The 144,179-nt window shown below is 40.1% G+C and overlaps 2 protein-coding genes across 7 annotated transcripts; one reads left to right on the top strand and one right to left on the bottom strand.

Annotated features, from left to right (window-relative positions):
- Positions 1-40,579: 40,579 nt before the first annotated feature.
- On the bottom strand, positions 40,580-73,299 carry ACOX3 (acyl-CoA oxidase 3, pristanoyl). 5 transcript variants are annotated; one of them, XM_030491883.1, is made up of 18 exons: positions 73,216-73,299; positions 71,208-71,380; positions 70,288-70,521; positions 69,201-69,272; positions 67,658-67,747; positions 65,903-66,046; positions 64,981-65,069; positions 56,979-57,075; positions 56,393-56,575; positions 54,894-55,016; positions 53,165-53,285; positions 52,558-52,677; positions 51,798-51,911; positions 49,998-50,113; positions 47,244-47,418; positions 46,724-46,791; positions 45,963-46,049; positions 40,580-41,781 (listed from the first exon to the last, which is right to left on the bottom strand). In XM_030491883.1, the coding sequence occupies exons 2-18, from the start codon at positions 71,367-71,369 to the stop codon at positions 41,662-41,664; spliced, it is 2,115 nt and encodes a 704-aa protein (XP_030347743.1). In that variant the 5' UTR covers positions 71,370-71,380; positions 73,216-73,299; the 3' UTR covers positions 40,580-41,661. The 5 variants fall into 5 exon arrangements, with proteins under 5 accessions (XP_030347743.1, XP_030347744.1, XP_030347745.1 ...); XM_030491884.1 differs by lacking the exon at positions 73,216-73,299 and adding an exon at positions 72,662-73,208; XM_030491885.1 differs by lacking the exon at positions 73,216-73,299 and adding an exon at positions 72,561-72,645.
- Positions 73,263-90,817, top strand: TRMT44 (tRNA methyltransferase 44 homolog). 2 transcript variants are annotated; one of them, XM_030491887.2, is made up of 11 exons: positions 73,263-73,744; positions 75,471-75,588; positions 76,395-76,614; positions 77,836-77,904; positions 79,632-79,739; positions 81,051-81,122; positions 84,346-84,452; positions 85,064-85,247; positions 85,863-86,253; positions 87,138-87,254; positions 90,224-90,817. In XM_030491887.2, the coding sequence occupies exons 1-11, from the start codon at positions 73,306-73,308 to the stop codon at positions 90,454-90,456; spliced, it is 2,058 nt and encodes a 685-aa protein (XP_030347747.1). In that variant the 5' UTR covers positions 73,263-73,305; the 3' UTR covers positions 90,457-90,817. The 2 variants fall into 2 exon arrangements, with proteins under 2 accessions (XP_030347747.1, XP_030347748.1); XM_030491888.2 differs by lacking the exon at positions 87,138-87,254.
- Positions 90,818-144,179: the final 53,362 nt, after the last annotated feature.

Below are 144,179 nucleotides of genomic sequence, written 5' to 3'. Positions count from 1 at the left end.
TCAAGGAATGACATATACCATTAGCAGATGTGCAAGTTATCTACTGCAAGCATTCAGTGTGATGAAATCTGGTATGAAATGGTTTTAATTGTAAAACCTCTTATCACTTTGAGAACTTTCCAGTCCTGCAGGCACTGATTTTCTTTAACTAGGTCACCTGATAGTGAGCCAAGTCAAGGAGATGGCTGGTCTATTGTTTAAACCAAGATGTTGCTAATTACTAATGTTGCCTATAAATACCAACACCACTATAGGTATACCTATAGCTCTGACTTATACCTAATTTTCAGGTAGTATGTTTTTACTACCGTCTCATTTTGAATCTTTGGTACGCTCATGGGTTTTCCTTCAAAAAGCCCTTACTCAAGTATGAGCAGCTGTGTGTCTGTCACACCAGCTCCTGTCAAGGGAAAAGCTGAAAGAGGCTTGGTTTTCAAAGGGTTTGAAGCACTGTATATTTGAGGGCTTTGGTACTTAGCATGTTTGCAGACTGTATCACCAGAGAATTGCAGAGGGTACAGACTGAACTTGAGGAGTCCTAGTCTGTGTAAAGAACGGAGCTGCAAAACTGTTATTGAAAAGAAAAATCATGGCTTGAAGTGTAGAATTTTCCCTATGTGCTTGCTACTGCTTATTGTCTGCATTTAATAACATATCCAGACTTTCAGATTTCAAACTCCTATGCAATCTGACTTTAATCTATTGGTTTTATATCAGGTAGATGAGTGGAAAAAGACATGCAACAGCACTGTATTTTGAAATTCTGCATTCCTGTGGGAGTCTGTTAATTTTCAAAGGTTGCTGTTCAGACTCTAACTGAGCAACTGGGATAGAAGTTAACAGTCTGATAGTTTTAAGTATTATGCCTTAACTGAATTGGATTTAAAGAGCTTTTTAATCAAGGTTTATCTTGCATTCTGTATTGCCTGTAATTGTTTCATTTAATAGGCTCTTTATTGATAGTAAACTGAATGATAAAGCACACATGAAATACAGCCATGACAGTAGTTGAAACATCTGATTTAACTTGTCTCCAGTTTGATGCAGTCATTCCTGATTTCTTTACCTCTGAACTTTTCTTCTCTGTGGATTAATTACCCAGGAAAACTGTTCCTGACTGTCTCACTCATAGCTGGAGTTGCATTATGTTCAACCAGTGCCTCCATCCAAATTCTTTCCCCTGGGCTAAATGTCAGTTTAGTACATTCTCTTTTCTTATACTTCATATATTACAGGAAAAGCTGAAATGTCTAGGCCTTGGATATGCTATTTTCAGGTGGGATTTTAATATGCAAGTTTGTTTTCTCCTTTTTAATAACATTCTGATCTGACCTACCATTTGCAAGAGTTCTCTTTGAGTCTTTATAAGGGCTAATTAGATCTACTACAACATATGTACATCTGAATTGGCACTTCAAAATTTATTCTTCTTGATTCGCCTTATTGTTAAAAATCAGATGGAGTAACATCACATATTTTCAAATGACTAAATGGTATCTTTTTTTCTCATTGCCAGTGCTGAAATCCTTCTCTGTCATTTATGTATGACATTGCTTCCTCTCGTGGACAGTATTACATTTGCAGACAAACTTGCGGATTCCTAGCAGGCATTTTTACTGAGAAATTACCTGTAATATGCATTTGTCTGTAACTCTGAGCGTCTCTTATTTCCTGTAATGTTTAATCTATTTTATATAAGATTAGGCTTCTGCAATCAGAAACTTCCAAACCCCCAAAGACCTTTTTAACTTATTCTCTTGTAAGATGTCAATAGGTGAATGAAGTTCTGTAATCTTGTGTTTTCTGGGCCACAACTGTTGAAAAGGGAATCAGCCTGTTATTCTCAAATGAGCTATTAAATAATGATAGAGGATTGCATGGTTCTGGTTAATTGCACTTGAAGTGTAGCAGACAGACGTTAAACATCCTGTGCCTCCCATTTGTACAAACATTGGTTTGGAGATCAGTAGGTTCTGTAGTCTTCAAAATCCTCAGTAACCACCTGGATACCATCAAAAATTAGACATACGAGCCTAACTTCAGGGCATGAGTGGAGATGTGGGTTCAGGATTGTTCAGATGTGGGACATGACTTGGGAGATGTGGGTTCAGGATCATGCCCAGGCAATGATTAGAACCTGAGCTGGCGGGACAGCTGGCAGCCAAAGGGATGGTCTTCACACAAGATAAGGACAGAGGGAGGGTATCAGAGCATCAGAAGGACCAATAATAAGGATCAACAGCAGTGTATTTAGACCTTGCAAGTCATCACTCCTTTTAGTTCCTTAAAAATTTAGTTGGAATACAAAACCACAAAAGAGAGGCTTCTGCTTTCATTGAAGGAAATTATTGTTCCTACATGGGTGCTTCTAAGGCCTGTGTGTCGTACGTTTAGGAATGTTTAAAGATATTCATTATGCCTAGTGAATAACCTAAGTTAAGTTAGAAAAAACATTATTCTCCACTGACTCTTTAGGAAACGAGACCTTCCTAAGACAGGTGCCGATGGCTGAGATATGAGTATCATCCTTTGTAACTTGTTGTTGGGTACTCATTTGAATGTGTTCAGGAAGAGAGCAGCATTATGCTTTAACTTCGGATTTCAGAAGTAGGAGTTAGGGATAGGAAATAATTCTAAATATTATGTAGAGATTCCCACAGAGATAATGACAACCAAGGAGAGAATTTGATAAAGTAAGTAGGGGAGGAAATGCTATTAGGCAAATGGGGAACGTGAGGTAAGGTGGTGAAAAGGAACAGTCTGAAGAATAGAGGAGTGTCTGGCAAATGTTATATAACTGATATTATTCTGGCCAGCTTTAGGTAGAGAAGAGCCAAAACCCAGAGCAGGCTCTGGTAAGGACCGCCCAGAAAAAAGCGAACTGGAATGGAAAAAACTTGTGAAGCGCTTTCCAACTGTCCCAAATTCCTTTGTCAGTAATGTGAAGTGCTCTTTACCGGTTGCCTTGGAAGGGGCTGGAGGTGGTGAGGTAGTGTCTAAGCTTTAACATGTACCTAGCAGTGCTTGCGCATGCGCAACTGGAGGAGGGGAAAGATGAGTCCTCAGCACTTCTGCAGAGAAAACAAAAAGTTCTATTTAATTGCTGAATTTTTACCTACCAACGCTAAGCCCTCATAAGAACACTCAGCTTGTTGTCTCCAGAAAAGACGTTACCAGTGGAGCAGCTGTGGTGTTTCAGTGAAGCATCTAAAATTAAACCACATGAAGCTGTCTAATTTCTTATTTTCCCATTCCAGTAAAGCCTGTTTTCTGGTTCAAAAACATCTTGAGTGCTCTCAGCTTTTCATGACCTACATTCCATGCATTAGATGATAGTCTCACCCTGCCCCCCACCAGTGACAGACACCCAAGGACAAAATGTCAATAATATTTTCCCAGAAATAGAGATGATGCATGTCTGAGTCAGGGACAGAAAAACCAAAGGGTGTATAAACAATAAAAGCACAGAAAGATGGAAATGATGCAAAAGAATCTGCTGGTATTTGTTGTCTTCATAATTTCACTTGAACACTCAGTATATTCAGTCTCACAGTGGTGTTATTTGCCTGTCAAAATCTTGGAGTTGAAATAATTATTGTTTTGACATTCTAAAGATATTGTTAACTTGTGCATCTTTTTTTTGTTCTGTAATTTTCTACTGTGGAAATTGATCTGGGCAATTGTTTTCAATGTCTATAGAATCATAGAATCAGCTAGGTTAGAGTATACGACAAATGTGTCATGATGCAATTCCAATTTTTTGCCTGGATGCTTACTAAATGACATCTATTAGCATGACATATGAGTGTTTTAACTAGATATGAGGTATATATTCTTGAAGCATGTCTAACTAGTGTCATTACTGAAGTTGTGAAGCAGAGACACAGAGATTTAGACAACCCAGAACAATCAATGATGTTGTAGCTTGAAGCTGATGACAGCCAGAAAATATGTAGCCCCTTTTTCTGTCTTGATCCATAGGATTAAGATCTCATATTTTGGAACATTTAGCCCCTCCCAAAAGGGGTGAGTATTAATCTGTTGGGTTTTAGAACAAGAACCCAAATTATGAACTTTAGAGGGTACAAAAAGAACAAAGGTCTTTTCAGCCAAGTATCCTATACTTTGGAGTAGCCAGTAACATCTTATAAAGAAAGAGAAGTAAGAACAGTGATCTACAGTCCTTGTATTATTTTCCCAGCAAAATATTCCCCTGTGACTTAGGGAATTTGAGCTTCAGGTTGTATCTGTATTTTTGTGTGCAGTAATATTCCTAAAAAGACTTCCCTTTCATTCATAATAGTTGCTGTAAGAGGATCAATCGACAAATTCCCTGTCTTAATATATCTCCCTGAAGCCTCTGCAGAGTATTCTTGAAGTCAAAATACTAAATTAAACAATGAAATCTGGTTCTCCCTTTGGGATAGTGCCTTCCATTCAAACTTACATTGTTTGGCCTGTTTGTTTAGATTGACTCATGGTTGCACAGTTGTAAAATCTTCATTCTTGGAGGTTTTCGAGACCAGGGAGGATGAAATTACAGGTGGTTTGATCCAGCATCCTGCTGGTTTGGTCAGCATCCTGCTTTCAGTGGGATGCTGGACAAGATGGTCTTCAGAGGTCCATTCCAGTCAAGATTTCTATGATCCTGTGATGGCTGACGTGGTTGAGAGAATCTGAAACAGAAATTTCGCTTTTTGTGGTGAGCCATTTGTAAAACTTAGGACAGTAATTGGAAACTGTGGATGGATCCAGTGTAAAAGTATTTGTCCCTGTAGTCCCATTCACATTAAGGAGAAGTGATTATTGATTGAGCTAGTTCATCCATTTGTATTAGCAAATCAGTTGCACAGATTTCAACAATATGCTGGGTGGCTTCAGTGGTTGGATGGGAAAGTGTTTAATCAGAATTGCAAAGTGGTGATGCTCCAGCCAGCGGTTTGCTGTGACTCTGCTACAGAGGCCCTCTATGCCTCCAGTTCTGTGTCCAAAAAAAATGGTGCTTAGATTCTGTAATATGCTTTATAAATATTCTGCTTGTCACACTAATAAATGGGGTTTCTGTTTTGAGGGAAGTCTGTGGGCTGTGGATGTTTCGGATAGGCCAAGTAAACTGAGATACCAAATTCTGTTACATACACAGACAAGAAATTTGATGATATGAATCTATCCCACAGGTCTCTGACTTGGTTTCCTAAGAGGACTTTGATGCCTTTAGACACCATCATTTTTAGTTCACTGACCCTCTGAGCACGAAGAATAAGTGTGTATGAAGTACATAGGCTTTCTTTGAATAGCAGAGGGAAAATCGGACATGTTGGAAAATACATAACGCATGTATTAAGCAAGGAGAAGATTAATACTAACCAATAGGAAAAACTAAGAATGGGGGTTTTATATGTTATGAATACTATCCCTCTCCAGAGCATAGACTCTGGATTCAAGCCTACAGAATGCTGTATCCATCCATTTCAGAGCTTGGGGTCTTCTGTGGCTAGACATTTACATCTGGTTTTTGAAAGAAAAATGCTCATGCTTTTCTTTAAAGTTAGGACTCCTGAAGACAAAAGTGGTGCCCTTGTTTTATATTTTATCTTATGCTTTAAGCATTTACCAGGGAAAGAGCTGGTCCAGACAGGCACTGAATGTAGAATATTCTACTGCCTTGTTCACACTAGATACCAGTGCCCTGGCCACCTGGGCTGGGCTGTGGAGAACTGGAGCTCTCCCTCTCCACTGTGCCAGAAGGAATCCAAGGTCCAGGAGGAAACAAAGACAGAAGAGGTGTGAAACCCGAGGCTAGTGTGGAGGGGGGGGAGTCTTGGGGTTTGGTCTGTTCTGGCACAGCTAAAATTTGCACCGAAAATTCTTTGAACAGAATATGGGAAGAGGACTTGTGCTACACAGACAAACAGTATTCTGTCTTTTTTAGGATTAGGATTTCTTGAGACTAGGAATCTCTCTAAATTAGCTGTTTGGACCTCTTTGGGCACAACTGGAAGAATGGTTTGCTCCTCTATCCCAGATTGGCACAGGGCAGGCAGCACCTAGCCTAAGACATTTGGGCATCAGTGCCATTATTCCACCAAAATCCTCTCTTCATGGTCTAAGTTCCCAGCTGGCTGCAGCTCTCAGTGACTTGCTTAAATCTACACTGTTTAAACCAAGGACTGAATCCAGATCACTTCATTTCAGCCTACAGCCTTACTGCAAAGCCACTGCTCCTCAGATGCGTAGTACTGCTTTAAGAAGCAGCCTGTGGGCTCTTAAGTTTGTGGATGATTTCCTCCTCTGATAATTGTTCTCAGATTTCCCTTGCTTCAGGAAGGTGAAAAGGCTTTTCTGAGAAAACCCCAAACCGACAGAGCTTGATCAGAATCCTAGCAAGTCATTGAAACCTTTCTGTTGAGCCCTGCAGTATAAGCCTTGGAGAGCAAAGACAAAATACAAGCTGCTTTAGCTCAAGTAAGCTTGAACCTTTCTGCTGTAGACAAGAGGAAGGATTTAATTCCATGGAGCTGAGTATTCTGTTTGATGCTGAATGAAAAGGAAAGCTTTGCTGGCACTGGTGGACACAAAGTAAAATTGTACAAAGTTAGAGGCCAAGCCAAACAGTGGAAAAAACAGTGACTGACTCTTCTTAAGCTCAGCTGAAGGTGAAATAGGACCTCAGGTTTTTCCAGCCAAAAGGAAATCTGGGGTGGGTTTTTTTGGTTTAATATACAAAACTCAGAAAGAGTATCTAGAATGGCTTGTAATTTTCTCCTTTGGTTTCACAAATAAATAACTGAACACTGAAGTGAACTCTGGGCAACATAAATTCTGGTACCCAGAATAAAATTTCTTACACCAGGAAGAGAGAGAAGGAAATCTGGTGTGAAGAAAACAAAATAATGCACAAGGAACAGCTCATATTTCAGGGAACTGTATGCGTCAGCACATGAAGAATCTTTTAAAATGTCACAGGTAAATTTGAAGGCCAAACTCAGACACTGAAATCTTAGAAAATAATTCTTTGAGCACAGGCATTTTTCTTCCATTGATATCATGCAGGATTTTCCACAGGCCAACTACATCATAATGGCATAAAATAGATAAACAAAGCCCTATTTATTATTTTTTCCACTGACTTTGAGCTTTGGACTATGTACTATTCAAATTCTTTCGTTTATTCATGGTGTTTTAGGCCATGTCCTAGCCGGAGTTATGAGTTAGGTGACTGGATTGTGTGAATGCTCTTTGATTGATTCAATGCAACATCAGTCAGGTCTCAGAATCTGTCAGTAAAAAGTCACCATAATTCAAGCAGATATGGAGGAGACATTTTTAGGTGCTTCATCTGGTGATGATGGAGCCATGAGGACAGTTATGTCCACTTGAGGAATGATAATCAACCTTTTTGCACAGAGGCCAGTGCCGTCTTAAACTACAGTACCCATTTCTGGCTGGGCCTGATTTCCTATTTCTTTTCTTGTAAAAGAAATAGAGGCATTTCATTATATGTCATTGCTGAACTCAGCAGGGGGTGTCAAGCAGTTTAATAATTTATAGCAAAAGTAAATTGACATAATTTATAGAGACCAGCTGTGAAGGAGAAAAATGAGCATAGATCACCAATGGGTTTCACAGCTACTATCTGGCAACAGCAAATGATGAGATTTAGGAAGCTGGGTATCCATTACAGGCTAAAAAAAGTATGTTATGACTCCCAACTTGTCACTTTGTGTCTCACCTTCTCCAATATGTTCCTATGGCTGCACTGATTCTCCTGGGCTTTTTATTCCATGTAATTCTGCCAGCCCCAGATTCCATCCTCCAGCAAAAGTTTAAATCTTTGTTCTCTCATTTTCAGAGCATCATTCCCTTCACCAATCTGTTCCCAGCCTTAGTACACTGTTTCTCCTCTCTGCTTCTTCACATCCAAGTTCACGTTTCATCTGCATTTGCATCATCTAGTTTTCTGTACCAAAATGTCTGTGCCCCAAAAAGGGAGAATCTGGGAGAGACAGATACCCTATTTCTCATTCTGAAAGCCCAGCACTACAGGAGATGTAGGAAGCTTAAGGCTGTTCAGAGAGGACAGAGTTGGTGCTATTTAGCTTTTAAAATGGAAGCTGTTTCTGCTGAGCCATTTTAATCTGTGATTTCATAGAAGTTTATCTCGTAAAACTTTTTCTAGATTTGGTGGAAAACACTGAAAGCATGCTCCCTGTAAGAAAGTTATTTTCACTGTGTTTTCCATACATGTGGTAGCACAGACTTCTAGCTTCTCCAAGAAAATGTCTATATACTTTTAACATTGCAAAAATGTTTGATTTTCACAATTTTGTTCTTGGAGACAGCTGAACAGTTGCACAATTTTGGCTGATGCTTCCCAGTAAAATTCACCCTAAGGCTAAATTTTCTGAGCAACTCTTAAAATTGAAGCCCAAATCATTCAGGCCTGGCAAAGCTATAAGCTGTTGAATACAGAGTGGTGTAAGTGGAAGTATTAGGGAAGTTTAATAGTAGGCAGTGCTACCAACTCCACCTATAGGATATCTTAAATCTACCATTAGGTCTATAAATAAGATCATGCTAAAAGTAACACTAAAACAATAACAAACATGTTTTTGTCAAACCTGTAATGTCATAAAAAGCTTTACAGCCTTAAGCTGATAGATAAATGTAGGTTCTGATCTTGCAGTATATCCTAAGCAGTGGTAGAAGTCAATGCTTTTCAGTTGTGGTGTCAGTATTCCCACAAGAGCATATTGGCGAAGTTTCACTACCTTGATCTGCTAAATAAAGTTTCTGTGGGAGTTCCTGCACTTTGCAGTTCATGCCCTGAAATCTCTGCTCAGTCATTACAAAGGACCAACTCCCACACAAGTCAAGTTCCCCCAAGAGACTATTGAGTAATAACTGAATAAGCACCTTTATGTGTAGAGACATTTTTACTGTAACTCTATCCATGTAGCATAGTCTCTGTGATGCTTTGATGATAAGGAAGAGCAGGATCAGGGTGTCCATATGGAGGTAGGAGTAAGACAGCAGTGTAATAACTAACATCTAGCAGACGTAAATTCTTTCTGAGTTGCTGGAAAGCAGCTGTTAAAGGGATGAAAACAAAGAAGAAATAGCACAGTTGTTTAAGACAAATAGGTCCACTAATGTTTTCCAAAGTTTATGTTGAAATCATGGTGTGCAAGCAAATGGAGAATGGAATGAAAAATCAGGGATCAAAAAGGGGTTTTGTTGGCAAAGCTGGTGGACAAACTAATGAAAGGATGGGCTTCCCTCTCTCCCTTACTCCCCTCCTTCTCCCCTCCCTCTCTTTCTTTCTGCCTGCTTCTTTCTTGAAAACTAGATTTTTCAATGTCTTGAAATGCCCATATTGTAGCCCAGCTCTCATAGCTACCACCAGAACTTCTCAAGACCAACCAAGATACCCTCCCACCTCTCACTGCCCCAGGCCTAAAGGAGCCGTATGATATTGTTTATTCTACCAGCTTTAGCTAATCCCCAACCCTCCCTTGAGTTCTTAATGCCTTCTCTCACGTACCTTCTGCCTTTCCATATTATGTCCTTGCATAACATTTTTGGTTACTTTATAAGAAATTATTTTGCCTGCCTAAGGCTCCTATACTGCTTCTGTTATCTTATTGCACAGAGACAGCTGTAAGCACCAGCTGTAAGGTCACTGTAGAAGCATCAGTTTGTTGGATCAAATTGTGTCTGATGAGATTTTGTGCTTAAGGTGCCCTGGAATGAGATGACAAATAAGGGTTACCAGTTGAGACAGTTGCTCTTCTTTCTTCTTTACCTCTTGACACTGGTGTGGGCTTATTCTGCATAATCGGTTAGAAAACACAAGAACTCTCCAGCCCCAACTTTTGTTGATAACTCTTTTCTTCCCTGAAGAAGTTGATTGCTGTATTTAACACATTATCTAAAAGACTGTCAAACAGTGTGCTTATCCGGTGCAACAACCCTCCCAGGAACTGTCTGAAGAAGGAATGAAGAATACCAGTAAATAGAAAGCTTTGCTTGATGATTTATTCTTGTCCTTATTTATATTCTTTATTATCTATAAGAAATTACAGGACATTTCCAGCTGAACTTGTTGCTAGGGGACTAGCAGGCTGCTGTCTCAGCTTTTACTGTAATGTTGCATATCACCAAGATCATGCTAATGTATTTGGGAGTCTGGATCCAGTTCTTCATATCAGTGGAAGACAAAAGCAGATGCTGGTTCCTTTTCCTTCCTAAACGCTGGAGAAAATTTCCTGCTCTAAGTGGCTTAGGGAAGAAGCACTTCTCTATAGCTCCTTTGTCCCACTGATATGGAAATCACTGCACTTCAGATGCTTTTCTGTGGGATGTTGGGTTGTTTGCCCCACTGCAGAGAGGAGGCTTTTCTTCACCTAGATTCAGAGTTCCTGCATGTACGAATCAGATTTTCAATTGCCTCCACTCCTCTTACCAGTAAAGACAAAGGTGGAAAGAAATCAAGCAGAGATTAATTTTCAATGTGAAGAAGCTTAACTACCTCTGTCACTGACTATTACAGAGTGAGTCTTTTGAGAACAAACACTACTTTAAAAAAAACTTTTGAACAAGAGGAGGACTTAGCCTGTAGAGTACAAAGGGACTGCATTGAATAAATCAAGGATAATTAAACTAAACTAATTCCTCCTCAGAATGCCAACTTTCCTGAAGGTATTTAGAAGACAAATACTGATAGAAATCAACTATGTTTCTAATAATCCACATGAATGGAGCTCAGGCCTACGAATTCTTGAGGAAAATGAATAAAGGCAATTTCATGCTGGCTCCTTGGCATAATGATAAAATTGAAGTTCTGTACTGCTGTACATAAAATGCGTATGAGTATTTCTGAAATCTAAAGTCATCTCTTTAACCTGTCAGACTTATTTCCCCTATTCTTGCTGTGCTGGGAATGCTGGTTCTTAACACTCCTTAGGCTTTGTGTTCTCCTCAAAATGACATCTCTGCTAAAATGGAGCGGCAGGATTAATATACAATAGGAATTCAGAATATTTGCTAAATCTGGACTTTATAATAGCATGGCGTGGAGTCTCATTTTAGAAATGAATCAAAAAGAACTTGAATAACTACACTTGCAAGTAGGCTGGCAAGCAGACAAGGGACCATAAATCAAGGTTAATGATTATGGCAATGTACCAATTTGGAAGGGAAGATGAACATAAGGAGTATTGCAAGAATTGGTGCTAGGCCCAGCTTTACTAAAAGCCATTATTTCTTATGTTAATGGAAACTAAAGAACACTGAAGTCAAAGCAGTTGCCAAAATCTATGGAAGATGGAGAAGACATCTTGCCTAGCGTCAACTGTCTGAGTATTATTTGCTTAGAAAATTTTAAGGTTTTAAACTCTCCTGAAAAAAAAAATATGAAGAGAAGAAGGTACCTCAAAAAGAAGTGACAAGGCGAAGAGGAAGGATGTACTGTCTAGAAGCACTTTTCTATAGATTTGGAAAAAGGTCAGATGAGTGTAGTAGTTAGATGACTGAAGTACTTTCAGGATGAATAAATATGATTAAATCTGGAAAAAGGTTAAATTATTTTCCCCATTGGATTTGCTTTGGACTGAGTTGTACAGCTGGAGAAAGATGTTTTGACATCTTAGTGTCAATAAAGAAGTTTTAACAGACATCAAGAAGTAAAAATCAGCTTTTAACATTAAATAGTTCCAGAGTCAAGTGTTTTAGTGCTTCCTATGTAAAGCTCAGGTAGCTTTTAAATTAAACAATTTAATTGCAACAATAATGAAGAAATGTATGTTGAATTTGAAGAATAGCAGTATTGAATGAGAACCAAAGGGTTAGTTCATCCAATCATATATTAAAAGTTCAAAAAAAACCAACCCAATCGAGTTTGTCCAGATGATGACTAAGAGGGAAAAGAAAACCTGCTAAAAGAATTTATTTAAAGATGAAAACAGCAAGGGGAGTGATAGCCCAAGGGGCATGAGTAAGGAGGATGAACTCAGTGTAACTGTAAGCTGAGTATTAAAACTATTGCTTCATACTAAATTTTTTTAGACGCCAAAATATTTTGCAACAAACAATATGGAAGCCCAATAACATCAGAGTTGTGGAGGTTTTTTGTTGTCATTTTGATTATTTTAAAGTAGTTTTATCAAATGATTACAGCATGTTGTGGAGTGTGTTGTTGTGCTGATTATGGCATGGGCAAGTTAGAAGTGAAGTGAAATATGAATATGGCCCTATAAAGGCAGAAGAAAAGAGTGGCCACCAGTGGTACTGTAGAAAGTTTTGATCACACTCTTCATGCTTTCCAGAGGGAAAATGAATGAGACAGAAGAAGTAATGAAATCAACACTCCAATCTAGTAGCTGGGTCCCTTCCCTGAAAGGTCTGAACACACTCTTCCAATTTTACAGCATTTAGGAACTGTGCATCTTATTTCTACAGTATCCATAGTAATTGGACAAGATATTTAAACAGGTCTTACAGCAAGGACCGGAACCCAAGTCCACTCTTGCAAAGGAATCCTTTAAACCAAATAAAGGATTTTCTCTTGGCCTAGGGAATCTTTTATAAGCCCAGGGAAAGTTGGCTGTCTAGAAGGGTGTATGAAGTCATCCTCCAACAGTTCAATGTTTAGATCCCATTCCTGGGACACGTGTATTTGATATTCCTTAGGCTAAGAAAACAATTGGAAATAGGTGTTTCACAGGCTGCATGAGTGCTCTGCCCACTGCGTTATTGGATGACAATCCAACACTGCAATTGCCAAAACCTTTGCTGGCATTTCCATGATGAACACTGCTCAATAGACACGCTGTAAAAATCTTTAATATGTAAGAAAGATAGAAGGATATTCGTTGTCTTCTGATGTAACTGATGTGCTGGACTTTTCTGCATTGTCAGTTCTAGAACATATGTGGCTTATGCTGACCAGGTACATAAGTTACTGGTGAAAATGGAGACATCATGAAAATGGTCACCATTTTGCAGTTAAGCCTCCTGTGTTACACATTTGACTTTATATTGCTGATTCTGAAATGCATAATGTGCCGACAGCAGCACCCACCTGGAAATTCACTGGAAAGAATAGTCACATGGTTAATAAAAGCTCCTAAGCTGACTGTCAGGAAGCAGGACTTGAGGACTAGTATCTCTGAAGGCTACCTACTTGCACTGCATCACCTGTGTTATTAATCTTGAAATCCTTGTAATTGTCTGGAAACAATTTGCTTTGAATATATTCAGGAGTTCTGGACCCTGTTTCCACCTGCCCCAAAGCAATTGCCTGCACTGCAGGTCATCCATGAAACAACATAGAATTCCTGCTTAGGGTTTAAAAAAAAACAGACTTTTGCCTTTTGCAGCTCTGTTTGAATTTTTACGGACTTGATGTAGTAGACTATTATGTCACTTGCCCTATAAAAGTACACAACTGTGAATAACATCAGTGTCAGAGATTAAAGGTAAAGGCTCAGGTCTGCAAAGGAGCTTAAAATACATAAATCCAAACCATAGATCCTTGGAACTTTTTCATACATTTCAAAGCAGCTGAATTCCCATCAATGCAGATTTCTAGATGTCTACATTTCTGGTGCTGGAAGTATGGATTTCTTTCAAAATCCTGATAGCAGATCAGTAAGTATCTAAGTCCTTTCAGGGTTCCTAGGCTCCGCATGTTTTGTCAGTCTTCCTTGTGATATCCCTTGTCCTCCAGGGCATGCTCTCAGGACATGTTCCAGTTCTGACCGGAGCAAACTTGGAGGAGGAGGTGAAATCTCTCCTAAATCTTTGACAGAGCAGTGATTAAGATAGTCTATGGGTGTAAATCCTTCCAGTGTCTAGTCTGGCCCAGACATTTTTGCTGAGATATGTATATGCTTATGTAGGTCAGTGAAGCCTCTCCTGTCTGTAGCTCCCCTCAGTCTTTGGTGAACACTTCCCAAAGTAGAGAGAGTACATGTCTAAGTGCCTGCCAGTCTTAGAGGAGAGGATTCCATCTCTGGCAGTGGACCAACCAAACCATTGGGCTGTTGGTGGACAGACTGGCTTGGGTGCTTTTGGGGTTTCTTGATGGATTATTTCACTATGCACAAACTGTTGGATAATCACTGGGTAGTGGAGGAAAGTGGTGTAAAGTCTGTTATCATTGGTAACGCACTGTGCCCAGTGTGTAGGCAACACAAACCTAGCTCCCCTGCCTAGATGAGTGTTCTGATCATGTGGATATTTGACAGTGAGAGGGATCTGCATCTTTGTTTAAGGTGCTTTGTGAGAAAAGTGCTGGGCTAAGCTGGCTGCATAATTCTAGGCAAAAGTTATCCTGGGTCCTAAGAAAGGGCATCAAAACTCTACATTCTCAGGAAAAAGGCAAGCAATCCATAGGACAATGGTGGAATAGAAAGCAGAAGATCTGATCTAGGTTCTCTGAAGTTTGGTAAGTTTCAGATCCATGGGACTGAGCAGGAGTTCCTAACTACCATGCTAGAGACTATGCTAGACGAAATTAAAGCAGCCATGCAATAGGTTGTGATGCAGAAAACAGTTGAGTCTCTGAGCAGGCACAAGCGGGCCACGGCTACTAATGATCAGGGGAAATGGATGCCTGGGTGATAATCACATGAAAACCATCGGGAGCATCATAGGAACAGCTTTCTTGTTTCTTAACTAGATATACCGTTTCCATTCATCATAGGTCATCTCAGGATGGATGTTTAGAAAGCTCTTACCCAGGCTTAGACAGCACTTGATAGGTTCAAAATGCTGCAAGCGGCCCTTCCACTGTCTGCAGGGTGTGTTTAAACTGAGGCTGAAGAAGTGGGAATTGAAACAGCATTCTTTTGGTGGGTGGATCTGCCTGTCAGCAGCTATTGGCAAGGTAGGTGCTGTGTCAGGGCTATGCTCGCCTTCAAGTTTGCAGTTTTAGACAGTGTTCTCATCTCAGATCTTCATTATCCCTGATCTTTCATGTCATTACTGATGACAAAAAAGTCTCTTTTTTTTTTCCTGTGAAAGACCTGCTGTCTAACTCAAAGCAGGTCTTTGCTTTTCTGAACACCCGCTAATATCTACCTGTACTATCATTAAAGTAAAAATCCATTTGCTTCTCTTTAAGCGATGCAGTTCGAATATGGTCTCTGCAAAATGTAATTCCCATTTAATACTTGAACTAGACCTCATGAAATAAGATGCTAAGAAAGATTTACGAATCACCAAGGCTCGAGCTAATGTGCTGATAGCTGTGGAATTTCAGATGTTCAAATAGAAGTACTCACAGCTGTGGCAGGAATTTCCTAATTTGCCAAAAGTCCTTAGAAAATAACCCTCCAAACAATGATAACTGAAGGTTTAAACTCTATATGTGCACTTGATTTTTTTTTTTTTCCAGTTTTAAATAGTTCTTAACAACCAGCAAAAAATAGTTACCGAATCATCTTCATATGCAAAGATACTTCTGAGGATGGAGCAACCAAGGTAGAGTGAGGAGGACCTTTCTGACTGCTCTGCCTTTGGGAATTCCTCTGGGTGCAATCACCTGATAGCTCCTGCCCTGCAGAATAGCTGCTGACACATCCAAAGTCCTCTGGGAAGTCTCCTACTGACTTACATTCGATTGAGACTTTCCTCGACTTCTAAGCACAACATATAGAGCATGACAGACCAGCTCCTGCCTTGCATACTCATTTGAAATATTCAGTGATATTAACTGAATGTTTTACTTAGGTAAAGGCTGCAACAACAATTTCTTTAGTAAAAAGAATGGAGGGTTTGATGCAATGGAAAGCTGATTTATGAATATGTCACATGCCAAATCCAACTTGCAGGTTTTTTGGTTCACTTGATGTTATTTCAAGATATTAAATGGATCATATTCTATGTTGTTTTCTGCAGGAAAGATAGAATGCATCCCACTTTCATATGTTTCATCCTTAAAGTAAGTGTTCCGAAGAGGGATAAAAAGCTATTAGAGGAGACAAGCTTATAATCATGTTGCTGGGATTGCTTAAGAGTGCTATTATTTTTCCAGTGTATATATATGCTGGCATAATGCTGATTTGGACACAGTTATGAATGTATATTAATAAAAAGTTTTTAGCAGTATAATTCCTTCCCTGGCCAAAATCAGCTATACAAGTGTAAGCATATGTAAGTAAGCACAACTATGTTTATACCATTACAAGCAGTAGTGGAAGCCTTTTGTCTAGGCGAGCTTCATCTGTTCAGAATACACCAAAATGGCATCAAGCTTAATGTTTAGAGATTTCACCATTTTTGGTGAATAAATTATAAATCACTTTACACTCCTCTGCATTTGGGGAATGGTCCTCAAGCGAGCAAGTTTAAAGAGATTTTGTGCTTCCAGTAGAGGCATTGGAAACATTGGATTTTTTGCGGTGTCTTTCAAAAGCAAGTTGTGTCAAGCATGCCAAGTGTTTGATGTCGGCAGTCCGGCACAAGCACTTAGAAGTGTGTTGTTTGTGATCCGATTTTGGATACACAAGCATTGCTGTGCTTTGATGAATCCTTGATGCTTTTGTTCTTTAGGAGAAAGATGACAACAACATCAAACTTCAGCCAAGAAACCTCTGTTCTGTTTCAGCTGCAGCCAGACATCCAGCTGCAGGATAATGAACCCCTAGGACATTCAGACAAAAAAGCCCCAAACCCTACCTGGGTGTGGAATGGCTGGCTCATACTTGGACTTGGTGAGTGCCATCCGACGAGAGAGCATTGTAAACCTGGTGGTACTTCTGTGCTAGTACGTGGAGTTAATTTAGGACCAGAAGCAACAGTTTCATGTCCAAACTAGTACAGATATACAGCAGAGATGCAGCACAGAGACATCTCAGAAGGATCTGTCTTGATTGAGCTGGTTGCCTATCCATTCATAATTATTATTAACCAAAGCAGTGGGAATTTTACTCTTCTTATAGCAAATGATTGTATTTCTGTGCTCAGAAGAGAACATAAGTTAGATGTAAACCCAATGAATTGCTTTTTAATTTGTGAATCGCTGGAGGAGAAAAAACGCAGTACATTTCAAGGTCTGACCCAAAGTTCATTGGAGTCTGTGGATGCTTCTCTATTGTTTTCCCTGGTGTTTTTTCCCAGCTTCTTAGTAAGTCTGTATGTGCAATGGCTGGGCTTTCATGATTGCTTGGATTTCACACTGAGATGGAATGAATGCGTGATATCAGCTTGAGGAGAATAAAAATCACTAGAGAATTGTTCCAAAGCCATTTGGGACAACCTATCATAAAATGAGGTTATGTATTTTCAGTCCTTCTTAATGCAGCCTGTCAGTATGTGTCATTCCGAAAAGAAGCAGTTGAGTTAGGATGATTTCCAGTTCACTGTATGTTTTCAGGAATTTGTTGCAACAAATGAAAAACCACTCTGTCCTAGGAGGAGAAGGAGCCTACTGGACATCACTTGGGTGTGTGGACTTGGACGAGCTCTACAAAACAAGTGTCTTCCAAGGGATTAGCAACATCAGATGCTATTCAAACAGTGACAAAAAAAATGTGCTATGCACAGGCAGTTCAGAACAAGCCAAACTAAATTTTATCCTTTGCAAAACAAATGTCTTTGCAAGTGCAAATTCAGCATTCAGTCAGAGCTTGTGGTCACAAGGAAGTCATCAGTTCTGTTTTCCCTCATTCCTTTTTTTTTCCCTTGTTAGTTGCTTTTATTAAAAAAGGTCTTTGATAATTCCTAGAAGACTCTTCTCCTTTTATTGTTATTTTTAAGATGGATGCTGCTGCAGAATGTTGCTGTGCAAAACGATCTCCTGCAATGTCAAACTTTGCTTCATTTACAATTTGTTTTAAAAATAGCTCTATATTTAAATATTGCCTAGCGTAGAAGCACTGAACCATTTTTGTTAATATGGCCTTGATGTGACATAGTGGCATATATGCCATTATGGGGTTTATATTTTAATCATTCATTTTGTTTGTGAGTAGCTGTTTGCTGTGCAGCTATTTCAAGCCAATTCTATTTTTTAAAATCCTTCTAATCAAATTGGATAACCTCCTGGCACAAATATTTAATTTAATAAAATCACACTTGTGATTGATAGTTTTTATTCTGCACTGTAAGTTTCAAAGAACTCTTATGTGCATGAAGAAACTGCTGTTACTCACATATAAACATGAAGACATTAACATTTATCTCCTACCTCCTAGGCAGCTTGTGTATACATGCTCCAATACAGTTAAGTAGTTTAATGTTTAAGGCTGAGTTTGGATATATGACAATGCTGAGTCTGCTCCTGTCTGTAGCTCTAATAGGAGATTCAAGCCCATATTTATAGACTAGCTAAATTCAGGCTCCAAACACAGACTTCCTAATGAATTTATCAAACTTTGGCCACAGCAAAGAGAGAAGCATAACGTTGCCTGTCCCTTAGGGGCTGGGTTCCAGCCACTGGGCATCCTGCCTGTGCAGACATTACTGTGTGTGTTAAATGCCTTCGTGTCCAGGACAGGGCTGGAGATGGTGTGTGTTGGGCTGGCACTTGCACAGTGGGGCTCATGGTGGGGGAAATGTGTCCAGTGCCACAGCCAGGCACCAGGAACCACTGAGCACTGGAGCCCTCATAGGTGGCCTTTCCTGGGAGCTGCACCGGGGACACCAGGATGTGCTGTCATCCCATTAGGATGCATTATCTGGACTTCTGTCCTCATCACAGGCAATCACTCTTTCAAAGACTCAGAGAGGACTTTTAAAGAGCAGTTGGAGATAGACCAGGTTTAGCCAGCACCAACCTTTTAGGTCATATCCTAACAACTACTAATTGGTCTGGGAAGTGAGAAAAGTGGACTGATTTTATCTCTTTTTTATTTGTTTGAGGGTTTCCAACTGTTCCCACAGCTAAGAGGGCTACTGGCCAGGCTTTGCTTAGGGCCTTTGTGGTGAGGCAGGCATGGATATGCGTGTGGAAGACTTTATAATGAAAGAGAGCCACCAGTAAAACTTAGCTGTTTCCAGGATTAACAGCAGCTGAAGGAGAGTTTTCCACATCACACTTATGCATTTAGATTATTAGGCAATTTTTGCTGACTTTGTTTGAGCTGGTCTTTAATCTCTCTGCCTGCTTTTTTCTCTGTACTGGCATATATACCTCCCTCCTTGTACCTCAAAGAGGGGCTTGATATCTATCTTGTATTACCTCATCCCTTCCATCTTCCCACCAGTGGATAATTGCTCCTGGGAGAAGTACTTAGGATTTTGGGTGGTCCAGCTTTGAAAGACCTTGGACACAAGAACCAGCCTCTTTCCTTATGGGACTGTTCACATCCCACTTCATTTTAGTGATAGAAATTTTATTCCAATTTAAATTTCCTTTTTCCTAACTTCATCCTATGAGAGGCCATCTAATTATACCAGACAGCTAAGCCAAATCCAGTTCAGCCAAATTGATGCTGGCTAAATTCAAGCTTGATGAGTCTAACTTCCCTTGAGCTTGGAAAAGCATCATGCACGTGGCACAGTGGTAAAGCAAAGACCCTAACAGTGTTGAACAGGTTTCCTGAGGCCTGAACACCTTCACACCTGGGCATGAACCTGAGTGAAAGCTGACCCACATCTCCACGGTCCATCCAGATTTTCCACCAATTTGATTTCATTTCGTACAAGCTGCTAAAAATCTGATTTTTCTACTTGCAGAGATAAAATAAAAAAACCCTGTTTTTCAGCCCACTGCTATTTACCGCAACTGGAAATGAATCTTGTTTCCTCTGCCTGTTTCACTTCCTGAGTGCAGGCTACAGGTAAATCTGAAATCCTCTGTGGCAGACCGCTGGCCACAAGCAACATATGCTAAGCACTTCGAAAGGATTCTGGAAAGAAGTTTAGAGTTTATTAGAAGATGGAAACACTTTTGTTTCTAATGTGCAAGTCGGGAATTGCAAATCTTTCATGAAAATCCAAATAGCTGGGATAAAAAATTCCAACAGCCTAATACCTCTTGTAATGTCTAGGCCTGGCATTTCAATTAAACATCTCTCTTTCAAGGTGTGACCCTCTGCATTCTTCCCTTCATGGCCTCAAAGCAGCATTTTATGTCAGGTGCCTACTGAGAAAACCTGCTTCTTCTGCTCTGCTAGGGATTCATGCACCCTTTTCTCCTCTTCCCCAAAACAGGGAAAGGGTTGCATGAGATTTGACACCTACTGTTATAAAAGAAATCATATGATGGGAGTTAGGCCAGGTTTGGATTGCTTCCAGAGCAATTCCTAGAGCAGCAACCGTGAAGGTCCTGTAAAAACACCAGGCTTAAGCATTTACTCGCTATCCTGTGCCATTCCCTTATCTGTGAGCAAACTAAAAATAGAGATGAATTATAGGGCTCCAAGTAACTATATCGAGTGGAGAGTTTGAGATGATGGTGTGTATTTAACAAGAGATGTTTTATAATTGAAACAGAAATAGTATGGAGCTAAATATAGGCTTTTTAATTTATTTGGAATCTGGAGTTGGCGGTTTTGTCTTTATGGTATTTGTACTGATTTCCTTATTTGAACCAATGTGAAGTGCTTACTTTTTTTTTTCTCCAGACTCCAGGCATTTCAGTGATCCCACATTTTGGCTACACATCAGCATGGAAAAGCTGGTAATTGCAAGTCAAAATTTAAAATCAGACTTTTTTCCCTAGACAAAGTTCCTGTGGAGAAGATGGAAAAAAGTAGTGAACACCCAAAAGATGGCAGAGGGAAAACATACATTTTTGCCATATCCATTCTTTTTGTTTAACTTTGATGAACAAGTCCAGGGTGGTGTTACTCTCACTCTGTTTGTAGAGATATACAAGTTACTTCTTCCCATGCTCATCCCAAGCCAGAAGTGCTCAGAGACACCTGAATCTGGTGTACATTATTTATTGCTGCCAAGTCAAGCTAGAAAGTCCTCCTGTGTGATTTCCCTCTGGAAAAGCTCCCACTGAAATCCCCACAGCACACTTCCCCACACGTAGATGTTCTCTAAGTTCTCCTGGGCAAATATGAAGCAGTCTCCTTTTCCGTAGGGCAGATGTTGCACACCCAACAAAAAGAAAAGCACACTGGGTGAGGCATTGCCAATGGATAGCTGGCTATTACTGGGCAATACAGTGTGTGGCTGAAAAGAAACCAGTGGGATACAAAGCAAAATACCAAGGTTTCTTAGTTCCCAAACTGCTCAGTAAAGGGGCAGTAATCCACCACGAGTAGTTCTCTCACCTAAATGTAGCTGCCTAAAAGTTAGGAGCCTGGTCTCAGCTAATTATTTTCCTCTATGACTGGGGAAAAAGAGGATTCATCCCATCTTAACATATGATTGTGCTGCCCACTGGAAGTGTGCCGCTCTACTGACTGCTAGAAAAGCCTGTATGCCAGTTCGGAGTCAAAGAATCCCATCCTAATAACGGAATTACCCACAAAAACTCAAAGGTCAATGTGGGCCAATAATTAACTTGAAGGCATCCCTTTAGGAGAGGTTTTGTACAACTTTTTTCTTTCCAAAACAAATCATTTGGCTATAAATACCAGTGCTGCTCCAGTTCAATCTCAACAGAAATACACAAACAAGCGAAAAGACAGCTTTTCATTAAAAACTGCAATTACTGAATAACAGGATGTGACTTCCCATCACATCCTATTTCTAGCTGCAGGCTTTTTGAAACTGCAGCAGCAGCCCAGTCACGGCAGTGGCGTTTTTGACTGAAATCTCTGGTAATGGAGCTTTCCAACGGCAGCAAGTTTCATCTGCACCTCTCTGTCAGGTCTGCCAGTGGGTGAGTTCAGAATGAAGTCAGGAGGGGCAAAGACATCACTGCATCATCTCTCAGCCCTTCGATAAAAACAAAGAGCACATACTTGGCAGCACTTTAATTTCTATGGTTACTGATGAATAACAGCACAGCTGGGGAACTGTTGCTACAACCCACTAGCAGAGATAATTTAAGAGGTCACACTTAAGCAGATCCATTACAAAAGCACTGTTTTTTTTCAGGGATAATAAAACCAAGGACCATAGGTTGTACTCTTTGGATGTGTATCAAGTGGACTACCCCGCTAGTCATAAATTTGCCCTTATTAACTGTCATTGTTTAGAAAACAATAAGAGGAACGATGGCTTGTTATTAAGACACCAAACCAGGGCTGGTAGTTTCTGGATGAAATCTTGACCAGAAACATGATTTGCTTGGACTTTGTCACAGTCTTAGATGTTTATTTCTCCCGTTCTAATACAGGCAAATGCTCCATGCAGCTTGGAGAGCCTTTCTGGCCAGGGAGACCTGTATCATAGCTTCTCCTACTACCAGGGGGACAGTGATTCAATTTTCCAGCAAAGCCGGAAAAAACAATTGAGTAACCTTGAATGAGAATGGTTTGAGAGCTCTGACACAGACTTCTTGCATGACCTGGGTGAAATGACTGGTTTGTACTTCTTTCTTTATCTATTAGGGTACCAGTCATTGAAGCCATAGTAACTTCACTGCAATACAATATATCTTATTCTATAATTCTATGATATTGAAATAATTGATGGAACAGACTTTAAAAGCCTTTTGGGCTTTGTTTTACCTAGTACCCTATTCAGGAGGGAAGTGAAGGCAAAATTCACCCTTCTTTTGTGTGCCGTGCCGTGCCATGCCAAGCCTGCCAAGCAAATCATTCCTAAAACAGCCAGAGATAACAAAGACTTTCGGAGTTTTGCTTTAGTTTTGCAAATTCAAAAAAGTAGCATGTAGTCAAGGAGCAGAACAACTATTATTTGATATGTTTGTGGGTAGAATTCTGAAGGATACTGTTAAAAATATGAAATAATTTTTAATGTGCTAAACCTGTTGGTCCACAGAGTTGCTGTCAATGCAAATGTCTCAATTTTATGTTTTATTCAGTGTAATGCAGGACTGGTATCAGAAAAGACAAATGAAATCCATATAAGTCCTTTTGCAAGGCTCCTCTTTCTACGTATTGCCTCTGCACACACTGGAACAAGCACATCATCGAGAACACAACCATTGACATCAGCAGAGTTTCACCTGGGACAATTTTGGCCTACTTCTGCCAATTGCGTCATTACCCTCAAGAAACGCTGAACAATCCATTAGTGGCAGACAGCTGAATTTCTAAAAGTGTGTGTAACCTAACTCCAACCACCAGCACAGTAGAAACTACTCTCAGTAGCTCCTCTAGGCAACCAAGGACACATGAGATTGAGTAAATAAATACAAACAAAGCATGTTTTTCAATTTGCTCTCCATCTGGAGTACTGGATATTTTTCCAGCTCTGAAACTGAGGCACATTTGCACACTATTAAAGACAGCCCTCTTTACCTTCTGCCATGTCTGATGATCTCACTGAATTTAAAGAGTGTTTCTATAGATTAGAGATTTTCTTCACTTTTCACTGCTTTCAAAGAATAACCCAATGTGCCATGGGGTCCTCCTTGAATCTTTTTGTTGTAGTCCAAGACAAAGGTGCAAGTATTATTTTTGGGTTATTTCTTTCTTCCTAAATGCCTATTTTCACCTAATGGTTACATTCCTACAAATAACTGGGTAATGCCAGGCACTGCTCCCAGCCACGGGCACCAAGGTGGCTGGTTGTGGCATTGAGCTGCTGGAGCAGTGGCTGGGCTGGGGTGGCCAGGGACCGCCAGCTCTCCCCAGCATTCATGGGGCCATTCTCCATGCAGCTCCCTGGTCTTGAAGGGAAAGAAAAGAGGAGAGGAGAGAGGGGAGAGGAGAGGAGAGAGGAGAGGAGAGGAGAGGAGAGGAGAGGAGAGGAGAGGAGAGGAGAGGAGAGGAGAGGAGAGGAGAGGAGAGGAGAGGAGAGGAGAGGAGAGGAGAGGAGAGGAGAGGAGAGGAGAGGAGAGGAGAGGAGAGGAGAGGAGAGGAGAGGAGAGGAGAGGAGAGGAGAGGAGAGGAGAGGAGAGGAGAGGAGAGGAGAGGAGAGGGAGGAGCTCGCTAGCAGACAAAGGATGCTCTGTGCCACCTGGCTGGAGTGCCTGGTAGCCTCTTTGAACTTGCTTCATCTACCAGCAGAGGCTTAACCTCAGTCTGAAGAAACATCCTTCACTTGCAGGTACAGGCTGGGTTCCTTTTTCACTTTTGTCTACAACATCACTGAAAGAGGAATCATATTGATTCATCCCTTTTGTGTTAGGCTCCAGATAAACAGGTTGTTTCCTACAGAACTTGCAGTTTAACTTACGTTAACTATCCAATACTCAATATAGGACTTAGGTCTTGGTGACTCAATTTTGAGTCACAAAGAAAGACACAAAAAATTAACTTATTGAGACACAAAAAATTAACTAATCTAAAATGTTGTTATTGCTCTCATCTTCTTTTTTTCTCTCTGGCTCATGGTCATATTTTTTCTCAGCACTTCAGGAATGGAGGAGCGGGATACTCTTCCTTCCCCCATGATGGCTGAAGGGGGAAGAGGCTGTAGGAGGATATTCATAGGCTTGTTTCTGGATCTCACCAGAGCTGGTTGGATGCAACTGCAGCAGATCAGGGACATGTTAATGTAGACTTACAGGTATCTCCCCTAACAAATATTCCAGTCTGGAAAGGAATACCTTTGTTAGTGTCAACAGAGAATGCTGCTCATATCACCTTGCTATAGACCTCTGAAACAGCTATTATGAACTGTATCCTTCAACTGTCTGTTTCTATTCAGTGATTACAAAGGGATTCAGGATGATCACCTCAGGTTCACCATCTGGTTGATACCTAAGGCCAGGAGAGATTGGTTCATACACTAACCCCCTGTGCTAAATGTAGGTCTAGATGGAAGGCTGTTCAGCTCGTAGCTTCATGAAGTATCACATAAGTGATTTTTCTCACCCAGGCACTATTTCACAGAATAAAAATCTGAGATTAAATCTTTTTTTTCTCCTACATGTCCCTCCACACCCCAATGTATTCAACGCCCCATGGCCAACATCCAGCTTGCAGATTGAGCCCAAGCTTTCCTCCCACCCTGCCTGACTTACATTTGAGGAAAACCTACTTGTTCACATCACAGAATCAGCAGTTTTGGCAGTTCTTTGGGAGCTGGGGTTGTGTCCAGTGAAGCACACGAGGGATTGCATTTGTGAATATTCCTGGTAGATGCTGACTAATGTGCACCTGCTGCTCCAACAGGTCCCAGTCAACACACTGGTTGTGGTCTGGGTTTGGTGTTCTCAAACATGCTGATTCATCAGATCCTCTCTCATTGCGTGCTGGTACAGTCTTCCCCTTTCTCCTGGAACTGAGTCCAGACCCTATCATCTCTAATAGCACAGGGTTCCCAGGAAAACAAATCGCCCTTTGTGAATCACGTCATAAGGCAGACATTTGATAGTCCTCCACCTCTGGTGATCTACAGAGGTTCTGTGAAAATAAAGGAGCTGAACCATCATTTTCACAAATGTTTAACTCTACTTAGTCTGTAAAAAAGAAGAAGAGTTGAAAAAGATTTTTATATATATATAATGTACATGGCCAGTTTGCCCTGCTTAACGAAGTGTAGCCAAAGACTACAAAGAATGGTGCTGATCAGCAGGTGGGAGAAAGCTTGTTCCTTATATATATCTCAGTGTGTTCATCCACTCTGTATATCCATATTGATGGTCAAGTAGTTAAGCTTGGGGGCAAACAAAAGCTCAGTAAGGGCTAAATAAAGGGTACAGCAGTCTAAAATTTAGTTGAGGCCATGAGCAAGTATGAAGGTAGCTGCTGCACAGGAGAGCACTATAAATCCCCAGCAAACACCGTGATGTGGCTTTTTTATCAAACGTTGTCTCTTCATTTAATTAGTAGAATAAATTACAAGTAAAGGTTAATTTGACCCTTGTTTTCTCACCTTCTTTCTCTCTAGTTTCTTACTTTACTTCTCCAAAGAATAAAATTGCCTGTGCAAAAGAAGCAACTGCAATGGCAGTTTCTCACTTGCTCTGGTTCTAGGAATAAAGAAAAACAAGTGCCTGATGATGTCCTTCACCTCCTGCCTGCCCATTCAAACCAGCTGCTGCAAACCCATCCATTTTAATGTTTCTCTGCATTTAATACTCCTTTGCTAATGACTAAGCTCTCCAGCAATGTATTAATTTACAGGTGATTAATGAAATGCACAAACCAATATCAGACTGAGATTGCTCTAATTTTTCTTTTAAACACAAAATCTACCCAGTCTGTTGAACATAAACTGATAGAGCTTGGAGTGGCAACAATGGGTGGAGACCCTCATCAGAAGCATAGCCTCACTGGAGATGTGATGCAATAATACAGTTGAGCACACTCCTCCTGTTCAGCCTTCAGCCAACCAAATGCTCTGTGCTGAGGGCTTTGCTGAGCACAGAAGGAGGTGGGGACCATGGACCAAGTCTGAACTTCAACTGTTGAGCTGCAGCTCTGCTTGTGACACCTTGGGGTGAATGTAGGCCTAGTTTCACGAAGAGGGACTCCAGCACCATTCAGAACAAGCAGTAAAGACACTTCCCTGGGAAGTGCCTTTCAGACCTCTCAGGGTAAGGAGGGAGCTGGATGTTGTCCTCCCCTTCCCTGAGTCAGTACTTCAAAGTGCCACCTCGTTGCTGTCAGCATCTTTTTAAAGACTAAGCCTTATCCAAAGAGGAGGGTTAGGGGCTCTGCAGTTTCCTGGATGTCAATCACCAACTAAATTAGGCTGTAGCTGCCAAGAGGAGCAGGGTTTTGGATGCATCTCTGCAGTGTGCCTCGTATTAGCAAGTCCTGCACCTCTCCTGTTCATAATATGTACAGCTTCCTATGTTTGTGTTCTTGCATATGATACCTTTTTCACCCATTGTTGTGCCACATGGTTTTGAGTAATGTGATTACAGTGAGTTAGTTCAGCACTTCAAAAATACAGTCAGAATTAATACTGGCATGTTTAAAAGGTTCATTGGACACTTTAGGTTGGGACAGCAAAAGGTTTTCTCAGTTAAAGCAGCTTTCTTGCCATAACTGTTTCAAGGAAATATGTTTGTCTTGCTGTGTGAAATGGCTAAAAGATTTTAGGGACCATTTAATAATTATCTACATTGTAATGAGATAAATAGGGCAAGAGAAAATGAGCTTTCCAAAATTCAAGGAAATGCAGCATGCAGCAATGGTAATTTGGCACAGAGCTTACACAATAGATTTGATTTTTTTCTTAACAGAACAAAATAATTGAAAACTGACTTAGGCCCTTAAATAAACCAGTGACAGCTGGGAAAATCAGAAGATTGGCCCTCTGTGCCTGTTTATAGTAGATTTTGGCAGCAAGATAGTTGATGTAGTCTCTATAGGACGCAGCAATTATGTCTTCCAGATGTACTTGACCTTTATCTTGGATAAAAAAGCATCTTGCCATAGAGACTATCAATTTATATACTCTTAGCCCAAGTCATCAGCTCTTTTATGATGCTGAAAAAAGCCTCTCGTGATGGCTATGCTTCCATTGCCATTCAGTACAGATGTCTAACTTGTGAGTGCTTAGATTTTTCAAACGTGAGTAGGTAATTTCAGCTCAGTGTGCTTGTAGAGCTCCTACTATGAGGAAGATCTGTAATATGATAACAGTTGCTCAATACTCACAGAGGAACATTTAGAATGTCCTTCCTTAGTTACCTATATGCAGTATGTTGAAGTAGGAAGAAAAATGGCAATAGCTTCTTCATGAGTTGTCTTTTATTATATACTTCTGTGTACAGGATGATGCGATGGTGCTACTGTTCTCTCTGTCTCTTTGGAGAAACTATATCAAACGCAGTTCCCATCAAAGAGCTGAGCTACAAACAGCTTAATGCTAACATGCCAAGTAGGGCACGGGCCACCTCATACCTACTGACTCTTGGGGACATCAGCAAGAATCTTACCAATGCCACACCTACATCAATGTAAATTGTGGCCCTGGCAAAACCTCAGTGCCAGAAAAGAAAGGAGCCTCTGGCTATAAATGCACTTCAGAAAAGAAGAGGATTTCCAGTATGTTGACAATGTCAAGAACTATAGTGGCACTCAGGTAGAGTGGCACAAGAATAGAGTGAATGTCATACATAAATGTTTATGGGGAGGAAAGTTAGGACATAGTGGAGTAGAGGAGAATAGGGGAAGTGGGTAGAGAGCCGTGGGATGAGAGAGGAGCTGTGAGCAGTCTGGGCTTGGCTTGGTGGCAGATTGGGGGAGGTTGAGAGAGTCACATTAGGTTGCAAAGAGGGCTTGTTTTGATGGGAAATAAAGCAAGGCATGATGTTAAGTAGCTCGTACTTGCTGTCACACACTCAAGTTTCTGGGCCATAGCTGCCTCCCAATGGTTTTGTGCACCTCAGTTAACACTATAGTGACTGAATTTCTAGCTTTTCCTTTTCATATGGGTCAGATGTGAGAACTCTTGAGACAGAATACAAGTTCAAGTACAGGAAACCAGGCTGACACACTAGCTCAGAGAGCCATGCACCCTAGTGAATGCATCTCAGACACCCTCAGTGCAGCACCGCAAACCGTCTAGAACCCTCATGTACTCCTTTCACCATCACATGAGCCAGTATGTCTTGGCCTCTTTGTGACCAGGCAGCTTTATAGAGGTGTATCTGTTACCTGTAAATGTAAATTGTGGCCCTGGCAAAACCTCAGTGCCAGAAAAGAAAGGAGCCTCAGGCTATAAATGCACTTGAGACAAAAGGAAGATTGAGGCATAAGGTTCCCACAGGATCACCTCATTATGTGATGTTGTATACAGGCGTCTTGTGTTGTGAATTTAAAGGGTTGGAGGGTGGTGTGACAGAGTGGACTAAGGTTATAGCAGAAGAAACTGGGCTAAAAGACTACAGCCAAACCGCATAAGCCAGCCGCCCACCAGTATGGTTCTCTGACGACAGTGATGGATACAACTCTGCCCTCTACATGGCTGTAGGACAGGAAGGTAAGCTTATAGAAAGTTGGGGGTATACAAATGATGAAGAGACAGAAGAGAGGCTGAACAATGTTCTCTCGTGTCCACATTTTACCCAGAGAAGCTTTTGAGATCTTGTGACACAACAGTAGGCCAGTTTCAAAGGAGTAGGAGGATTCTGGAATGTAGTTTCTGTAAGACCACGTAGCAGCGATTCTGCAACTGATTTTCTGAGGAGTTGTTTGTGGGAAATTAAAACAGAAACAAACCCATGGTAATTACTCAAATTGGACCAAAATTGCACACAAATCAGAAATCTTGGTTTTCAGCCTTCGTGGCTGTCTTCTGGCTTTTCTACTGAGACAAAAATGCCAGCTGGCAACAGAGGAACAGTAGTTTCTGAGATGTTGTTTCCTGGAGATAGGAATATTTTTAGGAGAGGTGATAGGCAAGGCTGAACTTTGTTTCATCATACTGTGCTGCTGGTGTAATGTCATTGGAGGGCTCTACTTAGTTTTGCAAAGTGGTAGGTCAAAACAGAGCTTTCTTCCTGTGTTTAGCTGAGCCCCCTGAAAGGCATGAATTCTGTCTATAAATCCCTGCTTCTTTCACCATTGAGGAAGACGTAATGGTGCAGATGCCAATTTATCCATATTTGGGACTTTAATAATTTCACAGTATCTTTAAACCATGAGGCAAATCAGGGAAGGCAGTCAAACAATCTGGTAAAACGTATTTCAGCAAAAGAACCAAAATGTCAAAATAGCCAAAAATAAAATGGTATTTGACAAGTGGGAGGAGAAAACAGCTGTGTCAGTTGTGACTTTGCTGTGTAAACAACTTAATGCAATCATAAATCTGCTTCTGGTCACACTGTAGCACAGATAAAAAGGTTTTCTGCATACACTCTTCCTCTGCTTTCATTGGAAGTCCTCCTCTTGAATCACAGGCTGCTTTGGAAATCTGGTCACACATGGTAAGCTGTGTTTATGGAGTGATGTGCAGATGTTTCAGCCCTAGCTTCTGCAGATGTTCTTCTTGTCTGGACCACTGGGGACAGGCAGGTGCTGTCAAACCACATGGCCAGAGACGCTGGGCTCAGGCCATGCCATATGCTTTACACTAGGAGGAAACCACAGCTTGTCTTCTTAGTACTCCCATTGCGATTCTTCCAAAACACACGCTGTTGTGCTCAGATTTAACCCGTATCCATGACCTTTGCCAGATTTAACCAGTTTTACACCCCATCACTCACATACTTCATGAAGTTTCAGGACAAAGAAACAACACGTTTCCCAAACTGGTAGACCAATAGATGACATGTGAATGTGGCCTATCCGTATGCCATGGCTCAGCTAGACAGATGATAGCAAAGTCCTGCTTTTATGGAGCTGCTGTCCTGGGTCTTCTGCCCCCAGGTTCCGAGCACATAGGATCGGACAGTGCACAACCCTGGTGCTATGGAGGCAGCTTCCAGTGCACTGGGGATCTTCTGGCAGTTCCTGGACCCTGAATAAGCTGAAAACCTTAGGTTCAGGGGCCACTGCTTACCACAGACTATCCAGTGGTGGGATTTTTGTGTGGTTTAAATGTTGACTTGCTTGCTTTGCCGCACACATGCATTGCAACCTGCATGGGACACAGCAGAATTTGTATAGGTGCACTGCAGGGAAATTCATAAGGAAGGGCTTTAGACAGTTTGCCTCTGAAGTGTGGAAACAGTACAATGTACTCATTTAAAACACATTGCTTAAGTAATTAGAGAGCATATATACATTGAAATGTAGTCTGCATTAAACCTTTCAAAGCATTTATAGTTTACATAGCTATATGTTAATCCACGGGCAAACTATAGTTCTGAATATTCTCATAGCAACCACAGATCAACAAATGATTTCCCTGGGCTATTTAGGCATACCGCTGCTATTAGGTCCTCTGATTTTTAATTAAAAGGAACTAGCTCTAAACATCTTGAGGTAATGAAAATGATAATATCTTCTGTAGGATGCAATTGTTAAAGTAACAGTAATTCCCCTACATGACTTTATTACTCAAAAATACAGCTGCAGCTTCATTAGACAAATGAGATTATCCTTCCTTTTTTTTTTCTTCCCATAAACTTAAAATGTAAAATATGCTTGCAGTTCTGCTGAAAATCTTGAATGTAATAAGAGAATTCCCTCTCCCACATTTCACAGTATAACTCGAGATAATGATCTTACTTTCATTATAATTAATATACCGTATCAGAAATAGCTCCTTATTATCTCTTTGCCATAATGCTTTCATAAGGACTTGATTACTGTGGTAATATTATGACTCCATGTTAAAAAATATATACACACACCTAGCTTTACACATTTATTTCTGGCTAAATTCTGACAAAAAGAAGTAACACCCTGAGGGAAAACTATTTGACTGAGCCTGCTTAAAAGTTGTTTATTTTTGCATCTGAACACACGTGCGGGGATTGAGTTTTGTAAGTGTGTGTCTGTGTCTCTGTGTGTGTATGAAATCTGTATTTTTAAAATGAAAATGTTGCAACATGTTGCAATAAACCCCTGGATTTTAGAAGTTCTTAGAGAATATTATCATTCCAGGTGTTGCCTAGAGACATATGGAAGCAAAAATAATGGAAAAAAACTTGCAACAGATGTAATTACTTAAAGTAGTGGTTCAAGGAGAGACTTCCACTGTGGATGAACACTGACTGTCAGTCAGTCTGGTCCTTATGTCCAGACTATCTCTAAATTTTGAAACTCTTTTAAGTTTTCTGCAAAAACTATTGACTTCCCTCTCTCTCACACAGCAAAACTTACTCATAAAAGTACGTACCTACTATTTCCTTTTCTCTGTCCTTGGCAAGTGCACCTCTGTCCTTACCATTTCCGTGCCAAATACAAGAGATTATTTGCACTTTCTCTTAGCACAGGATCCTGGCACTGTCCCTTGCTTTCTGTGTCTTTCCACTGTCTTCTATGTTAGATTAAGTGTAAATTCTTGGTCTTTACTCTCAAGACACATCATAGCCTAATCCTAATTTTGAAACCTTTCATTCACTGGTAGGACATTTACTCCAGCTTCCATGACGCCATCCTTGGTGCCATGAGCTGGCTACCTATTTGCTCATAAGCTTCCTTTCCAAATTAGGAAGCTCTCAGAAAACTTCCAGGTAAATTTCCTATTAGCTTGTTTTACATCTCACCCTTAAACTGCCTTGTCACCATGTTTATAAAAAAATATGGCTGAAAATGGCAACCGGAACAGTGAGAGGCTGCACATGTGAGCAGTGAGAGTGCCATCCAGTACTGACCTACTGATTTGTTCATAGTGTATTATTTCTCATCTTCTGTTTAAATTGCAAGGTTTTGGAGATGTATTTGTGAGAACTTTGTACAGCACTTAGGATGGTGGGACTCTGGTCTGTGATTTCATACCTTATGCCCTCCACCTCTCTCCATAAGAACCTACAAAACCATGCGATGATACTAGATTTCTATAGCAACAGCCATGTGCCTGCCTGTTCCAGTACGTTAATTTCAGTTTAACATTGAATCTGTATTCAAGAAAATGCTGGATTTAAGGACTAACATGGATACGGTGAATCTTGTCTTGAAGAACAGCATTTTACTAGATGACGTCAACTCTTATGGTGCAGGAGCATCTATGAGTGAGTCTGTATGGGACCTTTTAATTGTTTTTCTTGAACTGCTGTTGCACCCTTGAATGGGAAGTTGCATACATATGAGAGAATCATTCTGGTAATTCAGAGGTAGCATGATGGTTCTAGTAAATGGCTCGATGTCCAGTTGGAAACCTGTAACGAGTGGTGTCCCTCAGGGATCGGTGTTGGGACCGGTCCTGTTCAACATCTTTGTCGGTGACATGGACAGTGGAATTGAGTGCGCCCTCAGCAAGTTTGCCGATGACACCAAGCTGTGTGGTTCGGTTGATACGCTGGAGGGAAGGGATGCCATCCAGAGGGACCTTGACACGCTTGTGAGGTGGGCCGATGCCAACCTTATGAAGTTTAACCAAGCCAAGTGCAAGGTCCTACACCTGGGTCGGGGCAACCCCAGGCACTGCTACAGGCTGGGCAGAGAAGAGATTCAGAGCAGCCCTGCAGAAAAGGACTTGGGAGTGTTGGTTGACGAAAAGCTTAACATGAGCCGGCAGTGTGCACTTGCAGCCCAGAAAGCCAACCGTATCCTGGGCTGCATCAAAAGAAGCGTGACCAGCAGGTCGAAGGAGGTGATCCTGCCCCTCTACTCTGCTCTTGTGAGACCCCACTTGGAGTACTGCGTACAGTTCTGGTGTCCTCAACATAAAAAGGACATGGAGGTGTTGGAGCGAGTCCAGAGGAGGGCCACGAGGATGATAAGGGGGCTGGAGCACCTCCCATATGAAGACAGGCTGAGAAAGTTGGGGCTGTTCAGCCTGGAGAAGAGAAGGCTGCGTGGTGACCTCATAGCAGCCTTCCAGTATCTGAAGGGGGTCTACAAGGATGCTGGGGAGGGACTCTTCCTTAGGGACTGTAGTGGTAGGACAAGGGGTAATGGGTTCAAACTTAAACAGAGGAAGTTTAGATTAGATATAAGGAAGAAGTTCTTTACAGTGAGGGTGGTGAAGCACTGGAATGGGTTGCCCAGGGAGGTTGTGGATGCTCCATCCCTGGCGGTGTTCAAGGCCAGGTTGGACAGAGCCTTGAGCCACATGGTTTAGGGCAAGGTGTCCCTGCCCATGGCAGGGGGGTTGGAACTAGATGATCTTAAGGTCCTTTCCAACCCTTACGATTCTATGATTCTATGATTCTAAGTGGTAAGACACACCTCACTACTAAGGATGATGTTACCATGTTCCTCCCAAATCAAGAAAAACATAAACCCACCCCCATGGCAGGGGGGTTGGAACTAGATGATCTTAAGGTCCTTTCCAGCCTAATTATTCTATGAGTCTATAATTCTATGTTGCAAATTGAACATCTAAGGAATGTACCTTTCCGTAGAAGTTTTTGCTCTCAAACCTCAACTGAAGCAAAATACAGCACGAATTCCTTCAGCTTTAAGCTTTCTTAGGTCAAAATGAAAAAAAACAAGAGAAGATTTTTTTTTTTTGTTTAAACATCTAAAATCCTGTCTTGTGAGATTAGCTGGTGAATCAAGTTTTGGATAATATTATTATGGGAGAAGTCAAGCAAACAGAAAGATGACTCAAACAGTTCATTGCCAGGACTATTTCTTAACACAGAGGAAAATCATCCTCTGGTTGCATATGGAATCCTCCCACAATGGACAGGGAGCCTGGCAACAGAAATAAAACTGCAAATGCTCCAACTTTTGTTGTGGAACTGGCCTCGCAGCTGAAGTATAATAAGGAGACACCAGACAGACACTGGGGAGAAACCATAACATGGCTAAGTAATGCTGTGCCTATCAAAACAGACAACCTGGTAGATAGAAAGGTAAAATTTTCTTCAATTCTTGCTCTCTGTCAAAAAAACCCAAATGAAACCCAAAACAAAAAGTGAACCAAAACCAGAGAGAAATTCCCTGAACACATGCTCCTGCTATAATCATGATGGACTCTGCAGGCTAACAGTGAATTTCTCCTGGTCAAGTAGAGTACAGTAGGACAGCACTACAACACATCCGAAGTATTATCTGGTGACTTTCATGGGGTCACCCCAGAACAGAGCCCACCAGTGAGACCACAGTGGCTCTGACTGGATCCATGCTGATGGGTTGTGCCTTGGGTGAACAATGCTCAGTGCAACTGACTGCTGCGTATGGTTTTCATCTGCTATAGAGCACAGCTCAACCATGTGAATATTCATGTGTTGAGCAAAGAACGGGGCTGCCACTTGTTCAGTGTCTCAGGCACTTGAGTGTTTCTCCCACTGCCCTGTGCCTCGGGCTGCAGGACTTATCCACAGCTTTAGGATTGGAACAGGATATGTCGTTTCTGTGGAGCTTGAAGACATTTCTTAATAAGAATCTGTAAAGAGATCAAAACAAGCACAGAAACCCAATTCCACCCTATATATGTCAAAAGTAAATTTACAATGGGGAATACTCCCCAGGACATATGTTTTTCCTGGCTCCTCCATCACCCTAGTGAAATACAGCCAGTGCTCAGTTCCGGACTTTGCAAACACTCATCATTGATAAACTAGATGGAAAAGCCAAGTGTTTGTGTGGGCTTAAAAGAAATCATTATTTAATGACACTCAGAGAAGGATTTCTTTGGAGGGCAGTTCAAATTGCACCAGCTGTTCTGAAAAGGAGATTTGAAGGCTCTTGGTACAGCATATAACAAAACCATAGACCATTGTTTGGTCATCCCAAACAATATGTGTATATGCACACATTTTCCTTCAAAGTAAACCATTTCCTTAAATCTCTCCCTAGTGATGGGACATAAATTGTGTTTGATATTCAATATTTTATTCCACTTCTGGACAAGCTGATAATACTGTAATTGCATCCTACTTTAAGCACCTCTTTGACATGCTAAACATTGAGCTCGTCCAGTTTCCCAGTGTACACACTTTTCTCCAGTTTTGAAGTCAATACTGCTGCTCTTTTTTGCATCCTTTACTGGTTTGTGCCCTGAGGAAGCAGTAGTCTGGTACCTGGTTTCTGCAAGCACAGACTGAGACAGAATTACTCATAGAATTCTCTTTCTCCACAACACAGTTTCCATTTTCCAGGCAGGACAGCATTTGGATGTGGCTTTCTTGAAAACAGGGCTGGACAAGAAACAATTCTCTGATCATGGTTGTAAGGATTTCACATTTTCTTACTCTTCCCGTGACACTCCTGTAACCTTTGAAACAATTGTAATTCTCTCCCAAATACATCAATGCATGTCAGCTCTTGATGAGAGCAATCAGCCAGTGCAGAGAGGAAAGCATTCACCTTGTCTCAGCTCTGTCTGACCTAGAATGACAGAATCTTTCTTCACCCCTATATTTTTGAAAGAGCTGTTACATACTTAGGTCATCAAACCCAGGCTTGTTTAAACTTACTAAGCATTTCAGACTATGTCTAGTCTGGTTTTGTCTTTATTTACCAGTCCACCAATTCCGCACATTTTAATGAGAGATTTTACAATTACTTCCAGCCTGCTGAGGAAAACAATAAGCAGTGGCAGGTCTAGGATTATCCTTAATAACATCCTTGAAGCACACATAATGATTTCTCCATGGATGGCTTCCTCAGATCTTGTCAGTCAGAAAGTTCCTAATCCAATTGAAGTGTGTTTTACTGATAGATGGAATGCTGATTTTAAACTCAGTGTCATGTGACATTAACTATTGTGTCTTAGAGGTAAACATGTACATTGTGTGTCATGTATATTCAAAAAGCAGGGTTTAAGAATACCCGGGAACTCCTCCAAGAATGAAACCAGGTTTGTCTGAGATTGATATTGTATTGCTGTGTGCTAATTATGTCATTAGTTGAAACCTCCTTCACGTTTTCCATTATTTTGCTTGCAATAGAATCATGTTCACCACTTTTTTCCCCATTTAAAATATTGGTATAATATCCAGCAAACTCTACTCTGGTGGAATTTCTTTGAGACTCATAAATACAACAGAAACGAGTATGAGTAGGCCAGTCAAGATTTCCTAGTCAAGCCTTCATAATCTTTTGTTTCCAGTTATATGGGTCTGCTGATTTTAAAGTGTTCATCATAGTATGTGTTGCTTACCATCCTCCTCTGTCAGTAACGGAAAGTATTTCATCACATCCCAGCGATAAAAGCAAGGAAATACAGTGCAGAACTACTTGTTGAGTACTTTTTTTTCCTCTTTATAAACAATTCTATCATCACAGCTTGTATTTTTGCTACATATGTCTATATAGTCTTACATTTCATAAAAAGAAAGCATTACACTGTTAAAGAGGTTTTGTTCTCAGGCAATGCTTGTCCATTGCTTATATGCAGGCTGCCCCAAAAGACCTCGCTTAGAGGTGGTAGGGTGCAGTATATGCTGCATGGCATTCTGGCAGTGAGGTTGCTTTTCTCTGGATGCTTTAGAAGGTGTCCTCCTTCTAGGCCAATGGATCACCTATTGAAAGCATGAAGCATGTCTCTATCACAGTCACAGCCTGACCATACTAAAGCTCCATGTTGTTCCTTCCATGGGCTGTTGTCCAACTCCTGGTTACCTCTCCATGGCAAATACACTGCAAGCAATTGCCTGTCTAAACAAAATTGTCATTGTGAATTGAGGCATTTTCTCTTTTTAAATATTTTTTGCATAAAAGGAGGGATAACAATGGATATTTTATGATTTGGCAATAAATGAATTTTTAGCAAAGTTGTGAGTACAGAGAAGATGACAAGCAAGTGAAATGAGCTGGGGAGCACACTCTGCAGGAGGATGGAAGAACATGGGCAGGTGAAGGCAGCTATTGCCCACTGACGCTGAGTCTTCAGAGTCTTCTGCAAATCTCAGCAGATGCTGGATATTGAAGTTGACCACAGTTCTCAAGCAAAAACATAAAAAATGTGTAAATTTTCTTCAGGAAATCCACTGGCAATTTTTCTAGCCACACACTTGCTGGTCTGTTTGACAAAGGGAAGAAAATCCTGATGGAAATCTCCATTTACTCAAGAGAGATTCATGCTGTGGGAATGCTGAACAAATGCAACCAGTCTACAAAAATTTGAGAAAGCAAAAGGCAAGATAGCCAGTAGAACTGTTGCTCTCAGCAAAACCTGCATTCATCTCTCTTTCTGCCTCTGAAAGGAAATGATGTGAAATGCTCTCCTTGTATTTGACAGTGTTGTGAGCAGCCCGCTGTGATCACAGCTGACCATCGCTTGGCTGGATCCGCCTGTCTCACATTATACTGTCACATGGATGTCTCATGCAGTGAGCTCCCCTTTGCTTAAGGTGCTCCTTAGGCCAGTGAACCGAGCTAAGATGATCTGGAGACTTACTCTGATCTCAGGCTAATGGGAATTGGAAATAACAAAATACTGCTGAGGCCCATGAAGGTGCAGTGCTATGAGAGGACACACAGGCCTCCCTGATGTCCGTATGGTTGCATCTCAGAGAGACCGGTCATGCTGACAGCATGTGCTAGCATTAAATCACCACTCAGGTCTGAAAACACATTAAGTCAGTAAAGAAAATACATGACTAAAGACAAACAGAAGAGGAACTTGCTACCCTGCAGAACACATGATAAATCATTTATTACAGTAGGAAACAGGCTTTCAGACATTAACGGCAGCATATGAGTCTACTTATCTCTGCAAGCACCTCTGGGAAACCTGCATCCACAGAACTGCAGCTGTAAAGATGGCAAGGCTTCCATTTGGCTCCCTAAAACTTTCTCCTGACACCATCGCTCCTGCAGAAGGTGATGTGAAATACTCATGTATTTATCTCACCACATCAGCGAGGGAAATGTGTGCATTCAGTGTCCTAAAGCGCATGAATAATGTGATTTTCTTTCTGTTAGAAAAGAGCTTTTTTGCTTTAACTGACCCACATCAACAGAAATACCGCATGGAAGAAACCAGCTTGAAATACCCTTGGCAGGTTGATGGTTTGACAAACCAAAAAAAGACGAAAAATGCCACTATCCAGGAGGAAGACTATCATGGCCACAGGGGAAGCAGCAGGTTAGGGATCTTTCAGGCCTACTTGGATTCAACCTTCTGGTGCCTTCATGTGGCGGCTTGAAAGGACAGATTCCCATGGCCAAATTGTTTTGGACTGAAGCTATTTGACAGCCTTTGACCCAGCTCCCCAACCAAGCTAAAATGACACATCCAACTTTATTTGGCATTTGATCCGGTAGGGAAATGACTTTTCTGTTCTGCCAGAGGCCTTTTTTATTTAATGTCCTATGAAGAGGAACAAATTGCATATGATCATGACATCTTGTGGTAGCGGTTGAATTATTGCTCTATGATTTAGTAGATAATTGGATGCCAAATTTCATGACAGATTTCTTCCTCCATGCTGCAGCACTGCAAGTTCACACAATTCCAGCTGCTCTGAGAAGCTGGATGTAGAAAACCTCAAGAACCTTTGGCTTATTTTTGACTTCAGAGGAAAAGGATATTTTGCTCATTTAATTACACAGGTCTGGCTTAACATATGGGTCAGAAATTCATAGTCATAACTGATTAAAGAATGGTTATCAAGATATTCATATAGAAAATAGTAGAGTTTTGATAATACAGAGTATAGCGTGGCTCTGGCCCATAGAATGAGCCTGGCTTTGCTGCGCCGTTGCTTTGTACTGGGTATGAGAGTAAATAGAGATAGCTTTTGCTGGCAGCATACAAAGCCCAGAAGCTGCTGAACACCTGCACTGAGCTTGCAAACAGTCTTGGTGAGAAGCCACCATCACCCACAGCTGTAGTACAGAAAAGTGTAGTGTTATACAAAGCAAATTCCCAAGGCCTCGCGGTACTCCTGCTTTGCTTTTACTTATTTCAGCTTTGGTGCTCAGGCCTCTAACTTCTTCCATTAACTGTATGGATGCCCAAGGACACCACGAGGCTTCAAGCTTAGTGCAAGCTGTGTGACAGTTCATATTAGTATCTATAATTGTGACATTTTACTGAGCCCACTTTGCTTACCTGTCATCATGTTCTCGCTGATGCGCTCTCTGCAGTTTTCGCCCTAGTCGAAGTCAGAAGCTTCTCAGGACAAACAGAACATTTCCCTTGACAGTTCGTACAGTCCTTATCAGCATGAAGGGGCTCAGCTTTTATCAGGGAGTTTGGATGTTGACTAGTCATAATGAATAAGATTAGCAGGAATAGTTTAGGGATATATTTCCACAGGGTGTCTGTTTATCCTGTCATGTGTTTGGTGGGCATCCTTGGGGCTTACTGGGTCTTTAGTTCTGTTCTACTCTGACATGGCTGATTTCTCAGGGTATTTTTTTTTTATAAAGGTGGCTTAAGCTACATGCCAAACACCTTTGTTTTTAATTCTAGGCCACAAAGGCCTCATAAATACACTTACAGTTTATATGCAAGATTTACGTATAGTAAATCTCTGTTTCCCAGCCATGAGGAAGGAGGCAGGAAAAGATCATATCGCTTATGAAGAGGTCAGAGGTGATGGCAAAATTGCACACATGTAAGACAGTGAAATAATGCTCCTGATCGATTGATAGTACAAAATGTGGAGTTACAGATCAACGCTACTGGTCTGTGTGTTTTATGTAGCAGGGCAGCTCCTCCCCATTTGCCTGTCTTACCGTCAGAGATCCTGGTGTTCACACTGGATATTGGGCATAATGTGTTCTGCCTACTTCTTCCAAGTCTGCACAAATGCAAGCAGAAGACACTTCCTGGATTGTCTATCGATATAGAAAATAAGTGAAGATAATCATGAGACTCCATGATTCCATAATATCTAATGATAGGTATTTAGCTGTATGGATCTATTTGTTTTTTTTTTCCCATGGGATGATGCCACCTATTGGTCATTATTAAAAGAGGCAAAACAGTTCAAAAAAACTAAACACATTATACTGGGGTTCTTTTCAGCAAAGGCAGCTAAACTTCTGACTGTTTCCCACAGTTCAATAACTAGACATCCCGAATTATGGTACCTCATTAGAAAAGAATAAAGGCAGAAAAAACACAGGCAACACTGACTATCTCTGGCAAAAAAAAAAAAAGTTCATTAAAAAAAGAGAGGTAAGGTTTAACAAGATCACTTTTATTCATTTTCCCAACATAAACAATGGTTTCATCATTTTTAGATATTTCTTTGCTGGCTATTTTTATTTTTACTGAAGCGTTTTGAGGGTCATCATCTTTAACTGACCTTGAACTTCTGGTGGTAAAATTATCACTATTTAAGATCAAGATCTCTGGCTAAGAAGTTATCTTTACTAAAAGCTAAGAGTCTGTGATTGATAGTTTCCAACTTCCCACTTCTGAGATAAGATAACACGGGGTGTGCCACTAATACAGGCTCCACCAAGAGCCATCTTGTCATATCGTCATGTTATTTACCGTTTGATTCCTTGGAATTGGGGCAGTTGTTAGCAAGCTACCTAAGAAGTAGCCTCCAGGGATGGATATCTGGCTTTGTTAGCATTGAAATGATTGCTTTTCCTCAACTCTTTATTTTTTTTCTGAAACAGTATATAGGTTGGGTCTCTGCAATCAGTTGGCTGAGAACAGGGGAGCAGAGGGGGAGATGCTCTTTGAATGTTCTCCCAGTATGATCATAATAAAGCTTCTGTATGGCTTGTCCTAAATTGTTTTTGCTTTTGTTCAGCTTACTCATAATCCCTGGTGGGAAATATTTTTTAATTACTTAACTTCTGTAGTATGACAGTAAAGTCAAGAGACTGATTGGAACATACCTTTTATAGGAACTTTGCAAAGCAGAGATCATAATAAATCTTCATTTTTTTGTATCTGATTTTGTATTTAATTAAGTGTGCAGATGATTTGAGCAACCTGGTCTAGTGGAAGGTGCCCCTGCCCATGGCAGAGGGTTGGAACCAGATGCATTTTAAGGCCTCTTCCAACCTAAACCATTCTATGATTCATTCTGTGACTATCTTCTGCTCTTGCTCCTGCCATTATTTTGTTAACAGGCCCTGAGACCAAGTTGGACTTCAATTTCAAAGTTACTTCAAAACTTGGCACTTCTCTATGAAAATCATCTCCTTCATTTTCAGTGTTTGACATATGGTCTCATTTCCTCCTGATGTTTGAAATAAGTATCCATCTTGGGCTCATCCAGCCTCTTGCAAGCTGTTTGGTTTACAGTCTTGACCTCAGCCTGCCTATAACAGGTTTATTAATACATAATTCTGCCCACCATGAAGGTCTGTTCAGAGTTTTGCTGCCTTGAAGGATCTCTGCCCACATATTTTTATATAGCTGCAAAATAATAATAAAAAAGGATTAATTCATATGGAAAATAAACCAAAGAAAAATTCTGTAAGAGAAATTATCTTACTGGTTAAAAATGAGATTTTGATTGAATTTCTAGATAATAAATGTGAGTAATTATGTACAGGCAAGAATAAACACAAAATTTCTAAGTACAGTAATCAGGTATCTGTGAAAATCATTTAGACCATCCTTGGCATGAGAGCAGGAAAACAGTAACCTTTATAATTTCTTGGTTTCAACTTGACATGAGTTGTATTATCAAAGGTAGCAATTTGGAAACCAGGTTATATTAATCTAATCTTTGTTCTGTCCAAACCCGAGGACTGTGTCTGAAAGTAGTCGTGCATGTCTGGTTTTACCTTTATTTCAACACATTTCTGGAAAGTAACATAACTTCTCTCCCAGATGTGAACTGTTCGATCTAAGCCTAAGAAAGACTTCTCTCATAAGCAGATTGTTAATTCATCATCTTCATCAATTTTCAATTTTATGTGGAACAGTTTAAAAACAGCATATGGGAAGTACATGCTGCAAAAGTATAATTTTAGCAATATTTGGCAGTTCATAATTACGTGACGCTTAAAGCTTTAAATAACATCCTAGAAATATGAGGAAAGAAAGGCCTTATATTCAGCAGTAAGCTGCAGTACAATATAATACAATATTAGCATAGTATAAAAGCAGTTAGTGACATAAAGTGAAAAGCCTTTCTTCTGCATCAAACGATGGCTTGTCCTTACATCATAGAATCATAGAATGGTTTGGGTTAGAAAGGACCTTAAGGTCATCTAGTATCAACTCCCCTGCCATGGGCAGGGATGCCTCACTCTAGACCACATCACCCAAGGCTCTGACCAACCTGGCCTTGAACACCGCCAGGGATGGAGCATTTACCACTTCTTTGGGCAACCCATTCCAGTGCCTCACCACCCTCACTGTAAAGAACTTCTTCCTTATATCTAACCTGAACTTCCCCTGTTTAAGTTTAACCCATTCCCCCTTGTCCTATCACTACAGTCCCTAATGAAGAGTCCCTCCCCAGCATCCCTGTAGGCCCCCTTCAGATACTGGAAGGCTGCTATGAGGTCTCCACGCAGCCTTCTCGACTCCAGGCTTAAGAGCCCCAACTTCCTCAGCCTGTCTTCACATGGGAGGTGCTCCAGCCCTCTTATCATCCTCATGGCCCTCCTCTGGACTTGCTTCAACAGCTCCATGTCCTTTTGATGTTGAGGACACCAGAACTGTACACAATACTCCAAGTGAGGTCTCACGAGAGCAGAGTAGAGGGGCAGGATCACCTCCTTCGACCTGCTGGTCACACTTCTTTTGATGCAGCCCATGTAATTAATAAAAAATATATTTTTACCTTGATTACATGAACTAGTGTTAACTATTTATTCCATTCCAAGTTTGATTTAATATTGTCTAACAATTTTGAATTAATCTTGAAATAAATATGGTGAGAACTTCGTATACTTAAGCTGAGATTGTCAAAGCTTCTATGGGGAAATGCTGTCCACATCATCAAAGTTTCTTTTAAAGAGATTCTGAATCCTTATTTAGTGCTTAAATCTGCCCATAAGAAATTTGGAAACTTCTTCTGCTCCAATTTTGATCTGTGGCTCATGGTGCAAGGCACTCTGCTGCAGTACAACACAGGTTATCCTGAATTAAATTAATTTTCCTGTTATGCTTGGATAATTTATTATCATACTGTAATTTTTACTAAAATGTTTGCATTGGGTTTTAGAAGTTGCAAAGATAGCAATGAATTAAATATAGACAGCCAGGAGACAAGGAGCTTTATTAAGTATTTTCTTTGAGTGAGGGATTGGCAGCCTTTTTCAAATTTCAGTTGAAAATGTTTACACAAGTTGAAAACCACAGGCTTAAAGGCAGTTCAGGAAACCTTCCTGAATTCTGCAGAACATGGTTTGGATACCACTGCTTATATTATTTTCTCAATATGACTCAATGAATTGAAAAAACCCTTAACAAATATTTGTATACAAGGAAGTCAGTATTTTTTAGAGTCCCATCTGCATGTCTCATATATTATATTCCTCATATTAATCTCTAAAATTAATCTCTACTATTAGTAAGCCTCTGTGGCTTCCTTGTTTGTACGAGCTAAGAGCTAGCCAAAGAGTAGATAGCCAAATCCATTACATGACAGCTTTATCAGCTGCTGATAAGAAATCTCCAGCTGACTGTTAGAAAGTGGGTAGTATTCTAGGAACAGATCACTGTGTACTTGCACCATATTTTATATTCCTGCTTATAGCATCTGCTCACAGCTTCTGTTAGAGACAGAATAATGAGTGAAAATGGGCTTTTGGCCAATGCAGACAGTCTTAACATTCTTACAGATGATGTTCCTTCTCTTAGAGTTACCGTTAGAGTTTGCCTCCTGTGACCTTTTTCATTAATTTAATCCTCAAAAATCTACAGAAACGGAAACAAAGTTTCCAGTGATGATTACTGTCCTGTTGTTGAGATGGCTGGATACGTAGAGCTAGCCTTTCCTCCTTTATTTGTAAAGACTGTGTTACCAAAGTAATCATTCTGTTAGGTCAGCGTCTCGTTAGAAACATCTGGGCTGCCTTCTGTATTCCTTGATCACCATGGGAACGATGGACAACTTTAGATGTGAAGACACAGAGAATATTGAAAAGCACTGAGTACACTTGACTCAGCAATCCTGTCAAAGATCCTGGCAGTCTCCCCAGGCTCTAGTGATTCTCTACAGGGTCTATCCACACTAAACCAAACTACCGTACTGTGACACCAGTCTCTGCATAACAGTTATCCCACAGCTTGGCCCTGCTGAGTAGGGTTGGCCAGTAAGCAAGAATTTTGGTTTGCTGAGACTTTGGAATGAAATACAACTCTTCTTTGAGTATGTCAAGGAAAAAAAAGCAGAGAGGGACCATGACTTGAGTATAGCCAAATCCATGGTGCAACCACGTCCTGAATCCTGCTTGTAGATCTGGTTATGACACCTCAGAAAGGATATGGCAGAACCAGGAAAGATACAGAGAATGAAACCAAGGCCTGTCAGAGGAATTAAAAGGCCTCCGCAGATAATAAACATATATGGACTGGGACTAGGAAGTACTTTTTCACAATACTCATAATCAAATTATAGAAATTACGGTGTCTTGGAAGCCAAAAGACAGACGAATTTGGAAATGGATGGGAAAAATGAATGGAGGATAGATACATCTGTGACTATTAAACACAGTGATTCAAATACAACCTATAGCATGAGGTATTTCTTAAATTACCAACTGCTAACAGCTGAGACACCAGGGAAAGAACACCTTCATATTTCATCTGTTTCATGCAGTGTTTTCCTTGGCCATCCTTCTCTGTCAGTTACAGAGTATTCTGTGAACCAGTATGGCCATTCTTATACTACTAATTCAACTCCTGCTTTGTGTAATTTAGACTATACAAAAAAATATCTCTCAGGCTTAACAAGGATGGATTATATATTCATTAAAGCAAGGAGAGGTGCTAACAAAACAACATCCTTCAAGTCTGTATTAAGATTACTGAGTTCCCTTGGGTAATCTTGTCCTTGGTTAGTACAAGATACTCTCTGTATCTTAGAATTCCCACTAGATAAACAGAATTCTTAAAGAATTGTGCAATTTTTTTATATAATTTTTACCTGGAACAAGTTTTAAATTTCCCTTTCTTGTATTAAAATACACATTTAATGAAGAATCAAAAGGACGAAATAATTTCTACACCATCTACATGCACATCAGACAAACTGAGTGTAATGTGAATACCAATATGGGTAGCAAACTCCTAGGCAGAGAAGAAATAAATCTTACTACCTCTCCAAGGTATTAAGCTATATACTAAAGACACGTTACTCCTTAAGGAATCTTAGGAGGTGGTATAATTTTACTGTTGTTATTCAGCAGCACAGATACCCACAAGAGCAAATTAGAGCAGTGCTGAATGAGTTTCTCATTGAAGCCTATCTCCAGAAAATGCAAAATGTCATTTTCTGCTGACATCAATTTAACTCTGGAACTTTCCACTGAAAAAGTGTCTTCCTTTTCTTTTGTAGCTGTGAAGTGTTATGGCTGTTTACAGGCAACGCTCTTCTTAATGATTAAACTTACAAATTTTAAAATGGGTTTTCTTACCTCTCCACTAGCTTTACCAATGGGAGAGTTGAGAATGAAATCAGGAGGAGCAAAGACATCAACCAGGGCAACTGCATCATCCTTCAGCTGTTTAAAAAGAGAAGACATACATTTGGCAAGTTCTGTAGTTGTCTATGGATACCTGTGAACTAGAAAGTGGCATAAAGATTATTTTCATAAAGTACCAGCTATTGGTAACTTAAAAGAAACCCATGATAAGGAGTCTAGATTTATTTTGGTTTTTTATCTCCCAGGGTAACTGCCAAAAAAGACTGTATTTCAGATGATTTTCTCCATTGCTTATAGGTTTTAAACCACATTTTAACCAAGATGGTACTGTTTACACACATAAACCCCCATATTTTTGAACTGTAAAAACAATGTCCAGATTCTTCATTGAAATTTCACTTACCTGTGAAGAATATAATCCAGTGTTGAGAAAAAGAACTCATGAGCTAACATAAAATAAATAGAAAAAAAAATAGAACTGGACTGCAGTATTTCACTGGCTTTGCATTAAGATTGCAAGGCCATAAATGATTGTGTTATATATAAAATAACACCCACAAATGAGTGTTTTCATTTTTGGGTAAATAAACTAGGACTAGATTCAGGATCAATGAGTTACTAAACTTTACAGGAAGTTATTCAGAAACTATTGATGTACTATACTTGAAGTACAGAACAACTGATAAATCTCTTTTTCAGTATTCATATACTATATTATTATTTAATCACAACAAACAATATTGAAGGCTTACCCTGCAGCAGAGCTCCAGAATAGCATTCTGAATAAATTTACCAGCTTGTTCACCTGAAGCATAGCCACCTGCAAGTACATTCACAAAGATGCTAATGCCAGTTAAGGTTACTCTGATACAGTCCCTTTTACAAAGAAGTTTATTAGTTCAGTATCCAAGAGTCTACAGGGATGCTCCTGTGTAACTGGAGTTGGCTGCAAAACCATTGATCTAAGACATTTGGAGCCTTTTGCACTAACAAGCTACACTACAGCATCTTGGTGCCTATCCCTCATCCTCTCCCCCAAGCACTGGACCACAGCAAAACTTGTGAGCCCTCCTTCATCTCTGAGCTAAGACTCTTTTGGGTTATTATGTTGCTCCAGATTCCTGCTCCTGAAAATTTTGCCTTGAATGATTGTTTTTTATTACACAGGGAATAAGAAAATGCTCTCATCTAAATCCTAATTAGGATTCTTTCCCCCTGCCAAAACTCTTTTATAAACTGACATGCACAGTATATTCAGGGAGCTGATCTCACCTTGGTAGAGCACAGCCAGATGCTTACTTAAAGACCAGAGTCCATAGAGAGCACTGAGTTTCTTAAGCACTGGCTGTAGAGTAGATGGTATGCTGGGGTCATGAGTGTAGTCATGATATCTTTGTAAGACTGTTTGCTCAATAAAAGCAATGGCTAATGATCGACAGTAGTACACCTTAGGAAACAAAGAAGAAGGACACTGAGTAACAAAATACAAGGAACCAATCCTCAGCTGGTGCAAAATGGCATCGCTCTGGTGAAGTTAGTGGAGATTTGTTGATTTAGATCTGGTGATGTAGCTTGAGATTAAAGAAGTCTAAAAAGAAACTCTAGAAGAAAACTGTCTTTGAAAAGGTTAGTCATGAAATGCCTCTCAGAAATAAGATCCTAATTTTCCACTGTGTTACAGTTTGGGTACTGTCTTATACCAATCCAAAGGGAGCACAGATTGTATGCCTATTACCGGTGTAATCTGGCATTTGCACCCAGACTAGGATCTCTTCATCAGAGAGAAGACCATGCAGAATCAGGTTTGCTGAAGAAGATAATGGTAAGTTTACATTTATTTAATATTATGCACAGTTTTATGAAGCAGATAAAATCTGCAAAGTGGTTCAGTAACCTATTGAAAACTTATCACGATCCCTTCAAATAATAAATAGTCTGATTGCATTAGCATGAGTGGATTCTGTTTATGGATTGCAATAGATTGCAATATGTTTTGGAAGAACTATCCAACTAATTTTTGCCAACTATCTGATCAGAAAGACAAATCACCAGTTACTGTTATTATGGAGTATAAAACCTTAAGGAACTGTATTCACATGGGAACACTTGTCTACTTTATGTACTTCACCTTTTCTGTATCATGGCATATGTCCCATCATAGACTGCTGACTGAAAACATTCTAGTTGGTGAACAGAAGGGAACAGGAAACTGCTGCTGTTGTGGCTGACTTGTTGCAATGCTGTAAACTGGTGTTTAGTTTTAGCCCATTTGTTCAGGTGTGGGTTGTTTGGTTTGGTTTTTTTTTTATTCATTTAGAATTAGTTGATTCGTTTTCCTTTTTTTCTTTTAAATACTTGCATCATCCTTGCATTTAAATCCACTGTGGCATTTAAAAAAGGCATATTTCAAAGATCACCTTCTCTCTCTTGACAGATATTCAGTGACATACTTATGTTGAAGCTCGGATACAAGCGTGAACTGCAAAATGCATGGCTATCCTCTGCAGATTTAGGAAGGACTTCCCCCTTGCTAGATGGACTTTTTTAGATATGAATGCCAATTGCCAGTCAGAATGAAATAAATCTTAACATCTCAAATGAAGCATTAAGAATTAATTGCCCATTCTTCTGCCCTATAATTCTATTTCCTTCTTTACCCTTGCTTGCACTTCTGTATTGTTTCTATCAAGCCATCCCCAAACTGAAATAACCTAGGGATAAGCCATGAATCTCTTCCAAATCTGCCATAGCAAGAACAAATATTATATATTAGTCAGCCACTGGGCTGACAGAAAAGTGCTTCTTCATGCCCAGAAAGTTTTAAATCAAATATGTATACATATTTAAAGAAAATCTTGCAAATCATTTTCAGATGTGTTTGAGGCATGCCATTTAAAATATAAAATTCCGCTGTCCTGAAGATGAATTGTAGGAAGAAAAGAAAAGCTAATGACCTAAGGTAGATCAATGCCTATCTCAAAACCAGTTGTGTGCCTAAGTATCTTTAAGTTTTAGCACATTTGAACATAAAAGAAAAGAGAACCTTTATACTTCTGAGCAAAGCATTCTCTAACACACTGGCCCTGGCACCAGCCTCCCCACAGCTGGCCAACTGACAAGCAATCAGACTTGAATTTCTGGCAATTCGCATTCTGAATTTGACCCTGAGGAGTTTCTCTAATAATCTGCTTCTACGGTAAAAACCAGGAAAGATTTTCTCCACTCTACCAGCGGTTTCACACAGACCATCCCCTAGGTGAAGCTAGGCTGGCTCTTTCTACGTGCAGAGTTGAATATTCCTTCCTGTTTTTTAATGAGCTTTGCAGATAAGGTGAATGACGCTGGCTAACTTCACAGAACAGATCTCTCTTCAGTGACAAATGACAAGAGTTCTTTCCTTGCATGTGAGGCAGATTTTCTCATGGAATCACTGGAAGAATTTGGGGAGCGTGGGGATACACACTGAATTTTGGAGTTATGCCATTCCTAGCTGTTAAAACTCTCTCTCTGGTGAGAGGATGGATCTGCTATATGTAGATTGTCAGTGTTTCCTTTTCAGGCTCCAATGCTGTCAGTTTGGTATCTTTCATGAGTACTTTGCACTATAGAAATTAGAGATGGAAAAGACCTATTAGGTCATCTAGTTTACCTACCTGCCAGAGCAAGATTCTTTCCTACAGTATGTGTTTGGCCACAAGAGTAGATGGAGATGTAATAATCACATGCTGCAGTAGATTTAATAGTAGTAGATTTAGTCTTCAGCAGTTGCTATCAAAATTATAGACACAATACAGCACATGCCTGCAACTTTTCTGAAGGGAAATATGTCCTGGAAGACTTCTGCTAATGGTTACTGTCCTCCTGCTATCATGTTCTATACAATAGACAGGTATTACATTTTATTAGTTAGTTATTCGACTTTATGCTTAAGGAAATTATACCTGACACAAGAAGGTAAAACTAGGAGGATCTGACAAACCTGGATGAAAATAAGTAAATAAAATAAGAAAGCTGAATAAGTATTACCTGACAGTTGTTTTTTGCCTCAAAATCACTTCGCCCAGACTGCTTCTCCTTGCTGAGCTTTAGGTCGCTTTCTCGCAGCAGGTAGCAAACCAGCCACTTATATGCTGCTAAAGGAACTGTGAAAAAGAGAAAAGCAAAATCCTTAACTTTCACATTTATAATGCAAGAACTGACATGAAGATTTTACTGCAGTCTCAGTTTTTGTTACCCAAGATGGAAGTGTTCATTAACCAATCTATTAACATGACACTTTGCCCATTACTGTATATGCAATAAATAACATCTGGGCAAGATAATCAGATTGTAACTGTACAATGAAGACATATCATGCCTGACCATACACTAGTTCAAACCGACTCCAAGCTAAAAGACAAGGTATATTCACAGCCCAATTTAGATTTCTGACTCGATCAAACATTTTTAGGTTTTTATTTTCTTCCCATATTAAGAGTTAAATCTGCAAGGTACTCAGTTGCTTTGGAGAATAAAAGAACAGAAGGCAGTCCACATTTAGTGGAAGCACGTGACTTCTAGCATTGCAAAAGTGGCTAAATGTAACCACATTTAAATGACCTGCTTTGTACATAAGAGTGTTTAAAGTAGCCTGTAACTCTTAAGGAAAAAAAATACTACAGGATAAAGCCCTTGTATGAATTCTGCTTGCTTGTGTCTTACCTTAAGATTTAATGTAGAATATTATTTAGGCAATTGTGAGTGTTCACATGCTGCCTAAATTTAGGCACCGAAATTAACAGTCCAGTTTCTAACAGAATGGAAAAATAAACAGATTCAGATATTTTTAAAACTATAGTCTGGTACAGTAGGTATTACAAGACAAGAGAGAACATGTGCTTAAGTATCAGTTTGTGCTCTCCTGGATTTCACAAGCTGGAGACATAAAACAAAGAAGCAAGCAAGCAGTTGTTTTGAGCTAGTCTTTGTCTTATAAGCCTTTGTGTTTTTAAGTTATTCAGATTTTACCCCACAGCTATTATGATACTACCTCAATTGGTACTATGCATCATTATCCAAAGTTCAGCATTTTTTGCAATTATTTGAGCACTGAAGTGGTTACTGAATTCTAGAAATCAACTAGATTGCCCCTTATGTATTAAGACTGCAGTTTCTTCCCCCAGTATGTTCTCAAATTCACAGATTCACTTTTGCTCAATGCTCTGTCACTATCTCATCATCTGCTCATTACTTTGTTAATTTTTGCCTCCAAGGACCAATCTGGTCTCACAGTGATATAAAAGTGGGAATACCATCTAATGTCATATTTGATTTGATTATAGCAGAGTAAGCCAGGAAAGCTGCAGGGAATTTTCTTTCACTATTACTCATTTTTCTCTATGCAACCAAAAGCAATTGTCAAAAGCAGACATGCTTAAAGCCTTTTCAACGTATTTCTAAATTGCTTGTATGGTTTTCTAAAATAAGATATTTTGGTGATATAAGCTAGTGGCAATCAATGCTCCCTACAACAGTTTCACTTGAAAACAACAATACAGTGGCAAACAAACCTAGATCACAAATGCTATTTTAGAGGAACAAAAATGTAAGAAAAATATCTGATACTATCCCCCATTTCAGAATTGAGGCTGGGGGTGATAGAACATACTTTGAAATGCAAATTATCTTCTTAATAAATTGAAATGCATATAATACAAAGAAATTCAGCTAATAGTAATATGACAAATATCTAATACATAGCAGAGGTTGAATCTCAGATCTACGGATCCTTTCCTCTGGAAAGGAATTTAAGATTCTAGAATCAGTTTAACAACAGCAGAAGGCTACCTGAGGAGTCCATGCAATCTTCAACACTAATGGCTGTGAATTTCCAGCCAAGGATACGATGATAGTCTTGCAAAACATTTATTGTTCCAAAAGGGGATTCAAAAGGAGCTTTATCTGAAATACCAAAGAAAATTAAAATTATTTATGAGAAAAGAAATCAGAATCTTTGGAACTAAAAGCCTATTACAAAGCCATGCATACACTCGATGATAGGCCAGATGCAATTAGTCCACCCAAATGAGGACTGGTGAACAAGTGCTGAAAAACCTGACATCACTACCTATAAGGCCCATAAGATTTAACACCTATTGCTGAGTTTTCCAGTTCTGTAAGATGCTGGTGAAATGCACTGCTAGAAAGTGGAAATAAAATCTAGAGAACTACAAAATGAACTGATGGATATTGCTACCAAGTTGTGCAATACAAATGGTTTTAAGTACAATCAGGAGAGGGTACCCAGACTTACAACAACTTCAGGAGTAGGTCCACTGAACTAAACTGCGCTTTTCAAGGAGTAAGATACTACTTAACCTAACTGGGGATAGCAAAACATCTAGCTAGCTTCTGCAGGACTTAGAATATTTCTTGCAGCAAATATCTGTGTATTGTGAATGTATCATATGATGGAGTCTGTAGCACATTATTTATGCTCTACAAAATGATTAAATGACTGTCAATTGCTTTCAGTATGAAATTACCTCCTAATTCCATTAGCTACACACTGTTGGGTCCAGCATAGGATTCCACAATGAAAACTTACCTCTTATGCAATTCATCCAGCTCATCAAGTAGTTGCTGGTTTGCTGAAGTAGGACGTTGTTATCTCCCTCATACGTGCAATTTGGATCATTGTCATTTCGGATTTCACCCAGACGGTTCACTTAATAAGAACAAGTGCACAATTCTATATATTGCAATGTATTAATGGAAGCTAAGAGGGATTAAATAATTATTCTGTGACAAAATGCAAGAGAGTTGTCTATTCCTATATGTATAGCTATTGCTACCAGCAGATGAGCTTGAAAGCTCACTGTTCAGCTTGTGAAAATGGATATACTGGCAAGATTTTAGAAAAGTGTGGCATTCATCTTACAAGGGGAGTTTTCATCTATGAAGCCTGTATCATTATTTTTGGAAGACTGAATCACATGTACAGTCTGTCCAAATGCAGGCGCAGATGCTGCATGGGTTTAGTGGGGTTTTTGTGGTATCAGGTATGAAACGAGCTCTAAAACCACGGACATGAGGAAAAAAACCTTTCTAAACATATTCCTAAAATTCAGACACCATGACACAACAACATTCAAAGAACACATGAACATAACCATTCTCCTTCTGATCAGCATATGCAGTAGTCTGTAACTTACTGGCAAGGTAACCATGTCCTCCACAAGCTTCTCGGCATTCCTGGGCTGCTTGCTGAGCAGTCCAAGAAGCCAGTGGTTTGCTGGCCGCAGATAAGGCATGAATCTCACGTCCCAAATCAATCTGTGTGAAAACAAAGTTACAAATGAGTAATAACTTTTACACAAAGTAAGTTTATGGCCAATTAAGGCCATAGCTACATGTACTGCTTTATAATGAAGGAAAGAGTTACTGGCAATACACACATAAAGTTTTCTGAGATCTGTGTGAGAGTAGAGTATATGGCTTGCTGCCACAAAAAAACCCTGCCACAACTGAAAAACCTTCAGCACTAACTTTCTTATATAGGACAGCAATAATTTGTGCCAAGTAATGGACACATGGGTATAACTTAGCTCAGATGTGCCAGCTGACATGCATTGCATGGGATAGTTCACTGCTTGTCAACCTTTTCCTCCCAAAGATGGAGAGGGAGGTGGTTGAAGATGGCATGCCCAGAGAAAGCTCCTATCCCCTCTTTGTCACAAGCAATCCCTCTCTCCCAGTCAGCAAGGGAATATTTATAATATTTACTGCCTTACATGGTTTTCATTGATCAATTTTTGCAGAGTAAGAAAACTTAAATGCATGCCCTCAAGTTCCAGAGAATCACAGTAGCCTGCATTTATGCTCTGTTAGCCCTCCTATGAAAATGTGTTTGGAACTCCAGTTTCTGGAGATATTGTGTTGATGGTACTAAAACTAGTTTAAGAGTAACTCCTTGGTTGTTTTTTGTTTGTTTGTTTGCTTTGAGATCTCCTGTAAAGCAAAGGAATTCATAAGGATTACATTCTTAGCATTGTGAATAACCAGATTCTTTTGTATCATGATTTCTTTTGTGATAGCCACTGTTTTGCCTAAGATTAGTGTTTGCAACGGAGACCTCCAGAGATAAAATATCAAATTTAAAAACACAAACAGATTCTTCTGAGGTTTGTGCAAAGAAAAGAAACCAGAATACCCAGGCATTAGTACACAAATCTTTCATTAGTTTTATTTTAGCCCAAAAAATGCCTCAGTGTTTAAGCGAGATGTGAGCAATACAGAGGCAGCACGAAGGCCCTAAGGATTAATATTGTTGAAATTTAAAAAATAAATCAACTTTATATGCTATAAAAAAGCACACTGTGGTTATTTTGGTTGAAAATCAGTCCTTGCAGAGACAGATAGATCAAACTATTTCCTCTGTAAAGGGGTGACTTCCAATGTATGATTGTGGATGAAGAATTCAGCATTGAGACTCAAAAGTCTTAACCTTTTTCTCCAAAAATATTTACCCTAATAGATGAATACGAACTGTGAGCTTAAGTCAGACTCGTAGTCTGTGCAGAAATTAAGAACAGTACCATTTCACAGAGTCTTTGATATATGCCCTCTGAGGTACTATTTATAAGTTATAAGTTATATAGTTATAAGCTGAACTTGCATTATCATCATGTATTTATGATAAACAGCACTGCAAGGGAACATAACCTTAAATCCCACAGAAATCAATATAATTACTCCATCAAAACTAATCTGGATGCTTTTCTGAATGCAACTTTAATCATTACTTTGTACGTCTCACATTTCTGACATACTGAGAATTCTTGATTTTAAGATGGTCTAGGATGTCTAAGTAGGTCCTTCATCTAACAATTTCAGTTTATTTTAGCAAGAACTCAGCAAAGAAGAAGTATGTAAATATCTCACCTGTCTCTGACTCCTTTGCTTTGTCAATAAGCCTGCATAAAATTCTACAAAGTTCTCAAACAAGGATTTGGAGAAATAATCTAAGGCATATGCAGCAGCCAGATAAGGAAGAAGACGCCATTGCTAGAATAAAAATTGAACAGATTTGATTGCAAATCAATATATATTTTTTATAGTCATATATATGTAACTATCTTATAATATTGAACCAATCCACTTGTATTTACTTTGTTCAAATTGGAAACCTGTTTTATGGAGAACTTAGCAATAACCATCTACAAATAAAGAAGTGTACTATACACAAGTCACAGTTACATTACTCTAGTTCATGCATTTTATGAATTTGTGATAACCATTCTGTTAAACCAGTGTAAAAGTTCACTGGAGCTTTGGGGACCAATGATGTATTTTTGCCCTGTGTTTATACAATGTCTGGCATGCCGGGACCAGTCATGATTTATGTGTTTCTTCAGTACCAGCATGACAGAGATTCTAACTGCTTCACTTGCTTGTTCAGTGCTCAATGTACATTAGAGCCAGTTGCACTCTGTGGAAAAAAAACCAAAGCTGGGAAGCAGAAAAAAAGCATCTTTGCTGCTCCATGCAACTCAGAGCCCTTCATGGGAAAACTGCTTGAGGAAGCTTTTGTGGTAGAGCAATAAGGGAGTGAGATATTCAGCAAGCAGAGCCCATGGAACAAGCCAAAACTGAGAAAAATGGAGGCTTGGAGAATAGTGGGAAGCAGACCCTGGGTTATACAGAAGAGATGGAAAGAAGGCAGCTTTCACCAGTTTTTAGAAACCCATGAAATCTTTCAAAGTTGCAAGACTAAGTGCAAACCTGGGAAAAAACACCCACTTTGCAAAGACAAACCGGGCAGGTTTTTTCAGCACTTCTTATACATTAACTTTCCTCATTCAGCAGATCTGAGTTTTCTCTATTTCCCAATTACCCTACATACTCTTGTTCTATTTTTTTCAGAGCAAAATGTGTTTTTCATCTGCAAAATCTGCAAACGTTCGTTCTATTCCTTTCAAAAGAAGTGCTATCTTAGACTTTACCACAACGAATGTCATCGATTTCTATACTTTCAAGCCATAAAGGCTAAGAAAAGAGAAAATTAGCATAGCAGTAAAAGAGGCACTGACATTTTTACACAATTACTAGTTTCTACATCTGCAATACTTTCATGTGTGCATAGAAGATAGTCTTTCTCTGAAAAGGTTACTATTTTAGAAACCAAATGTTTCTAGGTACTTCAGAGAAACACGAATGTTTCGGGGTTTGCTATTCCAAAAACTTATGTCAAAAGCCTGATCGTGCCAGGAGAATGTCTTGAGTTGGAATGACCCCCCTCTAGCTGCACTACGAATGACATTTCAGGTGACACAGACAACTCTGATTTCACTAACTCCAGTGTTGCTATTCTGATCTGCAGTAGCTCTGAATCTGAGTTCCATTATATAGAAGTCTGCAGATGTGAATTCCAAAGTATTTACCTGCATTTGGTATTCAAGAACAGGTATTTCTTCATCATCAGTTGGTCCAAACTGTCGGCGAGCTGCTGAGAAGCGAATGGCTATTGACAGGGCAAGCTTTAAATTGGTAGTGGAAATTGCCGTGATGAAAATTCTGCCAGTGGACAAGGATCCCAGAGCTGCACTAAAACGCTCTTTAACATCCTGAATGAATAAAAGGCACAGACTGAATGGTGAGGCTAATGTTTCATTTACACCCCCTGTGAAGATACAACTCTTGTAGCAGGATCAGAGGCCCCCTGGATTGGCCAATTTTGGGTTTTGACACATTCAGATAAGATGTTCAGGCAAGACTCAGAGTAGTTTCTCTAAACTACTTGACGCAAAGAGCAAGAAGTCAGTAAAATCAGTAAGGTGGGTTGAGACATCCCTGAAAGGCAATTAAAAAAACAGCATTCTGACTATCTGGTGAAATTGTCAACAGCCTTATCTAAGTTCAGGTATCTAGGACTTCCCAAAATGAGAGGCCCATGCTCTTTCTCTTAACCTACTTATACCTTTGTATATTTAATGAACTGTATCAATAAAACAAAACCTCGATTCATACCGTGACTGAACTTGAGTACTTCCCCTCAGGTGTGACATCTCCAGCTATATTCAGTATGTTTTCTTTAGGTATCCTGACACTGTGGAACATGGCAAATCTGTTGAAACAAATACACAAGTAATGTAAAATCTACCTTGACATGGTCTGAGGTGTTTACATTACAGAAAAAAAGGTCACAATGAAGACAGGATTGCACAATGATCTCAGGCATATCACTGAACTGAAAACAGTGCTCATCAAGCCAGGTGGGTAGTTTTAGGAGAGTATGCCTGGGAGATCAAAGGCTTTCGGAATGTCCTGAGTATTGGTATTCTTCAGGAAGAAAGTGTATGAACTGTTTGACCCAAATGGGCAATGCAACTTGGCACAATAGCAGGAATATCAGCTCCATGCACGAATACCTCAGTATCTAATAGCACTTGAAAAGCTGTATTTGTAATCAAAGCAAATTCCTTTTTCCTGCCAATACAGGCTGATCTATTTAATAAGGCTCATGAGAGCCAGGTCTTTCACATTAATAAATTACATAAGGGCTGTACTGCTGCATGCGCTTTAAAATTACGAGTTGTTTCCAAGGAAACATATCTGCATACTGAATTTATTCAGCCTTAGAGATACATAGGATTTTTGGACTTAGCCATAGAGAAAAGCGTGCTATCCTGACCAAGGACCAGCTGCTCAGTGGCCTTGATGATGCTAAAAAGAGCTTTATGAAGTGCCAGTTTCAGTGAGACACTGCTTTGTAAAACAGAAGCAAATTCAGAATTTCAAAAAATCTCATTTTCATCTTTGTTAATGTTTTTTTCAGATCACTGAAAATAAAAAAAGTCATTAAAAAAAGATCTTTCGGGTAAATTCACTTTCTCTGCTCCCTATATCACAAGTAAAATCCATCACAACTAAAACCGTACCGCAACTCCAATATTTTTAAGCGATAGCACGCATGTTAGAACTTGAGCTGTTTAACTATTATCACTCATTACTTTAACTACAGGAGAGAGTGTGTGGCAAGGTTTAGGTCCCTAGTTTAGTGCTCTCTTTTCCTAGCGACATCCATAGAAATACACAAAGGTGCTTCCTCCTAGAAGCTTACAATCCAAGCATAAGGCAAGAAGCTACAAATGTGTTCAAACTTCTGGTGAGGCACACACTAACTACTTTCTTGATATGGTACCTGCCAGCCACAGCATGTTGGCATTGTTTTATAAGCCATTAGAGCAAGTGAGAATTTTAAGGAGGAATCTAAGTGGTGAAAGTAAGGAAGCTTCATGGATGTTTATAAAGGATCCCTCCCAAGTAGGAAAAGATGCATGAAAGAAAGCAATGAAATATTATTTTTAAAGCTATTGAATGGGTGACAAAACTGGAATCACAAACCAGACTAAAGAAGAGTTGACCTAACAGAGAGATGGTATAACCTTTGGTGCACAGATTAGTAAAGGGGTCCAGCTCTTGGGCCTTCTCTTTGGAAATACATATTTGGAGCATGTTTAGTCCTATGTGTAATGAACAGTATGATTCATGGTAGTAATAACAGTGAACAAGATGGAAAAATGTCCTTTTGTGGTTTACACTGGAGTGATTAGTTCAATTCATTTAGCAAAGCTCTGCAGTAGCAGAAAATTATATGTATTGATACGTGCTTGAAACTCTAGAGATCTTAAAAAGCAAATTCCAATCTACTAATATATAAATCTGTATATTAATAACCTACTTTTGGGAAATTCAAGCCTACTAATATTGAACATGTGGCAGACGTGTGCTGAACAGAACAGCTCCCAAAATAACCCAAACTGTTTTACCTACTTCACTTGTTGTGATACAATCCCAAATAGTTAAATTTAGAGGAAGTCCTTTGTTGGAAAGAGCAAAAAATCTTATAGAAAGTTTTATTATAATCTGTCCGACATAAATATAACATAGCTAATTCTGTACCACATAAAAGATTACCTAGAATTATTTTGATTAAAATCCATGTGTATACCCTTCTCATAACATTTTTCACATCTAGCGAACCAGAACACATTTCCAATCATTATATAAAAATCTAGTTTTTTAAAATCAAATTAGTTCGAATAAGAGTTTTTGAAAGTTTAGATTTTTCCCTTGGTATTGTCCATTACAGAGACATTATTTCCTCATTTTTTTCTGTAAGCTATCAAAATAAATGCATATAAGATGGCAAAAACTTTAAGAAGCAAAAGAGAGAGACAGAACCAGCCATTAAAAATCACACATAAAATTCCCATGTATAAAGGAATAAGATATATTGCCTATAAGCACCAGTGTTGAAAATAATAGCAGAATCTTACAGGACCTGGGAGTTAGGTGACCTCATGAGATCATTGCCAACTCCTGTTACGCTTCTTCTCCAGGAACTTTGCTATGTGAAATTGTTAGACATACTGGCCAATTTGAACTTGATATTGGAACATATTAAAAATAAAGAGTAAGATTTAATGAAGTCAACGATCACATTTCTAATGGTTATTAGCCTAGAAACCGCCGTGAATAGACATGGTCCACATCTGTCAACGCATTCAGGGGAAAAATCTCCTTAAAGCATTGAAGAAATATCTTACGATGATGGAACTGTATACACAGTCATGGGGATATCATGTACCAGCAAGTTTGGGAAATGGCTACATTTCACATGGTGATGACAAGACCATAGGTTTGAAAGCTACCCTACTTAGGGCCTCTCCTGCATAGGAAGTAGTGTGACTGATATTAAGACCTCTCAGCAAGAAAGACAGATAGCTGTCACTTTAAATATGTATCATAGGGCTCTATAGCAATGTGTAATTTTACATCATGTAGTCCACAGGTAAAAAAACCTGTACCACTTATATTTCTACCTAGACTAGCTGAGCAGAGTGCAGTGCTATTCCAATAGTAGCATTCTTGTCTGGGTCCTTTGGCCAGTGGTTTAGGGAACATTTCAAGCAAAGTTAATCTTAATGACTTTAAATCATGCAATAGTAGTTCCTCTGGTGTGCAGTAATGCTGATAAAAAAGGAGCAGCTGGAAAAGCTAAGAGCTCCTTTTGCCAGTACTAAATTAATAAGCTGTTACCTACAGTACAAATAGCTCAAACATGCTTTGGTGAATTTCAGACTCACTAAAATGCCTTTCCTGCCAGCTTTTGTTATTGACTACGTTAGAGATGGTGCAGTGACAGTTCCTTCAATCCTTCCAGCCAGAAACAGAAAGCAGGTGAATGGTATTGGAAGGCTGAGCATGAAATGATCTCACGGCTGTTTATGGGATACAGTAAACCTTGGGAAGAACTCTTGAGAGGTTTGGTGAAAAAGTTGCAGAAGGAAAGAGAACAGCCACATATTCCAGACTGAAACTCGCAGAAAGGTTAGAGCTGAGAAGAGTTACAGAGAAGCTGGGAGAAACTGCAAAGCAAAATTTTAGCTCTAGTTTCTACAATCCAGGCTCTAATCTAAGAATGCAGCTCTGTAATAGTAATGCTCAGTAGCACTGCATTTTATATGCCTGCTAATCCTATCTTAATGTACTTCATAGACACACAAAGACCTACTCACACTGAAGTTCTTATAGTCTAAGTGCAAACTGTGCAAGGAGTTTTGGATGTGCAGATTCCTGCAACTGTCAAGAGCTGACAGTGCTCTGCTAAGGAAGAAAAAAGGTTGTTTGAAGTTCACTGCACATGTGAGGCTGTATTTCTGTGGTTGATAAAACAAATGCGTGACCAGATCTGACTCTACTTTTCCCCATTAGCACCACCAAGTCAGCATGAACTGCCTTTGGCTGCACAGTTTTAAGGCGCATGTGAGTGACAAAAATGAGGATATAAAGCAGCACTCTTCAGCAATGTGACCACATCTTAGCCATGTGCACAATACTGTGTATACCCATATAGTGTCTAATCTCGACTGTCAAAACTAAGTGGACAGGGTCAAAACAGGGAAGTATCAATGACTCCACTGTAAAACTAATTGTTTTGACCTAAACTGAAAATCTGCAAGATGTGTCCTGTAAAACATTTAACTGTGAAAGTGGCACTACTGTTCACAAGAATTGAAATATTGATGATACTGTATTCAGATAACGTAAGTACAGGAACAGGCATTTTTAACATTTAGTTTTATTTTATAGTTGCTTCATTACTGTTGTAATTGTGCCTCCAATCAGAGGCTGCAAGACAATAAAAACAAGACAATAGACAAGCATAAGCTTGTTTATTTGAGAAGCAGGACTGATTTCTACCTTTGCTTTCTCATTCACATGCCTGTACTTTTTCTTCCCCTGTACTGGAACAGCCTCTTCTGTGGCCTTGCAGTGAACCAGACCTGACAAATGATCCGGTTGAAGAGAGCCAAACTTGGTGGGGTTTTTTTGTCAGATTAGTTTCCAGGCACTTCCAGTTCCCTAGTTGAGTCCCCTACACTGCTACCGAAATGTTTGTCCCAGAACAAAGAAAAAGGCAGTGTGGGAGTAGAAGCAAACAACCAAAGAAGCTGAGTATGGAAATTATATTCACCAAACTACTGCTTCAGCTTGTAAGATGAAGTTCCAAAGACTATTTATGTTTCAACCATGTATTACAGCTCCTATCTTCCCAGTGAAACAACTGCAACCATTGCAAAATATAAAAGTCAGGAGGATAAACACTAGGAGACAAAAAACCCTTGAAGGACAAGACTTTCATTTGTTCTGCCCTTAAACTAGCAGTAGCAGAATCTTAATGTATCATTGGCAGTGATACTGAAATAGTAACAAAGAAAAAAAATAGGAATTAACCATTTAAAAGTTATCTGTAAAGGCCTGGAGGTTGTGTGATGTATGCCATCTTCACCAGTACACAAGGAATTGTAGTGAGGGCTTTCAGAACCTGCTGTCTCTTTCCAAGATGGCTCTTCTACACTCTTTATTCCTATTCTGCCCAATAAATCCCCTTTACCCATTTTCTCTTGGGTGTTTTGTTTTCAGTATCCATAAAACTGAATCCGGCCTCAGTGATTGCTAGAGAACATGCTGAATGTCTCGGCATGTTGTATGTCTGGAGAGATTGATCACATTTTAATTGTACATGAAAGGCTGTTAAGCTGCAAATTAAAAACTTCGGTTTTCCAAAGTCCATCATTATAATTACATGCAGTTAACAATTCTTTTTCCTCCAGAAAGACCCTTTTCTCCCTTACAAATAATTCAGTTAAAATAAATAGCATTCTATGTGGCAGTGATTTGTTTTATCTTTGCTAGCTTCATTGCACTAGTTCTTCCCTAATCATAGGTTCTGTCTGCTCAAGAAACTGTACACACATTATCGATGGATACTGCTGAACAAGCTCAGAACATGTTTTACACAGACAGGCATGTTAAGCACCACTTCAGAAACACAATTGTAACTGATTTTCAAACTCTTTGCCATATGGATTCAGCTGGGCATCACTTCCATTTCTGCAGTGGGGAAAGCAGTGATTTGCTGCTAGTTAAAACTGGAGATGAAACTGGTTCACCACCAACTCAGTGGGAATCATTTACTGACGTGAACTGCAGCCACGGGTAATTTTGGTAAGGTTACACTAGCCAGGGTGGGCAACAAAGCAAAAGAAAAGAAACACCAAAGGGAAGAAACAGAAATGCACATCAGCATTTACCCAAGCTCTTCCTCTAAGTCCCTCCTCTTGTGCCTGCCATGGATTTCATTGAAGAGCCCCTGGATCCCAAATACCCACAGGTTTTTCAGAGGTTGTTTTTGCTATTTTTTTCAAATAGCAAATTATCATAGCAAATGATTTTGCTATATCATTTTGGGACTTCAGTGAACAGCATATTTCAAAGACTACCAGAGCACTAGCAACAGGTGGACATTTTTATATTATAAAACTAAAGAGTGAAGCAGGTGCATCCCCTGGTGGCAGTCTGATTTATTTTCTGGTAACAAAAAGACCAGTCTAAAATCTCCATAAGAAAAATTGGAGTTCTGGTGTTAATCATTTATGTATTGATTACACAGTTTTTTGTAAACAACAGAGAGAAAGAAAAATATTTTAAAGTGATTTTGTTGTTTTTGTCAGGGTAGCTGAAGTTATAAAGACTTGCAAAACTCATGTGGTTTTTGGACGTTCCAGTTATGAAACTATGAGAATTATTTGGAAAGACAGACTTGGAAGCAGCAGGCTAGTCGATTGGATTTGCACTGCAAAAATTCCCACATTACTTCTGAAATTCTTTTGTTACTGAAAACATTACACTCCGCATTAGCAGGAAACCAGCTTTCAGCCAAATGACCCAAGAGATTAATTGTTTTCCAAAGCCGGAAGGGACAACTACAATCACCTTCTGAGTTCTCTTACATAGCATAAAACAATGGCATTTTCCAAGGAAGTTCTGGAATTTCTTCCACATATCCTTCATAAGTGTTCAGAAGCTTAACTCTCTGTACTCATACTGAAAATTAGTAGCATCAGCTTTGTGAAGCACAGGAACAAAATCTGACACCTCTGCCAGAGACGTCAGGCTCTGATCGTCACTCTGACCATTTATCCCCAGTGTAACTACACGGAAATAGACCTGACAGTTACTAAGTGCTGAAGGTAGCTACGATTTCTACAGTCCTCATCCAGGCCTTCATGTACCTCTGAAAAACAATGTGTACAAGTCTTGACATTTTTGACAGCTCAGTGTGAGCAGAAATGTTGCAAACCAAAACCTAGTTCTCTGGTTCTTGTGAACAATGTTGGCATCTAGCCTCAGACCCCCCGAGAAAATAGCTGAGGTAGATGAGGAACACAGGCTCCTAGAATTTTCAGCTGAAGAGTATTTGTTGGTAACTTTGGGCTCCCTTGTCCCTCTTCTTAATCCTCAGGTGCTGCCTTAAACTGAGGCATTGCTGTTAGCAGAAAATGATAATTTTTTTTAAAGCAAGGCAAAATAAACAGAACGGTTAGAATGCCCTATGATTGCTTTAAATGACATGTGATGCCATAACTAAGGTATGGGACCCCATCTGACATTAAGATAGGAAGTTATTGGTATCTCTTATTTACATTATATATGAAGTAGATTACAGTTTCAGATTATTCAGTTGTTACCAATATTTTAATAACGCTCTATTTTTTCCCAGTGGATCAAGTGATAAATGGATTTTAAAATAACATGCATTTTGATGCTATGTGACAAGCACGCTCTTCTTCCTTGCGTTGCACGTAAAACTACGCTGCAAATTAAGAATGAACAGCAGAATTTGAACATTTCTACAGAAATATGAAGCTGAACTACATTTCGATTGCTCAGTCCTATGTTGCTGTGCCATCTGGTGGGTACTAGTTTGTAATGCACATGCAGGCAAAAATACCACCAAAGTCCATCCTCCCTCCCCTTCTCTTCCAGGCCTTTTAATGTTTTTCCTTTATAAAACTTGATTTTCTGTATTTTAATTTTTATTTCATCTGTGTCTTCAGGCAAAAAAGCATCAATGAAAATGAGATATCTAGACATAAAAGTCAGTGCTATTTTTGCCACTACAGCCTATTTCGGACATCAGGAGGATGCTGGTACAGATAACTACAGAACTACATCTTTACTAAGAATAAAACTTGTCTATGGACCTCCGTTAGCCTTTCCATGTGCCGGAAATTGACACTGAAAATAATTAAGGCTTACACCCAGATGGGTGCAAAGGATGATTCAGTTCTTTACTCAGAACTTAGTGGATTTCTGTTGGGGTTTTTGGTTTGTTTGTTTTCATTATTATTGTTGCAGAGTCTATGACTGGGAATATTCACAGAGTATCAGAGGCACTTCATATTCTAAAAAGTCAGAGAAGCTGATGGTTATTCAGATAGAAAGTACTGAAATTCAAGATTATTCAATCTGGTGTTTGGGGTTTTTTTAGAAATACCAACAATTTAAGACCACTAGCGAATACTTCAGAAGCAAAGACAGAACTGACACAGGAGGATATTCACACCACTACAGTGTGATATAATCTAGAATGTTTCTTCCTTCAAATGGATTGACTTACCCATTATCCAACCCATTCTGCCCAAGTTTTCTTCCTATGTCACCTACCATCACACCTGGCACTGGTAGGAGAGTTTTTGTATCTCGAATCTGCATAGAAGAGGGAACGAAACATTATTTCAGTTGTGGAATGATGAAAGTTACTGGCTAAACTTTTGAAACAGTGAAAATTTTCCCAACTTGTATTCTGTTATTATGCTGAAGAAAACTCTCTGGATATAATTTGTACTCATTCAGGACATAGATCCCTTAATGAAAAGTACTTTAGCAGTATGACACTAATTACATCACTGTGTTAAATATGCCTTAACACTGATGACTGCTTTCATCAGACTACCATTGAAACCTTCTTCAAGTGTACACAAACATAGCAGGAATCAATGGAACTTTTATGTAACAACCAGCTTTGAGATATTCCCTAATTTTGTAATAAATTCTGCTCAGTCTGCGACTACTTCATTTTACTATGGACAACTTCCCTACTGCATTGCTGTATTTTCCGACGCCTTTAATCTCAGAAACTGGTATCTGTGGCAGAAACTTGCAGATTTCATGCAGATCAGTCTGCAGCACCGGCAGACATAAATCATCTTAAGTTTCACCCAAGACTTTCAGGATTTCATATAGCACAGGTTAGTTCTAATTATATGAGTAGTGTGATAATCTGGAGGCTTTTCTGGGGCTCTTTTGTATTTTTCTGAAGTTTCTGCAGAAAACTGACAGTATATAAGTGGCTGTACACCCATCACAAAATCGGTGAACATTGAAAACCAGTACACTTGTTACAACCGCAAAAAATGTTAAAGGCACTAATTAAAGAATTGTTTGGTCAGATATAAATAACAGCATAACAGAAAGTTCACAAGTTGAACCCACTCCTCCCAAAAGGAAAACAAAAAAGATTGGCGATATTTGTACTTTACCTGTACAATAAAGGAATGTAGTCCATGGCACTGTCCATCAGGAGTATAAAGCTGAGCATACACAACTGCGTGAGTGGCATGTTTCCCCATATTACCAACCCAGAACTTTGCAGCTTCAAAGTCAGGAGTATTGATGATAAACTCCTGTATCCAGGAAAGAAAGTAGCAAATGACATAAATCCTAAAAATCAACACACAGCTCTTTTCTTTCTTTTTTTTTTTTTTTTTTCATGACCATAGTAATGTTTTGGAAACATCCATTAGCTGCCAGGATTTCGTTCTTCATTCTGTACTCCACTTCAACAGCTGAGATCTCTGTTATTGTATTCAACTTTGGAGAGAAGCTAGGAAAAATTTGGAGCTGAAAAAGTTCATTACTTCATTGTAAAGCCTGAAATTCAGCCTTCTAATTGGCCATTTAAACAGTTAAAAAAAAGTAAAGCAAAGTGATGGACTCAGAAGCATTTCCGAGATCTCAGGTTAAGCTGAGCTGTGAGTCCACGTGAGGGACTGTGATGCAGGGACCACCTCCTTCTTACACAGTTTTGTACGGAAAGGAAGCCTGGTTAACAGTATGAAAGGCAGTGCACTTCCCAGTTTGGACAATTAGGGAGCGATGTAGTAGGAATTCTGAAGAATACATGTATCCTGAAATTTAGACATAGCTTCAGCATTCAGAATTTTAGATTCCAAATTGTGTGCATTCTGGCTGTAAAAGAACTTGGAACTCAGAGCTTCACGATATTAACAAAGATTTAGTCATTTCAGCCACTTTTACTGCTATGCACTCATCATCAGCCTAAAACTCAATTTATTTAAATGGAACTTTTCATGCTGTCAATCTCACAAGCCTGTTGTTTGTTTTTCTGGAAAGAGATCTGATCATTCATGTTGCATAAATGCTCACTGATTTGCCTGTATATGAAAATACGCAGACGGGAATGTTGTCCTACTGAAGCATATAAAATCTTACGTTTCAAATCTATGATTCTTATTTCTCAGTTTTCTGAAGCCACATCAAGTTGTGACATTGTTGACAGTAATAGCACCCAATTCTGTATATTACAGTGCAATAAAAAGCCAGAGTCTTTGGGGAAGATGATAAGCCTACCTTCTTGGGACATTAAGTAACACATCTTAAATTCAACTTGGCATAAATGCTGCATGCGGATGACAAAAGAAAGTTCTATCAGTCTCCCCTCTTATCTCCTATTTTCTTCTCCCTTAACATAAAACTACAGTAATTTCTGAATAAATGTTAGGACAATAAATTAATTTCTGCAGTAATACTGCTTTCAGCAAACAAATTATCAGCAGTAAGCACTCTCCTAATGGAAAAAGCAGTTTATTGTTTTCCTCTTTGGGTCTCTCTTATAGTCTCGTTATCTCTTTTTTGTATTTCTTTTTCTCACCCTCAGGAAATAATGCTAATCTTCGTATATAAAGCCTTCACTTTTAAAGACAAAAGACAATATAATCTGCATGTCCAACTATTCCTAAAGAGACACAACAATGGAGAAGGCTACTATCCTTAATTTATATCACAAATGGAAGTGAGAGCAAGAAAACAGAAATTGCTGGGTTTATTGTAATTATTTATAATAATGTAAATACATGGCCTTTTTCTTCTTTTTTACATTTGGAGTTGCACTTAATTCATTCTTGTTAAACAAAGAAATCCCCGAATCATTCCGCTCTGTTAGTAAATAACAGAGCTTAAGTGTCAAATATTATTCCTGTGCATTAACGACTAACCTGAGTGCTAGGATCAAAAGTGGCAGTAGTCCGTATGCCTTTGGTATTAGTTCCATGGCTGAGTTCAGTCAGAGCAAAACATCCAAAAATCTAAATAAGGAGATAAAAGGCACATTGTCATTGCAATTAAAATAGTAACATTATCAAATTATTGCAAATTGAGCTGTTGAAAGTAACTTGCAATTGCAAGAAACCAGTCAAATGTAACCCTAACCCTACGACATCATGCCTACGGTAGAGTTAAAGGTGCTTTTTCCTTTGCTGATGGCTGACTCATTCAGGCAAGTACAGATTATTACATCTACTGACCAAGTTTTCAGCTGTCTGGGTTGAAAGAACTGTTGCATGATGAAAATCTGCAAGTCTGCTTGCATTACAAGCAGTTCTGGGAACTCCCAAAGTTAGGGGAAAACCAGAATGGGGCTGTTTATTTTTAAAATTATAAATAGCCTTAACTATTGAAGGGGATAAATTTATATCAGATCAATATATGGATACACTTGGTTCTCGGCAGCATTTGGGAACACTGTCTGATTGAAGCCCCACTGAGATGTGCATGCTGCAACCCCTTACCCTAGACTGGTTTTGCCTGTAGTACGCTCTTCAGTAACAAACCTTTGAAAAGCAAGTGAGAACAAAAAACAAAACAAAAAACTGAAGCTTCAGGCAAAATAATTCTGACAAATACATATCCTAAGGCTTTTGCTTTGGCTGAGAGTGATTAAAGGAATTTATCCTGATCTTCAGCATGGGGTATCCAATCAGAACTATGTAGCAGTGTATTGTTGTCTATGAGCAGACAGAAAAACACACCATTTCAGAAAATTAAGTAAGCAACAAAATTGCATGGCTGACAAAAATGAAAAATAATAAGTGATGAAGAATAACAAAAGAAGCATGACGCTAAGTTGGAGGGTACTTAGCATATATATCTTGCAAAATCAAAAAGGGTCAGGCTGGACGGTGAATGCTGCCCACATGGCCAAATGGCATAGACAGGAGAAACTGTTTAGGATTGGCTCCTTCTATATCAGATAGGCTGCACTTACTCCGCAAGGTACTTGGTCCTGAGTCTCCACTGGACTCCATGTGGTGTTTCTGTGGCATTAAGACATTATTATTTTCCATTTTATAGCACCAGAATGTAATTTTTATAGCATCATGGCAAGGGTATGTTTTGCACAGTGTATGAGGTAGATGTGGGAGGAGGGAGTGTTTGAGCATGCGAAAACTTGCTAGCATACTCTTAAATGAATGTGGATGGAGACTAAATTGGTGTCATCTATATATCGCCTTTTGGGGGAAGTCCCTAAACTTTGTCTGCATGTTAACTTGGACAGTCTAAACCAGATCCAGAAAGTGGCATAATAGCTAGCAGTGAAGATAGTCAGGGCTCAGTGCTTTGATCTGCTCCTTGGTCTTTTCTTTTGCTGTTCAGAAGTACCTAGGTACATAAAGAGATCAGAAATAAAAGCGCAGGAGGTGCCACGGTTCTGACTGTGCCCATTTCTCACAAGTTATATAAAAAAAAAAAAAAAATTACCTCCATGCTATAAATTTGTTTCACAAAGTCTGCAAACCTCTTAGAAGCACTCAAAATTGGACCTGCAAACACCTGTAAAAACAGAGAATTAGGAATGAAATCTGTGACCCTGTGACAGAAAGCACAAATTGGTCATGCATAATAACTTGCAATAGTGATATCCATTAAAGAGACCAGGGAAAGTAGGTTGTGTAGCAAACTACTATTTAGACTATAGCTGGAGGAGGTAAGTCAGGATTTCATTGTGCCAAGGCCCCTTTGCAGAGGACTGAATTTTCACAGCTCTAACCTTATCAAGCTCTTACTGCAAGCCCTTAAAAATGTTTAATGCGCTCACTTTCCACTGGTCCTGATGTATCCTCGAGTAAATTAAAACTTTAAGACTATTCTAGTTCATTTTATTGCAACTGAAGGTAGCTGCTTCAAGATCAGACACTTTTTAAAGCTAGCTTCGGTTTTTCTAGATAGGTGTTCACATAACAAAACTACACCACCTCTGCCATGTGAAGAGTAATAATTAATTCAACTAATATTATTTGATCAGCTATGTCAAGTATTGCTCTTGAGAGGCTCATCTAAGGAGCAACTGATGAACAGAATCCCAGCCACTGATGTCAGTAAGAAACTTTACATTCCTTCTGGATTCTATCCTGAATCAAGTCACTGAGGGTTAGGCAAGGAAGTTTCTGAACTTTGCTACCTATATCTGTAGCAAAGACATAGCCACCAAACAGGGCCCAACAACCAAGTTCTTTGGCTGCTACTATGCTAGAGAGGAGGCAGAGGAGTGGACAAATGAAAGTGGAGCTGTAGGCATCAAGATATCTTTCTGTAGCCCTGTCTATACTGCTCCACTTCACTTTCCCGGTGAGATTCCAGTGGAGACAGGGCTTAATGACAAAGATGTGCTAGCTTCATCCCACAGCTCTCCGATTCTTCTAAACAGTTAAACTGAATTCCATTTTTGAAAACAAAGGACTGGAGAAAAGGTATAGCTTTAATAAAATAGGCAGAAAACTAGGGAATTCTGTTATTCGAGAAACTTAAATTCAAATATACAGCCCTGTACCCTCTGAACTGTACTTACGCTGCAATGTAAGAAGTACTGGAGACATGGAGACCAATCGTACATTCCTATACAGCTCACCAGATTAAATATCTTTAACGGGTTCTCTCTGATCTCTTGCAAAGTAAGAAAATCATACTCAAAGAGCCTTTTACAGCGCAGGAATGTCAGCTCCTGATATTTTTCATGGCACAAATCTTCTCCAGGATGATGCGCAAATAGCGGATCGCCTTCCAGAGCAGAGAAGATTCTGTTCTTGAGGCGGAAAAAATGACATGATACTGTTAACCTAAAATTATTAGCAAAACAAGTTAATGTTCTTCTACGATAATACTAGGCCTCAAACTATAATTGTTTGATAGAAGAATTAAATTTATAAAGACAAAATTCCAGAGAGATAAAAAATATATTTAAATGGTCTGTCACTTGTGCTGCAATTAACCTCTCTTTATGATAGGGTTAGTATTCAGCAAGGCAGGCATGCTAATCTGTCCAACTGCACTGCCACATAAGCATTAAGGCAAGCACAGGAGATTGTAAGAAACTAAGTCAGGTCAAAGGAAGACAGAAATACCATGTTTGACAGTGGCATGAACTTAGCTCATCATGTGCATTATAAAAACGTAAGATATATGATTTAATGCAAACAGTACAGAAAAGAAATATGGGAGAATATAGTTCTTTCTCAGTTTGAAATTAATTTCTGTAATATAGCACCTGCTGGTCTCCCCTGTACTGATGTTCAGTAATGAGAGTTTAAGTAGGTTGCTTGAAAGTTCTGCTCTGGAAACTGGATTTGCAAAAGCAATTTCTTCATGCTCCATATACTCCATATAGATATGGAGTATAAATGCTCTATATCTACAGAGTATATATACTCTCCCTTTGAAAATCACATACTCCCCAAATTAAGACATGCCTACAATTCTTGCAAAGTTTACCTTCAGCTGGATGACATCTTCGCCATCTAGGAACACTGCCATCTCCTTCCAGTTGAAGGAAGCTTTCCTACGATATCTGCAAAGTGGTCCTTTAGGGAAATCTGGTAGCAAAGTATCCCATGAGCTTTGGTTGCCAGTGGCTTCTTCCAGTATGGGTGCCATTTTTAGCTAAACTGCACCAAACAAGAAAAGATACATCAAAAACTGAAGCACCACAGATGCCTAATTTTTTAATAATAACAAGAAATCAAAAGGGTTATTAATTAAATCCACAGACTTTTTCAAACGCATGAGTACAACAGTGCCCTCTGCTGCTACCTGCTTGTATCACACCCAGCAATTTCTGTCACTTCACGCAAGTGGCCCAGATGTGCGTTATACTTGTAAAATGCAAAAATGATTGCGCAGGGAAACAGAAGCTGACCACGTCATAAAAAGGGGACTGGCTAGAAAAAGCAATTCTCAAGGGTACACGGAGGACACCCAGGCCCGGGGCTAGCCAAGGGCTCAGGATGGACTATGAACTTAACAAAGTACAGAAACTACTAGTTTGGCATTCTACTTTTTCCGTCTTTTTTTAACTTCCTCATTACCTTGATATATCTCCCTGCTACACCTCTTTTCTTTCAACCTAATCCCGTTATGGAGGTAATTTTCTAGTTCTGGACAGTACAGACATAGTAGAAGAGCACTGCAGGGTAGCATTTCTGCACGATTTCCAAATCGGTTCTAGGAAGGTATGGTTCCAGTACTGAGCAACAGGTTTGGAAAGAGAGTGGAAGGTAGGGGAGGACAGGCATTGAGAAAGAGCATTTCAACCTGAAGCTAAATAAACAGACATTACTCTTCTAATGGGAAACCAGGCAGGAGAGCAAAGCTGCTGGCTCAGAACAAACAAAAATTTACATTGCAGGTTTTGCATCTAACTTTATTTGCACTGTACCTCACTGAGATTGCTCAAATGAGAAAACCAAAGTGTTCATAAAAAAGGATCCTATACCTCCAAAAAAGTTAAAATTTGTTTGTCTTCACACAAATATAATTTGGTTCCAAGCAAACAGTCTCAAAACTAATTAGGAAACCAAATCAGGCAGTTATAATAGGAAAGTAACAAAGGACTCCTCTAAGGAGTAACCTCAGTGTTAATTTCAGCCTTGCAATATTTCACAATCTGCCTGGGGATGTGGCAGTACTAACTCATGTAACTTGCAGAGAACTGCTGCAGTTTCACTAGGAAATGCCAAGTTGAAAACCTTTTTATATGGAAAGTGCTCCTGCTAGTAATTTAGATTCGCGACTGGACAACAACAACGTGCAAAACACGAGGGAGTACTTTCGTTTGCAGCGTATTACCGTTAATTATCCTGCAATGACCATATTGTGCCCTTATTCTGTCAGAAACACAAATGCACAGCCGCTAGAAAACGAAAATAAAAGCTGGCGATGGCAGTTACCTAGAGAAAGACAAGACCGGGGAGATTAAAAACAGGGCTTTATGAGTTCTTGAGGCTTCATTGCACAATCGCTGTCGCAACTGCCCGACTTCGCGGCGGGGCCTCGCTCCTCCTCAGAAAGGAAACTAAATTACACCCAGGGTACTGTTTTCACTACGAAAAATGTACCGAGATTTACTTCCTTCAGCGCCGGGCAGCTGGGTGCCTGCCAGACGGCGTTCCCAGGTTTGAGCCCGCTTTCAGGAAGGCATTTCTGTGCTGAGGTACCGTAGCCGCTGGCACAACGGTACACCCCTCCCTCAAACACACGCCATAAACACGGTAACTGCTCCAGCCCACTTCGCTCTGGTCGAGGACGAAGCCCCGTGTCCTCCACCTGCACTACCCGCAGCAGTTACCCGCCGCGCCCCACACAGCGGCAGCTGCGGCTCCCAGGGAGGGTTAACGGGAGGCGCTGCCCGCCCGTTGCCGATATGCTGTGAGGCGGTCACCCCGCGGCCCCGCCGCCCCGCGCTTCAAAGTCGCGACCTGCGCTGAAAGGACGCGGTTCTTACCTGCGCCGCCGCCGTCCCCGCCTCAGGAACTGACGGTAACAGCCTGCGACGCGCTCCGCCTCCTCCCCGTGCGCGGCGGCGGGGCAGTAGATGGGGCTGGTGGGGACGGTGGCTGTGCGGGATGGCGGCGCCGCGCTGCCTCACGGCTTCTGGGCGGCCGTGCGCGTCTGGCTGGAGAAGCCGCAAGTAGCCAACAGGCGCCTGTGCGGCGCCGCCGTCGAGGCGGAGGGGCTGGTGTCGCTCGGGGAGGGTGGGGAAGAGTCTCCCTCCTTCGCCGACGTATGGGAAGGCAGGAGCGGCGGGGGGCAGCGGGAGCGAGCGGCGTCTGCCGGGGCTGCGGAGCTGGGCCGGCTCTGGAGGGAGGTCTGCGGCCAGCTGCCGCTGGGGCACGGGCAGCTGCCTCCGCCCCTCACGCCGTGGGCCGGGCTGGGCCGCCGCGCCGAGCTCCGCGCCGTGCTGAGGACGCTGCTGCCCCGGGGGCGCCCCGCGGGCCCTCCCGCCCCGCCGACGAGGGAGCTGGCGGTCCAAGGTGAGCAGGAGCCCGGCCCCGAGGCGGCGAGAGGGGGCGGAGGGCAGCGGGAGCACCCGCCATGCCGGGGTGTGGGGTGCGGCGGCTGCTGCGGACCCCGCCGAGGTTGTCTTGCAAATTGGATGAATAACACTTTGTTCCTACTTGTGGGAACAAGTAAGCAGATGGATTTTTTTTTTTTTTTTTTGTCCTTGTCGTGTGCTTAGATTTTATTTTTACCTCTTTTCTGTAGTGCTGGGAAGTGTCAGTGGTTGAAATACAAATTACATAGGCCAAACACCTGTAGAACTCCGGTTTAAACAACCGCACCTACAGCTTTAGGAAAGCAGAGTAAGGGAGGAGCTAATGTGTTATGTGTAAGGTGCTGCTGAGATAAGCACTTAGGGAAGGTAGGCACCCTGCTCCTGGGGAAGAGGTGTAGAAAACGACTTATCTTTTATGTCCTCTTTGAAGAGGCAAGAAGGGCTGTCATCCTGCACGCTCGTGTCCTGAGTAAGCTGCCCATACAGAAGCGCTGCTTGTAGTGCACACATAATGATGGGCTTGGAAGGAGTGATGGCAGCCTTTAGAAATGCAGTTAATGAAAAGAAAGTAGGCACTTGTGGCACCTGTCTGACCAAGCTGAGCTGTTTGTGTTGACTTTCTTATTGTTTAGTATTGCTTAAAGATGAAGCTAAGCTTAATTTGGTTTTGGTTTGTTTTGTTTGGTTTTTGGTTTTAGTGTTGTGTTTGTTTGTTGGGTTTTTTTGTTTGTTGTTGTATGTTTGGTTTTGTTTTGTTTGGCTTTTTATTGTATGATGGTGATATGCTGCAGTAAATCCTACTCTCATAAAGAAACATATAAGGTAGAAGTTGACACCTTTTAAAGATAAATTTGGGGAGAAGTGTGGATGGGGATTAAATTCTAATAGTAAAGCTGTGAAACGAATCACAATTCCAAAGCAATGAAATTTAAAATTCAAAGTCGTTTATGGGATGCCCTTGGGGCCTATTATTCTTACTCCGATCAGTAGTGTTGTTGGTGAGCATAATATATTAATGTAATACACGCACCTTCACCTAAAACCAGATCTTATCAGGTAGTCTCCCTTCAGAGTCATAAGATACTAATTTAGGGATGGATAATGTGGTTTTTACAGGAACTCTAATTAGGAAAGCTGCATGACGCTAAAGGGAAGCATAGCTCTGCTTAATTATAATCGTAGAATCACACAATAGATCCCGTGTTTGATCACGGAAAAATTGATAGATACTACTAATATTATTGATTATTTTTTAATACTGCACTGACTTTTTTTTTTTTTAATCTAACACATGGGTGATACATAAGTTTCAGGTAATTTGGGAGGCGCTTCCCAGGACTCTGCATTTATCGCAGGGTAGGGGAAAGCACCAGTTTTGTGCTAGAAAGATCTCATTGTCTAGCTTTTACTTTATTGAAATAGATAGATTTAAAGAAAACAGTCTTGGCAATCAGCCTTAGGTGTTCTGGGAACATCATGCAGCAGAATGCTAAATTTTGGGAATTCAAAGAGGATAGTAGTTTCAGATGTCAGACACACCAAGAAATGGATCTGTTCTTAGCACTATGATTCTTCCTGTGTTGTCCTAGATCTTACCTCGCTAGTTTGCACTTCACATAGTAAGGAGACAGAAGTTTGTTTTGGTGCTAAAAAGGATGGTTTGAACCATAGGATAACCTGTCACTGTTTATGTATCTTTTCAGATGTTTACAATGGAACTGTGACCTTTCTGCCTTTGGAGGAAAACAGTGAAGGAAAATACGAGATTAAAAAGTGCAATATTTATCAAATTCAACTTGCATACATAAAAGATGAGGAATGGTAAGTGCTGGAAGTGAGAGAGGAAGCAAACCATGAGTTATTGCTTCCTTTCATGGATCACACCATGTTTTACTATTGTATCTAGTAATTTCCTGCTTGACTAAGTGACAGTAGTGTTTCTTAAACATCTACAATACCCAAAGCAACACAAACCAAATGTGTTTCAACTTTGAATATATACATTGACTATAAGCATGTGTGGTCTAGAAAAAGGTGTTTATGTTCGGATCACGAGCAACTAGCTATGCCTGTGAGAGCTCAGGTTCTCTGGGGGTTGGTAAGGTTGAGAGTCAGACTGGAACTGCTGTGAACTTAATGAGCTTCAGTCACTGAAACACAGACCATTGCAGCTTGGTCCTGAGCATTTGCAGGCATAGCTCTAACAAAATCTGAGTAAAGTTGGAGATGATGAAATAACAAAATGTGCCAACTGATATATTTTCCTTCTAAATTTTCTTTTTTTTTTTTTTTCATTAAAATTTCATTAATTCACTTTACTAGTTAGTGTTTGGATATCTTGCTAAATCAGGTTTTTCATCATATGTGAGTCTTTGGTCCTTGTGTTAAATGCAGCACAGGCTCTCGGGTGCAGTGTTCAAATAGGCAGATATTAAACTGTCTAACAGAATTCAGTAACTTCACTTTTGGTGTTGTGTGTTATGTATTTTCTTATTCTCAGTCTACTTTTATATCTCTCTTTGATTTGCTGATTTTTCTCCACTTAATTATTGCATTCTCTCTCTTTGAGGTAGCTGAAATAATGAAATACACTGTATTTAGACAAAGTTTTTATTTTATTTTTAAAGGTCTGTTTCTATTGTAGCTCCATTTCCAGAAGATTGGTTTTCAGATGGAATTGCATACCCCAAACTAGCGTGGCTTGGAAATGAACTTTTGTCCAAATTGGCTAAATGGTCTGTGGAGCAAAAGCCCAGTGAGTTTAAAAGTACACTCTCACTCATTTCTGTAGCAAAATACAGCAAGGTTTATCAAGACCTTAAAGAAAAATACAAGGAGATGGTAAAGGTAAGTTTAGTAAATGCAGTAATAATATGCTTTCCTGTATTTCCTATATTTTTTGTTGTTTAGTGAAGATGCTGCTTTTACTAAATTCTTTTGTTAATGAAGCAATTTAGTTGAAATCTATGTCTTATGGTTTTGTGTTTGGTGGTGGTTTTTTGTATTTCTGTGTACGTGGGAGTAAAAAACAATTTAGTTTTGGAAGAACTGAGCTGGAAAACCAAGATTTGGAGCCAAAGTCACACTAAGTATCTGGAGGAGTTAGGTATTTCCCAGAATGTATCCCTTCTGATAGGAAACAAGCAGTGGATGTAAATACTAAGTCATACACACTAGAAGGCATAAATAAAGCACCTCCTTCTCCAAAACCTGGGTCTGGAAGCAGCACCGGATTGCAAATAGGTTAAATTTACTATTACTCAAATTTGAATGCTATATTAATATGTTTGAGTTAGAGTGGCAATCTTTTATGATACTGTTTTATTTTGGGGATGCTGAAAAATGGCTGTGATCATCTAAACTGCTGTATGAATTAATTCCTATATCCTTGTACACCAGACTGTAGCTACAAGCAAGAAAAATTGGTAAATGCTTTCGTAAAACATATTGTGAAAATGTTGAAAGGTTTTATTGTTGATATTTCTGATAAAAGAAAGATACAGTGAGAGGAAAATTGGACTTCTGGGTAAAGGTAATAGTTCAGTATTTAGCTCTGCAATAGAATTAGTGTAGTGTTAGAGCACTTCAAGCTTTGTTTCGGTTCTCTCATTCACAAAATAGGGATAATACTTTCTGTCTTCCTACTTCAGATTTTGATTCTTCATGTTCTGTTGTGCCAGGATAATTCTATGCCTATTATGCTTTGAAAATACACTTACAAGTGTTCATGTTATCAATGTTTCACATAACAGGAATAATCCAAGTATTTCTCTTCTGAGTCAAGCAAAAGGATGCATGCTTTATTACAGAACAGCTGCAGCTGTTTACTTGATTGGATGACAGGAGACATTCTTTATGCCACGATTCTTTTGTGTGACTCACAAAATCAGACAGTCTTTATTTATATTCTTTGTGTATATTTTTAAGGAGATTAAAATACAGAATTTGTGAAGTGCAAAAACCTGTTGAAGTGGATGAGTATCCAGATTGCTCTGAGCACGTTTTGAAGTAATTTCAGATGGTGCAGAAAATTATTTTTCTCTCTCTCTTTTTTTTTTTTTTTTTAAGGTGTGGCCTGAAGTGACAGATCCTGAGAAATTTGTTTATGAAGATGTTGCCATTGCCACTTACTTGCTGGTAGGGAATTGCCTTCCCTAAGAGTATCCTATAAGGTTCTATTTCTCAGTAATAGAACCTCCCTAAGAAAACCAGTATTTTCATTTTATAGTTGTTGCATTTTTTAAAATAGAATGACCTGAAATTATTGCAGGCATACAAGGCAAAAGGAAGATGTTGGAAGAAAGGGTATAGGGTTTGTGGGTTTCAGTAGAATCCTAGAATTACAGAGTGGTTTGGGTTGGAAGGGACCTTAAAGATCACCTAGTTCCAACCCCCCTGCCACAGACAGGGGCACCTTCCACTAGACCAGGTTGCTCCAAGCCCTGTCCAACCTGGCCTTGAACACTGCCAGAGATGGGGCAGCCACAGCTTCTGCGGGCAACCTGTTCCATTGCCTCACCACCATCCTAGTAAAGAATTTCTTCCTAATGTCTAATCTAAATCTCCTCTCTTTCAATTTAAGGCCATTCTCCCTTGTCCTACCGCATGTCCTTGTAAAAAGTCCCTCTCCATCTTTCTTGTAGGCCCCCTTTAGGTATTGGAAGAATGTTACATGTGCCAATATATAGCCAATTGATTGCAAAGAACATTTTGGGGTTTATTTTCAGCTCTGCCACCAGTTCTTTAATACAGTGGATATAAATGCTTCTGTGGTGTTACTTGCAGAGAAACTGCTGAGGTTTACCTGCCTCTTACCCCGCTTCCTCCGTTTATCCATTGCACCCTCTGTTTTAGCAACTTGATTTAAATTTGTACTCAGTGTAGCCCAGGACTGTAGAGCCTTGATTAATTTCAACTTCCAGTGACTCAGAAGAGAGTGGAGGATGCGCTTAGCACTTAGAAAATGATTGCTATTTTATCGGTTGATGAGAAACGGAACATGAGCTGGCAGTGTGCGCTTGCAGCCCAGAAAGCCAACCATATCCTGGGCTGCATCAAAAGAAGCAGGAGAGCAGGTCAAAGGAACTGATCCTGCCCCTCTGCTCTGCTCTTATGAGACCCCACTTGGAGTACTGTGTACAGTTCTGGTGTCCTCAACATCAGAAGGACATGAAGCTGTTGGAGCAAGTCCAGAGGAGGGCCATGAGGATGATAAGGGGGCTGGAGCACCTCCCATATCAAGACAGGCTGAGAAAGTTGAGGCTCTTCAGCCTGGAAAAGAGAAGCTGCGTGGAGACCTCATAGCAGCCTTCCAGTGTCTGAAGGGGGCCTGCAAGGATACTGGAGAGGAACTCTTCATCAGGGACTGTAGCGATAGGACAAGGGGTAATGGGTTTAAACTTACACATGGAAAATGCAGGATAGATATAAGGAAGAAGTTCTTTACTGTGAGGGTGCTGAGGCACTAGAACAAATTACTCAAAGAAGTGGTAAATGCTCCATCCCTGACAGTGTTCAAGGCCAGATTGGACAGAGCCTTGGGTGACAAGGTCTAGTGTGAGGTGTCCCTGCCCATGGCAAGGGGGTTGAAACTAGATGATCTTAAGCCGTAACTATTCTATGATTTGATGATAACATAATTCCTGCCCCTCTCTGTAAACAGTTTGTGGTTTTGTTGTTTCTTTGTTGTTTGGTTTTTTTTTCCCCCCACCTGTCAAGTTATTTTCTCTGTGACTGCACTGAATGTCTTCTGTCACATCTGCGTTCTCTTCCAGTTTTCTCCTTTAATTTCCAATAGCCTCTGCTGCTTTCTTACAGGGAGACTTGAGAGCAGAAGTCTAAAATGTTTTCTTTTCTTGTCTTAGATTCTTTGGGAAGAAGAGAGAAAGGAAAAAGGGTTGACTAAGAAACAGTCATTTGTAGATCTTGGATGTGGAAATGGTCTGCTGGTTCATATTCTAAACAATGAAGGGGTAAATAGAGTGCTTTTTTAAATAATAATTAAAACCCAAAGATAATATTTTTGTTATGCTTTCTTTTATCTGGCATGCAGATAGCCAAAATTAAATTAATTCATGTTCATAAAGTAAGATTTTTGTCACGAGTTACCAGGATAAAATCTAGCAGAGCTTCAGAAATGTTTCACTTACTTACCATTTTTATTATTGTAATTCAGTTCAATTCAAGGCTATTTTTTGGAGGTAAGACACTAAGAGGGAAAATAAAAAGTGATGATGTAATTTTGTTATGCTGTAGACAAAGCAAAAAGAAATGGGGAACCTTAACATAAAGATTCTCTCTTGCAAGATGCTTTTCATGAACTTAATTTTACTGAAATTGAGTTCTACTTGTAATGCCTTGAAAATGTTTTTCTGTATCTTTAAAAACCATCCTGGGATTTGTTAATTGTGAAAATGCCTTTCAATGTACTGTGCTTTTGGGAGTGGAAATGTGGCAACAGCAAAATTCAATCGCTTGAGGCATAGTTTCTGAAACAACAAAGAACGTGAGATTGAACAAAACCCGGTGAAGTTGGGTCTGTCTGTTTCAGAAAATTGCGTTTTCCACTTTTGGGAGAACATGTTAAAGTGTATAGAGGAAATTAGTATCTCCTATCTGATCAGTAGATGTCATTGGGGATGGGAAAGAGTCCCAAGTTCTCCTAACACAAGTTCTCTATCCTTGTATGGCCAGAGAAATTTGATCTACTAAATGCTATTTATTTGATGTAAAATGCTATTTTCCTTGTAGAGGTTTCTTCTCGTATGTCATTAGGTCATCACTGCTGTAGCACTGACAAACATTGTTGACCGGCAAGAAATCATGTGTGAGAGTTTTATAAGATTTAGCACTTGATTTTGGTTAGTTCTGCACAGGATTCTTGAAGTTCAAATACTATAACGTATGCATTTTTATGTCTTGCTTTAGTTTCCAGTCCTATTTCCTCTTCTCATCAGTTCACACAGGGAAAAGTGTGTTTGGACTCCAGCAGCCTAGTTGACTTCAGTAGTTGAAGGGTGGCTTTCCAGCAAGAACTGCTTAGAGTAGCACTCTTCCCTGAGCCCTGTGGGTCCTACAGCAATACTCACCTTGGGAAAGGTTTTGATATTTTAAAAGCAAACAAACAAAAAGCTTCTGCCTGAAATGGTGAGGCTGTGTTTTGTTATGTGTCTAAATTTTAGTATGAATGAAATAATCAATATGTACATTTAGTGAGGTTGTTTGACAGTTTTTGCTAAAAGTATTACTTAAAAATGATACTTTTTCTTGTTCAAATATTTCAGCATTCAGGTAGAGGAATCGATGTGAGGAGAAGAAAAATATGGAATATGTATGGACCAGGAACTCATTTAGAGGTATTATGCAAATGTATGTCAATTTTACTGATTTGTAACTTTATTCATTTGTTCATTGCTTCAGGTTCTGTCGATGCAAATGTAATCAAACATACCAGGTTGCAGACAGTTCTCTAAAGTGATCTGTGGGTTTGGGATGATGACACATATATCTTGTGGGAGTGTAAATTTTTAAGGTAATTAGGAGAGCAATGCCATATCATACTCTTGTATATTTGCAACTTACTTATTTTTCAGCTGAGAAGACTGTCTTGATTTCCTATTGCATATACAGACATGCACACCAGGAAACAATCTCTGATTTTACTGGAAGATCAGTATTAAGCAGCTTTGTTTGCACCGATGTACCTCATAAAAGATATTAATATTCAGAGTAGTGAACAGTTTATTCTTGAAAGTGATTCTGACCTTCTAGTGCTATGTGCTGTTTTGGGGGCAAAATTGTTGAACCTCAAAGGAGCCACTCTCTGCTGTACTGACCTTATGGTAAATAATAGCAATAATAGCCTTCATAAAAAATGAACAGGAAAATGAGTCTGAAAGAGGGATTATATTTCAAGTTCCACATTAGCATTTTCATGAGCACAGGAACATTCACTTTAACTCCAGGTGTTCTTGGTCAGATACATGTCAAAATGTGCTACTGATGAACAGTTGCCCTTTGGAGGTGAGGTGTTCCTGGCTTCTTGTTCTCTAGACTCCTAAAATTTCTCATTCTGTTCTCTCAAAAATTGGCAGCTTCAAATATGTTAGAATTTTCCCCCTTTAGTTGTTCTCAAGTCGTTTTGTTGAAAAGTTAATTCAAGATATCTTTGAATGCTAACAACTTACATTAAATCAACAAAAGAGCAGCAGTTTTCACAGATGGGAGATGGAACTTTCACAGCCTTGTGCAGCCTCCTCGTTGCCACCCTGCCATTTTGGGTACAGATTGCCAAAACTGACAGATTCCTTTGCAGCAGTCTGCAACCAGATCGTACTGCAAAGCTTCAAGAAACAATCCGAAACATCAAGCTGTGGTGTGTCTTCATTCCTGTTACAGAATCATAGAATCACAGAATGGTTTGGGTTGGAAGGGACCTTAAAGCTCATCCAGTTCCCACCCCCTGCCGCGGGCAGGAACACCTTCCACTAGACGGGGTTGCTCCCAGCCTGGCCTTGAACACTTCCAGGGATGAGGCACCCACAACTTCTTTGGACAGCCTGTGCCAGTGTCTCACTGTTGTACTATCTTATGTTACTTCTGATCATACCAAACAGTATCTTTTTTCCTTCATGTTACATATTTGTTTTTCTGCCCATGTTTCAGTATTATGGCAATTGTTGAATTTTGTACATTCATTTTGTATTAAGGTCTGGCTGTTTACAGTTTCTCAGATATCTTGACTCATGAGGAAACTTCTCAGCATCAGCTGTCCCTCTCTGCAGCGAGAGGCAACAAAATAGAAAAGGACATGTTTTATTTATCTTTTCTAAAAGAAAAAAAAAGTACTTCAGAGAACACATGAAAAATCCAGACAGAAACAATAAAAATATCCAAAATACGCATATAGAGAAAGTACTGATTTATGAGGGAAGGAGTTATATAACGAACAGGAAGGGTGACATGATTTTTGCAAGGGTCCTGTAGCCACAGGAGCCGCAGAAGGAGAAAGCACCTACTCACAGCTTTTTGTTAGCCTTTGAAGCTAATTTAGTTGTGATCTTTACTTAAAGCATGAGTTGCAGGATGAATATTGCCATCTGTGACATTCAGTGCCAATACTAGCAATATAAATGAATGTAACAGGTGGCATTCTGCATTGCCAAACTGCTGTCAGACATGGTGAATACAAATTTGATTACAAGTGACTGTCCAAATGTGGAGTGTGGCACTGATAATTTGTGCTATGCCTAAATTGAACATTCAAAACTGAACTGTAACATAGGATTGACTTATTTAATCAACCGTAAGAAAACTCTTACCAAACATTTGATTTAACATCTACTAACCTGCCAGAAAGAAATGTTACATATAATATCTAAAAGTATATATACATAAATAAAAGTGGTTAGACATATTGTATTTAAAGTGAGCGATAATACACCATACTAACACTTAAAACACCTAACAGTGCTTTCTGAAGAGGGAAATTGTAATGTAATCGAGGTAGTCTGAGTTTTCTGAAATTCCCTAGTAAGTGTCTTTTGATTTTGTTTGGGTTTTTTGGTGCTTGGTTGGTATTTTTTAATTCCTATTCAAATACTACTTTGTATGTGCATGTGAATTTTGAACTTGTGAAACGTGCATTTTGTCTGTAGAAAGAGGGTGCAGGCATCATTTTCAGGGCTTTTCCTCAAGGTCTCTGCAGAGTTAATTTAAAGCTTTTTTTCAAATCTGCCCATAATTATTTTGACATTCATACAGGTTTTTGGAGAAGAGTATGTACTTCCATAGTATCAAAATCTTTAAGTACTTTCTTTGCTGAACTTGTTTCAAGTTATGAAAACTATTCTGTGAGTCAGTACAGTGATGGGAAGTCTTCTGTGCTGATGCCTCCTCAATCCATTTATATTGAAATTCCATGAGGCAAAGTACTATTCCAAAGGCCACCAAAGAAGCCTTCTTTCTCTAACCTAGTGTTTACTATTTATGCTCCTGATTTTGCATGTGTCATAAGATAGTTTTGATGCAACTCGGCAGGGGATGGAATGGCAACATAGAGAAGAGGGAAAGTGTTAGGCTGGATTAGGTTTATTCTACGTGAATGATAGGTGAAGAGTGGTGTTCTGTCTATTAGGGATTGATTTGGGTAGAGTCTGTGAATGAAGAGAAGATAGTAGGAAAGCTGTGTTCTGATTAGTTGCTATGTGAGTCCAAGGTCTGTAAGACATACTGAACGAAGTGGCTTTCTGACAAATTAAGTCCAGGCATACATGTGACAGAAGGAGAATAGCAAGCAATCCTAATCCAATGTATGATACTTGTTTACAAATATTTAGGGTGTCAGATGCCTTAATCAGAATTGTTATTCCACTCTTTGTCCAACCAGTGTCACTAGATTACTACCTGGTAAAATTGCAGATTGAGGAAAAACATTGCTGTCTGTGGTTCTCATTTACCTTGTATTTGTAAGCTTGTATCATTTTATATTGTTGCTTAGTTCTTTATTAACAAATAAAATGAATTAAAAGAAACCTATAATATAATTCACTAAATGTATTGCTTGGTTTTTTTTTTCAGGAATCTACGATCATGCCAGGTGACAGTCATCTCTTTCCAGATACTGACTGGCTCATAGGAAACCATTCAGATGAATTAACACCATGGATACCTGTAATTGCAGCTAGGTATCTGCAGAGGGAGGGAAGTGGGAGGGAAGGAATTAAACAAACAAACCAAAGCATAGTTACATGTGTGGGCTTGGTGTAAACTGTTACTTTGCTGCCACATCTTCTATCCTTGCTGCTTTTGATGGCAATTAATTATTTTTACAAAATTTCATTTCCTGTGGAGAAGCACAGATGTAGTATTTACTTTCTTACAGAATTCAGTGCAGCATTTTTCTTTTCACGTTCAAACCCCAGAACTGATGTGAATCTGTTGTTTGGTTTTGTGGTGTGGGGTTTTTTTTGTTCTTTCTTTGTTTTTTTAAATTGCCGTTGGTTCTGCTTTACCTTGAACCATTGTGCCCTTTGCAACCAGCTGCAATAGTTTAGTATCTGCAGCTTTAGTCCTGCAAACCAACTTGGCACAGTAATTTGCTATAGCAGATACTTTGTGAAACAGTATTTTTGATTCTCATAATAGATCTACTGAAAGAGGAACATATAAATACTATTTTGTGAAGCTCTGTCACTTGAAATGAAAATTTCCATTATTGTATCTAGTGGGTTATTTGTTAAATTTGTATGTTCCCTGAAGTAACATTCTGTTCAGCAGTTTGTTACCCTTCTTGTAGGTCTTCCTATTCATGTTGCTACTTTGTGCTGCCGTGTTGCTTCTTCGATTTCCATGGAAAATACAGCCGAAGACAAAGCAAGAAAACTCAGTACAGAGAGTATCTTGATTTTATTGCCCAAGTGGGATTTATATGTGGCTTTAATGTGGAAGAAGATTGCCTTAGAATTCCATCAACAAAAAGGGTAATTTTGGGCTATGTAGGGCTTTTGTCTTTTTAATTATTGTTTTTTTAGGCTGCTAGCTTTCTGAAGCATATGGATGTTTGTTCATTATTGTTGTAAGATCAGACTATTGTCAGTTACATTACCTGAGACAATATCCTCTGCAGAGAGAGTATAAATACTCAGAAAAGGAAGGTTTTACGATTATTTCTTTGCCAGGTTATAGGATTGGAAAATTTACGAAGCTAATTTTTTGGCTTAATTTTCCTAGCTGCCTATGTTGCGTATTTGTACTTAATTTTTCTCTTTCCCATGTCCATGAAATTCAAAGTGAAATGTTCTCAGAGTAGGAAGAGGCACCCAGCTTTAATTTTGTAAATAATCTGAGGGTCACAAACAATCTTTTTGCTCTGTGCTTTTATAGCATGATGGCTTATGGTTTGATTACTGGATTTGTTCTGTGGCACCAATACTTGAAAGCTAGAATCAAGAAACCGTAGATGTTAATGAGCATTGAGTTTGAATGGATATCTCCCATAGGTAGATTTAGAAGCCTGCATAAGACATGTGCATGTTGGGGGGCCTGTGTGTATGGGAGTCTGTTTAAATAGTTATTTATCTGTTTCTACTAAATAGGTAAGCCTTATTGGAAAAAGCAGGACCTATCCACCTACAGAACATGCTCTGATTGACAAGCAGATAACACAGTATATTAATAATCGTCAGACCTGTGCTGTGGTCATGTGTGACAGAAAAGTTGCATGTAATCATAAGGATCACTGTGATGCTGTATGCAAAGAAGCAGGTTCAGAACTTCCTGAAAATGAGACTGACACTGCTGGTACAATTTGGATGCCTGGATTTCAACCCAGAGAAAAAGTAGAACAAATCAGAAATTGTGCTTCCCTCCCCCGGGATTTTGTAGATGATGTGGTTCTCAGTGTGGCAAACTTGCTGTTAAATGCAGCCCCCCAAAAATCATGTTCTGATATGCATGATGGAAATATGAATACCTGGAATCAAGGAGGTGAAATTGTCTTTGCTTTACATTATCTTTTGCTGGTAGAGGATGTCTTTTCCAATGAATTGACATAGTTTTTTAAACTTAGTGAAATAGTTTTCAGGCAATGCCAAGAGCAGTACAGTAGCAATTAAAGGCACTTTTATTTTATTCTGCAATGTTTTCTTGCACACTAGGATGCTAATAAGGCATATAAGAATATTTTGAAATTGGTGTGGAGGTTTTTTGCTCATCAATTTTTATTACAAAAGCCAAACCAAACCCAGAACTCCTCCCTCTTTACTAAAACAGAACATCTACATCTATCTATGGAGAATATTAAGTTTTCTAGCATAATAGTTAGCTATAATTTTGTAAGAATTGTGTAAGAAGTGCTTTGAACTGCCATTTGATTATGATATGATTAGGAATTCTTAGTTTAGTCTTAGGAAGAAAAAGAACAGAGGTTGTTAATTTTATAAGCATTCTTACTACAACCATCTTTCCATTTACCTCCGTCCATTATTATTATTTACTCACTGTTGTTTCTCATATGTTACTGTTTCAGGATATCCTTTGAGTCACTCTCTTTCTCTAAACACATGCATGTAAATAGTGCCTATTGCAATGAGGGTTATATGCTACTGCAAAAAAAGAAAGAGGGAAAATAAAAAAAGTGTCTGTCTTACTGTGGAAATTCTGACTTGAGTCCTGTAGAATGAAAGCTGCTATTTTACAGACAATATACATATAAAATATATATCATGCATAATGCTGGGAGTACAAAGTTGATGCAGTACTGGTACATAATTCATAGGTTCTGCTTATAATCATTAACTTATAAAGTCCTAAGAAAATTTAACTTCTACATATATATACATTTTTAATAGCTACACCATTATTTATTGCAGAAAGCCTTTCCTTGAAAGAAGTAGCAGAACACTTAAATAAAGACACTTTAAAAAGGCTAAAGAGTGAATATGGAGGCCTGCAGACACTTCTCAAGAACAATCATCAAGTATTTGAAGGTAAAGAAGAGGGTTTGGTTTTTTGTTTGTTTAATCACTTATTTTATCTCTTCTATATGCGTTTAAACACAACTGGAGAACTACTGTGGTGGTGGTTTTTTTTAACCACTTTCTATACCTTTGTGGAAAACTGTACATTATTTATGTGCCCACTGTGCCAAGATACTGCTAGTAGAACTCTTTTGAATGACATTGGTATGGCATCTTATTAGCAAAGCATTGTGTTAGACCAACTACATCTGAAAAAAAGAATGCTTTAAGGTGGCTAATTTGAAGCTATTGTTTGACTTAAGGAATTTTTATTTTTCCTGTAAAGTATTGATAATTTGGGGGCCATCAAATGCAGGGCAAGTTCACTGAAGCAATTAACTAAGATATAGTCTAGTCTTACCCAGATCCACAGTGTAAATGCTGACATAAAATAAAACCAGTCTTCATAAGAACCTGTTACTGTGAGGCTTGATGTGCTTATATAGATTGTGGTGGCATGGCAGAAAGAACCCAGTAGTAAGTTTCTGTGGCTGGCTGGGTTTGCCAATAACTGTTGTTGCTTGTCTGTGTGTTTGGGGCATTTTTCCCCATTGTGGTGGTATGTGCTGTGTGGTTTTTTTTGTGTGTGTTGTTGGTTGGTTGGTTGGGGTTTTCTTATCGTGGGTTTTTTGTTTGATTTTTATTTGTTTTTCAAAAGTAAGGTCTAGCTTTGCAGTGATACAAGATCTTCAAGGTTTTATCGGTATTAAGGCTGCTTCAGATTTGGAAGTGGGTTAACTTCCACGAGGATTATAAGGGAGCTTGAGCACCTCCCATATGAAGACAAGCTGAGAAAATTGGAGCTGTTCAGCCTGGAGAAGAGAAGCTGCGTGGAGACCTCATAGCAGCCTTCCAGTATCTGAAGAGGGCCTACAAGGATGCCAGAGAGGGACTCTTCGCTAGGGACTGTAGTGATAGGACAAGAGGTAATGGGATCAAACTTAAACAGGGGAAGTTTAGATTAGATATAAGGAAGAAGTGAGGGTGGAGAGGCACTGGAACAGGTTGCCCAAGGAAGCTGTGAATGCTCCATCCCTGGCAGTGTTCAAGGCCAGGTTGGACAGAGTCTTGGGTGACATGGTTTAGTGTGTGGTGTCCGTGCCCATGGCAGGGGAGTTGGAACTAGATGATCTTAAGGTCCTTTCCAACCCTAACTATTCTATGATTGTATGATTCTAACTTCTTCTGTCCCAACAGTTGTATGTCGGTTATAAAATGTTGATCAACTAATCCAAGGCAAGTAATCCTGAGTGTGCAACATACTTGCTTCCAGTGGTCAACTTAGCCATGTTTAGCATCCGCTAAGGATTTCTGAAAACTTGGCAATTACAAAATGTGAAGCCATACTGAAATCCATTTGAATTACCATCCATTGAAAAGAGCTGGTCACACTGCATTCATTATGTGTCTGAATTTGATTCCCTGTCATTAGGGATAGGTAGAATAGATTTACAACCTGTTAAACGGAATAAGCATTTTAATTTGGCATGGATGCTGTCTGCACATTACCTCTGAAGAAAGACTAGGATTAAGGCCACATTTTTCTTAGTAATTTACATCAAATGGATGCTCCCTGGGGCTTCAGTAGAGACCATTTGATTCTTTCCTTCAACATGTTACCATAACAAGGACTTCTATCAGCAAGTGGTCTAGAAAGACATTGCTCATGCCAAAGACAACAGAGGAGAACATGGCTGCAGCTTTTTTGTAATTTTTTTCTGAAGTGTATTTCCTTTAAAGTTAAGGAAAACAGATGGATGCACACACACACACACAAAAAGAGAGCTTAGAGTGGCTGATCTGTGGCAGTTTCTTTTGATCTGGCATCTTGTTCAATACAGGACTGGTTTTCTAGGGTAAATATATGCTTGATCATAAATAGCACTATATCTGCTCATTTTTCTTCATCTTTTGAAAGATGTTAAAGCTGAACCTGCTGCTGGATTGCCTTTGTGTGAGTTCAGATCTATTTGTATATCACAAGGAAACCTTGAGGGATGAATTCATCCAGGCCTGAATGTGTGATACTAAGCTTTCACTTGACTTGTTACTTTTGGAATAGCAGTTATCAGAATGCACAATGGTATCAGTTAACTGATACAAGTATGTGATACAGAAGGTATGATTGAGGCAGAATATGAAAAAAGAGCATGGCAACTGAGAAGTGGCACATTCTTCCCTCCTCATTTTCACTGCTGTTTTCCATCTACTTTTTTTCTTTCTCACTAACTTCCTTTTACTCTGTTCTGTTTGCACATTTAAGGAGCTGACAAAGGTTCACGTGTGTGTGTGTGTGTGTGTGTGTGTGTGTGTGTGTGTGTGTGTGCAGTTTATAGTCCTAATGCAGCAAATGAATTAAATGAATTAAAAAAATCCCAAAGTGATGAATGATAATTCCCTGTTGGTTCCTATGAAGGATTAAGACTTATCATTTCCTTGATGCAGTGTATTTTTTGGGTCAGCGAACCATTGTCTTTGCAAGAGCATTTCTATGTAGTGAAAGTAACAGAAGATTTACTAGATTTTTACTGGTAATCACATTTCAAATGTGGGGTAATAAAGTTTTGGACATGGGAAGGATTACAGTTCTTGAAGTTGAAATTTCTTTGTAAGGATTTGCAATCTAAATTCAGAGGATTTTAGTCTAAATGATTCTAACTGCTGCATTTGAAACAAACATCTACAAAGATGACACAAATGTGCCTCAAACTATTCACAGTAAAGCATCTCCCAGGGAAAACAATTCTTTAGACCATGTCTGTATCATCTTGTTTGTACACTTCTTTTTATTCCTGTAGAAATGGCACATTTGGTTTTGCCTGAGTGATCCATTTGTAGAACATATATTTTATTCACAGACTGTCACTGTGCATTTTTTCCAGTATAATTCCCATGGCTATCTATTAACAGCTGCATTTTTGTTTGTTTCTGAATCTTAGTTCTAAATGGGAGAGTTCATATTCGTGACTGGAGAAAAGAGAAACTGTCAAGGAAAACTAAGCCTGAAGTGAAACGCCGCCTTTCAGCTGAAGCATTTAAAACACGTCTCTGTTGGTTTTTCATTCATCATCCTGATGGTTGTTCCTTGCCTTCTGAATCTTGCCCATATGCTCATGGGACTAAGGAGCTAAGGCAGTCTCAGATGATTAAAAAGAAGAAACATTTACAGTAATAAAATGCTGCCACTTGTGTTTAAGCTTGTGTACATAACCAAATCTGTGGTTGACTTTGGGACTGCCTAGTGCATGAAGATCTGTACAATTATGGAAAGGTTTCCCAATTCCTATGCATCTGATTTTTCAGTTTACAAGTTCTCCTGTATTTTTCATTCTTTTATTTTTTTTATTGACACGGAGAAGGTATAGTAAAGTATGTATATACTTTTGAAATTTGGTCATGGCTTGTCTAACATGCATTTGTATAAGTTGAAAAGTTTAAAAACTTTGTTTCCTAGGATACTCTTCATGATCCTCAATGAGATCAAATGTACATGATGCAGCGTTTTCAAACCATGAAAATTATCTGGTTTGTTCCAAATTGTCCAGGAGGATTTATGGTTTCTTATGACTCAGAGGCTCTTCGGAGTCAGAACTCCGAATCTCAGAAGAGAGAGTTCACTTTCCTGACCTGACAGCTTCCTCTCTGCGTTACTGTGGCGTAATACTGCATATTATCCTTCGTATCTTGGTCAGACCCTAGTTCTCCTTTCCGTGCTTTTTGTACTGATTCGTATTGAGTGTTAGTTTGAAGAATAACTTTCTGGGAAATTACTGTGGAGGTTTTCCACAGGTATTTGTAGGTTTTTAGGGCTCTGTAGGCCATACTGTCCTTTCCCTCTTTTTTTACAGTAAGGAGTAACAGTAGAAAATGTTTCATAATGTTGGAACGGGAGGGTTTCTGCATATCAGATAACAGGAATGTCTTTACACCTTGAGCAGGTGATGATTTGCTGTGGTAGACTATTTTTGAAAGGTTTAACTTTCAAATTTAAATGCACATCCAAAGAAGCTGGTGAAGGGTCTGGAGCACAAGTCTTACGAGGAGCAGCTGAGGAACCTGGGGTTGTTTTGTCTGGAGAAAAAGGAGGCTCAGAGGCTCTCCGCAACTACCTGAAAGGAGGTTGTAGTGAGGTGGGGGTTGGTCTCTTCTCCCAAATAACAAGTGAATAGGACAAGAGGTAACGTCCTCAAGCTGCACCAGTGGAGGTTTAGATTGGATATTAGGAAAAATGTCTTCATTGAAAGGACTATTAAAGTGTTGGAACAGGCTGCCCAGGAAAGTGCTTGAGTAACCATCCCTGGAGGTATTCTAAAGACATGTAGATGTGGCACTTATGGACATGGTTTAATGGTAGACTTGGCAGTGCTGGGTTAATGGTTGGACTCAATGATCTTAAAGGTCTTTTCCAACCTAAATGATGCTATGAACTTAGCAGAAATCCTAATTATGATTCAGTCATGGAACTAGTGTCATAATTCATACCTGTCAATTGCAAAGTACTTGTAAAATTCAGTATCTGCTTTACAAGCTCTGACCAAGAAATCGTGTTGGTTCAGGCCTAGCTTATGTACTGACAGTGTGGAAACTGATGTACAGAGACAAGGTTTTGATTCCAAATCCTACCGAAGAAAGAGCAAGATTTAAACAAAGTTACTAAAGATGAAATCTGGAGGTGAGAGCAGTGACATAGAAGTGGATTGCAAGACAAAGAGGTCTAGTGGTAAGAATGAATAAGCCATGAGAACTGTCTAAGAGCTCAGGGAATCTGAAGCACAAAGGAAGGAAATAACTGGAGACAAAGCAGAGGAGAAATGAAAGATGACACTGGAAACACTTTTCAAAACCATTCCAAAGCCACTTTTCTAGCACCCTAACTTTAAACCAACACATTCTGGTCCATTGCATGCAGAAGAAGCAGGGTCTAAATGTGTTTGACGTGGCAGGAGCAAGGAACTGTCTGAAGTGTTGAATGCTCTTCCTTCTCTTTACATTCCTGGAAGAAGCAGTAGCTCTTGCTAGATAACATTGACTGTGATAATTGCAGCAGCACCTTACTCCTGGATCACAGACCACGTTATCCAGTATGCCATGTAGTACAGGAGCTGTGGTGGGCTCCGAGTCTTTCGCCATGGCTCTGGTCTGCAGTGTTGGACTGTGTGTTGGCAACTGAGCCCCACACAGCCACTCACTCACTGTCATCGTTGTCCCCCCACGCCAGTCCAGTGGGGTGGGGGAGAGAATCAGAAGAGTAAAAGTGATAAAACTCATGGATTAAGATAAAGACAGTTTAACAGGTAAAGCAAAAGCCACATGCACAAGCAAAGTAAACTGAGGAATTCATTTACCACTTTCCATGGGCAGGCAGGTGTTCAGCCATCTCCAGGCAAGCAGGGCTCCAGCATGCATAACAGTTACTTGGGAGGATAAATGCTGTAACTCTGAATGTCGCCCCCTCTTTCTCGCAGCTTTACAGGTTGAGCATGACACCATATGGTATGGGATATCTTTTGGGTCATTGAGGTCAGCTGCCCCGGCTGTGTCCCCTCCCTTCTGCACTCCCAGCCTACTCAGTGGGGCAGTATGAGAAACACAGTCGGCCTTGATGCTATGTAATCACTACTCAGCAATAACTAAAACATTCTTGTTACCAACACTGTTTTCAGCACAAATCCAAAACATAGCCCCATACCAGCTACCGTGAAGAAAATTACCCCAACCAAAACAAGCACACCATGTCCTGAATTTAGCACTAGGCACGGCTGTGTTAAGGACAGCACAGAAGTCACACATTTCAAAAAGAAGAGAAATCCTTGGGTGAATCATATTCTAAGGGGCAGATTGGATGTAGTTCAGTTAGGGTTATTGGACTATCGGAAAGAATAGCGTAAGCCAGGTGAACTGCAACTCCTGTGAAGCAGGGCACCACAGGAAGGGAGCGCAGCTGATAGTGTACTTAGTGGTGTAGGAATCTCAGGAAAGTATTTATCTTACTGAGTGGACAGAGTTGAGAAAAGCCATGGAATTACATAAACTTGCATGCAATCAAGTGATGACGTCTGTGTTAGCCTTTATTTGGCTACATGCAGGATAAGAAGAATTCCCCAGGATGCTTACTTACTCTGGTAAGCATACTACTGATATGTTTGACAAGGAGGAGGCTCATGTAAAACATGTAAAAACGTTTATGTGGTCTCCAGATGGAGATTGTTTCCAGATGGTGCAAAGAGCAAAACCAGACTTTCAATTATTTTCCTGTCATTGGTCTTCCCTAATGATTCACCTTGGGGTAGGATGTGTTTGACTTGAAACGTGATTTCCTGAGTCAGACAGAGTTCACCTGTGGAGCCCAGATGGGCCTGCAGGAAGTCAGGTTAAGAAGTTGGAAGAAGGTTGGTTGTGCCTTGTTTTTTTACTTCCTTCTTTCCAAAAACTGGGGAATGAAATACCTGCTTGACTCATTGAATATGATAAGACCAGTGAATTAGTTTTAAAACTACCTTTTTATTGTTTTTGCAATGCTATCATAACTAGTGTAGCACACTGTATTACTGTAGTACCCTGCTTCCTTTGTATGGACTGTTTCTGAACTCACCAGCACGCAGATCTGTCACAGATGCACAATGGCTGTTCCCCTTCCTGTATGGCATCACTGCAGGTGGCAAGCCAGCCAGCAAATCTCCTGTAATTACACAAACTTCCCTGTTGTTTGGAGAAGTGGTAAGAGAGCATTTTTGCATCCAAATGCCAGCCTTACATAATTCTGCATTTAAATGTGAAGGTAACGGCTAAAGGTGTGAAATAGCTCTGCTTTATCTAAATTCTGTATCTTGTTGCTTTCTCTGTGATCCACAGTCTTAAAATGGCAATACAATATTCAGCTTTAGCAATGGATGAAATACTATACAAAGTAAGAATCAATTTCTCTCCTGGTAACAAAGCTCTTGCTCCACAAGACATTTGAGCATAGTCTCAATTGTTTAGGTGATGCTGTCATTTTACTCCTTGCTTTACTAGAATCAATTCCCATTAGTTAATTTCGCTTTATTTGAAGTCTGGTTTATAAAGGGAAAATACTTGATGTGGTAGATACCTCACAAAAGTGAGATTATGAAGAGAAGTTTGATGTCAGACTGCAGATGAGCTACAGTTTCATTAAATCTATAGAAATATTCTAAATTAAGTAAGAACCAAAAAATATATGTTTATATTCTCCCTTAAGCCTCAGTGAAGGACTGAATTTTAGTTTTTCATCAGGTCCTTAAACCTAAAGAAAAAAAATAGTAAGATTTTACTTCCAGACAAAATTTTTACTTACAGAATATCCATAGAATCATAGAATCATAGAATCGTAAGGATTGGAAAGGACCTTAAGATCATCTAGTTCCAACCCCCCTGCCATGGGCAGGGACACCTTGCCCTAAACCACGTGGTTCAAGGCTCTGTCCAACCTGGCCTTGAACACTGCCAGGGATGGAGCATCCACAACCTCCCTGGGCAACCCATTCCAGTGCTTCACCACCCTCACTGTAAAGAACTTCTTCCTTCTATCTAATCTAAACTTCCCCTGTTTAAGTTTGAAGCCATTACCCCTTGTCCTACCACTACAGTCCCTAAGGAAGAGTCCTCCCCCAGCATCCTTATAGACCCCCTTCAGACACTGGAAGGCTGCTATGAGGTCACCATGCAGCCTTCTCTTCTCCAGGCTGAACAGCCCCAACTCTCTCAGCCTGTCTTCATACGGGAGGTGCTCCAGCCCCCTTATCATCCTCGTGGCCCTCCTCTGGACTTGCTCCAACAGCTCCATGTCCTTTTTACGTTGAGGACACCAGAACTGTATGCAGTACTCCAAGTGAGGTCTCACAAGAGCAGAGTAGAGGGGCAGGATCACCTCCTTTGACCTGCTGGTCACGCTTCTTTTGATGCAGCCCAGGATACGGTTGGCTTTCTGGGCTGCAAGCGCACACTGCTGGCTCATGTTAAGCTTCTCATCAACCAACACCCCCAAGTCCTTTTCTGCAGGGCTGCTCTGAATCTCTTCTCTGCCCAACTGTAGCAGTGCCTGGGATTGCCCCTACCCAGGTGTAGGACCTTACACTTGGCTTGGTTAAACTTCATAAGGTTGGCATCGGCCCACCTCACAAGCATGTCAAGGTCTCTCTGGATGGCATCCCTTCCCTCCAGCGTATCAACCGAACCATACAGCTTGGTGTCGTCGGCAAACTTGCTGAGGGCGCACTCAATCCCACTGTCCATGTCGCCGACAAAGATGTTGAACAGGACCGGTCCCAACACCGATCCCTGAGGGACACCACTCGTTACAGGTTTCCAACTGGACATCGAGCCATTTACCACAACTCTTTGCGTGCGGCCATCGAGCCAGTTTTTTATCCACCGAGTGGTCCATCTATCAAATTGATGTCTCTCCAATTTAGAGACAAGGATGTCGTGCGGGACAGTGTCGAACACTTTGCACAAGTCCAGGTAGATGACATCAACTGCTCTGCCCCTGTCCCTCAGTTCCGTGGCTCCATCATAGAAGGCCATCAGATTGGTCAGGCAGGATTTCCCCTTAGTGAAGCCATGTTGGCTGTCACCAGCCACCTCGTTGTGGTTGTGCCTTAGCATGTTTTCCAGGAGAAACTGTCCCAAGATTTTGCCAGGCACAGAGGTGAGGCTGACTGGTCTGTAGTTCCCCGGGTCTTCCACCTTCCCCTTCTTGAAAATGGGGGTTATATTACCCTTCTTCCAGTCATCGGGAACTTCACCTGACTGCCAGGATTTTTTGAATATGATGGACAGTGGCTTAGCAACTTCATTCGCCAGCTCCTTCAGGACCCGTGGATGGATTTCATCAGGTCCCATGGACTTGTGCACGTTCAGGTTCTTAAGATGGTCTCGAACCTGATCCTCTCCTACAGTGGGCCTAAGGTCTTCATTTTCACAGTCCCTGCATTTGCTTTCCAAGACTTTCGTGGTGTGGTCAGAGCATTTGCTGGTGAAGACTGAGGCAAAGAAGTCATTAAGAACCTCAGCCTTCTCCAAATCCATGGTAGCCAGTTCTCCTGATAGCTTCTGAAGAGGGCCCACATTGTCCCTGGTCTGCCTTTTATTTGCTACGTATCTATAGAATCCTTTCCTGTTATCTTTTACATCCCTTGCCAAACTTAATTCTAGCTGGGCCTTAGCTTTCCTAACCTGGTCCCTAGCTTCCCGGGCAATGCTCCTATATTCTTCCCAGGCCGCCTGTCCTCGCTTCCACCTTCTATAAGCTTCTTTTTTCCCTCTAAGTTTCCTCAGCAGCTCCTTGTCCATCCATGGAGGTCTCCTGGCCCTCCTGCTGCACTTTCTTCTGGTCGGGATGCAACACTCTTGAGCACGTAGCAGGTGATCCTTGAATATTGACCAGCAGTCTTGGGCCCCCCTGCCTTCTAGGACTGTATCCCATGAAACCTTACTAAGGAGGTTCCTGAAGAGGCCAAAGTCTGCTTTCTTGAAGTCCAGGGCAGTGAGCTTGCTGCATGCTCTTCTCACTGTCCTGAGGATCTCAAACTCAACCATCTCGTGATCACTAGAGCCAAGGCTGCCCTGGAGCGTCACATTTCCAACCAGTCCCTCCCTGTTGGTGAGCACGAGGTCAAGCATGGCACCTCTCCTTGTCGGCTCCTCTATTGCTTGAAAGAGGAAGTTGTCTTCCACACAATCGAGGAACCTCCTGGATTGCTTGTGCCGGGCCGTACCGTCCCTCCAACAGATGTCAGGATGGTTGGAGACCCCCATGAGGACCAGGGCCTGCGAGCATGAGGCTGCTCCTATCTGCCTGCAGAGCGCTTCATCCACAGAGTCCTCTTGATCAGGCGGCCTGTAACAGATCCCCACCGTAATGTCCCCTGTTGCTGTTTTCCCATTGATCCTAACCCACAAACACTCTGTTACCTCATCACCTGTCCCCAGACAGAGTTCCATACTCTCTAGCCTATCACTGACATAGATAGCAATGCCCCTCCCCGTCTGCCTGGCCTGTCTTTTCTAAACAGCCTGTAACCTTCCATTCCGACACTCCAGTCATAGGAGCCATCCCACCATGTTTCTGTGATACCAATGACATCATATTCCCGTAGCCTTGCACACATCTCTAATTCCTCTTGCTTGTTCCCCATACTACAGGCGTTTGTATAGAGGCACCTTAGCTGAGCTCTAAATGCAGCTGACTCAATGGCTGGGGCAGCTGGAACATCTCTACATCTCTCCAAGCACTTATTACAGGTGCTGGCAACTGACCAGGAGTGTTGGGATGGATCAATGCTCCCCTCCCGCAGCACATCTAGTTTAAAGCTTTCCTGACCAGCCTGGCAAGCCTCCCACCAAAACAGCTCTTCCCCTTCTTTGTCAGACCAGCTCCACCAGCCTCCAGTAGATCTGGCCTCCCAAATGGAGCCCCATGTTCTAAATAGCCAAACCCCTGACTATGGCACCAGCATTCTAACCATTTATTAACCTGCCAGACACGCCTAGCTTTTTTAAGGTCCTCCCCTTTGTCCTGGAGAATCGATGAAAAAACTATCTGAGCTCCAGAGCCCCTAACCACCTCTCCCAGGGCCCTGTAGTCCTTCTTAATGTCCTCCAGGCTACTGCTATCTATATCTCTAGCACCCACATGGACCACTAGAAGGGGGTAATAGTCAGCAGGACTTACTAGAGCAGGCAGCCTCTCAGCAACATCCCTGATCCGAGCCCCTGGCAGGCAACACACCTCCCTCGAGACCGGATCAGGCCGGCAGATGGGTGCCTCTGTGCCTTTCAAAGTAGAGTCCCCTACTACTATGACCCTCTTCTTTTTCCTGGAGGCACCAGTAGCGATCCTCTTTACTGGTGCATCAGCAGGATGCTCATTAGGTGTGGTGGGTGCTTTCTCATTAGCCCCCTGCAGAACTGGGAAGCGGTTCTAGGTGGGGACATTAGATTTAGGAGGAAGCCCCTTGTTGTTAATTGTCCTCTTCCTCCTTTTTTTGTTTGTTTTTCTCGTGACTAATTCCCAGCTTCCTGGGTTGCTGCCCTCCTTCTTTCCTATATGAGCAGTGCTGGACGTTTGCAGCCCCCGTGCAGTTTGGGCCTGGAGCAAGCAGCCCAGCTTCCTCTCAGCTTCCCTGGCATCTTTTAGCTCTCCAACAGCCTCCCGCAGCTCAGCCACCTGCTGCAGGAGGACCTCCACCAGGGCGCACCGAGCGCAGCCCTGCCCATTGCGCACCCTCGACACAAGAGACCAGCCGAGGCACTTTCTACACTCCGAGGTCTGCGCCGCAGCCTCCCCTCTCATCGGCTCTGTCTGGGTGCCTACGCTGGCCACCGCCGGGGCAGAGCTCCCAGAGCGGGCCCTGCTCCTGAGGCGAGTGCTCACCATTCCACTCGCTGCCCGCTCGCCCTGCCTGCGCCAACTGCCGCGCCACGCCCTGACTGCCCGCCCTGGTCGCCGCGCTCCCTGGGGTGGGTTTTTCCCCACTGAGGGCTGGTGCCGTCACTCCTGGAGCCGCCCCCTGTGAGTCAGCTGCTCGCGTGAGCTGAGCTGCCGGCTCCTGGGCAAGTCCTGTCGAGGACTTGAGGCTCCCTCGGTCGCTCTTGCCGCTCCGAACTGAGGCTCCGGGACGCTGTGCTTCCCCCCGCTCCGGTGTTAAAGGCGTCCTCTCTGGAGATACTCACCTCGGCAATTGATCGTTAGTGGTCGATGATGACCCTTTTGAATCTGCCACCGTCACTCCTGGCGCCGCCCCCTGTGAGTCAGCTCCATATACAGCTTCACAACAGTCTCTTTTCTGGCACATTTCAAACCAGGAAAATTTTCTGTGTATGTGTCATTCGGATTATTCTGTTTATGATATTACTGTCACCACTTCTTGTTACAAATGATTAGCCCAGATTTACAGCAATTCCTAGAGGAAGTATTATAGCTTGTCTGACAGCAAATATAGGCCTCTAGGTATGTTTTGTAATAATAGGCTGCTGTTTATTGGTTTGGGGGCTTGTTTGTTCTGATTCAGAGTTTTAAATGATAATTTGTACCTGCCCCATCCCTGACAGCGTTCAAGGCCAGGTTGGATGAGGCTTTGAGCAACCTGGTCTAGTGGAAGGTGTCCCTGCCCATGACAGGGAGCTGGAACTAGATGATCTTTAAGATCCCTTCCAACCCAAACCACACTATGATTCTATGAATTAACTCTTTATCTTCAGTGATCTTGGCATGTTTTTATGAGCTAGAATCTAGCTTTAGCTATATAAATAAGACAAGAGTGAGCAATCAATAGCTTTGCTTAGGGCATCATAATGGCAAATATTTCAGAATCAACAGATGAAACATAAAATCTGTAACAGTCCTACCAAGTGACAGCTGAAACAAATATTGAGACAGGTGTCCACTAAAGTGTCTAAACATTTGGCATCAGCTGAAGTCAGGCATTATGTTTTGTTATTGCTGGTAATTTGTTTATATAATTGGAAGAGTATTTTCATACAAAACTTGCACTTAATTGGGAATTCACGCAGAGCGTAATGTCCACATGTTACCACGAGGATTATCTTTGACAGTCACCTTGCTCTGCTGTTGTATCATGCTGGACCTGTGAGTAGCATCGTAAGATTTTCTTCCGGGGTGTTGATGTATTTCTTCCTGCCGAAGCCCATGGCAGCAGCGCTGTTGGGGGCTGACCTACTAAGGAGCAGTTCAGCTGAGAAGGACCTGGGAGTATTGGTGGATGATAAGTTGACTATGAATCAGCAGTGTATCCTTGTGGCCAGGAGGGACAAGAGTATCCTGGGGAACATTGGGAGGAGTGTGGCCAGCAGGTCAAGGGAGGTGATCCTCCCCCTCTACTTGACTTAGTGAGGCCACATCTGGAGTACTGTGTCCAGTTCTGGGCTTCTCAGTACAAGAAAGACAAGGAACTACTAGAAAGGGTCCAGCGGAAGGCCACAGGGATGATCAGGCATCTGGAGCATCCCTCTTACGGGGAGAGATTGCACAAGCTGGGCCTTCTCTAGAGAAGAGAAGACTGAGATGGGATCTCATTAATGCATATCAATATCTCAAAGGTGGCTGCCAGGAGAATGCTACCAGACTCTCGTGAGTGGTGCCCAGCGACAGGATGAAGAACAATGGCCATAAACTAAAACACAAGAAGTTTCACCTCAACATGAGGAAGAACTTCTTTACGCTGAGGGTGGCAGAGCACTGGCACAGGCTGCCTAGAGGGGTTGTGGAGTCTCCCTCTTTGGAGACACTCAAAACCCACCTGGACATATTCCTATATAACCTGCTCTAGGTGGCCCTACCTTGCCGGGGGGGTGGGCTAGGTGATCTCCAAAGGTTCCTTCCAGCCCTAATGATTCTGTGATTATGTATGTGACAATGATTTCGTGACTGGGTTTGCACGTGGTGAGTGATTTCTAGCGAACAGTTATTTGGGCCTGCTGAGTTTATGTGGGTTTTTTGTATAATAACTAAATGTCCATATTTATCAGGTAGAAATACATAACTACTTTAATGTTCATTTACCATAATCTTTAGGCACTCCTTTAAGCTATTTCTGACTGGGCGCTACTACGATACTGCCAGATGAAATCTGCTTAGCAATTGCAACCCTGCTCCTCTCTTCTCTCTACAATTTTATTATAACAGGTTTCAACAGCTCTAAATGGGTAATTGTAGCTTTGGATTCCTTTGTGGCAGGAGCATCATGGCAAATTTTTATTCAGAGATCAGTGGATCCATCCGCATTAGTTTCCAGAGCTGTGTATCCAGCCCTTCCCAGGTATGTGGTGCTGCGGATGCTCAAGGGGCAGGCACTGGCTGCTGAAGCTGAGCTCACCTGCTATACTGTGAAAACACCCTCCTTCAAGCTGCCAGTCAGTCTTGTCTGACAGCTAGCCAGACACTGTGCACAAAATCAAAACAGTCTTCTCCCAGAAAGCCTGCCCTGAATGTTGAATACTTGGGTAATTGCTCCGCTGTAGTAGCAATAAGGAAACTGTCCTTGGTCCTCAGTGCTAATTGTTACTATGAGTGGGGTGCACACAGAGATACAACAGCTGTGAAATGAATTTCAAAGCAAATTTTTCAAAGCAAAATTTCTTTTTGCTTTGAATTGTAAGCTTTGTATTAGCAGGTTTTAATCCAGTGAATAAACATGGAACTGGGAGAGGAAGGGAAAATTGTTTGCCCTTTTCTCAAGTACAGAATAGTGAGAGAACAGTTTTCAAGTTACCTGTCATTTGCGAGTACATCACACTTTTTTTGTTTTCTTTGAGTGTTTAGCCTTCCCAGGGCCGATGCTTTTACTCTGCAGCACCTTGGTATCTTCACTGGCTTTTGGTGCATCATGAGGAAATCCATTCAGTACAGCCATCTCTATCCTTACCTGTTATACAATATAGACATAATAATTTTGGTCTTTAATTTTCCTTCTATTTTATTTAATGTGGTTTTGTCAGATTGTTTCAGAGACTTTAAATCCCATAGTGAACACATTGCCTGTTAGTAATAATCTGATAATGCTGTGAACATAAATATTGGGTTTAGCCGAGCAGTCATATTCTTTCTTGTATTTGGAATCTAAGCAGATAGGGAATGCTTTTAAGTGAGAGAAGTCTACTGTTTTTTGAAAAGCTTTAATGATCAGATGGTTTTGCCCTTTCTTTCATTGTTTTCTTACCAGTATGTCTCATCATAGATGCAGAGCTCACCTTTAACAGTAAAAAAATAAGAAAAATGCAGAGATCATTAACAGCCTGTGGAAGTTCCTCGGTGTGAGGGCAGCATCGCTCGAGTCGGATTCTTTTCCTGTTACAGGTTATATTGGTGCTGTGCTTCTTTCCAGCGTGACCAGCAGGTGGGGAGAATGAGAAAGCTGCAGAAACGCAAACCCAGCAGCAGCTGCATCTCCCCGCTTTCAGCGGGTCCTGGGGCTGCTTCTCCAGCGCTGGGGAAGTGGGCTGGTGGCTGCGTTGTATTTCATTAGACGTTGTAAGCAAGTGGTTCTTGCATCATTCTTCCAGGGTATTCCTGTATTTCTTCCTTGAAAAGATAACCTGCATTTACTTCTCTCTAGGATCTTCCTTCTGTATAAATATAACTGCCTAAGTGAAGTAACTGAAGTGTATTACAAGTAAGTGGTGTTATTTTGATAATTGCCCTGAGATGAGAGAGACTAGATTATCTCAAGTAATTTCTTGGCAAGCTGAAAAGCAAATTATTAATAAGAAGCTGGGCATTTAAGAAATGTTACAACATTTTTTTTTCCTCTGAAACGTTTTCTTTTCTAAAAATGCCTCTGGTGTTTTTAGGTCTTGCAGTGGATGGAAAAGAAGGCCAGTTTTTGCCAACTCACCTCTTCTGGTAAGTTAGTCCTGAATTGTCTGATACCTCCTGATAAATAGAGAGAAATCTCACAACCTTTTGTTTTCAAGGCTTCTTGGAAGCTCTGTACCTGTAGTGGCCAAAAAACAAACCAGGAAAGTCTGCAAAATGATACAGATTAGTGTCTCCTGAGAGTCCTTATATGCAGAAGTGTCGTTATGGTACCGTAGGTGCCTTTGTGAACTCTTTTCTTGCTCAGTTAACTTTTAGAACTAAAACGACCATTGCAATAGGAAAAAAACCCATCCCTGTATTATCAACACTGTTTACAGCACAAATCTAAAACATGGCTCCATGCTAGCTACTATGAAGAAAATTAACTATCCCAAAACCAATCCAAAACAAAGACAGATGTTTATTTACTTCATGTCCTTAAAAGAGTAGTATAAAACTAAATGAGTAGCTAACTAGTAAACTCAGTGTCTCAGTAAAAATAATAGACGTGCTGGTTTGCTTAAAGATGTTCAGCAAGAAAGGATGATCAGCAAGATGCTGGCTGAGCACACCCAAAGTTACCTTGTTAAACTACGTCTTAGGCATGTAATTACTGGTAGCTCAACTTACCGTGTAAGAGAGCTTGTCATCTTTCTTCCTCCTTTGCCACCAGATATTTAACATCAATTTGCATCTGACACAGAGCTTGCAAAGCTGATTTGCGTGGTGTCTCAGCCACTGAAACACTCCCTCTGTTTAAACATTGGTGCTCTCCTTCAGAAAATATTCTTGGGATTGATATCTGGAGTTCTTTCAGTTTGTACTACTACAGTTTGTTTGTTTCTTTGATGGTATTGCTTCATATTGTATTGCTGCTAAGGCTTTGGAAAGTGTCATAAAAAGATTAGGAAGCATTAATATGATGATGAAAGTAAAAGAAAATGGGTGATGTTGATGGTGGCTACCATAAGTGAACAGCCAGCCAAGCAGTAGCAGTCCTTCTCCAGGGCAACTGGTAGAAAGATTCTAAATTTGATAATAATAAGAAATACTTTAAGCCAGTATAAATGGCACTTGATGGTCATGAAAGTAAGTTCCAGCACTGATCTGTCACATCACTGTCAACCTGGAGACAGGTCCATGGAGCCATACTTCAGTGCATCATGACTGGAATCTGCTTCTTGGACATCACATTGAGCACAGGGCAAAGGTACCTCTGCAGCTGGACAAGAAACTGCATCACTCCCATGCCTCATTTATTTACAACCAGATTCTGGTGTTACAGAAAAAGGGAAAATCACCTCTTTTCTCCTCTGAGTCCAGAAGAGGACCCTTTATTAAGGCCTTGCAAAGGCCATGAGCTATTTTCTATTCACTTTTTTGCGATACAGGATCAAGGCTTGATGCAGGTTTAGGTTCCTTTGAATGCCTTTGCTGCCATTACTCATCTGTCACAGCACTCCACCTCTGCACTTCAATAGATTATGGGCTTAGTTTTGTAAAATCCAGACGTACTTTGTAATTTTGGCAACAGGCAATCAGCTTTGGCTGTAAATACTATACTTAAATGTGTGCACATAATAGGAAATGGCTTTTTATGTGTTTCTTCCATAAATGATGATTTTCAATGTTTAATCAGTGATGGAACAGAATTTGGCAGCTTCACAGCATTTTGATGAATTGAGCACTGATGTTTCTGATGAAAGAACTGGGTTATGGCCCAGCTAGTTCTTTGAAGTACTTTCCTCTGTGGATTATTGTTAGACTTTCTGTAGGGTCAGGATAAGTTTGCTGGTCTTTGCACAGAAACTGGTTTCTGCCAAGCACTGTGACATTGTACAGATAGCAGCATCTACATCTGTGAAAAGTAAAATAGGGAATCAGATGTACGTTCTTGGCAGAGAAACCTATAGGCTTCATTTTGTCCTCCAAGTGGGTGTTAAAGAGAAAGGGAGGTAAGATAGACTCCCAATAGGTGAGCACAGCCAAAGGTTTGTAAAGAGAGTGAAAAGCAGGATTGCACTTGTATTCCTTGGATCTTGCGGAAAGACATAATTACTGCCTACATTGCACAGTGCACATCCACAGGAGTAGATCTGGCTGCTGGCTGGCTGACACTGAAAATAGACTGCACTTTTTGTTACTGAGTATGTCAACTGTTTCAGCATTTTCCCCTAACAAATGGAAGGTGTGCGGGCAGAGATGAGATCTGTGTGTGCTCAGTTCTTTTCAAGACTTTTTATAGCATAAGTCAAGCAGCTTTGAACAATTCTCCTTTGACTCATTAACTATCAAAAGGAAATGTAGATGGGAGGCATAAAACTGTTTCTTTTGGAAGAGCATAGCTGCAGTATAGTCTTCCTCCATAAGGAAGCATCCTTCACATGAAGCCAAACTTATACATAAGCAAGCACTGACACATTACATGACATATTTATAAGACAAGGAAATATATAAAGAACAATTCAATTGTATAAACACGAAGTGCCTTTGAGATACGATTGTCTCATGTCCTGGTGTCTCATCAGTTCTCCAGCTTCTGGCCCAGGGGAATATAGATCCTTTATCGTATTCTGTGTGTGTGTATTGCCTGTCCTAGGATCTCTCAAATTGCACAAGATATTTACGTTTAGACTGCTGAATTAAGACCATGTAGATGAAAATACATGAAGTTTGTTCCTAGCTGGTAGAAATTCAACCTCTAGAGACACATTAAGCCTGAAAGATGCAGTAAGAGTCCTTATGCACAAGGTGCTAGTTTTAGAGTCCTAATCTGTAATTTTTTTGTAAGAACTGGGTGATGGAATAAAAGTTATACTTGTTACATTTTCAGACTATGCCACATGGAAGATACTGTAAGCATTTTGGAGTGAATGGTGGTAAATAAGTGCTTAAAATGGAGAAGGTAAGGGTTTTTACTGTGAATTTTGACAACTGTCTCAGTGACAAGAATGAATTAGTAAAGGTAGGGACCATGAAAAATGGGTGAATGACTTCAGTTAAATGTGTGCTTTTTCATGAGGTGGTTAGAATTACTGTATGTGTGAATACTTCAGATCAGAAGCAGGATTAATACATGTTCAGTACTAAAATATGTTATGTAACTGGGTTTATAATAAACAATTCATGTATGTATATTACGAAAGAGGAAATTAAACCTTAAAATCTTTGATTTTGAGCTTTGGTATAGTGAGTCCCAGGGTGGCTGTTATAACCAGCAATATGGCAACGTTGCGCTACCTGTTAGATTAGATTGATGCAGAACTGAGTTTGCGGCTAGAAAGGACAGTCCCTGGCTGGCAGGAGGCAGTTCCTGGAGGAAGAATGAAAAGGAGAGACACAATTATAATTCAAAATTATCTTGATTAATTGCATAAGTGATTTGAAATCAGTGAGATGAAATCCAGTCATTTCAAGTGCTAAATACATGGGGAGAGATGTGTGTTTGTAGGCAGGGAGGAGGTATTATTAATACAACATGGAGAGTGATTATAATACCATCACCATGACTGGGTGATTGTATTATAATGGATCACAAACTGAATAGGGATCAATGGTGTTTTCTGCAAAAGAGGGATAAATCTAAATTTGGGATTTTTGAATGGGAAGATGGTGCATAGGGAGCAAGAGGTGAGACTGCAGGTGAAGCAGAAGGGCCGGTTCTATACACCATGACTTAAGAAGATGTACATACATTAAAAGACAGCTACAGGAGATCCATAAAAATTATTAGATATTTAAAGATCAAAAGGCATGATCTTCAGGTGATATAAATCACTTCAGACTCAGTTCCCAAAGAACTAAACTGATTCACACCAGCTGAGCAGCTGATTAAAAGAGTTATTTTTTGAATTTTCTTTCTAATCTAACCTAACAGTGGCAATTTACATTAACTTCTCAGTGCCATCAAGTTTTCCCCAAGGCTTACAGGAAAGAATTATTTGAGTGTCATAATTTCTCTCTCTTTTCATTTTTATTTTAAACTGAGCTATAGATTTTTTTTCCAGTTTCTATTTTAGCATTATTTAAAAATGAACACAGCTAAAATGGAAAAAAAGGAAGTACTTTTTAAATACAAGGCACAATTAACCTCTGAACCCTGCTGTCTCTTGATGTAATTGCTGCCAGAAGCCTAATAGGATCAAAAAAGAGTAATAGATAATGAGAAAATCTCCTGACATATTAGAGGAGATTAGAATAAAAAGGACTTTAGGAAAAAGAAGGGCAAAAAGCTACACGCTCCAGGACATAAGACAGCCTTTTTACAGCTGAATGGAGGAAACTACTTTCTCAAAGAGCATGTTATCCTATAGTTGCCCTTAATGGGCTTGTCTTACTTTGAAGCATCTCCTGTTAGCCCTTGTCAGATGGAAGATACTGCAGCAGATGGACACAGCTCTCGACAAGTCTGGCATACATAGTTTTTCCTAATTTGAATTCTGTGCAAAATTCTGTGCTCCTGCAGCCAACCTCTTAGTGATGTGTAAAGGTGACTTGAAAGGCCTATTTAAAAGAAAAGCAAAGGCAAGCTTCTTTTATTTTGTCTGTGTATTCATGTCTGTCTGTATATTCCTGTGATATTCATCCTCGCCACCATGTTGTTTCAACATTCTTTGTGTTCCTATGTGTTTAATTTTCATCACAGCCTGGATCAGTGGGGTGAAGAAAGGTATCTCCAAGGATTGGTCTAGGAAAAGGTAGACAGCAATAAAGAAAAGCATAAAACGAAGAATGTGAAAGCATTGCTTGGGTACTTAAGGACAAAATTATAAGTGACAAAGTCCAGCTGCAGCTAAAACTAGCAGGGAACACTAAAGATAGTAAGAGTAGGTTCCAAAAATGTGCTAGCTACCAAAGGGAGTTTATGAAAAAGTGAGAGCCTAGTGATAGACAATGAGGAGAAAACAAATACTCAAGAACTTTTCTCCTCAGTGTTCATAGGAGAGCTTGCTCCCACACGTGCTGCTGCAGCTTGGGAAGGAGATGGCAACCAACAGCAACAGGTTAGTGACTACTCAGAAAGGCTGGTTTTCTTAAAATCTGTGTGAGTGGTTGCGATTCACCTGAGGGTGCTGGTGTGGTGGCTGTGAGGCTGCCGTCTGTCATTTATCAAACTCATGACAGTCAGGGAGGTGAGGTTGGGTGTACTGCTGCCCTGCATTCGTAATGGATGGCTTTCTCAGCAAGGTTTTGGCACTAGTCTGCTTGTGGGGCTCCTCAACTGAGCTGATTTAATACCATGATTAATTTTTCATGGTTCTTTTCTTCCCCCAAGCCTACGTATTGCTCTTTGGATTTGTCAGTGACTCATTTCTAACAGCCTAACGCTGTTGGAGCTATATTCTAGTGACAAGATATGTGAGCTTTGGTTGATTTCTCCTAATATTGGGTACGTCTAGGAAATGTTATGTTTTGAAGGGAGAGACTGGATTTTCACCCTTACTGGCTCTTTACAGTGATCCTCCTTAGATCCTTCCTTAAAATTAACAGACTACTTTAACAAATGAATAGCCAAAAATGGGATGCTGAGGAGAGATTTTACTCCTGCACTTTTTAATGTGCAAGCTTAACAGCAGAGGTGGGGTGTTTCTGATGTAATCTGGGCTTTATGGAAGTAAGAAGCAGTTAACTGAGTTGGATTATTTTGGTTGAATTAATACATCCTGTGCACATTTTAAAACTTCTCATAGCTTCTTTCGCACTTACCTGGAAATCTTTTTCCAAGCCACTTGAACCACATCACAAAATCTTTTTGCATCAACTTGCAGCTATTTGAGGACTATATTCATGCTTCTTCTAGGTTGTGTGAAAATCGTGTCTGACAAAACCCTAATTTTGGGAATTGCCTCTTTTCCTGTGAGACTGAGCCAAAATAGTGTGCCTCCAATGTTTTATATTAATGGAGGATCTGGCCTAATATGTCTATTTCTGGCATCCACGGTAAAGGCTGTGTGTTGGTCTGACTGTCATCTTTGCTTAATGCTCTTAAATGCCCCAAACCAGAGGAAAGAATGGGCTGAACTGAAGAAAGTGAACCTTCTGTTTCAACATCAAGTGTTACTTTAAAGGTTTAAAAACGTAAATGTCACAGGTTTTTTTTCTGTGGCCCTTAGCTCAATGGGAAAAATCCTCAGATGGCAATGAGCTTCAAGCTGGATCTGTATTACCTTTGATTGCTTGTTCATTAAACTACAATAGGTTGATAGAACTAAGGGCTGTAAAAGGTCTGTGACTTTCTTCTAAAGATGTACTCTGTCTTGATTTGAAGGTCTCGGTGCTTAATCACTCTTTCAGTTGAAACTTAGTCTTGTTTCCAATTTGAATTTGTTCAACTTGACCTATCTACCAGTGCTTCTTGGTTCGCCTCTGCTTAATTATAAATCCTGCTCTGACTCAGCATCCATGTAGGTCTCTTCTTGAGAAGGTAAGCAATATAAGCTTGTAATTCTTTCAAGTTTCTGTCTCTTCAGTTTTGGGCCATGGTTTTCCAAATGTAGACGCCAGAACTGGAAGCAGCATTTCTGATTCAGTGCTATCAATAAATGCGCTGAAGTCTAATCTTACTTTTCCCAAGTTCATATATTGATGGAACAGCTTAATGTTCCTTGTGTCTTCCTAGCAGTCAGAGACTAACAATGAAATAATTGCTTATCATTGGTCCATTTTAACTCTAGATTAATTTTTAGTCACTGTTTTGCACTTTTCTTTCTAGGTGTATAATGTGAATGTGATTTTTATTAAAATATTTTGTGGGCTTAATTGTTTCATATGCTGAATTACTCAGATCATTCTGTGTAACTTGTCTGTCTTTGCTATTTATCATTCTGCCTGATTTTGTCAGCTGTAATTCATTTAAGATTGTACTAGCCTTACTTCAAAATCATTTATGAAAATGTTACATATTCCGAGGTCCACTGCTGCCCCTGAGGAATCATATTAAAATTACTTGTGTTGCACAGTGTTTCTCCTTTTGTGACTATTTCTAGAGATTCATGGGCCATTTTTTAATTCATTTAATGTGTGCTTTATTAATAATGGATAGCGTTAATTTTTAGATCAGATTATCATATGCTTATACATAGTTCAAATGCCTTATAGAAGTCTAAATATATCCTCACAGTTATCTTTTCTAAACAAAATTGTGACCTCATCAAATAATTAAATAAGATTTGATCAATAAAATCTGCTTTCTATAGGGTCATCATCACTGGCCATAATTATATTCCAGCACTTATTTTTTAATTGATAAACTGATACAGGATTTAACTGAGAGTTTGCCCATGTTAGATTAATTGGCTTGTAGTCATGCTGGCTGTCCTACTTGCTTTTCTTGAAGGTATGTGCACCAACTAGCCATCTTCTGAGTTTGTCAGAAATATACAGCAGTGGCAGATCTCTCCTCAGGTAGCTGTAGCACATACTTGATGTATAAGAAAAATTTTGAACATGTCATCAAAATATTTTATAATTGAAAAAAACTTATCTGGAGAAATTATTTTTGTCATATGAGACCTTTTTTATTTTAATACTGTTTTTAAAAAATGAACCAAATTACTATTAGTGAATAGTTAAATGTTGCTTAATACCAGCTTAACCAAGGCATCTCCTCCTCTAGATGAAATACTTTGTCTTGTGTAAATGAAGAACATTAAATGTAGTTTACAGCAAATCACTGGTAAAATAAAGATGACAAAACATCTTTTCAGGGTGATATAATTATTGGCTTTGTCCATATTTTGATGCCTCTTTGAAGTCGAATCAACCTGCGTATAATTAAAATTCAAAGCATGTGTCCTTGATTCAAGGGTAGATTGAGCATCTGGTAAGAGCAGCAACCTCGGTCTTTGTATTGGCACAAAAAACTGAACCTACTTTAACCAGATGATCAACTGCTTATGACTGAGACCTAAAGAGGCAGCAGGGAGAAATTCAAATCTAAGCCCTTCTGAGGCATTGTCAGAGGCAGGTGAGAGGCAGCCTGGAACTGAGAGGGAATGGGCAGTCCCCAGGGGTGACAGGATTCGAGCTGCAGCTGTCACACGGGTGGAGGAGGAATTATCTAAGCCAAGAGATTCAGTGCTTGATAAAGAAAAAAAGAGCACCAAAGGGAAACCCTTAAAATAAACAAAATACTAGAAAAGGCAAGGGAACAGCATGGCAGGAGCATGTGCTGGCAAGATGAACCCAGAGTTCTTGCAGATCTGGGAAGGGAAAATGAAACTATGGATAGAGCATAAAACCAAGGCTTCATTTGCATTTGCATTTTGAAGAGGATCAGGGGGGACTTTATCGCTTGCTGCAACTACCTGAAAGGAGGTTGTAGAGAGGTGGGGGTCATTCTCTTCTCCTAAGTAACAAGCGATAGGACAAGAGGAAATGGCCTAAAGCTGCACCAGGGGAGGTTTAGATTGGATATTAGAAACAATTTCTTCACAGAGGGAGTGATCAGGCATTGGAACAGGCTGCCCAGGACAGTGGTGTTATCACTGTCTCTGGAAGTGTTCAGAAACTGTGTAGATGAGGCCCTCAGTGATGTGGTTTAGTGGTGGTCTTGGTAGTTGGACTTGATGATCTTAAAGCTAGGTCTTTCCCAACCTACCTGATTCTACGATTCTATGATTTGACATTGACACAAAATTAATCTGACTGAAACTCTTGATGGAGGCTTCCTAGCAAAAAGACGACCAACCAGAAGCAGGTCACCTGTGTCCACCAGCACAGGAAGAAAGTTCTGATGGTTGTGAGCTGTGTGCTCTGAATGCCAGGACATGGGCACTAGTACGAAACTGTTATGCTGGCATGAGGAGATGATGTTGTCTATGACTAGCAAACTGTAGCAGCCCAACCCTAAGAAGAACTGACAGCAGAGGAGGAATGATCAAAGTCAGTGCGATGCAATACCACTTATCTTCTGTGTTGCTATATTATCTGAAGAAATAGGCAGACATATTTCTGTATGCAAATAATTATGATGTTTGTTTTCTCATTAGTAATGCAGAACCAAAGTTTTTGAAGTATGTTGACACTTAATTCTCTTGTAAATTGAGGGGCTTATGCATGAATTTGGCTGTCTGGATACCTTTAAAAAACTGTTCTTTCAGCTAAAATGTACTGAAGTGGACAAGCCTGTTTCTGTTTACTTCAGCAAACTTTGAATTAGGCATAAGTTTGTCTGCTTGATTATTTTAGCATTTCAGTCAAATCACAAAACCAGTCTTTTATTCTGTTCAGTGCTCAAGGTAATTTGATGACAGATAACACCACCGTTTCAGAACTGACACATACCTACTCCTTCAAAGAGAAGAATCTATGACAACTCCTCAAAGTTGCTAGGACAACATGAGGGAAGTTACAAATTCTTCTCCTAGAGAAGCAGCACTTTTCTTGCTGCTGCATTAATTACATTACTCTATATTTATCGCAGTTCAGGAGAAAAGTGACAATTAAGCTATGACACTTTTCTGGAGAATTGCCATTTTGTTTAGAAACGTTGTGAAGTTGGGGGCACATAATCAAAATGAAATGGAGACCCTTACCACACTGTGCTTACCATTATACTTTAGATAGAAATTTTTCCATCAGTGCCCAATTTAGGAGTTAATGTATCATTTGCTTTAGAAGTGATAAGAGAAGTTTTGAGAACCAAAATTTGGTTTTAAATACAGCACAAGGATCAGAAATAAAGAGTTACCTCATTTGTATGCTTGTGGGGGGAGATGTAGGATAAGATACTATGACTAGGGATACTTGAAAATGTTCTTTGAACTTCTTATTTTCCCATCATAAAATGTCAGTTCACCAAAACTGTGGGAAATTCTTAAAAAAAAAATCTTTTCCAACTTGAGAAACATATATACCTTTTTATGATTTATCAAAATACCCTGTTTAGCTTGATTTCTGAAATCAGCTCCTTTGATTTATCTTACTTTTTGCAGAAGAATGATTCATTTCACCTCAGAAATCTTAATGATACTATTTTGGGTAGAACAAATATGAAATATTCTGAATGTCTCAAAAGGGGCTTCAGGTGACTAGTTGGAGGAAATGCATAGATTCTCAACTTTCTGCCCCACGTGGAAAGGAGTTAAAAATCCTAAGGATTGGTAAACTCCGTTCTTGGACAGCCTTGCCTCTCTCATACTATGGGGAGTCCTGTCTCAGCTAGAGAGTCATGCTGTCTGATTGTTGAACATCATCCCTAAGGTACATACAGGTGGTGCTCTATAATACACTTAATTGAAGGTTATATATACACCTGCTTACTCTCTTTCTGGAGCAGCATGGCAAGGAAGCAATCTTCAGAACTGTTGTGACAGTAGGGGGGGTACCTTAATTTATTGCTGGCAGATAACTCCCTCTTTGCAAGGAGCAAGGAGAAAGCAGGGAAGGATGTGCATTTAGATGTTTCCAGAGCTAATTTCCTAAAACCTGAAGCATTAAAGCAATTAAACTCACTTCTATCCTGTTTGAGCATAATTGAAATAGCTGTGAAAAGAATTAAAAGTAACGTTTTTTTAACCTGAAGCATTGATAATCCGATACTTAGAAAGGACATCAAGCAGAGGACGTGAGCAGCAGTATCAGAGTCAGAACAAGCTATTTTCTTCTCAGAATCTTGCTCTATTTTCTCTACACTGCTTGTTAGGTAGCACTGAGTATGTTGTAAGGGCTCTCATGGTATCTATGTGCACTGTTACTTTTTTAATGCTTGATGTTACTTAATTGCCATTGTACGTTAGTGTATCTAGAATTTCTTCAGGGTTAGTTGTGTAGAGGGAGATGATACCACAAATATCTAGAAAGGTCAAATACACCCACGATCCACAAAGATCAGTACAGCTTTGTCAACAGATTCTAGTTTACATTTTTGGACTGTTTCATCACAAAATGAGCCCGGTTACTATATCTTTGTACTATATCTTTGTCTCTAATTTGAGACAAAACTGAACTTGTTTCCTTGTGTCTTCCAACTTACTTTATGACGTCAGATGACCACAAAAATTATACATGAATGATGAACTTCCTGAATCAGAAATCTAAAGTAACATTTTGGGAACATAGGTGAGGTTCCATACAGACATTTGAAATTAGGATTTGGCTCTTAGTTTTGCCTTACCAATTTGTGACACCAGACAGAGGCTCTTCAGTAAGAGCCTTCAAAATAAATAAGATTTTTGCTGCTTATTTTGGCATCTGACAGTTATTGGCTTTGAAAGAAGACCCAGCTACAATAAATGGCATTGGATTAACTAAATAAATGTGCTTTCAATATTTACAAAGTTTCTGGCCTTAAATTCTTTGAACATATGTGCTGATTTAATGTATTGCTTTGGATATTCTTATGTCATGAAACCATTTCAACAGATGGCTCATGTATGACCCCAGAATTTCAGTGGATGTCAGCAAAGATACGCTAGATTAGGTTTAACCTTGGCTTAAACACACTGAAGCAGATCTTGCCAGGTAAGAAATGGGCCTGTGGACCACCACCCGACTGTGGTGTTCCTATCACTAATTTATGTACGGCCACTATTCTTATGCAATACCACAGATAATTTTGGTCAGTGATATATTACAAATAGATTCATTATTTTCCACTGAAAACTATTATATTCTGTGTTTCTCTTCAAAGATATGTACTCCTATCCTGTGCATTTTACAAACTAAAAGTAAATCTGCAACATTAATGGTATTTACAGCTAACATGAAATTTAAAAGAGTCTTGAAAGAGATGGAGAAATAAGTCAAACAGGAAAATGAGAGCAATTCAGAATACCTGCAGAAGGTAGCCAAGAATTAATTCCACATGGTTGAATACAAATCAATAGTCCAAACAATGCAAAACTCAGTGGTAGGGAGAAATTTTATACTAAATACTGAATGGCAGAGTAACAAGTTTAGTTACTTCATGATTAGATTTATGTAATGATTTTCCTATCACTACTTACACAACTCCAAACCAGTAGAGAACTTATCCTAGTAATACATTGTATTATAACACCTTGGCATACTTGTAGATGAATTCTTCAGAGAGCAGAGCATTCTCAAGAGAAGCAATTTTCTGGCTTAAACCAGACAAGCTGTTCCAAGAGGCATTCATCAAGTGAAGCCATGGTCATACTTCCAGACTGAAGTACAGAAAGGTCCTCTCTGGCACATCAGGAAAAGAAGATGTGTTACTTTAGTCCTGATATGAATTTTACCATAAAACTCTTCAACCTCTCTAAAAAAAAAATAAAAATTGGAGTGGACAGTGAATTATGGGAAAAAAGATCTTTTTGTATGTCTCCAGTAGTAAGACATGAGGATATTTAACCTTGGATTGAGAAGATATGCCTCCTTTTTCTGTGACTTTTTGGTTTCAATTCTGGACATCACAATATCAACACCAAGCAGACTCTTTTTTTCAGCACCTAAAAGAAAAAGATCTCACGAATTAGCAGAAGAGGTGGAAAATAATTATGCTAAGAAGATTTTGTGATACTTAACACCTAAATTAAAAGTACAGTTTTAAAATGCTAAATACCCAACATCTCCCATTCATAAGCCTAGTGTAATGGCAGTTTATGTGTCTAATAACACTGTATCACTGTTGTTATTTAGTTTTAGTAAAAGGATTGCCGTGGAGTTCAAGGTAGCCATGATTTCAGCTGCATAGTTAGCAGCAAAAAACATTTATCCCATGAGGAGGCACTGGCTTTCTGGCTAGAGCACTTTTGGGTACATGACCTGGTATGCTCAGTTTGGAGCAGAAACTTGAATCAAAATCTGCTTTTTTCAGGAAGTGGGGTGTCTGAGTCATCTTTCTACAGGAATTCTCTCTCTCAGTCTTTCTTTTAGGTGTTTTTCTACTTTGTCTTAAAAATATGCAGTTACTTTTCAATGTGTTTTGTTTCTGAGGAATTAGAAATCATCTGCTGTTCTTTTTTCCCCCACAAAAACTAAATTTGATTTGCTCTATTTTAAGTCTACTTGTAAGAAAGCTCACAAAAGAGCATTTAAAACCTTAAAAACATAAAAGCCTCATTGCTGATTAATTTTTATTCCCACTTTCATCTTCTTGGTGGGACCATTTTGTCACTGCAGAGGACAGGATCTACTACTGTGCCTGACATACTATGGCCTCTCTTGCTCCCTTTCCTTTCTTTGCAGTGTTTACGTTAGACATGAACAAGGGCATTGAGCTGAACTTCATCGCATGCTTTAGGACTAGTCTATGACAAGGAATAACTCATAGTGATATGTGGAACACCTTGTGGAACAAGGGCATCTTTGTGCCCTCTGGCACTGCTCAGGACTGAATTGCACTAGAAAGAGCCCAGAGCTGCCCCATAGCATATCTCCCTTGCCCGGAAGCTGGTCCCTACCCTTCAGAAACCTCCCTCAGCAGGGAGAATCCTGGCCAATGCTTTGGCAAATACTGCTTGCATTTTGTAAGGAGGGTGCTAATTGCTGTTTGCCTTTTCGGTCAGCATTTCAAAATCTTTTGTTGTTTTAAAGAAAGGCAAAGGAAAAGGATAAAAGTTGTCCCCAGATGGTAACCTCACAGATGAGAAGGTGCCTTTTCTCCCTTTGTGACTTGTTGAAAGCTTCCTACTCTTTTCCTGCTTTAATTTCATCTTGTTAGCATGTTCCCGGTGAACCTGTTTTCTCCATATGTGAGTATTCTTTTCTCTAAAGCAAGGTAACACCGATGGCAAATGTCACATTTATGGATGGCAAGGGATTATTTTTTCTGTCATGATCAATAGTACTTGTTTCATCGAACGTATTTTTATGTGCAGGCCCTCAAAAAGCCGACATAAAATCATCATGTTATTTGACCAGTTTGTTATTGTGTGCAAATAGTTGCTTGTCAAGGATCTTTCCTTGGATCTAGGGGAAATAGTGAAGCGTAGTACTCATGTATTTCCAAGGCTTCAAGGTAACAGATGTATTCCCAGATTCCTGAGATGAATTTTTCACCTGGTTTTGTTCATAACTGGGCTATTGCCAGATGATGGGTATGCATTACAGCATACAGTCTGCTTATTTATATGAATAAAGGGAAAAAGAAGTTTGACTCATTGTACATAGAATGAAGAAAGACACAGAGAAAGTAAAGACTATTTTGCCATGGATATTTATCTTTTACAGGACTGAGCTTCTAGATCACCTGTTGACTGGTAAAGAGGGTCTGGCACAGTGTAAAATACCCAAGGAAAGACAGGCTGGCTATGCCTATTCTAGTAAGCCTGCGTTGTGGCTTTGATAGCAAATGATATAGCACTGTTTGCATCCAACTTTTTCCCCTGCCCAGAGCAGCCTCATCTCTTTCCCAACATGGACATTGTCTGGGAGATCAGAAGTTAGCATAAGGCAAACCTGTACTAGAGAAGCCAGCCATATAGCAATACGGGCAGTCATGGCAACTTTGGTCTGTCTTTAAATTATGTTTTATTGTTATAGGTGTAGCCTCAAAGCCAACTGAATTAACCTAGACCAGATGGAGTGCTGTTTAAAAGCACTTAAAATGTCCGCACAGAGACCAATAGATTCATGCATGTTTTAGCTTGGCCAAAGTTCTGCTTAAGTTCTCCTGATTAAGTCTTTGTTTTCCTTCCATAAGGAGAAAAGGAAAGGCCTCTTAGAATGGCTATTAACCCTCCACTTGGAGAACTTCCCAGAAGTTTAGTAAGCCTGGGTCCAGCTTCTTCCTGAACTGACTGATTCAAAAGAAAGATTTGAACCTACATCTGCTTCCACTTTGGAGGAACGAGATGAAGAGTTCTTTGTCTGAAGGTCATGTCTTAGAGCTATTCTACTTTGTATTAAACAATTATCCACTGGGGCAGAGAAGGTGAGAGAATAAAAGAACAGTTGGATACATTCATGTCTGTTCAGAAAGAGAGTGGTGAGCCTGCTTAGTCAGATCTGCAGTTAAGACACAATGGCTGGTCCTCTGTGTGTTTGTAGTAATTTGCCATACATAGCAAATCAATAATAAAGCTGATTTATGCCCCTCCTTCTGCTGAAATATGTACCTAAAAGATGTGAATTTGGCAGCTCACAGCTAGGTTATTGTGTAGCTGATTGTCAACGTGAATGTTTGTCTCTTCTTCAACAGAAATGGATGCAGGAAATGGAACCATTACTGAAGCTGTGTCCTTATTGATACTGATGACTTGTGATTTGGAGTTTATTTTGCTGGCTCACTGTGCATGACTGTCTAAATTCTCATCCAGAGAAATATATATGTATGTTATTACATATAAATAATCATGGAGTTGTATTTTCTTCAGGCGTCTACATGTTAACCAACACTTCTAAGAACATTCTGTCTCTGATTTCATTAAAACAACTTTTGTAGATGTTTCACATACACATAAAGAGGTTGAGTTGTATTTTCTTTTTCTCTCAATTCTGTTAGACACATAAAGACTGTAGAGTAATTAACATATGAGGTTAATTTATATTTACTCTAAATTAATAACTTCTTAGGTGAAAGCTTGGTGAAATAAAAGCTTGATAATAATGCTAGAAAAATGTTCTGATTTCCCATGGGTATAAATTTAATGGCAAAGGAATGGGAGTGAGAAGGAAGGTTATACATCAAACACTGGCATTCTCTTTCATCTAACAGGTTTCATCTTTCTAGCTTTCAACATCAAGAGCTAAAGACAGACCCTAATGACTGCGATTAAGATATGCCCTCTTACATCAGGGCTGAAAGTTGTGCCTGGTTATTTGAAGGGGAATAATAAAAACTACATAACTGTATTTTTCTTGGCTAGAGCTCTCCTTTCATTAACCAGCATACTGCAGAAAAGATATGGGGTAATGAAATTTTATATGAGGGCTTTTAAACATAAAACAATGTAAATTACTGAAAATTTATGGGTCATTTATTCAACTACTGTAGTGTTATTCTGGCCAGATCAAACATTTGGCTAGTGGATTAGGACTTTAATTTATTATTTTATTTGAGGATGAAAGAAATCAATAAGAAATAGTGTTGTTCTCAGGGCTGCAGTCAGCATGACCTCTATCTGTTGTAGATTCTTCTGTTCAGCTATAAAATAATTATGGGGCTAGGTTCTGACCCTACAGAAAATCTATTTGCTTCAGTGGAAGAAAAAAGGAGCAGTAATTATTTTTACCAATGTATTCAAGTACCTCTTGTTAATTAAAATTTGACTTAAATGGGCCCATATCTGTAAAATTAGGCCATAAAGTCTAGTCTCTAAATATTTAAATATTTTAAACATCTTATTCACAGCTGCAGTTAAGATGGGATTCACTTGGGAAAAAAATGCTTAGCATTGCTTATTGGTGATTCACAGGATCTAAGGGTATCTTTGCGAGATGTAAGTCTGAGAACACAACGGTGTTAATTAGTAGATCTTTTGATGAGAATTTAAGAGGGACAAAGTGAGTATCAGACTAAAGAACTGTCTAGCTCAGAATGTGTTCCTAATGGGTGCCTGGGGAAGAAGAGCAATGAAGAAGGCAGGTATTTCCCTGTTCTATCTTGCATCTTGCACACATCCTAATCTGTCCCAAATTCTAACAGGTAGTAGATTTACCCAGTAACTATAGTGGATACACAGTTTATGGCGATTACAGACCCCTTTGTCAGGGTTTAAGGCAAAAAGCATCACACAATCTTCGTTTCCATTTCTCTTCCTTCAAGGAAGGATACTGGATTTTATTTTCTTGCTTCACTCTCTCAGCACCTGCCACCTTCCTCATTAGAAATTCAGGTGAAGTGATAGGAATGGGTTTGGCCTAAATTTTCCTGCTTCATTCTGCCAGGAAGAAGTTCACTGTTCATTGAATCATGTTGAATGAACATTGAATTTGAATATGATGACTAACAGACAGATGCATGAAGCGTTATCACAATACGTACTCCTGTCTGTAGTGGTGATGAGGTGGTGGGACTATGACACTGAGTCTTCTGGGATTGCATTATCCAGGTGCAGAAAGCATCCATGTATCCAAAGTGTTGAGGTGTGATGGAAAGAAAACTTGAGAGGGAATTTGTATTGCAGGTTGCGTAAATTGGCAATTCTGAGGCCACAAAAAATAAAATTATCTATGGTACAGCACTTGGAGTCTTAAACTCTAGGGTACAGCTTGTGCCTATCCACTCTGAAAGCTGTCATGTACCTCAGAGAGTCAACAAAGTGAAGATGCTCAAGTGCATGCAGCAACATAAATCTCTGCCCTCACAGACAAAACTGTGGCCCTGCAGTCCAAGCTGAAGCCATATATCTACAATAAGGAAAGGTGCTCTTCCTGTTCTAGTTCTTTGCCTGATACACTTCCGTGAAGTTAAATATAGTTCCATAGCCAAATAAAATAAATTTTTGGCCAGAGTGAGTAAGGATGTATGGAGAGAAAAATATTTTGATTTGTCTACTCAAGTTGCATATAAACTCTTCTGAAAATTGAATTTGCTTAAACGTCAAAGCCAATTCACATGGGATCAGGAGCTCTACACTTTGAAGGAAGTTCATGTCAGGACAAGCCAACTTTCCAAATGTTGTTACAAACCAAATAATACAAAGGTTCAAGTTGATTCGCCTTCTGCTGGAGTCATGCCGGCTTGCCTGGATGGGACCTGGTGACTGCTCAGTAACTACTCCCAGGCAGTCTTTCCTAGCAGGGTGCACTTTGAAAATGTCACAGATAGTCATAATATTTGAAATTGCTGGCACTGTTCAACCTGTGGCGTTTATTAAGGAATATTAAAGAGCACCAGTGAATGGCTTCTGTGCAGCTTGAGACCTGGCTGTACCAGATGCAAAATCTCTAGCACAACATTAAGAGACTTGAATGACTGAATGTGTGCTAGAAGTAAACATGCCTTTATGCAAATAATTTGTTTGTTGGGTATGAACCAAGGTTAACCTTAGGTCTGTTTGCTGTTGGAAATCAGTGGCTTTCAGTGCTGCTTCACCTTTTCCTCCCCCTTCACAGTAATTCAAACATTTTTCATGAGGTCTGCCAGAGTAGCCCTTGTCTGTGTGCTTGTAAAAGGCCTTTTGTGCATTGTTTCTGCTGGATTCATCCCCAGACACCAATGCAATGAAAATATTGTCAGTGCCGTGTTGCGTAACAGCGGCTCTCAAAGTGCATCCTGTGGAGCGCATGACGGGGCTTGTGGTGAGCTGCCTGCCCAGATGGTGCTGGCTCCTTCTTGGCCCTACTCACTACTGAGATGCTGAAAAGCAGCTTAGAGTATGTTGCTAAGTGTAGTTTTCTGTCGCTGCACAAGAACCTAATGAAAATGGGTAACCAGGTTCATGAAACTGGACAGCAGTGGCAGGGATTCACCATTGTTTAGAATGATTAACATATGAGGTGGCTCCCCTAAGTTCTTTTTGTGGTGAATGGGGAGCAGCAAACACTTTCAAGTGGGTTTCTGCAATCTGGTTTAGCTGTCTGCTGTGGGATCAAAGGAAATGTATGCCAGAAGTGCCTGATTTTCTCCATTAACTCTAAATGAAGTGAATGGTGCCTGGCTCTGGTGTAGCTGTCCATATCACAGGGATACTAGGCCCTGTTTCTATGACTTCTTTGGAGAAACAACAAATATGTATTTCTTCCCTGTAGGCAGACTTTAGGAATGGGAAAAGCAGCTAAAAATGCCTTAAGACAAAAGCGAGTGAAGCTCATGCAATGAAAATGCTTGCAAAGCCTTGCTGTAAGATGTCCTCTACAAGCTCATGAATATCTGGAGTACATCTATTCACATTAAGTTGTGTAAACAAAAAGACTGAGTCTAACCAAAAAGTTAGTCATAATGCTGTTCTGTTTCTTGATGTGAATGCTGTGAAACTTACAGCGGATTTAGAATCCAGATACTGTTTTCATTAGAATATAATTTCAAACCCACCGTGTATCATTTATTCCTACACAGAGTAAGCATTTCATCATGAGACATTGTACAAAAAGAATTGCTGGTTTTTGCAAGTTAAACCAAGATGCCTAGTAGCTTGACTAGATCAGAATTTGTCTGGATTAGGAGATAACACTGGGATCCATTTTCAGGAGATACCTGTATTTTTACATGCAGCAGGAAACATGGCTTTTTGAATGTCTGTTTTCCTTAAAACAACACTCAATACATTAAGGAACTATCAAGCTTGTGAGAAGTGCTTCATTTTTTCTTTTCACTAGCATAAATATTTTCAGAAAGTTCTGTTCCCTGTTTATTATAAATATTGATCAAGAAATCAGTGTTCCTAAGTCTGAAAATCCTACAAAGAAAAATCTCAAAGGAATATAATACTAGCATTATGCACTTACTGATTATTATCTCCATGTGATTTTTTTCCTTTTGAAATCTGAAAATGGGTTAGTTTGTTACACAGACTGTTTCTAATGCATAGTTTTCTTGACATTTTATATATATGTGTGTGAATATATATAGATATGTAGGTAGATATAGCTAGTTTACTCAGAAATGCATTGTAAATGAGTTCTTAACTTCCCTGTAGCTACCTGCCTGATTTTCAAGCAATCACAAGACAACCCATCATAAAAATTCTTGATTTATATTCTGATTGTAGGAGCATCTGTACCACTCAAATACATTTGCTGCATGCATTATGTATACAGTTGTATTCACATTATGTATACAGAGATATACATTAAACAAATGTGCTCCATTTAAAGACATTTGTCTGTTTTCTCTGCTTGCGATATTTTTGCATACTGGTCCAGGTTTCTATAAGCAGCTTTTCAAGGGGAAGTTTTGAACAGACAAATGAAATGGATTAAATGAACCTGATCTCAGCTTTTTATTTGTGCTAACCAGAGGCCAAGGTATTTGCTGTGTTGCCTGGTCAGATATCTTTTTAAGCAGACTAACTATTGACCGGTGTTAGACTATAATTGCTATCAAGAAAAAAGTCAAGTTATTAACAGAAGCGCATTAGCTGCAGCACCAGAACTAAAGCTGTTTGGAAAGCTATTGCATTTCAGCAGTGAGGCCGTTCTGCTGCAGGGGGGGTGAGGTTTGCGAGTAAGCTGCTCACACAGAGCAGGGACCCTTTGCTCTCTCAGGGGCTCGCTAAAGCACACAGAAACCAATATGGGTTTTGAAATTAAAGAGAGGTCTTAGTCCTCTCTTCTTTTCCACCCACCCTGGCAAGAAAACAACATGAGACACAAACAGTTTGAGCAAATTATGCTCAGAATCATTTGCACAAGCACAAAGTTGCTGCAAAATTCTTTCTGCAGTAGAAGGGTTTGGCATGTGTTTGCTCTGTTTCATTGGTGTGTGATGTTGGGCCATGAACCATCAGGGTCAAAAATGTTCTTAGGCAGCATGAACCACCTCCTGCCTCACGTACTAGAGAGCGCTGCACGCAAACAGAAACTAGGAACACTGTGTCCATGCTGTTAAAGCAATCTAAACAGAAGAAAACCAGTTGAAAATGCAATCTTCTTTCAGCTGCAGGCTGTTGTCATGAGTGACAAAAGCAAATATGCCTAGCTGCCTTGTCTGCCTCGTCGTGAACAACACTGCTGCCCAACAGAAACATTAAGAATTGCTGTTTCAATCAGCATGGGAAGGATGTGGCTGGCATCGATGTGCACTGCTAGCCATAGCCTGAACTGAAGAGCCTGAGGAGTTCCTGCAAGTAACATGCAGTGCTGTCAGGACCTCAGAGCAGGGATGTATTACAGCTATAGAGAAAATGGAAGTTTTGCACATATAGGGTGAAAACCTGTCCAGCTCCCTTTAGAAATGCACTGAAGAGGTGAGATTGAACCAGTTATCTACTGATGCTGATGGAGGGAGCCCTGGCTTGCCATTTAATTTTCATCTTTTCAGTCTTATAGCACTGAGAAATGTAAGCTGACAGCACAATACAGAGAGTTCTTGGAGGCTTAATGTGTTAGTGTCAAATGAAACAAAACCTGAGATTAGCTTTTTAAAGGATTTTGTCTGCTACAGATAAGAACTGAAAGGCTTTTATAGATCAGCTCTGTTGAATCTGACTTTGGGGAAGGAAAAGAGGAGGCAAGCATCAACGAGGAATAGCGATGGAGCAATCAAATGGATTAATGGATGGTAATCATAAAATGGTGTATTTGCCTACATAATTAGTACCTGCCTGGGTTACAGAAACTCAAGGTAACTGACTGAGGCTGCAGATCATGCTGTAACCTAAGAAGGATAAAAAATAGGTTTCTAAGGCCTAGAAAAACTTTAAATTATTATAATAGTTACTAAAATTGAAGTTTGCCGGTCCTTTGCTTCCACTTTCTGAGCTGCTTCACTTAATAGTACATAACTCAATATACATTCAGCCAGAAAATGTATATTGTCACATAGAAAAAAAATCTCAATTGGAGTGAAGGAGAAGGACCAGGAGTTGACTGACTGTGCCTGTAAAGTAAGACAGTTCCTGTAAGAAAGCTTAGGAAGAAGCTTGTGCAGAGCAACGGTGTGGCTGGGGTTGCATCCTGGAACACAGGAGGTGGCAGCTCCACTTCGCGCTAGGCTGGAGATCTTGGTTGCTGCAAGTAACCTTCAGCCACATGCTGCTGGTGCCCGAGGTCTCTTGCCCGAGATATTTGTGGAGTTGCTGCCTTTCAACCTTAATGAAAAAGAAGAACATTATCTGAATAGCATTAGTTCTGAGTGACCTCACCACACAACTGGCTCAGCTGGCAGAGGTGAGCAGGCTGCTTCCTCAAGCAGCAGGGCAGCACCAAGCACTCCAGGGCATGAACTCCAGCAATGCTGGAGCCAGGAGAAACTCATTTCTACCATGATCAGTGAGGACTGAGCTGTGAATCAACGCAGAGGCTCAGAAGAGCAAGGAAGAAGTTTGTCTGTTCAGACCTGTGATGGGTGTTGCTGTCACAGGATTGTTCATGAGCCAAGCTAGAGCAAAGGAAGTGTCCCTTGGTAATACCATTTTTGTTTAAATGGCGTTTCTGTTTCAGTAGACAGCTTGGCTTTTGACAAGTGGACTTCTTCCAAGCCAAAACTGTTTTGTTAGAAAATCCCCAGGCAGTGATAGTAATGACGGCACACACCAACTTTCTTACTATGAGTATCTTCTGTACCGTGCCACAGCAATCTTCTGAGGAACAGCTGGTGGTTTCACCAAGATGTGTGTTCCCTGGCTCGGGCTTAACAAGCCACCCGGTGGGGAAGTTGCGATTTCAAAAAGGCTTCTGCATCTTGGTGCCTGATTATACATAGTGCAAGTCTGTGCTGAGCAGATGGCTTTCCAGACATCCTTGAATTGAAGAACTGAGTCTGACTTTCTGGAGGGTGAACTCTTCAGTAGGATACATGTGGTTCAAGAAGCCACCAGGAAAAGCATTTTCAATTACGCTATTGCTTTTAAAGTACTTATTCAAAAAATGTCAGCTGCACTGGAGACCCACACCTAAGCCCATTTCTCTGGCTTTGTGCAGATAAGGAAGGGATGCTTTTACCTAAGTGCAGGAGAACAATTTCATTTCGTTTTGGTATTGCTTCATTTTTCATAGTTCTTCTGGTAAAATTGGGATATTTTGTAGTGGTTGCTATCCAGCTTAAGTAGTTAACAGATGATGCCATTTACAAAACTCATAAAAGCTTAACCTGGGAAAATACCACAATGGATAAAAATAACCTTTATTGCATTTAATTTTAATTTGATATTTACTTTTCTTTCTTTAACCTTTATTTATCTTGAAGTCCAGAGCTTCATAGCTAGTTTACACTTAATTAAATACTTCAGCAGAAGTCAGTATGAGGGTGTCTCACAAATCTAGTTCTTCCATAACTTTGTTAACTGTCAAACAAGGTCAAATGTTTTAATAGGACACCATAATTTAGCAGAAAACATGGGGAACTTGGGAGCACCTGGTTTCTGAGGGCTTGTCTGCTGCAGATCCCCAGCCTCAACACTGGCACCTAGTGCTGATTGCACTAGAAAGTTCACAGTCCTTCTGTGAACAGTGAAATTCAAAATTAGAGTGGCTTTTGGTCAGCTCACCATGAATGTTAATTGTGCTTAATTGAAATAACTTTTTAATCCCAATTAAAATACAGAGTTTCTGCCACAGGAATTTAATGCATGATAGCTTTCCTGCCACAGATGTGCACTGTGTCCAGCTAATTACTGCTCGGGGAGTGAGACTGAGTTTGCAAAGCAGTTCTAACCAGAGGTAACTGCCTGTGTGCACACCCTAAGGATGACACAGTGGACAAGAGCGATAAATTATCTTCCATTTTCTGGGTGCCAGGAGGATGCTCGAATACAGCTGTGTGTTGATAGCCTCTGCTAATTTAGACTGACTTTCTTTGCTGCTCCCAAATAGATGGGCTTTCAATCTCATCACTCTCATTGTCTGTTCATTTCTTTGTTTTCTTCGTAGGAAAAAGTTATTACAAATACCTCACGTTGGCTATTTCCCCTAACAAGCAACTGTCAATCAGATACTAGTTGAAAGAGACAGGCTGTCCCAGGAAAACACAGCTCCCCATGAATTTCTGCATTCAGACTTCTCTCTGCGCTGTCACTGAGGGAGCCTGGAATTGCCTGGGAGCTGAATTTGGAGAGAAGCAGTCCCAAAACAGAGCAGGGGAGCTGGCACTCAGCTCTACTGACAACACTTAAACTACTGGCTCCTTTATCAGCATAGCAGAAGCCCCATCTGCTTCCAGGATTAAAGTATACACATAGAAAATGCTGCTCCAGCAAATTTGATGTAAGGGTGGCACAGCCATGAAAATTCAGTTTGCAAATATGCATTTCTATAGCAAAACTTACAAAAAATGTATTTTGAAATATAAACAGTCAGCAAGTCCTTCTTTTAACACTGGAGTTTAATGATGCTGTACATTGTGGTTACTTTCTATTTGATTCCCCATACGTCTCATGGGAGCTGTGAAATGAGGAGGCATCCAGTTCTTTCAAGACTTTTCAGTTTGAAAGGAAGACCTTTTGAAGCTATTTAGTAAATAGATTTTTGAAAGGGCACTTGTGTAAGTTATGTCTTTTATTACCAGACATCAAAGTATTTTAACTCCATGATGGCATGCAAGAGGTAACTGCAGCTGGCTTGAGATGTCACCATAAAATGAGATCAATGTCAATGTCTTCTGCTAAAACTAGAGACCATTTCATCCCCTCCACAGTTGCTTCTCTTCCATGCAGGGTAACTCAGTGCTTAGTTAAAGGTAATGGAGTTCCAGTCACAGAAAACAATTTTAAGGTGGTGGTAGTGGAGGGAAATCAAAGCCAAAACATAGATTTCGTGCTTCGTTGGAGAGATGCAATGGGGAAGGAAGATAATCCATCCAGTTGTCCTGCCCACCCGCAACTGAAAACTATTTCCATGAACCAGCTAACTTTGGTGTTTCCTTTAACAGTTTTTTGATGTTTCAAGCTTCCCATCTTTTACTCTAGAACAGAAGAACTGTGTACAGTTTGAGCTTCCCAGGTATCTCTGAGGAAACTCAAGTACTTTTCAGAAAATTCTTATGTTATAAATTGCCTGACTTGCACAGAACATAGTTATCCATGGGCAACTGGTCAAAAATACACAGAATATTGAGAGGCTGACAGGAAAAAATGACAACAGCAACAATAAGCTGTTAAAGAAACAAGAGGAACATAAAGACACGGAAGTGAGGCCAAAACATACCAGAATCAAAGCTGGAGAGACAGATAGGACATTAGCAAAGTTGTAACTGGCTTGAAAATTGAGATTAATTTAGGAGTGTTTGTAAATAAGATTTAGTGGTCTGTTCTTGTCTTTCCTTTCTTTCTTTAGTAACATCCTAATAGATGCACGGAGTAATACTTTGTCCTTACCAGTTAGTATGTTCATCTAGGATGATACACGGGCAGCCTATGAAAAATTTGAGTCCAAAGTTTTGCAGCTCTCAGGTCCTTCCACTACCCATTATGGGGACTGCACATGCCATGCATGACCCACTAAGCGCTAGAGCTTCCGCTCTGTTTTATTCTCTTCAGTAGACCTGCTTGTAGTGTGGTTGCACTCAAACATGTTCACTTAACCTGCATTGTTTTGAGGAGTCCAGGCTGTTTCTGAGGAGGTGAGACTCCAGCCAGGGAGAGGAGCAAGCTCTGAGATAGCTCTTCGTCATGGAAGAAGATAATGGTGAACAAGCAGCACTGAGGTAATCTGGTTTTCCTGTTCAGATATGGAGGCCTCTGTGCTTCAGATCAGCTCTAGCAATCAGTCCTAGGAAGGGAATAATTTTTCTACTTCATGATACTGAATTTCAGGCTTAATCTCCAGTAATAAATGTTTCCTTTTCTGTCTCTCCACCTCTCCTTTCTTCTTTTCTTGGCAGTCTCATGAGAGGTCTCCGTCTTCTGTGTCTGAGTCTCACAATACAAGAAACACCAAGGACTTTGTGGGGTGTTGGAGCATAATGAAAAGGATTATTATGGGCTGCTGCTGTTGTTTCTCTGTTAATAAAGAATTAGCTATTTGAAGCAAAGGACATTGGAGTTTCACTATGCAACAAAGTTATCAGGGAGAAAAAATGTAGCAGACAATGATTATTTCATAACTCATACAGAAGGCTATGATTAAATCTCATGATATGATTTATTGAATTCTGAGAAGGAAAAAGCTAAGGCAAGGTACTAGAATAAGAAATACTGAATGGGCGATGATTTACAGACAATAAGAAACTGCATCTGTGCTTCTGCCTTAGGTGTCAGACTTGGTCATCTTGCAGATATGCACTCTTCAGTATCATTAAGGCAAAAATTAAAAGTAATTTCCATTTTTTTTCAGTATAGTGGCATTGCATTTAAAGAAGCTTATGACTCACACTGTGTTTACTTCATCAGGGAGCCTGACATTTAGAAGGATGTATTTAGTAAGAGAGGTTGTATAGACGAAGAAAATTCATTTCTCTTAACTACACTTATATGTTAAGCACCAGCAATATGTTTAGATCCACACTAGAGATGAGGCCTAATTTTCTTCTCAGTCACACCTGTGTTAATTAGAATTCATTCTAGTGCAACAGCAAAGTGACTTGGTAAAGCGTCAGGGAGTCCGAGCTTCCTGTTCATATGTTGCTGCTGCTACTGGCAACAGCCAAATTTTAATGCACTTATTTACATTAAACAGAACCTTACTGCATAGACATACTAACAAAATATTTTATTTAGCATGGGATAACTATAGAACTATAGCTTTTGCCCTAATTTCTCATTTATTATAAAACTAAAGTAAATGTCTGTGGAGACACTAGATACAAAATACAATTTCAGTCATTTTTGTGGCTTGGTAATAACCATTGTTAGTCTTGACTTTTTCAGTCACACATCAGGCTGACATTTTACTATAACAAAGGGGACATTTCCTTGCATTTTTAAAGAATTAGCTGGTTTCTCAGGAATTGTCTTATTTTTTATTCTTTTATTTTATTACAACAGCAGCAAGGGCTGCAGCACCAATTTGTTTTAGAAGCTTAAAAATTCCCTGTTTACATATTAAAGACACATCTTTTCAGCAGCAGAGAAGGGAGACGAGTGCTAAAGCAGGGATAGACAAAGCCTCTTGTTCTGAGAGTATCATGTTTTCTTCTTTGTCACTGATTGCAAGAGGAGGCAAACGTTTTCACCCTGGCTTAGCCGTGTGATTTATTACACTTTCAGCTCTTGTAGCACTTTTCTAGCTGCTCTTTTTAGTGATTCTGAGTTGGTCTTTACTGATTCAGGTGAAGGAAATCTCTGGAATGCCTGGAAGCAAAACCAACCAGTCAAAAAGAAGGGCTGTATTTGTGGGATCTCTAAATGCAAGTGCAGGTTTTGATGATACATTGAGACTTCAGGGCTGAGCAGTCTTCATAGCAGAGCCACATGTAAAGTTTGCTGTAAATATTTTTTAGTTTGTTTTCCCCCCTTTTTTTTCCTACTGAAATTTTCTGCTTCCTAAAGAAAATGTGATTTATCTTTTTTCAGCATCTTTTTTGTTGTGTATGTGTTCTGCCTGCTCTGTGCTGGCAGCACAGCTTGGTTTTGCTCTGCCATATCATGGTTTCAGCAGAAGAAAAAAGCATTACAGAAGTTAACAATAACAAATAGCTCAGGAATGGTATGGCAAGTATGAAAGTAATTCCCTCTTGGCTCTCAAGCACAGAAACATGGATCACACAGCTAAGCGTTTCCTATTTCTTATAGCTATTTTACAGTGTAGCACAGAGAATCACATTTGCCTGTTAAAATTTATGCCCTAATTAGAAAAGCATACCCCATTGGTATGTTGGCTTAAATTGCAGGGAAACCTAGAGTAAAGATTTAAGTCTGATTCCTCCTTTCTAGAGCAAGCAGCTAAGTAAGTACAGCCCAGCCTGACAGTATTGAGGGGTTACTGTCAGAAGTGGAGGTGCTAAGAGTGGATCTGTAAAATGCAGAGAATGTAACACAGACTGAACAGGATTTGTTGGGTAGTAGTTTGAGGAGAGCTGCTGGACACTGCCTTTGGTTGTGTTGGGTTTTGTAATGGGAGTGCAATGTCAGATCAGACTGCAAACACACAAAATACAAACCTAAAAATACATCTCACTAAATAAAATGTAACCAGGGAAAAGTACAAAGTTATAACTCTTCTTAAATAGATTTCACATCTAAAGATTTAGGGCTATCTTATTTTGTCATCGAACTCCAGGGAGAAAATTAATTCCCTTCCCTGAATCCCTTTTCTCTGGGATTGCTTAATAACTATAGTCCTCTCCTTCTTTACCGCCTCAACATACCAGTTACCATATAGACAGAAATAGCTGTTGCACTTCTGACCTGGCTGTCTTATAAATAGCCACGGCATTTTCAGTGTTAGACTTAAAATCCCTTTTTATGGGTGAAGAGATAAAAAAACCTTATATTGAAAGAATTTATTGCTAGTGTACTTGAAATCTGAACAGTCTAATCAAAGAGTTATTACTAGCCCAGATCTGATTGGTATAGATTGAGTGAGAAATAGATAGATGAATAGTATTAAAGAAAATGTCTAATTAATAATACAGGTGAAATTGTTATAGTTCCAAGTCTCTACCCCTTCTTGGCTGTTACGCTTGCCCCAATCCACCCTCTTCTGCAAGGTTGATGTCTTCAGCTCCAGAGAATCGTGGTGGTGTGCTGAGTTATCACATCCCAGGTCCTTTCTGGGGACAGTGGGACACTGGTAGGGGGGATTTATTTCTCCACTTTGCCAACAGGAACATGATGTTGATGATGCGCTCTGCCTCACTCCAGAGCCTACATGAGACTATATCATTAAGAACATCTTTATACATCTTCTACCATGTTTAACCCCTTTTTCTGTCTTCACTGGCTGCAATTTCATGTTACATGTCAATATCTCTTATATTGTGTGCAGTGTTGGATACTTCCTGTTTGCTTGCTTTGTTATAGCTGAAACCTGTTTTGCACAGTTCCAGATCCTTCCTTTCTTCAACAGACCGCTGTGGGCAGCTCATAGCCTGCAACATCCATCCAGTGCTGGCCTGTGCCTGCTCTATCATCATCTCCTGCCTGTACTGCTGTGCACCACATCCTGGGTCCCACTCTGATCACACCATGCCACATTCCTCTACACAGCATCATCTTGTTGGGGTAATGAATATTTCACTCTACACCAGATAGCTACTTATTACTCCTATATTATGCCATGTAGAAAATACAGTTATACTCAATGAATATACAAGGAGATTACTCAAACAAGTTAGCAATTATCCACCTGGTCATTAGATGCTGTTACGGTTAAACAAACTAAACCAAAGCTCCAAGCAGGCCAAGCAAAGCTTGGGCAAAGCCTGGCAAGCCTCACTTGTGTGACCTTGCAAAGCTAGTGTGATGTCTGTGGCTTGTTACTAGCAGTGGCAATAGGGTACTTAGTGGGCAACCAGATTATATCAGGTCCTTCAGACAGTATTATCAGCTCTTATGGTTTTCTCTTTCTTTTCTCAGCAAAATGTCATATTGACAGGTTCATCCAAGAGCCTTTCAATAATTTAAGAAGGAAGGTGACTGTTCTGTTAAAAATATACATATGCAAATTCATCTTAAAAGCAGCTGCTGGCTCTGAAGTCTGAGTTCTGTGATCATTAAAATGCAGTTACAATTGTGTTGGATGAACAAGAGAAAAGGAAAATGTTGCTTCTGTGGAGGCAACTATAAAACCTTTCAAATTGCTTCTTCAGGGGGCTGTGTTCCGGTAATTCAGGATATCAAAAAGCCTGTTGCCCTAACGCTGACCCACAGCAAGGCTGCCTTACAGCAATCTGGGATAAAAAATGTACTGCAACTCTGCTGAAGCAGTGGCAGGTCCAGGTGAAGTAGCTCCAGATACCATCCACCCTTGCCTATGAGGATGCTTGTTCCAACCCTTGGCCAGAAGTCATCCTCCTCCCCTCATTTGCATTTGGGCCAGTTTCTTTCTTTAGCTGTACTGCATGCCCCAAACTCTGAAACGATTGGTATTTAAAAACAAACCAAACAGCAGTTAAAGTGCAGTCCTGAGGAGGTGCTGGTCTCTGGTTGAAAAGTAGAGTGAGAGCAGTGAGAGGGGCTGGGGCTGACAACTCCCTGGCCTGGATCAGCACTTTTTGCTTAACCAACTATTAATATGTTTTAACTGAACCTGATGGGTTTGACTGAATCAGGTTAGGGAGCCATCAGCTGAGCAGTTTGCACCAGGCAATTTGAAAGGGTGGCAGTTTTTCCCTGTGAAATGGTGGTGAGAAGCTACTGCTGAATTGGGATGTAACCTTTTCACCCAGCCGAGCTCCAGGGCAGGCATCCAGATCCTTCAGCTGAAATAAAAAGCACAGATTAGAAGCTAGGAGGAAGAGAGGGAGAGAAAATACACAAAATACATTTAGTACAAAATGCTCAAAATTCATCATGGCAGAATTTGAAAACTAGTGAGAATTTGATAGGACAAAGAGTTTTGTACCAATGTGTCTCTGGGAATGCTTGGAAAAAGTATCTTTTTATTCAGCATCTTGAAGCAAGTGCTGGGCAGGCTTTGAACCAGAATCCTTTTCTCTCTGCATTTTATGTCGTTTAGCTCATGGATGCTCCTGCTATACTCGGGGCTGCTCGTCAGCCACCAGCACTGGAGGTTTCCGTGGCAGGATGTGTCTTCCCCTAGATGGTTGTTTTGCTCCTTCATTGTGAAGAGGCTATAGCATGTCAAGGGCTAAACTGCAGTCTCTGTAATCCACTCAGGTGGACTGCACCATAAAAATGTAAGTCAGAAAGCAATATCTGAAGAGCAAGAAGTGTGTTCATATAGTCTCTTCTGTTCTTTTAAGACAGTCTTCTGTTTTTTTCTAGGGCTGATTTATTGCTTTTGAACCTACTGAACCATGCTAAAATCTAAATTCAGCAAGAATTTATGAGGATGCAACATATTTGCTTCACTTTCAAGTTTCTAAATGTCAGTACCTCAGTTTTTTATAATATAAATATACTATATGATATAGTATTATATCTTTTTATAATGTAACTGTGTAACAGTTTAAACTTAAACAGTTTTAACGGTTTAAACTAACTTTTTAATTTAATGCTTTAAAATCATTTTTTAATTTTGTATAAGAAAGTTAATTTCATAAATGTGTAAACTAAGGTAATTGCTTCCAGTTATTTCTGTTAGCCTTGAAGAGGTGAAATTTTATTTCCCCTGTCATCATAATTCCATTAAAGTGTCAACATGAACTTTGGTCAATTAATAATTTTAGATAATTGTTTATATATTATTTTAGATAATAAAAATATCTGTTTAAATTAAATTTAGATTATCTAAATTTAGATTAACAATTTAAATAATTATTAATCTAAAATTAATAATTTTAGATAATTGAAGTAATAGTTTATTCTTCATTTTTTAGAGAAAACTATCCCAACAAGAGGTGATATATGTTATCTTAACATGCAGCGAAAAGTGAGAAGTAAATTTCGGATGTATTTATTAGGTAAAAAAAAAACAACCGAACATATTGATTTCTTCTTTTCATTTCAAACATTCTTGATGTTACCTGGAAAAGCCACATGACAAAAATAGCACTAAAGGGAATATGCTGTCCCATTAATGTTTTTAAAATGTTTCATGGTAGTCTTAAACAACTGTGATAGTCGTAGTGAAAACATTAGAAACACATTTCAATGCATTTCCATTAAAACTTAGTGGAGCCATCGTTTTAGTCATCTGTAATTTACCACTCCTAATTAAACCCAGAAAATTTTCTCTTCTTGTACAAACTTTGCTGTAGTGGAGCCTCTTGTTATCTTTGCAGCAGAGGTAATAGGCCATGACTGTCACTGTAACGTACAACTATACCATGTTTTTCGGGTCTTGGTGAAGGGCGTGTTTGACAGGTATATGAGAAGTCAGGAAAACCAGCTCTGTTTGGCACCGCAAGCAGCACACATTAGCTTTACCAACCCAGCTAATTAATTGCATTTAGGGCATACTTGCCCTACTTCTGCCATGTGAGCCACTGTGATCTGCAGGAACAAGCTGGGCTTGCACTGTGTGGGGCCCTTCGCTCGCATGGAGAGCACCAAATGGGTTGGCAAAAGAGCTGAGCCGGGGCTGAGTCAGTGTTTCTGCTCTGAGATGTCTGACTAATTGTTAACAGCATTTCATTTCCACACATATATTCACATGCATGCTTTAGAGAACTATATTGGCAGTTCGGTGTTTTAACGGTTGATGAATTGAGGAAAGTCAATTCTCATAGTGTCTGGGATGCATTGCTACCGTGCTCCTTTTTTCCAGTATTACATTCTGGTTGGCTTTGTGGCAGTTGTTTTTTAATTATCAGGTATTTTAGAACCACAAAATAACAGCAGCTGCACCCCCAGCAAGCTGCACTTCTGATACATTACCTTGCCTTTTTTCCCCCCTGAGCCCAACTCTGCAGTGTTATCTCAGCAGTCCAATGTGTGAGTCAGGCTCCTTATTCCTTTTTTTTAAGTGGAGCCTTTCTGATATTGTGACAAGCAATCTCTGAAACATGTGGAACTGATAAAAGAAAAAGAAATTGTTTACAGATAAGCCTGCTTTATCCTTTGCTGTTTTACCAGAACAAACAAAATTGCTTTGTGAGCTTGAGAAAGAATGTATGGGTTTTAGTTCCTGAAAAGTAGATTTAGAACAAAGTAGGAATCCCTGTATTCAACACCACGTTACTACGAGAGAAATGGGACCTGCTCTAGGTTATTGTAAAACTCAACTCTTTATTAGCAGTAACTGTTAATTAATCACTCAGAGCCAAGGAGTCTTATCAAGACCTTTGGATTTTGGGTGTTGCTAATCAGAATGGCACAACATGTGTCTGCATGGCATGGCATGGCTCCAGATTGCCTGCCCTGGACTCTTGCCCATGTAGTTTCCCAAATCTTCCTTTTCCAGCTAAATTTAGGAAAAAAATCATTAACAAGCAGTATGCCCATAATGTAAACTTTCAGATGTCCCCAGTCCATCTGCTAATCCAGGTCCTTACAGAACTGGTGTGAGCAGTTTAAGGAAAACTGTCCTTAGCTGCTACATTCTGAAGGTAGCTATCTCAAGGCAAAGCCACATGGATAGGTCATGTATTTTTAACTCACCTACTTCTGTGCAAAGACAGCCCAGCTAAAACAGCCCTGAAATAGTTCAGATATCTCAACTGCCTGTGCACTGCAGGAGATGAAAAGCAATTAAATGATCCATTAATAGATTTGGGTTGTAATTAAAACTTACTTGACTATGACTATGTGGCTGTGTCTTAAAAACTGTCTAGCACAGTTTAGCTTAAGTAGCCTAAGACGCTTTGATGGTGATGTGGCTTTCTGAAGCTGGTAGAGACATCAGTGTTGCTACTAGAATTGGAAAAGCTGTTATTTCTTCTTGAGTTGGGTCCCATACCTCATCCACTGCTGCCTGATGGATTCCTGGCTTTCTAAGGGCATCTTGGACATCTTCTTGGGGTGGTGGAAGGTACAATCTATTTCTTAGGAGTTGTGTCTATAGAGCATGACACGCTTATACAGAGCTAGAATACACATGTATCATTAGAGGTACGATTTTTTCCAGCTCTGTATCATAACCCATGACTTCCCACCACAAACACACATCATCTTGCGTTAACGAGGCAGTGGCAGCAGCAGTTCCCAGGATTTCAAAGCCATTGACTTCTTGGTTTTGTTTTATCTGCTGCTTTGTACTTCTGAAGCTCTCCAGGGACTGATGTCAGTTGTACACAGCAAAAACTGCCTTGTTTTCGATTCTCTGTTGCATGAAATGTCAGTATGGGAGAACCTGAACTTCACTGGTGCTGTTGTGCAGTTTAGGAGGTGTCTGTAGAGAGGAGCGTCTGGCCCACAGCAGGGCCTGGCAAAGGAACATCCCCAGCCATGGCTGCTTTTAGCCTGACACATGTTGTTTCACCCAAGATACAGCAGAATAAATATTTCTATGGACTTTTTTGTTTCCTTTAGCTGATTTATTCCAGAAATTTGATCCATTAAAAAAATCGACAAAAAGAATTCCTTTGAAGCTAACCAATGGTATTCTAATTTTAATAGAAAATGAGTGCTTGGTGAACTGTTGACAGCAAATAATTTATTCATTGAATTTAGCTCTTTTATGTTTCCTAGTTGCAAGTAAACAGATGATGACAATAAAATCCAGAAATGTGTATGCCTCTCATATGCAAATCAGTAAAAGGGTTATTTTATGTGGATAAACAACTCAGAGATTGATCTGACCATGAACTGTATAGTGCAGGACTGTTTGCATGTTTAATAGTCTCAATTACTGTGATTTTTACTGGGCACCCAGGTACCTTGCATTCTTTTCATAAAGGGATAAGTGTTAGTTTTAGTAGAGCCTGATGCAGATAGATGTAGCGGGAGAATCATTAGTTGCCAGAAAGATACACTGAAATACCAGAAATTACCAGAAGTGAACATTCATGAGCCAAGATTGCTTTTTGAAATAAGTCTAAAATAATGCACCTCCTATAAGTTTTAAGTGATTTTAAAAGTATTATATGCTTAGCTTCTGTCAACATGACATCAGCACTTACTAGAAATGCAATGTTTAACACTGCTGTTAATAGTGAGAGAAGTGTGTTATTATTGGTGTTATGGTTGATGGGACTTCTATTACTGAGATTTTTAAGAACTGGCTAGATAAAAGCCTGTGGGGAATAGTTTAGATACAGATGATCTCACCTTAGCACAGAGGGATGGACTTGGGAGGTCTCTGTTTTCTGGGAGTGTCTCTGCAGAGAGGAGATTTTGTATATAACAGGTCAAATAACGGAAAGCCTGGATGCAGTGGTCCAAGCAAACCATGTTGAAATTATTAGTAGTAAAATCAGCCTGAAGGGACCAGTTTGGCTTAAGATGTGCAGGATGATGGCAAACGATTCAGCCAGAACAAAAGCTGTGTCCTGCTCCAGTGAATTCAGTCTTATTTTCAAGTCCTTTGCAAAGCTCTTGGTGAACTTTTCATCCCTTTGTAAAAATAAAAAAAATCAACTTGGCCAATGAAATAGGATGAGTTTTGCATGTAAAGTAATAGCTAATACTGCCATTTGAAGGAAAGATTGCTGTCAAATAAATGACTACTGCCATTTTGATATTGTATTTCTCATTCTGCTGTTACGTACATTTAATGCTGATCCATCATGATATGAAATATGCATATGGCACTAAATATGTTGACCAGGATTTCTCAAAAGAACAATTTTCTACAGAATGCTTCAAAAATGCAGTCTGAAATCATTTTGCGGCTCCTGGCTTGGAAGAAGGGACAGACTTTTTTATTTCGTAGAAGATTAATGTGTAGTCAGAAGGAAGAGAGTGCTTATATTTAGATCATTCTTCACAAGCAAAAGGCTGACTTTGTTTCACAGTGATTGCCTTTCTTTGATAAATAGTTTGTGGCTGAAATGGGATACGTAAATATTTAGGGACATAAATAACTCAGTCATGGTAATGACTTGTAGACAGTGATATATCAATGCCATTATGGAAATCTGTGTTCAGCATCATAAACAAAAGCTAAACCATATAAAATGGGAGGATATTTCTGTCTAAGGATGCCAGGAAGAAAAAGTTTGTATGTGTATGCTGCAGATTAGCCCAAATTTCCAAAAGCGAGGTACTGTGAAAGAAACTGGTTGTACAAATATGTGTGCTCAACCTGTCCTGAGGCTGTTCTGAGTATGGCTGCAGGACAGAATAGGGATAAGCCTTTAATACATAAGTAATATCAGGCTAGCAAAGAACAGCCCCAGGAAAAGTTGCTAATAGGTGGTATCAGCTTAGTGGGAAAGAAGTCCCTTGAGCATCTGATGCTTAGAGCTAAACTGGGCTGGCGTTGTGTAGGTGAAGCAAAACTCTGGGCAAAACAAGCACAGAGGTGGACTCAGGTATCCACCAAAGAATGGGTGCCTTGTCAGGCTGGGGAGATGGGAAGGGGCTTGCAGTCCTTCATGGAGGACATGATGTCATGGGGCTGGCAATGAGACTTCTGCAGTAATCATCCACTGGAAACAAGGGGAAGAAGACACAGATGCAGTGTTCGAGGCCAGGCTGGACTGAGTCTTGAGTGACATGGTCTAGTGTGAGATGTCCCTGTCCATGGCAGGGGGACTGGAACTAGATGATCTTCAGGTCCTTTCCAACCCAAACCGTTCTATGATTCTATGATTCTATGTATTTTTGGCTGAGATTGATTGAGAGCTACTGTTGTGCTGTTGCTGTGAAAAGACTAGAGTTGACCCAGCAAAAAAATACATCCATTAGGGAAAGAGGTCAGAGGTATTGCAGGTCCTTCTGAAACCTGCATACAAATTTAAGCACTCATGCACAAGAAATTCAGAGAAGTGGGACAAAGAGTGTTTAAAACTCTAATTTCAGTTTTCCATATTCTGTGGATTGGCTTCACGGTGACCCTGCCTTCTCACGTTTCTTAACTTCTGGTCCTTGATTTTGTAAATGCTGGAACGTTTTTAGCACAGGTTTTGTTTATTTGTTTATGTTTTGGGTGGAAATATATGCAGTGTCTTTAAATGCGTGTTACCATCTGGAAACAGGGATGAAAGCCAAAAAACCACAGCCGGCTCTCTTAAAAACTCCAGCCAGGGCTTTTCAATTCACAGCAAGACTTACTGATTTATAGGATGCACGATTGTTGAATATCGTGAAGCACATGGAGCCTGAGGAATGATGAACTTTAGATGAGATTAGGTTCTCCAGGGATACTGAAATTAAAGTGGCCCCTCTACTCTGTTCAGCAAACTGCTTGCACTGGGTCCAGACAAGTATTACTGACTAAGTGTGACTTCCAAAGATTACTGGGCATGCTTGGGATGTACTTGCTCATTTCCAAGAGCCATTGAGGGCTCGTTTTCTTATCAACAAACCTCCTCTCTCTCCACTTCTCAAGGAAAATTAACAGGGAACCCTACTGATACATAATTCATGAAGAAAGCAGATTTTTCTTCCCCTTCTTGCTCTGAGAATGCTACAATCAGAATATACAAAGTGCCTTTGAAAAATATCACAACTATTTTATTAAATAGAATAGCTAAAATACAATAGGAAGAAAACAACATTTATTGCAGCTTAACTTGAAATTATGTTGGCCAGAAACTGTTTACATTGTGTGGAAAATCCACTTGCAGAAGAAAATGTGAAGAATATATCTTACAATATTGCATTGCTAGAATAACACTGCCACTGTCATAGCTTTTGACTTACCAGGACTCAAGCAGTTTAGACAGAAGACTAGTTCTCTTCAGGATCATAGGCCTATCTTCATGTGGAGCAAAGGAATATATCTTTCTTTTTCTGTAAAAGTAACTTTTGACTTCAGCTGGTTGCTAATTGATATGTTTCATGTTGCCTTTCTTCTTCAGTGAAAGCAACGTGTGCTCACCTTCCAAATACAACCACCTGCTGTAGGAGACTATGGAGGGTATATGTATACAGTGTTCTTCAGGAATTTCTGGGCTTTTTCTTCATATACCTCTATTTTTCTTCTCCTCCAAAGGAAATGAGCAGCTTTGAGTTCAAATAGCCACTTTCAGTGGCTCTCCCCACCTACACTGTTAGCACAAAGCTTCTTTTCTTTCTTTCCCCCCACACTTGTGGTAAGCTTAATAGGGAATCACTGCATGAGCATACAGAACTGTGACAAAGCTGCTCCAAACAAAAATTAAGTAAAAGCCCACTTAAAAAAGTCTGACAAATGTTTATTTGCTTCAAACTTCCTCCACATAGAGAAGCAGAATGATGCTGTCGGCCAGAGAAAACGCACCATGGGCATGGGGACTGAGACACGAGATGTCTTGCTGGAAATCTATTTTACCCAATAATTTACCATCCTTTTCATCCCTGCCACATGGCAGCCTCTGCTTTTCTCCGGGATTCATATGAAAGCATAACCTGAGTTGCGCTGTATATAAACGTGAGCATAAACAGTCATGCCAGCGACAGGAGGATGAAGTTGCAGCACTCCTACCATGGCTGGAGTCCCACACCTCAGGTTTTAGGGACAACTGATTTTCAGCCAACTACAAAATCAAATGTAAATCTCTGAATTTTCAATGCCTGCAGCTCAGTGAGGCCTGACAGCATTTAAATGCAATTTTACCACTATTAATAAATATTACTTTTATCAATCATATTTATATTACTGTGGTAATTGAATGTATAAAACTCTTCAATATGGCAATCCTTACAAGACCTCCAAAACATAAGAGGGCAATTTATTTGTGTTATACAGATGGACAGTCAAAGCCAAAGGGCTTCTTGTCTTAGGTGGCAGAGGATGCCTGCATGGTCTTTCACAGCCATCAAGCTTGCGGAGTCACCTGGACGCAGGCAGCTCAGATCAGAAGCCATGTAGTTAACCAGGATGATTTAGCCTCCCAGCAAGGGGAAACTTCTCCAGCACAGCATCAAGCTGATATATCCAGCTGAGTTAGAGCATGAGCTGGTTTTGTGTGCAGGACCCCTCTGTTGCTGTGGGTAAACTTCTCTGTGCCCAGACTCTGAAAATCTGTGTAATCCCAGGCTCCTCCAGGCTCCAGTAATGGAATTAACCTGAATCATATGCAATAGTTGTGATTGCATCTTCATAACCCACCATCTGCATCTCCTGTGGTCTAAAACATAGGTAGCGCAGAGCCAGGACAGTCTCATTCTGTGTGTGGTGAACACAAGGGATCCCAATCTCACTGGGACACTCTCAGAACTGCTGTCCTGTATAAATAAGGCACTGATGCTGGACCTCTTGGCACAAAATACATCTCTGAGAGTGCAAAATACCCCTACATTTTGCAGATTTTTTTAATTTTAGGAGTAAGAGAGATGACCCATGCTGGGCAGGGAAAGCCATCATTTTCTAGGCAAACTCCCTTTTGATTTCAGAGGAGAGTTAGGATTAACACACAATGGTATAGCTAGCCTTATGAGGGAAAGAAGAACAGAAGTGGTGAGGAGAAAGCCAAATGAAGCCAGTGAAACCTCAGATAAAATATTTAAGGATAAGCTCCAACATGCTACCAAGAGAAGAGATGCCGCAAATCCATGCACACAAGAACTCTATCAAAGGAAACAATTCAAGGCCAGGTTGGACAGAGCCTTGGGCGACATGGTCTGGTGTGAGGCATCCCTGCCCATGGCAGGAGGTTGGAACTAGATGATCTTAAGGTTCTTTCCAACCCTAATCATTCTATGATTCTATGACATAGTGCAGCAGTTGGAAACAGACATGTGGGGTGAGAGCTGAGCAGAATTGAGAGAGCTTTCCTCTGTATTTGCTGCCCAAGATGAAGATTGTTGCTGCATGTAACCGTATGTGAACACCAAACAACAAGGGCCACATCTTCTCTGGTGGTAACTCAAGACTGCAAGGGACGCAAAGAAGAGTAATTTTTAAAACTGTCTTTTTCATTGTCAGTCTCTTCCAGGATGAAGAACAGACCTTCACTTCGTCGTCCAGGGCAGTGGAAAAGATCCCAACAGGGAGCTAAAGTCATTGTCCTTTGCTTTGGGAGCAGTCCCATCCACCAGGACTAAGCTTGTTCTTTGTCAAAAACCTCCATGCCCATGCACTGGAAGGTCCAATATAGATATTCTACATGGCTTTTACTCTTTGTGCTCCTAAGTATAGAGGTTTTTTTGTGGAGTTATATTGCTACCACAATTGATGATGAGAATTCAACACATTCAAATGCTGCAGCTAGTGGTAATTTAGATGGTGAGGGTATTGACAGCTGTGTAACCACAGCAGCATGGCTGTCAGCATGGGCTTTTCTAAACCCAGTGAAGGAGGAGCTTTTGAAGAAGCCTACAATGTTCAGTTTTCCTTTTAATTGGCATCTGTCTACTGGTATATCTAGAGATGCCATGTTGTCACATACTCTTTCTGCTATGTTTCCCTTTGCTGCTTAGCATTTCCAGTCCTGAAACAACCAGCTATTGTCTAGTGGGTCTCAGCCTAAAACTAATCTGAGCACCCGAAGCAGAGAGAGGAGTTGTGAAGGGAAGAGAGGACAAAGAGCAGTACTGAAAAGAGTCTAAAATTTTCTCCTGTAGGATAATCCCAGGTCTTAAGATTCCTTGTTCCACAGAACAACAATCTCTGTATAAAATTGTGTTTGCATTCATGTTTTTTCCTAAAAATGTAATGAAATTAAATTGCATCCCATTTGCTCTAATCGTTTATATTGTGAAAACAACCATTGTACTCTCCTATCAAGACAAGGTACTTAATGTTGCTCTCTTTAGCCAACAGAGACATGTTTTCCCATCGCCTCTGCTGCAGAAAGCTGACCATATTTCTGACAGATTTAAACTGGCAGGTGTGTGTTTTGGTTGTTGGGTTCACACTCTGGTATTTATAGCTTCTGTTAGACTAATAATGAATCTTTGAAGAAGCCCATCTGTTGAGCTGCACAGCCACAACTTTGAAGACTTTAATTTCTCTTGAATTGCAGTATTATCAGCTGCACAATGAAAGACATCTTTTGATCAGTCTGCAGCATTATATCTTCTCTGCCAGGCTTATTGTACTTACAAATGTTCTGATTCGTATGCTTGTGTTGCTTAGGATCTTCATTACAGAGTAACCAGGGTGGAAGCATCATAGATTTGCATGAGACCATCTGAGTTAAAAACAGGTGAAAGAGGGTGGGTGAAAGTCCCTTCTGATGGCTGTTCTTGCCTCAGCCAGCTGACAGGAGTGGCATGTGATAAATGTTTACTAAGATTGAGGAAAATGTGACATGAAATGTTTCATGAGGACATGAAAAGATGCCAAGGGCGAAAAGATGCAGAATGGCTGGGACTGGAAGGGTGAGGATACAGCGTTGGTTCCTGAACAACTTGGTGCCCACCAGCCCAACCGCTCAGGTCCTTTTCTGCAGAGCTTTCCAGCTGGTTGGCTTCCAGCCTGTACTGGTGCATGGGGTTGTTTCTCCCCAGGAGGAGGATTTTGCATTTCTCTTAAACTTTATTAGATCCCTGTTTTTCTATTTCTCCAGCCCATCGAGGTCCCTCTGAATGGCAGCACAAAACAAATCTTTTGGACCTATTTTCCATTTCTGTCCGTCCCTGTACGCCATGGCACTCTTCCAAGCAGGTCCTAAACAGGCCAAAATGAGGGCTAACTGCTAAGCTTTCTTTCAGATGTACAAAGTTTGTGATGCGTAAAAGGTTTAGATTCAACTCTAGTTAGAAGTCCCCAAACTGGTAAATAGCAGCTCGAGGGAATATCTGTCACAGTTCTGGCAGAGAGGAAGGAATTCTGTTCCTGTTGTCCTTGGGTCTGCTTCTAAAGCCATGGCTGTTTTTTACTGTCTTATTTTCAGGCAATTGGCAAACAAATCACTGTTTGGAGAACTTCTGACTCATGGGGTAGGGTCTGACACTGGGCCAGAGTGAGAAACTGGCAAAAGTGTTAAGTGGGAGTCTGTGGGTTGTTTCCTCTCCTTCAGGAAAATTTGCACTATGCTGCAAAAGTGAAATCATAAAATAGGAAAATGGCCTTAGTTAAAATTGACATTGCTTTGACTAGGCAGAGGTAGGTCTCAGGAAAAAATTAAACTGAACACTTTGAGTATGTCCATACATTTCCAATTGACATTTGTTTTTACATTTCCATAAAGTAAATTAAAAGTAGAATGAGCCCCAAGTAAATGAGATGAAAACATTTTGGTTTAGTCTCCATTAGCTGTTTTAGTTGACTGGCAAAGAATGTGTATTTTGTTTTGCATTTCTTCATTGGCTCTAGTGCTGTAGTCCTTATGCTTCACTTGCCAGTCTTTAGCAAACTGGTTTGCCAGAAGACTCACAAGTGAAGAAAAAGAACTAGAGCATCAGAGCTGGAAAAGAGATTGCTTCTCTGCTGTACTCCTTGCCAATGAAGAAGTTCTCTATTTCACTTTCAGACCATTTATTTTATTGTAGTGTCTAATTTTTTCCTGAATATTCTTTTGCTTCCTTTGGGAAACTGACAGACTGACTAATGCCCATGTCCCCATGACTTTTTTCTTA

The sequence above is a fragment of the Strigops habroptila genome, chromosome 7 (assembly GCF_004027225.2).
Source record: "Strigops habroptila isolate Jane chromosome 7, bStrHab1.2.pri, whole genome shotgun sequence".
NCBI lineage: Eukaryota > Metazoa > Chordata > Aves > Psittaciformes > Psittacidae > Strigops > Strigops habroptila.
Note: the sequence above shows the minus strand (reverse complement) of the source record. Positions and strands in the feature narration are given on the sequence as shown.

Coding starts and splice junctions, on each gene's coding strand:
- ACOX3 (XM_030491883.1), bottom strand. CDS start 71,369: ATGGCACCCATACTGGAAGAAGCCACTGGCAACCAAAGCTCATGGGAT. Junction 55,017..56,392: donor TTCTTGAATACCAAATGCAG/GTAAATACTTTG, acceptor TTTTTATTCTAG/CAATGGCGTCTTCTTCCTTA. Junction 53,286..54,893: donor AGCAAAGGAGTCAGAGACAG/GTGAGATATTTA, acceptor GTTTTCACACAG/ATTGATTTGGGACGTGAGAT.
- TRMT44 (XM_030491887.2), top strand. CDS start 73,306: ATGGGGCTGGTGGGGACGGTGGCTGTGCGGGATGGCGGCGCCGCGCTG. Junction 75,589..76,394: donor TACATAAAAGATGAGGAATG/GTAAGTGCTGGA, acceptor TTATTTTTAAAG/GTCTGTTTCTATTGTAGCTC. Junction 87,255..90,223: donor CAATCATCAAGTATTTGAAG/GTAAAGAAGAGG, acceptor TCTGAATCTTAG/TTCTAAATGGGAGAGTTCAT.